This window comes from Arvicola amphibius, chromosome 5 (genome assembly GCF_903992535.2).
Source record: "Arvicola amphibius chromosome 5, mArvAmp1.2, whole genome shotgun sequence".
Taxonomy (NCBI): Eukaryota; Metazoa; Chordata; class Mammalia; order Rodentia; family Cricetidae; genus Arvicola; species Arvicola amphibius.
Genome location: NC_052051.1, coordinates 22,892,667 through 23,036,845, shown reverse-complemented (window position 1 = coordinate 23,036,845; position 144,179 = coordinate 22,892,667). Strand labels below are relative to the sequence as shown.

The 144,179-nt window shown below is 41.5% G+C and overlaps 3 protein-coding genes and 1 long non-coding RNA gene across 16 annotated transcripts in view; 1 reads left to right on the top strand and 3 right to left on the bottom strand.

Annotated features, from left to right (window-relative positions):
- Positions 1–22,603, bottom strand: part of Pigu (phosphatidylinositol glycan anchor biosynthesis class U) — a 79,802-nt gene extending 57,199 nt beyond the window's left edge. The window contains exons 1-4 of the mRNA XM_038330908.2: positions 22,391–22,603; positions 12,070–12,134; positions 3,011–3,070; positions 1,889–1,951 (exon numbers count right to left, since the gene is read on the bottom strand). Of these exons, the coding sequence (XP_038186836.1) occupies positions 1,889–1,951; positions 3,011–3,070; positions 12,070–12,134; positions 22,391–22,520 (318 nt within the window). The 5' untranslated portion in view covers positions 22,521–22,603. The remainder of the gene's footprint in view (positions 1–1,888; positions 1,952–3,010; positions 3,071–12,069; positions 12,135–22,390) is intronic.
- Positions 22,604–47,093: 24,490 nt separating this feature from the next.
- Positions 47,094–56,259, top strand: Tp53inp2 (tumor protein p53 inducible nuclear protein 2). Of its 6 annotated transcripts, none has more exons than XM_038330317.2 (5): positions 47,098–48,639; positions 49,639–49,754; positions 51,737–51,911; positions 52,316–52,604; positions 52,923–56,259. In XM_038330317.2, exons 3-5 carry the CDS (start codon positions 51,788–51,790, stop codon positions 53,173–53,175), a joined length of 666 nt encoding a protein of 221 aa, XP_038186245.1. In that variant the 5' UTR covers positions 47,098–48,639; positions 49,639–49,754; positions 51,737–51,787; the 3' UTR covers positions 53,176–56,259. The 6 variants fall into 6 exon arrangements, with proteins under 6 accessions (XP_038186248.1, XP_038186245.1, XP_038186243.1 ...); XM_038330315.2 differs by having other exon boundaries at positions 49,502–49,754; XM_038330314.2 differs by lacking the exon at positions 49,639–49,754 and having other exon boundaries at positions 47,100–47,551; positions 47,631–48,639.
- Positions 47,798–49,000, bottom strand: LOC119814512. The gene is made up of 2 exons (XR_005285427.2): positions 48,092–49,000; positions 47,798–47,916 (listed from the first exon to the last, which is right to left on the bottom strand). It is a non-coding gene; the product is annotated as an uncharacterized LOC119814512 (long non-coding RNA).
- Positions 56,260–57,469: 1,210 nt separating the features above from the next.
- On the bottom strand, positions 57,470–142,154 carry Ncoa6 (nuclear receptor coactivator 6). 8 transcript variants are annotated; one of them, XM_038329671.1, is made up of 16 exons: positions 141,826–142,154; positions 122,739–122,808; positions 110,981–111,082; positions 108,038–108,317; positions 104,613–104,768; positions 97,727–97,849; positions 93,978–94,106; positions 92,095–92,979; positions 89,941–90,087; positions 84,471–85,587; positions 80,591–80,712; positions 74,421–77,417; positions 71,161–71,229; positions 66,782–66,818; positions 63,780–63,928; positions 57,470–57,714 (listed from the first exon to the last, which is right to left on the bottom strand). In XM_038329671.1, the coding sequence occupies exons 4-16, from the start codon at positions 108,270–108,272 to the stop codon at positions 57,671–57,673; spliced, it is 6,210 nt and encodes a 2,069-aa protein (XP_038185599.1). In that variant the 5' UTR covers positions 108,273–108,317; positions 110,981–111,082; positions 122,739–122,808; positions 141,826–142,154; the 3' UTR covers positions 57,470–57,670. The 8 variants fall into 8 exon arrangements, with proteins under 8 accessions (XP_038185599.1, XP_038185598.1, XP_038185602.1 ...); XM_038329670.1 differs by lacking the exon at positions 141,826–142,154 and adding an exon at positions 117,272–117,342 and having other exon boundaries at positions 122,739–123,498; XM_038329674.1 differs by lacking the exon at positions 141,826–142,154 and adding an exon at positions 117,272–117,342 and having other exon boundaries at positions 63,780–63,925; positions 122,739–123,498.
- Positions 142,155–144,179: the final 2,025 nt, after the last annotated feature.

Sequence of the window (144,179 nt, the reverse complement as noted above, 5' to 3'; positions counted from 1 at the left end):
GAGATCTGCCTTTGCTAGGAGTTATCTGTGGAATCATCAGCTTATGAATCTTATGCCCAGTTATTCCATCTGTGGTCCTCAAGGGAACTGTTGGAATAGCTAACTCCCCCTAAAGCTTATAGATCATGCTTCACTAGTATGATATATACTCCTCAGCTTTAGCAATCTAAGCCTGCAAGGCTGAAATATGGGTCTTAGGGCCAGTGAGATGGCCGAGCAGGTAAGGCCACCAAGCCTGACAGCCTGAGTTCAATTCCCTGGGACCTACATCGTAGATGAAGAGAACTGACTCCCACAGGTTGTCCTCTGACCTCTACACACTTACTGTGCCACATATATCAACTTGCCAGCCCAACACACAAATAAGTGTAATAAAAACTTAAATATAGTTCTTAAGAACACCCATAAATGTAATAAAACATTTTAAGTTAAATTTTTAATCCTTTAGGGGAAGCGTCAAAGACAGCTGTGGACCCTCTAAAACATTACACACACATATACATGGTTTTTACACCATTTCAAGGGTTCACTCTATCCCAAAACCTATAAATGGGATCAAATTACAAGGTCATAGTCCAGACGTTTTTTAAATCTCTATGAGGTCTAAAAGTCTAGAATTCAACAACTTTTTTTTTTTTTTAACCAATCACAGTGCAACAGAAAGGCCAATTGCTGTTTCTGGGTCTATTAGTTGGTAACAGAAGGTCACTAAGACGCACCTTCCTCCTACCCTGACCTAACTCAGTGGCTCCCAGCCACACAGGAGGATGGTAGCCGACTTTTGTTTTCATAACTGTGTACACAGCATGCATGGTTTATCTGTTAATCTTTCCAGAAGCCTAAAGAGGAGAATGATCCCATGATGCAACTCTCCTTAGCTATTACATAATTAAGAATAAACTTTACACTGGCTGATGGTGGCACACACCTTTAATCTCAGCACTTGGGAGGCAAAGGCAGGCAGATCTGAGTTTGAGGTCAGCCTGGTCTACATGGTAATCCAGGACAGCCAGGGCTATGCAGAGAAATTCTGGCTTGAAAAAAAACAAAGACAAGTAAACAAGCTACACACGCACCAAAAAATAATAAACTTTACATGAATACTTCTTTAGATTTGCTTGTCTGTAAGCAGGAGCTCACATGAGCCGTGGAGTGCTGACGGAGGTCAGAAGACAACAGCTAGAGCCAGCCCTCTTCGTCCACCATGTGCTTCCAGGGATTGGCAGCAAACATGTTTACTGACCAGGCAATCTTGCCAGCCCAATATGCCAAATTTTCTAATTAAGATTGGTCTTTTAGGTCTGGGGGTGTGGGGTACAGCTCAGTGGTACGGTGTTTGCCTGGCATTTTCCAAGGCCCTGGGCTCAATCTCCAACCTCCAAATTCCTCTCTGAAGGAAAACAGATTTATCAACACTGGGAATCCAATTCTACTTCAAGAAACCTCAAATAGTGAGATAAAAACTATATTCATTTTTTCTTTGAAAAAATAAACTAATGAAAGGGAAAGCCTTTACATTTTTATTTTTGATAGCATGTCATTATGCTCAGGCTGGCCACAAACTAGTGTGGACTAGAGAATGACCCTGTACTCCTCATACAGCCTGACCTCCCAAGTGCCGGGATTTTAGATGTGAGCTAATACAGCCACGCCCTTTCCTATTTGTTTATTTTATATTTTGAGGAGTGTGTGTGTGTGTGTGTGTTGCATACATCAGAGGCCCAGACCATCAGGCTTGCTGGGAAGAACCTTTATCCACGAGCCATCTCACCAGCCCACTTAACTATTTTAAAATAGTTGGATCTTTAAGTACATGACTTTTGATCCACTGCCATAATAAGTACATTACCAAATCCCACCAGCTTTGTCCTACCCACTAATGACTTACCACAATTTTATTGAAGTCCTGAATTGCAAAATACAGGGCAATAGCAGTGAGGGCATCTGTTATCTGTCAAGAGAAAGAGAAGTAACGGAAAGTACAGGAGTAATACAAAGTACAGTCAGTACAGGGTACTGGAATGCTGCCAGGCCTGAAGAGGTCTGGGATGGTACTGGGTTGACTGTCCAGCACCAAACTCAGAGTTGGCCAAGGCCTACTAAGGGAGGTATGACAGAAAACCCCTATATTATGATCCATTCCATCTGGAAGCCTATATCTCTTAGACCAGCAAGTTAAATGAAAATAAGCCAGGCATTGTGGTTAGCACTTGTTAACACCAGAAAGCTGGAGAACTCCCATGAGTTCAAGATCAGCCTAGGTCACACAGTGAGACCTTGTCTCAAAAAAATGAAACACACACACACACGCACCCACGCACGCACGTGCATAAAGGGGAACAATATCCACTGACCTATAGGCTTCAGGTATGTCTAGCACCTCATACATGGTAAACCCTCAGCAAACAGTAGCCATTATAATTAAGGAAGACTTCAGGGTTTCTTATGCTATCCTGACCTAGATTTCCAACTCTGTTGACTAATGTCTCAGGCTGCTCTGCTCCTGTCATCTCAATCTTCAATCCTTGTCCTTGAAAGCCTCTTCGGCTCCCCTCAGAATCTCTTGGCAGAATGCTTAGGAAACTCAGGTTGCCCTCCAAACTGGCACATTTAACGTCAACCACAGAATCTCGGGGTTAGAAAATTGAAGACTACATAGTCCAGAAACCGAAGAATAAGAAAGTAGAACTGGTCACAAGTTCCCGCCTGTTCCTTATACTCTATAATACCATCCCAAGGCCAGGCTCCAAGCTAAAGACATGGTCTTGGCTTTTATTTTCTCAGAAATTCTGGTTTTCTGTTTTTTCCTTTCCTTTTCTTTCTTATTCTCAGGGTCTCACAATGCATCCTTGGCTGGCCTAGAACCTGCTATACAGACCACGCTGGCCTCAAGTTCACAAAGATCCACTTGCCTCTGCCTCCTACATGCTACCCAGCTCCTTATTTTCTTAAAAACAAACTGTAAAATTAAAAATATACACATATTTATTTTCTCTGGAAAGATACTTACCATAAATACCAATTCTGCATAGTCAATTAGGAAATGAAAGAGGTATATTATCAATGGAGTCTGCGGAAGAAAAACAAAGAGGAAAAAATTAAGTCAAACCTTGATATAAATGATCAGTTTCCAGATTGGGAATGGGAAAATTTCCAATAAGAAATCTGATCCTTCCTGCAACAGCTACCCGGAACTAACTGAACAACTTAGTGTCTTGAATCACAGGGTATCACTGAAATGATCAGTTGAACATAGTAGAGGAAATAACAAAACGTGAGGTTAGCTAGCTATCTGCTTGGCATGCTTGGCTTGGGGGTTCATGCCTGCAGTAGATACTAAAGAGGTTGAAATGAGAAAGTAAATTGAACCTAGGAATTCAGGGTCAGACTGGGCACTTCAATTTACTTTATTTGAAAAAATAAATAGGGGCTGATGATGTAGCTCAGTTTGTAGGATGTTTGCTTAGGATGCATGAATTTCTGGGGCTGGTCTCGAGAACTCCCAAAAACCTAGGGGTGTGCTTAAAATTCCAGGACTTGAAGTGCAAAGGAAAGGAGGGCAGAAGTTCAAAGTCATCTTGGCTATAGCAAGTCCCACACTAGTCTAGGCTATGTGAGATCCTGCCTCAAAAAACAAAAAAAAGACAAAGAACACATAAAACGGGGGGGGTGGGAGAGGGAAGGGCGCTTCACAGAGGACCAAAACTGTTGAATGAACAAATGAGGAATTTTTCCTTTCTTTATTCTTTTTGTTTGTTTGTTTGTTACAGAGACGGGTTACTCTGTAGCTGTCCTGGAACTCACTTTGTAGACCAGGCTAGCCTCAAACTCACGGAGATTCTCCTGTCTCTGCCTCACAAGTGCTGGGATTAAAGGCGTGTGTCACCACCACCTGGCTCCTTTATTCTCTGATAAATTTGTATAAAAATGTTAATTCTTCCTCAGAAGCCCAGGAAGAAACCACATGGTGATGCTGGCTGCAACAGCAGCACTTAGGCTGCTGTACAATGGAAAGTTCAAGGTCAGTACTGCAGAACACTCAAGGGGAAAAAGGTTTTGAGAAAAGTCACTCACTGTGAAATTAACCTTGGCCTGAAGTTTTTTCCTTTGTTTTTAAGTGGTTTTTTATTTTGGTTTTTAAGACAAGGTCTCATGTAGACCAGGCTGGCCTTGAACATGTGACCAACAATGGCCTGCCTGAATCTCCTGATGGCCCTGCTTTGGCCTGCCAAGGACTAGGGTTCAGGTGCCCCACCAAGTCTGGCTTCTCAAGGTTTTGTTTTGTTTTATTTGAGAGACTTATATTATGGATTCAATTTCTTTCATATATTAAACATTATTCTCTTTTGTTTTATTAGTCTAGGTAATTAGTATTTTTCTTATACACTTAACCTACATTTTCATCTCACTGACATAAGGTTGTTCACAATATTTTCTTTTTTGTTTGAGGCAATACGTTTTCCTCTTAATATGGGTTTAGCAATAACACAAGTTTTGGTATATTGTTTTCTTCCCAATATCGTTCAATTAAAAATATATTCTAGGGGCTGGAGAGAAGCTAAGCACTATGAAGAGTACTTGCTGTTCTTGCAAAGACCCAAAGTATGGTTCCAGCACCCGCATCAGGTGGCTCAACTACCTGTAGTTACAGCACAGAGGACCTGATGCTGCTGGCCTCCTGCACACACAGTGCACACACATACACACAATTAAAAATAAATTTTTACCAGGCAGTGGTGGCCCATGCCTTTAATCCCAGTACTTAGGAGGTAGAGGCAGGTAGATTTCTGAGTTGGAGGCCAGCCTAGTCTATAGAATGAGTTCCAAGTCAGCAAGGGCTACACAGAGAAACACTCCCTCAAAAATAAAAATAAAAAATAGATAGATAGATAGATAGATAGATAGATAGATAGATAGATAGATAGATAGATGGTTAGATGGACTGATAGATTGATCTTCTTTTTAAAGAAGATATATTCTAATTTCCACTGACATTTCTTCTTTGATACTGCTTTAAAATATACAGATTGGCCAGAGGTGATATAGTTCACTGGTAGGACGTTCATTATGCATGAGTCCTATGCTCAATCCTTAGTATAAACACAAAAGAGTATATGGCTTAATTCCAAATATTTGTTATTTATTTTTAAAGTGCTAGAAATTAAACCTTGGGCCTTGCACATGCTAGGAAAACCTTAAATCACTGACTCCAGCCCTTCTTTTTATAATTTATTTATAGCTTAATTATATTATCATCATTAAAAGCACAATACAAGATTTTAATAACTTAAAGTGTGGTCTGACTAGCTAAGGTTCATGATCAGTTTGGGCAACTGCTCCACATACATTTGAAAAGAACGTACATACTAACATTTATGGTCATACATTCTACATATAATTTGTATGGTAATGATCTTTTAAATTTCTACATCCTTACTGATTTTTGAGTCTCTTTGTTCTATCATTGATGAAAAAGACAGGTTAAAAACATCCCACTATTGTGACTGGAAGTGGCTCAGCAGTTAAAAGAATTTGTTGCTCTTGCAAAGGACCTGCGTTTGGCTCCCAGCACCCACATGGTAGCTCACAACCATCAGTGACTCCAGGGTCAAGGGAGCAGACACATTCTTCTCTCCTCCAAAAGCACTGCATGCACATGCTACACAGAAGAAAACCATGCAAGAAAAATTAATAAAACTAAGTTTAAAATAAAATTCCCACTATGGCCATAGGCATATTTGTTTCTCCTTTTGCTTTGTATTTTTGTTTGTTTATGAGACAGGGTCTTATACAGCCCAGGCTGTCCTTAAACTCAAGATGACCTTGAACTTCTGATTCTCCTCTCAAGTACTAGGACCGCAAGTGTGTGCCCTACTCCGGTTTTATTCAGTGCTATGCACTAAACCCAAGGATTCATGCATGCTAGACAGGCACTCTACCAAGTGAGCTACATTTCCACCCCTGCTTTGTGTATCCTGAAGCTGTGAATTAGATGTAGTTCTATATAGAAAGACTATTTTCTGGGTAGAGCAATTTTTATATTATTATAAAATAATCCTCTGGGTTTTTGCTTGTTTTGCTTTTGGCTTTAAAGTCATAAGCTACATCAATTCTTCAAACTAGTATCTGCATGATAGATTTCTTTCTTCCTTCCTTTTGCTTTTTGGGTTTAGGAGACAGGGTCTCATATAGTACAAGCCATCCTCAAACTCACACAATGTAGCCAAGGGTGATGTCAAACTTCTGATTCTTCTACCCCCACTTCCTAAGTGCTAGGGTTATAGGTGTGTGCCACCATGCCTAGATTTATGAGTGCTACAGATCAAACCTACGGCTTTGTAGACAAATACTCTACTATCTGAGCTACATCCCAAGACCAAGCCTTTCAAGCTTTTTGCTTTTCTTTTCTGTGTCCTCATATCTGAGATGTACTTTCTTTTCAGGTGTTGGTGCTGCTGATGGCAATGGTAGAAGGGTGAGTGGCTGTTTGTTTTTGTTTTTTCTTGGTGTTAAAAATTAAACCCTGGTCCTTGTACATGGTAGGTACATGCTGTATCATTAAGATACATCCTAGATTTCCCTAGCTTGAAGATGCATTTCTTCAAAAAGAACATACAATTATTTTTCTGTGTTTTGTTTTGTTTTAGTCTGGTTTGGTTCTGGACCTTTGTGATGGAGACTCATGTAGCAAAGGCAGGCCCCAAACTCACTATGTAGCCAAGATGACCTTGAATTTCTGACTGGGGTGCCACCATCTTCCCAGTGCTAGGATTACAGGCTCTGGTTTTACCTTTTCTGCTTTGTTTTGTTTTCCTGAGACAGGATTTGAGGTATCCCAGGTTGACCAAAAACCTGGTATGGAGCCAAGGATGACTTCTGAACTTCTGACAATCTTCTCAGCTCCACCTCCTGAGTTACAGGCATGCAGTACACACCAGGTTTATGAGATGCTTGGGACTGAGGCCAGGGTTTCATGTAAAATAGGCAGGTACTCTACCAACAGAGCTAAATCACCAACCCTAGTCTCATTATCTTTTTCAAGATTTAATTTTACTATTTTTATTTGTGTGTGTGTGTGTGTGTGTGTGCCTACATGCTGATGCCAGAGGAGGTCAGATGAGGGCATTAGATCCCCTGGAGCTGGGTTTACAGGCTGAGAGGAGCGCTAATATTCAAACCTGGGTCCCCTGTAGGAACAGCAAATGCTCTTAACCACAAAGCCAACTTTCCAGCCCCTGACTCTCATTCTGTAAACTTTACTCTTGAGTTTTGAGTATCTTGGTACTTTCCAAAGCCTTCAAACATTTTTTTTGTATTTATTCTTCTTTTCTACACGTCATTGCCAAATAGTTGGCCCAGTACCGTAAACTAACTCATCAGTGCATCAGAATCAGAAAGGAAGTCCAGAATTTGATTTTAGTGTGGTGGCTCAGAAGTATCTATTCCTATCACCTCCTAACTACATGTAAAAATATGCTTTATAACATTATAATGGGCTAAGGATGTAGGTGAACAATAGAACACTTGCCTGCATGCACAAAGCCCTAAGTGGAAACTCTATTACCAACCCCAAAAAAGGCTACAGATATACTCTGAGCCAAGAATAGTGACTCACATCTATACTCACAGTACTTGAGAAGCTGAGACCAGCCCAGGCTAACTAGTAAATTCTAGGCCAGCCTGAGCTATGTAAGAGGCCCTGTCTCAAGAAAAAAAAAGGTGTGTGTGGGGGGGGACTGTAAAGATCACTGACAGGCTTTTTAGTAAATAACAAGATATTGTAGAAAGAAGAGAAACTTTATTTAGATTTAAATCCTTAGTTTTTGTTGTACCTGTGTGGCCTGCAGGCAAACTGCTATCCTCTCTGAGAATTAGTTTCCTCTGACAGAAACTGGGGAAGATGCTCTATGTCAGAAGCACTGGCTATTCTTCAGAGTACTAAGAATCAGTTCCCAGGACTCATACAGCTGCTAACAGCTGTCTGTAACTCTGTAGGTACCTAGCATGCAAGTGTCTCACAGACATACATGCAGTCAAAACACCCATACACACAAATTTTGAAACTTAAATAAATCATTAAAACAATCTATTTCACAGGGCCCTAGGGGAGATTAATGGCAGTTATGTGTATGAAATAAATGCCACAATGCTTAGCATAAGCTAAATCTCAGCATGTGGCTACTTGCGATGAACTCTCTAACTTCTTTTATTTATTTATTTATTTATTTATTTATTTATTTATTTATTTATTTATTTATTTATTATGTCTGCTTATATGCCTGTAGGCCAGAAGAGGGTTCCAGACCTCATTACAGAAGGTTGTGAGCCAACATGTGGTTGCTGGTAATTGAACTCAGGACCTTTGGAAGAGCAGGCAATGCTCTTAACCACTGAGCCATCTCTCCAGTCCTCTAACTTCTTTTTAAAAAACAGGCATCAACTGTCCTCAAAGTTCTAAAAGGACTACAGCTGTCTACTAATGAATTCTATTATTCAAGTATCTTTGTCAATTTATATATAAAAAAGAACCTGATATTTATATTCAAATAACCTCTGTTCAAAATTTCTTGATGTGGGCTGGAGAGATGGCTCAGCGGTTAAGAGCACTGCCTGCCCTTCCAAAGGTCCTGAGTTCAATTCCCAGCAACCACATGGTGGCTCACAACCATCTGTAATGAGGTTTGGTGCTCTCTTCTGGCCTGCAGGCATACACACAGACAGAATATTGTATACATAATAAATAAATAAATATTTAAAAACAAACAAGCAAACAAAAAATTTCTTGATGCTCCAGACCATTGAGAAAGGCCCCAAACAAGGGAAACATGGCTGGCTTCTACAGTGAGCTAGCGTGTACATGCAGTTTAATTATACAGCACAGGGGAAAAAAAGAAGAACGTGTTGAATGTAATCTGTCTTTATGTTGTGTATCAATTTGAGTGACCATAAATTTCCCTAAGTACTACTTTAGTGGCATGCTAAATATATGACAGCTAAGGTTTTCACTTCCATTAACTTCAAAAATACTTTCTAACTTCCCTTCTGATTTCTTTTTTTATTATTATTATTATTTTGTTTTGTTTTTGTTTTTGTTTTTTGAGACAGGGTTTCTCTGTGCAGTCCTGACTATCTTGTAACTCACTCTGTATACCAGGCTGGCCTCGAACTCACCCCTTCTGATTTCTTGATTCCTGGGTTATTTGTTACCAAAGATTTGGGGGATTTTACACATAACTTCCCAATGCAGTACAGAAAAACTATGGATGACTGTCTAGGCAGCGAGATGTCTCTTTCAATTCTAGAGTTTTGGAAATTGCTTACAATGCACTTCCTATAATAATACCTATTATAATAATTACATTATTATATTATAATAATATAATAATAGGTAATATTATATCCTTCTGGAGTCTTTGATGGTGTTGAAGAATTTACAGTTATAGTTTTCCTTTGTTATGATAAAAGATAAAGTAGATATAAATAATGTAACTGTAATTCTTGCTAGAATTTTACTATGTTAAAGCCTTCCTTTTTGTTTAAACAGAAAAGAGGAAATGGTGTGGGAGGTCCTTCTGTCTGTGTGTTGCTTTTCTTGGATAATGAATAAAGAAACTGCCTTGGTCTGTTGACGGGGCAGAACTTAGGTAGGTGGGGAGATGGAACTGAATGCTGGGAGGAAGAGAGGCAGAGTCAGAGACTATGCCATGGATCCACCACTGGAGATAGACCTGTTGAATCTTTACTGGTAGGCCATGACCTTGTGGTGATAGACAGATTAAAAGAAATGGGTTAAATTAAGATGTAAGAGTTAGTCAATAAGAAGCTAGAGCTAATGGGCCAAGCAGTGATTTAGTTAATATAGTTTCTGTGTGGTTATTTTGGAGCTAAGCTAGCTGGGCGGCCGGGAACAAGTGGGCCCTCCTCTTACAATTCTGTGGTCAGCAAAAGTGAATCTTTAAGTGACTTAAATATACTGAGCCTTCTTTTTTTTTTGGTTTTTCGAGACAGGGTTTCCCTGTAGTTTCTAGAGCCTGTCCTGGAACTAGCTCTTGTAGACCAGGCTGGTCTCGAACTCAGAGATCCGCCTGCCTCTGCCTCCCGAGTGCTGGGATTAAAGGCGTGCGCCACCACCGCCCGGCTCTGAGCCTTCTTTTTATGGGCAGAACATATTCTATGGCACAAATGTTCCACATACACTTAGAATGTACTTTGATGTTACTGAATGGGTCATTCTTAGGTCAATATAGCTGACATTATTCAAATTTTCTACATTCTCGAGTCTGGAGAGATGGCTCAGTGGTTAAGACTATGACTTCCAGAGGACTCAGGTTCAGTTCCCAACACCCACATTATAACTAAGCACTCTCTGTGACTCAGTTCTAAAGAATCCAACGCCCTTTTCTAGCCTCTATGCGAGCTGCACACATGTGGTGTGGTATATAGCTATATATGCAGGCAAGACACCCATAAACATAATATAAAAATAAACAAATCTCAAAATTCAAGTTCTTATAAACCTAGCACACAGGAGGCAGCAGCAAGATGGATCAGGAATTCAAGATCATCCATATATATATATATATATATATATATATATATATATATATGTATACACTCAGAGGTCCACCGGTCTCTGCCTCCTAAGTGCTGGGATTAAAGGTATGCGCCACCACACCTGGTAGATGAGAGGTAAATTTAAGAGTGGGATATGAGCCATGAAAGGGATAAGATTCCTCAGGTGATGAAGTAGGAGCGTTTGACTTAGTCTAAAGTGATGCTGGATGCTTTTCTGGAGAAGGTAAAATCTAAGTTGCTTCTCACTAATAGAGCCAAGCACAAAAAGGGGAAGATCGGCTTTTACAGGAGACAACAGCACGAGCAAGATGTCAGACAACAGAAAACGGTACAGGAAAGCTTATGACTTAAAACACACCCAAGGCCCACTTCACACTGGTCCTTGGGGCTAATGGGCTACTATGTGGGTGTCAAACACATCTATTCCCAGTAACTGCCTGTGTTCTTAAGAAAAGGAAGGGAGGGAGGGTGAAGAGAAGAAAAGGTGATCAGAAACAAATGCAGTGAGAGCTCTGAATGCTCCTCCAAGTGCCTGGGCTTTAAGCCTGAGATTAGGAGCAAATACAGGTGCCAAGCACAAGAGTGACGAATCGAGATTCACACTTTAGAAAAATGTCCCTGACTGCAGAATAAATGAGCAAGACTGAACCAGGAAAAACTTAATAAGAAAGCTGTTACAGCAATCCAAGGGACAGGTGAAAATAACCAAAGGGATGTTTACACTTTTGTTGTTTCGGCATTTTGAGATAGAGTCAGTCTCATATAGCCCAAGCATGAGCAGGCCTTGAATTCATGGCATTCCTCCTGCCTTGGCTTCTAGAAAGCTGGGGTTACAGTGTGAGCCTCCATACCTAGCTTGCTTTTACTAGTCTTAAAGCCTCATTTTATGAGCCAGGCATGGTGGCACACATCCTTAATCCCAGCACTCAGGAGGCAGAAACAGGCAGATCTCTGTGAGTTCGAAGCCAGACTGGTCTACAGAGTGAATTCCAGGACAGTTAGGGTTGATACACAGAGAAACCCTGTCTCAGGAAACAAAACAATAATAATTTCTACAGAAGCCTCATATAGTCCCCCAAGCCAGCAAGATAAATGTACTGGCTGCATAAGCCTGACAAGCTGGGCATGGTCCCCAAATTCACAGAAAGCTGGTTGCATGTGGAATCTCAGCACTCCTGACAGAAGTACCCATAATCTTCACGGCCAGCTAGGCTGGTGTATGGAGACCCTTCCTCAACAATGTGAGAGAACGGACTCCTGAGAGTTGTTCTCTCTGGTCTCTGTCTCTCTCTCTCCCTTCCTCCGAACTATTTAAAATCCTAACCGGGATCATTGTCCCTGTAATTGTGAAACAACTTTCGTATGCAGAGAATGTCTGCAAGAGGGCTATTCCTATCAAAAACGATCCTTTTAAATGTGTGTACCAGAGCTCCGGCTCTGGTATCTATGACTATGAATTACTCATAGTGCCAGGAAAGAAAATACAACACTTACTTCATGAAATACTGCTCCAGAATATGGAGACACTCCCAAATCCAGCAGTGCGAGGCCTTCAACCACTGAAAACAAAGAAACACAAGTTCACTCAGACTTTAGAGACAACAGCAAATGGTCATAAACTAAAATGTCAGCTATTCCTAGGACCAAGGAATGCCTGAGTTTATCCCTTCACCTCAGGTCAAGCAAATGGCTGAAGGTCTTGATTTGAAAAAAAAAAAAATCTCAAGACTGTACATATGTATGAAATTTTCAAAGAATATGTCACATGCATACACACACGCACACGCACACGCACACACACACACGTGCAATTTTCAAGAATGGAGATTTCTTCCACACAAAGCAGTTCTTTCCATCATGAGCTGTGCCCATTACAAGGAAGTTTTATACTAAACTGTAACTTCTGAGGTTAGAGAAATGGCTTGGCAATTAAGAGCTGTGTACTGCTCTTGGTCCCCAGTTCAGTTCCCAACACCCGTGTCCGGCAGCTCACAACTGCCAGTAGCTCCAGAGGACACATCCCCCTCTTCTGGCCTCTGCCCTTAGCATACACATACTCCCACAAAGACATGCATACGTGCACATAATCTAAAAAATAAAACTAAATTAAGAAAACTATAAACTTCTTCTACCTCTCTGTGGTCTCCACCAACCCTAAGCATTTCTTCTATGCATAGTCTACCCTATTCCAAAGCACAACTAACAAATCAGCAACAGGTTTTAAAAAACGTCCTCCAGGCCGGGCGGTGGTGGCGCACGCCTTTAATCCCAGCACTTGGGAGGCAGAGGCAGGCGGATCTCTGTGAGTTCGAGGCCAGCCTGGTCTACAAGAGCTAGTTCCAGGACAGGCTCTAAAAAAGCTGCAGAGAAACCCTGTCGCGAAAAACCAAAAAAAAAAAAAAAAAAAAAAAAGTCCTCCAGGTTAGTGGAAGTCGCTCTCTTGTGTCACCTGTTTCAGTGACATTTACGTCATTTTTCTACAGAGTAAGATGTACTTTTTAGCTGTGTTCCTTTAATTCTAACCTTATACGGGATTTGGGAGGAAGATGGAAATTGAGCTATTTTTTGGGGGGTTGTTTAACTAGGTTTTTGTTTTGTGGAAGAATATTTACATGTAGGAAAGATTGGCCTCAGGTTCGCAATCCCATCTCAGCAGCCCCCACCAAGTGATGGAATTATAGGAGCTGGCCATTAGGCCCAGCTAAGATGATACTTTGTTGGCCTCAAACTTCTGGTGCTGCCAAGAATCACCTTAAGCTCTTTAACTCCCAAGTTCTAGGATTACAGGCATACACCACCATGTCCAGCTCAAAATGTTTGATTTTGGTTTGAGGGTTTGGGGTTTGGCTGGTTTGGTGCTATGGACTGAACTTGGGAACTTGTGCACACTAGACAAGAACTCCACTATGCTATATCAGGTACACAAAATAATTTCTGTTTTTTTATGCAAGGTCTCACTATGTAACTCTAGCTGACTTATAATTCACTATATAGCCCAGGCTGGCCTCAAACTCAGAGACCCACTTGCCTCTGCCTCCTCGGTGCTGAGATTAAAGGCGTGTGCTACCATGCCTGGACCCAAATGATAATTCTTAAAGTAGATTACTTTAGGAAATAATTGATCAAGTGCCTGATACAATATATTCAGTACAGCACTGAGAGTAATAATTTGTCTTTATCTTCTGCGTATGGGTGTTTTGCTTGTGTATGTGTCTGTGCACCACATATGTGCCTGATTTTGATGACGCATCAGATCCTCTAGAACTGAGTTACAGATTGTTGGGAGCCAACAAATGAGTTCCAGGAATGGAACCTGGGTCCTCTGGAGGAGCAGGCAGTGCTCTTAACTGATGAGCCATCTCTCTAGCCCCACTTAATAAAAACTGAAAATAATGCCAACATTGATTAATGGAGATTTATTTAAATAAATATGTATTTACTGATATACTAATATATATACTGATATATTAGGTATTAAAACTATATTGTAAATAACTGAATAAATAGGTGGAAGAGAAAGAAATGCTCTCCTTATAGAATGCTCAGCATCAAGTGTAGGAAGGCTAGGCACATGAGACAGCAGCAGAGCAACATGCAAAGCATGCAAGAGGATCTGAGTTCAACATCATGACAAAAAGCGTAAACAAGGAAGAATGGAAGAGCAGAAAGTCATCAGTTGACTGACCCACAGAATGGTTCTGAAAGCAAGCATCATTATTAGATGCTAAAGTTAGGGGTAGAAGTATAAAAAACAAAGTACTTTCAAGGGGAAAAGTAATAATTTCATATAGGCCTTACATGCCCTGCTTGAATCAGGCAATCCATTAAAACATCAATATGTTAGCTATATTAATTGCCAAATATCTCAGGATTCACTGATGGAGTGATGAGAAGAATTCTGTGGTCCTCATGCCAACAATGTGGTAGAATAACAACAACAACAAAAAACTAACAAAAAACCCATAACCTCCACCTAATCATGGGAAAGCATCAGGCAACCAAAAATGACAGGTACATAACTGCCCAATACTCTTAAAAAAATAAATCAAAAGAAGAGTCCCGGATTGGTAGTCACTAAAGAGATGAAACCACTAAATGTAAAACGAGGTCACGGATTGAACATTAGGCCAGAAACTGGACAACAGGGACGCAGTACAATTCTAATAAGGTATATACACTAATAGTACTAACTGACCGAAGCCACAATATTAAGTATATTAGGTAAAGCGTAAACAGGAACTTTATTTTTGCAACTCTGTGTGTGTGTGTGCATGCACATATGCTTGAGTACCTACGGAGACCAGAAAAGGTTACCAAAGCTAGAGTTACTGGAGTTTATAAACAACCTGATGTAGATGCTGGCATCCAAACTCCAGTACTCAGACCAATAAGTACTATATGTATGTATTAAAAATTTAAAAACATTTATACGTTTGTTGTTTTTTTTTTATTTTTTGAGATAGGGTTTTACTGTGTAGCCCTAACTATCATGAAACTCATGTAGATCATGGTGGCCTCGTACTCACAGAGATCCGCCTGCCTCTGCCTCCTAAGTGCTGGAATTAAAGGTGTGTGCACCACCACCTGCCTCAATAAGTACCCTTAACTGCTGAACCATCTCTCCAGTCCCTTTGCAACTCCTTTGAAAATTGAAATATTTCAGAATTGGCAAAATGGCTCAGTTAATTAGGTTATTACTGAAAAGACTGATGACCTGAGTTTGATCATCAGATCCTAAAGTGAAAGAAAGAACAGTCCCCATCAGCCCAGCAGTGGGGACTACACCTTTAATCCCAGCACCTGGGAAGGCAGAGGCAGGTGGATCTCTGTGAGGTTGAAGTCAGCCTGGTCTACAGAGTGAGTTCCAGAACTTCTCTGTCTCAAAAAACAAAAACAAAAAACAACCACAAAAAACTACAGATCTATGTTTACTGAAGGAATCTGCCCCCAAAATGCTAAGAGCAAAGCTGGAAGTAATACAGAACACAAAATATAACACAATTTTATTAAATGTTTAAAGATATTTTATTAACATCAAATACACAAAAAGAATGGGCTTCAGTAGGACATTTTATACATGTAATACAAACACAGAGACTGAAGGATGAGGATTTCAAGTTGAATGCTAGCCTGGGCTACACTGTAAGATTCTCAAAACAAACATGGAAGGAAGAAGGGAGGGAGGAGGAAGGGACAAAAAAAAAAAAAAGAAATACCTGGGAAAATAAATACTAAAATGCTTTAAACTGTATTTAACCTAAAGAAGGAAACTATTTATAGTTGCCAACATTTTTCCCCCCAAAACAGGGTTTCTCTGTGTAGCCCTGGCTGCCCTGGAACTTGCTCTGTTGACCAGGCTAGCCTCCAACTCAGAGATCCGCCTGCCTCTGCCTCTCCAGTGCTGGGATTAAAGGCCTGCACCACCACCACCCAGCATCATAAAAAAAAAAAAAAAAAAAAAAAAGCCTGATTGTGCAAGATAATTTTAACTGGGGCTCGCAAGACACATTAATCAGGTAAAGACTCTTGTTGCCAAGTCCGATGACTTGAGCTTAATCCTAGGAACCCACATGGTATAAGAAAACCACCAACTCCCACAAGTTGTCCTAACCCTATGAGCAAGTGTATGTGTGTGTACACATATGCACACACAGAGCAAAGAAAATATATAAAAATTCACAGAGACAAGTGTAACTGGTCCTTTCTACGAGGACCAGGAAACAGTACCCCTAAGGAACAGCAGAGAGGTCACTCTGTAAGACGGCTGTTAAACTCTCAGTAGTAGCTTTACTGGAGACCAAGAAAAGGATTCATTAACCCACTGCACAAGACTTCCCTCAGCATAGGCCAAAGGCATCTGATCACAACAATAGAAGCAACAATTGGGAATCAGACAGTATAAGGCTGTCTGGAAACAGCAGGCTTCACGTCCCCGTCTAACCCAGAGAGAGGTTTTCAACAAGCAGCTAGAGAGCAGACTCCACACAATTCTTTCAGAGACACTTTGGCTACATATTGTGCACCAGTAAACTCGAGTGTTCTCTGGCAAGTGCCTAGAATGTGGCTCTGGTAACTGGTGATATACATCATCATATTATTTCATGGATAACAGATCTGAGGGGAAAGTCAACCTCATGTAAGAACATTTATAAAAACACCACTCTTTATTGTAATATTAAGATATGTAAGAAAGGCATAAATTAAGAAGTCTTTTTTTTCTTTTTTTCTTTCTTTTTTTTTTTTTTTTTTTTTTTTTTTTTTTTGGTTTTTTGAGCCAGGGTTTCTCTGTAGCTTTGGAGCCTGTCCTGGAACTAGCTCATGTAGAGCAGGCTGGTCTCGAACTCACAGAGATCCATCTGCCTCTGCCTCCCGAATGCTGGAATTATAGGCATGCACCACCACTGCCTGGCTTAGTCTACTGATTTTTTAATTTAACATAAAGTATAACAGATGTCATTATGCAGCTATTTCAACTGAATACATTTAGTCACTTTTATTATTTTGGTGCACATGTATGAAAACTTTCCTAGGCCTACAGTGTGTATTTCCTATCTCAGTCAAAAGAGCATCAAAATTCTCTTCTGTAATCCTAGCACTCAGGAGACAAAGGCAAGATTATGACAAGTGCTAGGCTGCCTGGTCTATTTATGGAGTTCCAGGCTACAGTGAGACCCTGAATCCAAAATAAAATAGCAACAAAAGCCAGGCAGTGGTGGCACATGCCTTTAATCCCAGCACTCGGGAGGCAGAGGCAGGTGGATCTCTGTGAGTTCAAGGCCAGCCTGGTCTACAAGAGCTATTTCCAGGACAGGCTCCAAAGCTACAGAAAAACCCTGTCTTGAAAAAAAATAGCAACAAAAGAATGATCCCAGCACTTGGGAGGCAGAGGCAAGTGGATCTCTATGGGTGTGAGGTCAGCCTGGCTTATATAATGAGTTCCAGGACAGCCTGGTCTATACAGTGAGACCCTGTCTCAAAACACCAAAACCAAAACCAAAATGTGGGTGGAGGTGATGATCAGGGTACAGCATAAAAGATGAAGACTGAAATGCTTTTATAGCTAGACATACATTATACACCTGTAATCCTAACACTCAGGTGCTGGAGACATAGGAATCTCTGAGCGCAAGGCTAGTCTGGAAAAAGAAATACTTTTATAAACATGTAGTTCCCACTTACTTTTTTTTTCAAATTTTTTTTCAAATGTTCCTTAATTGCATTTATCTTCTCTCTCTCTCTCTCTCTCTCTCTCTCTCTCTCTCTCTCTCTCTCTCTCTCTCTGTGTGTGTGTGTGTGTGTGTGTGTGTGTGTGTGTGTGTGTGTGTGTGTGTAGAGAGAGAGACACTGGCTGCGTGAATGTGCGTGTGCGTGTGTGTGTGATGGTATACATTTGGAGGTCAGAGAACAACTGTGGGAGTCGATTCTCCTTCTATCAAGTGATTTCTGGGGATCAAACTCAGATCGCCAGGCTTGACATCAAGCAACTTCACCCGCTGAGCTATCGTGTCAGCCCATCTGTTTCTTTCTATTCCATTCATTTTTATGTATCATGTGAACGTATGTGAAACAGGCTTGGGGTTGCACTGGGATCCCAAACATCCAGTGTAGTCGCCAGCTACACATATGCCAGGCTAGCAGGCCCTCATGATTCCAGAGATTCTCTAGTCTCTGCCTTCTATTAGCAAGTAAGATTACCAGAATTACAGATGCTCACACTATGCATGTTATGGAATATTATTTTAAGATATGGTACATTCATTTATGCTGTGGAACATTTGTTTAATGATGCAAAGATATGTTGCATTCTTTTATGTTGTATTTATTTAACTCTGTGAGTTGTGTTACTTTGTCTGTCTAAAACATCTGATTGATCTATAAAGAGGCAAGGCAGGAGAAAGGGCAGGCGGGGCTGGCAGGCAGAGAGAATAAACAGAAGGAGAAAAAGAGGGATGAGAAGCAAGCGAGAGCAAGGAGCGAGAAAGAAGGGGGCAGCTACCCAGCCCCTGTCAGACACAGATCAGAGTGAAAGTGAGATCGCAGAAGAACAGGAAAAGCCCAGAGGCAAAAGAGAAATGGGATAATTTAAAGAATAGCGGGCAGGAAACAAGCCAAGCTAAGCCCAGAGATTCATAAGTAATAAGTCTCCATGTGCATTTATTTGGGTGCTCAGTGATGCCCCCAACAGTCAATGAGTCAAAAACAACCAACTACACTATGCATTCAGCTTTTGCCTGGATAATGGGATTTGAACTCAGGTCTTTATGCTTGCATGGCAAGTACTCGTACTCACTAAGCCACTTCTCTAGCCCTAAGTTTTTTTCTGAGGGAGGAGGCAGTGGTGGTGGTGGTGATGGCAGTGGTGGTTTTGGTTTTGGTTTTCTTTTTTTTTTTTATTTTATTTATTATGTATACAACATTCCTTCCATGTATGCTTGCATGCCAGAAGAGGGCACCAGATCTCATTAAAGATGGCTGTGAGCCACCATGTGGTTGCTGGGAATTGAACTCAGGACCTCTGGAAGAACAGTCAGTGCTCTTAACCTCTGAGCCAGCCCCGGTTTTGGTTTTCTTAAAGACAGGTCTCATTCTGTGCTCAGGCTGGACTACAGCTGGCTGCACACCTCTTGCCTCAGCTCTCAGGTGTTGGACTGTAGATCTGAGGCATCGTCATCATCTACACAAGAAAGAAAAAATGATAACACCCTAACTTAGAACCATCAGGAAGGCTGGGACCCAGCTTGACTGGTAGAGTGCTTGCCTAGTATGCAAGAATCCCAGGGTTCAATGCCAAGCACCAAATAAACCAAACAGAATGGCACACACCTGTAATCCCAGCACCTGCGAGGTGAAGGTAAGCAGGTCAGAACCTCAAGGTAATCCTCAACTACCTGAGTCCCAGGCTAGCCTGGGATACATGAGATTTGGTCTCAAAAAACAGGGACTGAGGAGATGGTTAGTCGGTAAAGAAGCATATTAAAAACCTGGTAATCCTAGCGCTGCAGAGGCAGAGACAGGAGGATCTTGAGGCTCACTGACCACTAGCCTAGCTGAGTTGGTGAACCCCATATCCAGTGAAAAGAACCTTTGTCATGATGTTTGTCAACCTGAAAACACCTGGACATAAAGAGGAAGAGGGAATCTCAACTGAGAAACTGCCTCTGTCAGAATGAACTATGGGCATGTCTAGGAGGTATTTTCTTAATTGCTAATTGATGTAGGATTGATGGGCTATACAGGACAGGGAGCAGAACAAGCCAGGAGAAGCAAGCTAGTAAGCAGCTTTCCTCTACAGTCTCTGCTTCAGGCCCCTGCCTCAGCTTCCCTAATGATAGACCGTAACCTGTAAACCAAAGAAACTCTTTTCTTCCCAAGTCAGTTTTGGTAATATTTTACCACACCAACAGAAAGCAAATCAGTACATCCTTTCATTACAGCATAATCAAGGAAGACACCTAACATCAAATCTGGTCTACACACACACACCTGCACACATACTATGTACACACATGAACACATAAAATGTTTAAATAAATAAGCACATATTACAGCCAGCCAAAATCTATGAGGATGAGGATACCAGGCCCTTTATCCAAAGATCTAGTGACTCAAAAATCTCAAAATGTCATGTAAAACTAGAATAGTCCCTACTTTACTTTTATTTTGTTTGTTTTTTGAGACTAGGTTTTTCTGTGTAGCCCTGGCTGTCCTGGAACTCACTCTGTTGACCAGGCTGGCCTCAAATTTACAGAGATCTGCCTGCCTCTGCTTACTGAGTGCTGGGATTAAAGGCGTGCGCTGCCAGCCGGGCGGTGGTGGCGCACGCCTTTAATCCCAGCACTCGGGAGGCAGAGGCAGGCGGATCTCTGTGAGTTCGAGGCCAGCCTGGTCTACAAGAGCTAGTTCCAGGACAGGCTCTAAAAAAGCTGCAGAGAAACCCTGTCTCGAAAAACCAAAAAAAAAAAAAAAAAAAAAAAAAAAAGGTGTGCGCTGCCACATCTGGCCCTATTTCACTATCTTTAAATGCCTAGCATTTAGAGTTTAATGTAATCACCTGCCTGTTTGTTTGGTTTTGAGACATCTTACTCTGTAGCCCAAGCTGGTCTGGAACTCACTATGTAGCCCATTCTGGTCTCTCACTCCTAATGAATCCCCTAACTCAGCCTCTCAAATGCCGGAATTACAACTATTAGACAGTATGCCTGGCATAATTACCTGCTTTTAAATCTACCCTACTAAACAAATTATAAATATAAGTGAAAGTTATTGTATCCTTTCCTTAAAATGAGCTAGTAACTACCATTTCTTAACAAATCCCAAATGCCTTATGACCACTGTGAAAGAAAACTGGCCCCAAAGGGAGTGGCGCTATTAGGTGTGGCCCTAGAGGAGGAAGTGTATCACTGTGGGGTGGCCTATGAGGCCTCTCCTTTGCTCAAGCCACTCCCAGGGACAGTGTACTGCATATCAACTTGTAGCAGCTCCTTCTCCAGCACCACATTTGCCTGCATGCCGCCATGGACTAATCCTATGATACTGTAAGCTGCCATCTCAATGAAATGTTTTCCTTTATAAGAGTTCCTATGGTCATGGTGTCAAATGTCTCTAGCCTAGATACTGACCCTCAGCTATGGAGATCTAAACCTCTGAATGTCATACTATTCACACACAGGCCACACGCTTCTTACCCTATCCTTTCTGACTCACCTACTCAGCTCAGTCAATGTGACCCCTGTTCTAGGCCTCAGAACTGAGGTTTTGGCTTTATTGTGCTCATTTCAATATGGATTATCTCATTTAGAGTCCTGTTTCACAGAAGTCACAAAGGGAGTAAATGGCAGAGCAAAGAAAGACTCAAATCCTTCTGAAGATTCTAAAATCATACATAATGTTGCCTCATCTTTAAATCCTTCTATCTATTCTGTAAACAACAGACCCAATGCTTTCATTTCTTCCACATCAGTCAACAGGAACTAACCACACACCTGTTCTATGCCCAGCACCAAGGAATTTAAGCATAAAACAGTATTTCAAGGAGCTGGTAATACTACAGAAAGACCAGATCTCAAGAAATAATTGTTATATAAGGTAAGAAATACTCTTTGGTTTTGAGACACAGTCTCACTACATAGCTGGGCTGCTGGCCTTGAATTCTATAAGGAGCTTAGGTTGGTTTCAAACTTGAGATGTTCCTGTCCCAGCTTCCCGGCCCCGTGCTGGGATTCAGACCTGTGCCACCACGCCAAGCTCAGAGAAATAGTCTTAAAAACAGGCATGTATAAGGTTCTAAGAGTGTAGAGGAAGAATAAATGTTATCTCATGACAGCAGGTGATATCAAAACACGGGCATTAAAGTTTGAGAATAAAGTTAGATGTGGTGGCTCACACCTACAATCCCAGCACTTAAAGGCTGGTCACCAATCTTGCAAAAGCACGGGTTTCCTCGACCCCCTAATCCCCTCCACCATCTGCTACTGGGTGGACCACCGCCTGTAACCTCGCTGCCAAACCCTAACACTCCACAAACCCTATGCAGGCAGCACCAGGGGATGTCCATCCTCCCGCGGAACCCGCTGCCCAACTCGGGAGAGTGGGCCACGCCCCCTCGGAGACCCACCCCTCGGGTAATGGGGCTCACACTCCACACCTCCTCTACACCCCATCCTCCGCACCAGAGCTCCGCCCTCAGCTCGCGAAGGACCCCAGACGCGGGTCAGTCTGCTCAGAACCACGCGCTGGTGCCCACTGCCTCCACCTCCGATTCAATCCACTGAAGCTGGGACAGTGCAGACCGGCCTGCTCCAGCCGGTGGCCTCACCTCTCTTCCAAGAGCTCAGTGGGGACACCACCTCAACCCTCTCGGAAATGAACTCGGCCAAACTGGAGCGAAACAAGGCCGCCCTCACGGTCACGGCCACCACAAGCAGCAGGACCAAGGGAGCCGCCATGATAACTGAGGCGGGCGCGCAGGCGGGGAGGGCAAAAGGCAATGCGGAAGAGCCTCAAGCCCTGCGCGCCACCCTGTAGTACCTCGGCCGGGCGATTGCGGCTGCTGCTGCGGGAGTCCGTCGGCCAGAAGACTACCACTCCCAAGAAGGCTTGCGGCGGGACGACGGAAAGCGGGATGTGTCAAACTCGTAGTAAAGGGTTTGGACTGCACCTCTGCTCACCCAAGAGAAGGGAACAATACTGTACCAATTTTACTGAGATCGTGAGCACATCTTAAAGAAATAAATTCACCAGTGCGCATATTTTTAATGTTGAAATGTTTTCCTTTATATTTTTAAAGAGTGCCTTGTGTGTATTTATTGTACGCCAACCGTCCTCCAGGCACTATATTGTGTTCTGAGGAAACACTTTGGAGTGGTTAAACGCTCCGCGACCTTCAGCAAGTTATTTAACCGAGGAAAGACAGAGCAGGAACTCAAGGCCGGATCTTGAAGCTAAAACCGTGGAAGAACACTACTTCCGGACCTTCTCTTCTGCTCATGCCCAGCGCACTTTCTTGCACAACACAGCACACCTGTCCAGGGATGATTCCCCCCCCCCCACACACACACACAACTTTAGTCAATTTCAAAATCAAGACAGTTTCTCGCACACCCGTCTGATGGAGGCAGTTCTTCAACTGAGGTTTCCTCTTCCCAGATGACCCTAGGTCGTGTAAAGTCGACAATAATAACCAAAACAACTACTAAAGTAGCGTGTAATGACGCACTTCTTCTCAATTAGGTTGGTAGCTTGACATCCCTCCAGGTGAGAGTGTTTACATCTGAGAAATCAGCAAACACAACAAACCATGGGTTTTGAGAGCCCGTTGATAAGCATTAACAGCATACCTCTTCATTAGTTAATGTATGAAAAGTGCTCAGGTAAGGGCTTAAAGATTAGCTATAATAATTAATTATACAGGAGATTTTGGAACCATGAAGAAAATGGAACAGTGCATCAATAGTATAACTATGGTTAATAGAAATTACTGACATCGTGATTTGTGTGCTTTATTTATTTATTATTATTATTTTTTTTTTTTTTCGAGACAAGGTTTCTCTGCAGCTTTGGTGCCTGTCCTGGAACTAGCTCTTGTAGACCAGGTTGGCCTTGAACTCACAGAGATCCGACTGCCTCTGCCTCCTGAGTGCTGGGATTAAGGCATGTGCCACCATCGCCCAGCTTTGTGTGTGTGTGTGTGTATGTGTGTGTGTGTGTATTAATAAATAAAGCTTACTGAAGATCAGAGTGCAGAGCTAAGCCACTAGAGGCAAGAAGTAGCCTCTTGGCTGTAGTTAAATTGGGGGTTATTCAAAGTACAAACTATAGCCAATGAAAAGTTTTTTATTTTCCTTTTTTATTTTGGTTTTCAGGCACTGGGACTTATGTAGCCCAGGCAGGCCTTGAATTCAGTGGACATCTGAAGATGTCCTTGAACATCTGATTCTCCTCCAATCTTTGACTCCCAAGTACTGAAATTACAGGTTTATGCCACTGCCCCTGGCCTTTTTTGTTTTTTGAGATGGGGTCTTGCCATGTACCCCTGGCTGACCTAGTAATATCTGTGATTTAAAGTGGCCTCAAATCCATAGCAATCTTTGCTTTAAAGATTTTATTTTTGGTGGCACAGGGGAGGCTACTATGTAGATGTGGAGGTCAGAGGCCTCTACCTCTGCCTCCCAAGTGCTGGAATAAGAGCATGTCCCACTGCACCCAGCTTCCATTGGAAACTTTAAACAGAGTGATATCAGATGTTTTAATTTGTGAACTTTTTGAGGGATAAGGGGACAGTATTTCCTATTTCCTTTGATGCCAGGGATGAAACTCAGGGCCCTGGTGCATTCTAAACACTTGCATTAAAACGTGTGCATTTCTAAAAGATCACTATGCTGCCAAGCCTATGTGGGTGTTATAGAACCTAATGTGATGACAAAATTATACCCTCTACCTTTATGGGACTGAAAGAGTTGGTTGAAGAAGTATAAATTTTAAGAATGACGTAAGTCAGGCTGGAGAGATGGCTCAGTGGTTAAGAGCACATATTGTTCTTCCAGAAGATCCGAGTTTAACTCCCAGCACCATGTGACTCACAACTGCCTGTAACTCCAGTTCCAGGGGATCTGATGTCTCTTGTGTCCATACCCACGCAGAGATTATTAACACAGACCCATCATTAAAAACAAAACAAATGTTGTTTTGTTTTGTTTTTCAAGGCAGGTTTTTCCTCTGTGTAGCTCTGGATGTCTTGGTATTAGCTCTGTAGACCATGCTAGCCTCAAACTCAGACCTCCCTGCCTCCCAAGTGCTGGAATTAAAGGAGTGCTCCACCAGATCTGGCAAAACAAATCTTTCAAAAAAACTAGCATTAAGTCATAAAGAATGGTTGGAGGGGGATCAGCAGGTTAGGAGAATGTAAACATCATCAGCTCCAGGGTTCATATCTAAGAGGTTCATATGAAGTAACAAAGAAATAGAGAAGGAAATTCATCTTTTGATCCAAGCACTGTGACATACTCTGTCCATGAGCTTATTTAGTCTGTACAGTTTTCTTCCTAAAAAATATAGATGTTGTTATATGCATATTACATTATGAAAAGTGGAAGCTGGGGTAGCATCAGATCCACAGTGAAGACTGAAGAGACTACACACAGCAGAATGCTCAGCTCATATGCAGTGCCAGACACATGCCAGACAGCTGTGGTGCTAGTTACATCCACTTTTCAAAAAATATTTTAAAGTTTTATTCTTTCACACATATGGGTGTTTTGCCTGCATGCGTCTGTGCGTCATGAATATGCAGTACTTGCAGAGGTCGGAGCATGGTCTTAGATCCCTTGGAAATGGAGTTACTCATGGTTATGAGTGAGTGGCCATGTGGGTACTGAGAATTGAACCTGGGTCCTCTGGAAGAGCAGCCAGTGCTCTTAACTGCTGAGACATCTCTACGGCTCCTAGTTACATCATTTTAATAGATAACTTAAAAGTTCCTACAGTCGGATTGTGTCTGGGATGAACTATGACCCTTATGAATAGAAGTGAGATCCAAACCAATAGTTCTGAGTCATGGTCACCTCAACATGTCCCTTCGTAAAGTCTTACAAGGACTAAAACTCAGAAGAAAACGACCCCTAGTGAAGCACTGGTTTCTTTATTAGAACACTAAAGACATGGGCAACAAAGAAGAAAGAGTTTGCACTCTTACATTAACTTTTCCTGGGAAGATGAGAACAAATCTCCATTTACCCATGAGAGGGCACAGGACAAAGACACAGTCCCACCCAGGTCCAGCTCGAAGAACCAATGAATTGATAGGGCTTAGTTAGAGGTGAATGTGTGATTCCAAACAACTCAGCATGGGTAACTGTCTCCCAAAATCTACATAGTTAGAGTGCCCCCTTCCTCCCTGTGGTTAATCTTTACAACCTCTAACTACCTTAGCACCTATTGAGATGAATATACATGCAGCTGGGAGAGTGAGGTAGGAGAGAAAGGGGGAGTGATTGGAGCCTCAGGTGAGGGACTGCCCACACATCTGATCTTGAGGGTCACTTATGAGTTACACTGCTGCTCGGGTTAATAGCTATTTTATGCCCTGTGGACAGTGTTCCACAAAAGACCTCATCAAAACTGAAAACTTTTCTGCCCAAGTAGATACCAAAAAAAAAAACCCAAAAAGATAGCCTACAGGAAGGAGAAAATATCTGCAGATCGTGTCTCAGTAATTATCCAAAAATGTAAAAATAAAACTTGCTTTGTTTTTATTTTCTATTTATGTGCATGTGTCTGTGAGAATGTAGTTACAAATGAGTGCAGTACCCACAGAAACAAGAAGATAGCATTGAATCCCCTGGAGATAGAGTTATATGCAGTTGTGAGCTGAACAATATAGGTGCTGGGAGCCAAATTTGAGTTCTTAGAAGAGTAGCAAGTGCTGTAAACTTGATGAACCATTTCTCCAGCCCCTTCATCTGTTTTTACATTTATTTTTACTTATCTAGGGGAGGCTCAGTCTTATACCACGACATTTATATAGGGTTGAAAGGAATTATGGGAATCAGTTCTCTTCTACCATGTAAATTCCAGGGATTGAATTCAGGAGCCTTCTTGCATGGCAGTCGGTGCCTTCACCTGCTAAGCCATCTCATTGGCCTGAGAATATACAAAGAACTCTTAAACTCAATTACAAAAATGTACTAGAGAAATAAAAAAAAAAAAAACAAGGATTTCAGCAGACATAGCAGCAAAGAAGACACACGATGGCCAGTGGGTCCCTGAAAAGATAAAGATACTCAGCCTTGCTAGTTACGAGGAGAAGGCAAAGCAAAGCCACCATGAGCCATCCCTTCATACTCACTGGGATGGCTGAAAGAAAAAGAACAAATAACACATTCTGGCAAAACAATTGCCTGTGTGCGTTGCAAGGGGGAACACAAAATGTAACTACTTTGGAAAACAGTTTGGCAGTTCCACAAAATGTTAAGCAAGGGATGGCCATGAGCTCAGTGGTAAAGCTCTTGCTATCTGTCTGAGAGAAGTGAAATCCTTTGTCCACACAGTGTGAATAGCTCATTCATAAAGCCAAAATAGAAATACTCAGAAATAGACTAGGCATGGGTGCTCATGCCTTTAATTTCAACTCTAGAGGCAGAGGTAGGTGGATCTCTCTGAGTTCGAGGTCAGCCTGGTCACAAAACAAGTTCCAGTACAGCCAAGCTTGTTACACAAAGAACCCTGTCTTGGAAAACCAAAAAAGAAAGAGAAGTACTCAGAACTGGATAGACAAAAAGGTCCTATGTTTATACACTAGAACATAGGTAGGCAATAAAAAATAAATGTTGATATATGCCACAACATGCAAAAGCCCTGAAAATATTATGCTAAGTGAAATAAACCAGATCACACAAATTTATTTTATTTAATTCTATTTATATGAAATGTTCAGAATAGGCAAATGTACAGAAGAAAGATAAAGACTTGGAGTGGCTAAGAGAGTAAGGAAAGGTACAGTTTCTTCTGCTTCTCTTCCTTCTGAGGTACTGGGGATTAATCCTCCTGTCTTTCTTTTCTCATACTGAGCACACGGAGTTGTATGCCAGCATTCTTTTCCCTCTTCCTTCTCCCCTCTTCTTCCTCATTCTTGCCTTCCTCCCTCTCCTCCCACCCTTTGTCTTCCTCCCTCCATTCTTCCTTCTTTAAGGCTGCTCTGGCCCCAAACTCACTATTTAGCCAAAGATAGCCTTGAACATTCAATCATTTTGCTTACGCACCCTAAGTGCTGGGAGAACAGATGTGAGCTACTGTACCCAGTTTGTGCTGTGCTGATAGATCAGACCCAGGAATTCAGCATGCTAACCCCTGTCTATCAAATGATCTACATTCCTAGTCTCTTTGCCATCTTTTACATTTTGTGTGTGGGTGGGAGGGTGCACACGCACACACGCACGTATATTTTAGAAGCAGCGTCTTGCTATGTACCCCTGATGACTGGGTACTCACTCTGAAGTCCCTACTAGCCTAGAACTTGCAACAATCTTCCTGCTTCAGCCTCCTGAGTGTGAGGTTATAGCCATGTGCCACCATGACAGCCACTTTTTATTTTAAGACAGATTTCCCAGAACTTAAACTTTCAATCCTCCTGTTTCAGTCTTCTGGGGTTACAGACCTGTACCACCAGGTAAAGTAATACAGCTTCTTTGTGAAGTAACCAGATGGGTCCAAAATTAGGCTGCAGTGATGGTTATGCTGGTCTTGAATATACCGAAACCACCTAACTGCATCAGTTCTCTCCCTCTGCCAGGGACCAGGGATTGATCTCAGACCCATACCTGCTGAGCCGTCCCACTGATCCCAGAATGCATTTCAATGTAAACTCCTTCAGTCTGCCCCAAAACTGTGATTCACTACAGTAAACTGCATTCCTTATTTCTTCAGGAAATTCTGACATTGCTGACTCAGAATCCATACCTTGAAAAACATGATGCTAAAAGGCATACTCGCCCAGCAGCCTACCTCACAAAAAGATGAAAAGAGGAACAAGTTAGCAAATAGTGCTTACAATGGGCCATGGACTATTAGTGTCCTAAATTATACATACTATTATACGTACTATTATAGCTGATGTTGTGTCCCCCATGAGGAAACTGAGGCAAAAAAGGACTTAGTAACTTACCCAAAGCCAGGTGGAGGGTGGCACAACCAGGATGTTTATGGAAGCTCTAATTAGTGTGGCTAGTTGCTCTAGCTGAGAAAAATGAGAGGAATTTGGCTTGGGTTGGCCTGAGGTAGGTTGGGTTGTTTATAGCTGTAGCTGAAGAGGAAGGGTATTTAACAGAAAGGAAGTTGTGAACAAGATGATTTGATGTAGGTGGGATTCTCTGTCCCATCAGTCTGCTCCCAAAATAATGAAACAGAGACTTATTATTAATTTTAAATGCTTAGCCAATAGCTTAGGCTTGTTACTAACTAGCTCTTCAACTAAAATTAACCCCTATTTCTTAGCTATGCTTTACCACGTGGTATACCTGTTTTCAGCATGGCATGTTCATTTCCTGCTTCCTCTGCATCTGGCTGCTGACACCACTCTCCTTCATCCCTGTGCTCTCTTTTAGTCCACAAGCCCCACCTAACCTCGACCTGCCTAGCTATTGACCATTTAGCCCTTTATTAAACCAATGAGAACAGTAAATGTTAACAGTATACAAAAAGATTGTTCCACAGCATTTCCCCTTTAGTCTACTTAAAAAGAAGGTTTTTAACTTTAACATAGTAATATTATATACAACTAAACAGTTACCAAGTAAGACTAATAGTTACGGTATCCAATCCATTTGTATTTGGCAAATTTGGAGAAAATACTCTATTATCTATCTTTGTGAGCTTAAAGCTTAATGCCTACTTTACTTTTTATCATAACTAAGGAAAACTATAGTCTAATTATTTAGACTTTAACTCCATCAAAGATCTTTTTTTTATTTTTTTAAATATTTATTTATTTATTATGTATACAATATTCTGTCTGTGTGCATGCCCGCAGGCCAGAAGAGGGCACCAGACCTCATTACAGATGGTTGTGAGCCACCATGTGGTTGCTGGGAATTGAACTCAGGACCTTTGGAAGAGCAGGCAATGCTCTTAACCTCTGAGCCATCTCTCCAGCCCCTCCATCAAAGATCTAAAGGGTATAATATTACCTAACAAAAGGGATCTCTGGCTACCTGGACAGTTACCTAAAGTTCTCCTGTAACACGAGGCATCCATCTTTTGCCTAGAGGCCTAGTATAGCTGACAGACATTTCCGAGAAGCAGAGAATTTTTGAAGAACTGTCCTACCTTGTCTTGGCAAAGTTTGGCACTTTCTTTTGCATTCTACTGGTCCAGTTTAGATAGCATACTGTCAGCAGTCAAAGCAAGGGAAGCTTTTTTGCCCAAATAGCCAGCTTTTGCCATAAAAAAAGCAAATTCCATATGGAAATTCTTCAATGCCCATCATCTTCTTTTGAAGTAAATTGATGCTCTCAGGAGCAGACATGACTCACTGTCATAAAAATCCTTAGGTTATTAAACATCTTAATTGCCATGTTCTATAGGTCTATTTAAATATATCTGTTTAACCTTGAAACATACCTAATATGACTACAAGTTTGATTATTACAGATGACTATTAACCTGTATTTCTTAATTATACATATTTAAATGAGCTGTATAAGCACAATACCTTAAACAAGAGTAGAAATATATATATATATATATATATAGCATAACAAAAATTAATTCTGTACCAATAAATCAAAAATCCACACCAATGTGTTTTGAGATTAATAATTCCCTTTCAGATTAGATTCAATAATCTATTCTTTTTTCACAATTTTTATATTATTTCCCTTTTTTCCTTCAGAAAGAGATCATTAAATCTAACTCTTTTGTTTAGCTTTCTTTTTCAGACCATGATCAATAACAACTTGTAACCAACCTTCCTTAAATGATGACACACATTCAAAACCCATTTTTGGGAATGTGGGCATTGTTTTCTCTAGACTGTGTCCTGTTGTCTATGGGTGCTGGCATCTTTGGAGGACCCTGAGGAAATCAGGATTATTGTCCAGTCCTGGCTGGAGTAGTCTGTGAGGGTATATTATCTCAGCCAGAAGCCTTGAAGTTGTTTTGGATGCAGAACTCAGAGGAAACTGCAATAGAGGTGTTCTGAGATGCTGGATCATCTGGGCCATTAGTTTTTATTGGTGTCTGGTCCCCTTGCTCTGAAAATACATAATTTTTTATTATTTTTATTTTATGGGAATTGGTGTTTTGCCTGCATGTATATCTTTGTGAGGGTGTCAGAACCACTGGAACTGGAGTGACAGACAATTATGAACTGACATGTGGGTGCTGGGAATTGAACCCAGGTCCTCTAGAAGAGCAGTCAGAGTTCTTAATTAACCACTGAGCCATCTCTCTAGCCCATTAACTTTTAAAAGTAACATGCATATCTCCATTAATATAAGTATAGACTGTGCGTTGTACACAAGTGAACCAAAGATAATTTTTTTGTTTTATGTTTGAGTAGATAAAACATTCTACATGTCTTCTAGGGTGTTTTTAGGTTTATTTATTTATGTCTCTAGCCAGGATTTTCAGGGGATCTTCCCCAATCAAACCTGATCATCAACCTTGAACAAATCCATAGCATTTCATTTTCTGTGGGAACAAAAGCATAATCTCTTCCCTAAAACAATACATGTTTTGACTTCCATTTTAAAGTCAAGACACTTTTAAATATATAGGTTGGTTTAATCCAACAGTTGTCATTATCCAATGTTTCTTAGCAGCTATCATTTGTTCTTCAATAATTAAAAAATTCAATGACAACACAATAACATACAGGATCCAGTCTCCCTGTGTGCTTCCATCTTTATGTGACTCTTTAGCTATTACTTAACTCATTTTTTAAGGACTTGACTTTATTATTTTCAAACTTTTGTTTTTCTGTGACAGTATATATCCTTTGTCTTTTCTCTTCCAAGCCTATGTACATTTTTAAACACACTTTAACCCGTTTAGAGGTGTTTTTTTTTTCCTCTCCTGGATCTGTCTTTACTGTGTATCTGTAATCCTTTCTGTCTGCATGAACAAAATTTGCACCACCGCACAGCTTAGCTCATGGTGGGCTGGCAGCCTGCTCCTCCCCTCCTCGCTCCTGTGAGAGCCTAGCCTCATGGTGGAGGTACTGGTGGTTGCCACGTATACTACCAGCTCTGGGAAGCTTTTGGTTCCATGCTGCTGTAGGTGTTCCTATCAAGTCTCATGCCACCAAATAACATGTCATCTGTTGCTCATAAGCCCCATACAAGTGCTCTGTAGTATGGCCTCTCAAAAGAGTTGTACCTCTGTTTGCCACTAGCACCAAGCCTACCTGAGTGAAGGCAGTCCTCAGGAGATCACATTTGACCCTGTATTCTGAAGATGTGTTTGTTTGTTTGTTTGTTTGTTTGTTAACTTTCTCAGGCTTTATGTGGATGTACGCTGCCATGGACATCTGGTGCCAATTGTAGTCGAGGGTTTTATTCTGTACTGTCAGCCCACTCCCAAATAAATACACAGAGACTTATTGTTAATTATAAATGCTTGGCCTTGGCCAGACAGTGGTGGCGCACACCTTTAATCCCAGCACTCAGGAGGCAGAAGCAGGCAGATCTCTGTGAGTTTGAGGCCAGCCTGGGCTACAAGAGCTAGTTCCAGGACAGTCTCCAAAGCTGCAGAGAAACCCTGTCTCGAAAAAACAAAAATAAATAAATAAATAAATGCTTGGCTGATAGCTTATACTTATTGCTAAGTAGCTCTTTCAACTGAAATTAACCCATATTTCTTATCTGCACTCTAGCACGTGGTGGTACCTTCCCTCAGCACAGCCGGGTCTTCTCCTACTGCCTCTGCCTAGTGACTCCGCCCTCCTTCATCCATGAACTTCTTTTGTCTGCAAGTCCCACCTAACCTCTGCCTGCCTAGCTATTGGCCATTTAGCCTTTTATTAAACCAATCAGAGCAATGAATATTCACAGTGTCAAAAAAATTGCTCCACAGCAGTTCCTCTCCTGAGAAACCAAACATCCCAAATGATAGGTGAGCCACCCAGAGAGCAAGAAACTGAGGTACCAAAAGTAAATGGAATTAAACAGCAAGTAAACAGCATTAAGTCACATGCTTGGGTTGATATTTATTTACCATTTATTGACACCAATCATTGCTCTACACTGTGCTAGTATGATGGAGATAGGATCTGCCTAATTTTATTTTTTATTTTTATTTTTCGAGACAGGGTTTCTCTGTGTAGTCCTAGCTGTCCTGGAACTAGCTCTGTAGACCAGGCTGGCCTCGAGCTCACAGAGATCTGCCTGCCTCTGCCTCCCATGTGCTGGGATTAAGGTATGCATCACCACCACCTGGCCAGGATCTACCTAATACATTTTATGGATTCCAATTGGCAAACTTACTCTGTTCATCTTCAACATAAAAGAAATAATCACAATGCTGTGTTAGGAGCACATGGTATTAAAAAGTCAACTGAACTAGGCAGTGGTGGCATACTCCCTTAATCGCAGCACTTGGGAGGCAGAAGCAGGATCTGTGTGAGTTCAAGGCCAGCCTGCCTGGTCTACAGAGTGAGTTCCAGGACAGCCAAGGCTACACAGTGAAATCTTGTCTCAAAAAGAAAAAAAAAGTTGACTGGGGAGTGAGACTCAGAGAAGTCAGGATCCAGGTAAGCAACAACGCTGTCCCCAGTTGGCCAAACTACCAAGCTGATCAGCTTTTCCACCACTAGAATAAGAAAACTGCAGCTAGTTTTTAATGACCTTGTATCCATTTCTAGTTCTTAGAAAGAGGATGATGGAATTGATTATGAGTGGGTTCTATACATGCCCCTGAGCTGTGTATATGGTAGCAAGAGAACAGGATCTATGAGGAATTTACCCTCCTTACCTTAGAGGAGCACATTCCTCTTTCTCTGTATTTTCCTTTCCCTCTTCCCTCCCATTTACCCTTCTCTCAATAAACTCCTCACCAAAACTCTGCCTGCACGGTGTGTTTGTCTCCCTCCCGCCACCTGCTGTGAGGCCTCTCTGGAGTCATTTTACAATAGTGGCTTAGGATGTGTTTTAATAAACAAAGTTTACTTGAAGATCAGAATGCAAAGCAGCCACACTAGTCAGCCACACAGGCCAGGCAGTGGTGGCACACACCTTTTTTGTTTTGTTTCGATTTTTGAGACAGGGTTTCTCCTGTAGCTTTGGAACCTATCCTGGCATTAGCTCTGTAGACCAAGCTAGCCTTAAACTCACAGAGACCCACCTGCCTCTGCCTCCTGAGTACTGGGATTAAAGGTGTGCACCATCACCGTCCCACTTGGTGGCACATACCTTTAATCCCAGCAGCCAAACTAGTTAGCCATAGAGGCCAGGCAGTGGTGGTGCACACCTTTAATTCCAGCACTAGAGAGGAACAAAAAATGGGAGGAGACAGCTCTCACACTTAGTCTCATTCTGATTCGTGGAAGTAGGATCACCCATTTAGATCTGAGGTAAAGGTCAGCAGCTGGCCTCTTTGCTTTTCTGATCTTCATGTTGAACCCCAATATCTGTCTCTGGGCTTTTATTATTCATGCTACATATTAATGTATGTTTTGCCTTGTGACTTTTTACCTCTCTTCCATCTTGCAACTTCTGTTTCCCCTCTGTGTCCTCTGGCATCTCTCCTGTGCCTAGATTCATCTCCTCTCTTCTCTGTGCCCTAAAGTCCTGCCTAACCTCTTCCTACCTAGCTATCACCCATTTAGCTCTTTATGAAATCAGTCAGGAGGCATCTTGGCAAAGACACATCTCACAGTGTACACAAAGATTATTCCGCAACAAGAGGCCAGGTTGGATAACATGAAGTCAAGCAAATCCATGACAGAAATTGAAGGAAATCTTAGCTTAACCTATAGTGACCATGACTTTTTACCAGGAAGCAATGAACTATAATAACTTGAAAATAAACAGTACAAACAACAACAAAATGGGGGAGAGTACCCGTGGGAAGTGGCACGTGTGGGAAGACAATCAAAGGGATCCTGGAGACTGAATGAAGATGAAGGACCCCACCTAGTTCTATGTATGGATTGGGAAACCAGAGCCCAGAGAGAGGCAGTGCCAGGTGTGGGAACACACAGCAAATCAGTAGTGGAACTAGACCCAGACACCAGGGTCTCATCATCAGCTTCCTGTGGTAACAGCCTCCTGTTCCCATGCCAGGGTCTCACCATCAGCCTCCTATGGTAACAGCCTCCAGTTCCCGGGCCAGGATCTCACCATCAGCCTCCTGTTTGCTAGAATGCACACAACTAGTTCCCTCCTCAACCCTCCACCCAAAGGTTGTAAGCCCCTCTGCCACCCCCACCAAAAAAGGAGGACCTGCAGGCTTACATAATTCCTCAAGACAGATTTCAGAGACCTTGTGTCCACAGTGTTGCCAATTTCCTTCCTACATAGGCCACACATGCCACAGTTTCAAAAGCCATCCTGTTAGGAAAACGATACTAAGACATCACTAGGGCTAAACCCAAAGCTGTAGCCTTGCTCCTCTACCCCAGTCTACTGGAACCTCTGTCCCTCCCTAGGAGCCTCCCTGGATTCCGTGGCTGTGGATCCAGGCTGTTGGTGTCCTTACCCCAAATATACACACCTTCTCTGCTCTGGGAAAGGAGGTGCATATTCGTTGTCCTTGTTGTTCCCTGGAATACATCCCTGCCCCCCAACATCCCCTAACTCCCCACCCCAGTTTTGTCTTCCTAGCAGGACCCTGAATTTCTCAGCCCTCATTCTTAAATAATTTAAAGTAACAAATACATGCTAAACCCCTATCATCATATCATTGTGACTGGCTGAGGGGTAAGCATGTGATTCACATCAGGCTATTTGGAGCCAGCAAAGCTCAATTCTGAGATGTTGGATGAGCCATTTGGGAAAATAAAGTTGCTCTTTTCCTTTGGGTTTGAGTTTAGAAGGCAGCAGTCAACCTCTCTTGACAAGCTCACCCATACATGTAAGATAAGGCCAAAGCCTGAATGGTTCTCCTAGGTTCCAGTGAGGCGTCTGTGATTTGCACAGCTTGTGATTTGCACAGACAGCGAAAACAAGCCAATTCCCTGTAATCCTAACCTACACACAAAAAAAGGATGACTCTGAAGCACAGAGTTAAACAATTGCACAGTGAGTTAGGGGTGGGTACTCTGTGAGTAGGAACCAATTCCACAGGGCAACTAAGTTACATATTCTCAGTTGCACCCTAAAAGAGGATGGGCAGATAGCGCTGTTGCCTGGGGCTGGAGAGATGACTCAGCTGTCAAGAGCGCTTTCTACTCTTCCAGAGGACCAGACTTTGGTTCCCAGCACCTGTCAGGCAGCTCACAACTTCAACTCCAACTCCAGGGGATTTAATACCCTTTTCTATTCTTCTTCAGGCACCTGAACTCATGTGCACAGATAGACAGGCAGACAGACAGACACACATGCACACACACACATGCATACACACACGCACACACGCAGGCATGCATGCACACATACACCTACACTTAAAAAAAGAAAATCTAAAAAAAAGAAAACCCTCTGCTTCATCAGATCCTGGGAAGCCACAGAATAGTCTCCTATTGGGCTCCCAGGGGAGACCAAAGGCCCTGGGGAGAAGGCTTTTCCTGTCTGACAAGCCTCCCCATGTTCTGGGACGGTCACAAGGCATTCTGCCAAGAGCCGGATGAACTAGTCAAGCCTTGGCCCTTCAAAATTTCCAGATTTATCTGGTGTTTTAGTTCCTACTCCTAATTTTTCTTAAGTTCAAATGCCTGTTACCAACCCAAGCTGTCTGTCAAGGGGTCAGTTGTATGCTGTTGTCTGTCTGTTAAGGGGTCAGTTGTATGTTCAAAGAATGTTTTGTTTTTGTTTCCAGCATTTCCGTGTGTTGTGCAGCAAGGAGTTCCAGCTATTGTCAGCAGAGGAAGTCCAGCTCAACGCTGAGTAAACTCCATAGTCACTGTCTGTTTACTTTTCCTCCACAAGTATCAAGCTGGGAGGGCAGGGACCGAGCTGACTCATCTCTCGAGACACCAGCCCAAGACCTGGGAGAGAGTAAACATTGATACTGAACTTCCACTTGGATACCTCTAGTGACCGGGAACTCAAGGTCAATGAGGGACAGCATGCTCCTCACCCATGGTATCCTTTCTTGCTCATATGTCCTCCCCTCCCTGATTCTGCAGAGGGGACAGGAGTCAAGTAACGACTGAGCATCGGCTCAAAAGGAAGCACACAAGCTGGGTCTGGATGTAAACCAGAGACACTCATACATCATTGGCTGAAGTCTAAAATGGCATGGTTACATTTTAAATGTGCAGCTGGGCAGTGGTGGCGCAGGTCTTTAATCCCCAAACTTGGGAGGCAGAGGCAGGCGGATCTTCGAGGCCAGCCTGGTCTACAAAGCAAGTTCCAGGTCAGCCAGGGCTACACAGAGAAACCCTGTCTTGAAACACAAAACAAAATGAAAAAAACTAAAAATAGTTGAAAGGTATCAATCAATCTTATATGTTTGAAGAAGTATCTCTGAATTACAATGTTTTTAATAAACTATTGAAAGCAACCTTCTTTTCCATTGAGAACTCTATAGTACATTCATATGACTGGATATTACACCTGTGTGACATAAAATAAAGCTGTTCTGCATACTGATAACGAACAGTCTTCAAGATAGAGTGTAATGTGAGCAAAGAGGATGTAGAGCAGTTTCTCTGTTTGTATGAAAAAGAAACATGCATGGGGACCTAGGGATATGACTCAGTTGGTGGAGTGCCTGCCTAGAACGCAGGAAACTCTACCCTGGGTTGGATCCTCAGCACTGGATGAAATGAGTCCGAAGTGAGAGGCGTCTAATCCCAGCTCTCCAAAAGGGGAAACAAGAACAGAAGGGCAAGGTCATCCTTGCTACAGAGATGGAGGTCAGGACTGCAGAGATGGTGCACTGAGTAAGAGTATTCATTGCTCTTGTGATTTCACAATTGCCTGTGGAAGTCAGACTTTTTTGTTGGGGCCATCAGCTCCCTAATAATGACACAAAGCTTGGCTGATAGCTTTGACTTGTTTGCAACTAGTTCTTATCATTTAAATTAACCCGCATCCTGCCGTGAGTCTCCTGGCTGCTACCTCTCTTCCTGCACATCCTGCCTGCTTCCTCTGTGTCTGGCTGGCAACTCCACCTTCTCCTTCTTCTCCTACTCTTTCTTCTTCCTCTTCCGCTTCTTTTCTTCTTCTTCCTTCTTCCTTTCTCCTCCTTTTTTTCTCCTCATCCTCTCCTCTTCCTCCTCCTCCTTCTTCTGGATCTCTCTGCCCCCAAAATCCTGCCTAGCTAGCTATTGGCAGTTCATCTTTTTATTAAAACAATCCGAGTGACACATCTTCACAGTGTTATTCCACAGTAGCCTGTGACTTCAGCTCCAGGGGAATCCAGCGTCTTCTACCGACCTTGTGACCTTCACTGATGTGCAAGGACACACACATACGTCATTAAAAATAACATTTAAAAATGTTAAAAATATTTAAAAAGCAAAAATGTGACATTGAATCTTCTTGGTTGAATTTAACATTTATACTTTAAAATTTTATATGGTGTATATTTTTAAATTGTTGCACTGTTTAAGATCTATTTTGATTAATACAAACTTCAGTTGGCAACAGAGTGAAGCCAACTCTCCTTCACAAGAAGGACTCAGGCTTCACTAGGTTGCCGCTGCCTTCTCATGGACACTGGGCTTAGGAATAGGCACCTGGGCCATAGGACATCATTCCCAATGGTTTCTCCCATCACCTCTCACTCACTTGGCTTCCTGTCACCACTGGGCTGGGGACCAGAGACAATTGATTATGAGGGCTGTATTTCCAGAGGTCCCATCAATATAAGATGGAGGACAGCCAGCTCAGGAAAAATGCGACATTTGGTCTGATGTCTGTTCTTCCAGGCACTCTTTTCCTGGCTCCACCGCCAGTGGGTGTTTCTCTCTGAGTCCATTCAGTGGAGACATCTGAAAACCCCACCGGACTAGATGTAAAGGGAGGGAGTCAGCATGCCGCTCTGTCACCTGGTACTGCAGGAGGCATCTGAAAGGGGCAATGGCTTACTAAGGAAGATACGACAACACTGGACTTTCTGCTACCAGAGAAGACAGTCCTAAGAAGCAAAAAAGACTTTGCTTTTATCCTAAAGTCAGACTAATAGGCAACAATGCATAGTGCTTAAGACTGAACTAGATGGGGGAGAGTCGCACCCCACCCAGTCTGTCACTCAGCAGCTGCCCGACCCTAGACAAACCTTTGCCTTAGTTACCCAATTTGTAAGGCAGAGAGAAGAAAAGTAGCTTCTGTGTAGGGTTATTGTGAAGCTATACTGGAATATTACATCAAGCGTGTTTGTGTGGGTGAATGAACGTTAGTGGCTGTACCTGTGTGTGGGCACACACACACATGTGTGGACAGATGTATGCATCACTATGTGTGGTCCTCACCTCCCTTTGTAATCACCCTTCTACCTACCTTTGCACAACTATGAATCTACTCTCTGCCAGTGTATGTAACTTTGGTCTGTTCTAGAATTTCATAAAAATGCAGTTGTACAATATGTCATTTTTGTGTCTGGCTTCTACTCCGCATATCTTTTAGATGGATCTAAATTTGTGGCAAGCATTAGAAGACTCTTCTTTTCTATTGCTGACTAGGGGTCCACTGCATAAATGCATCACAATTCTGTTAGGTAGATACTGAGAGCATAACAGTTGATGGAGCTTGAACTCTCAGAAGAGATGGTAGAGGGGCGCAAGCTGAAGGTGGAAACCATCTGCCCTCATTCTTGCTTCCCTCTCCTTTCCTGCAAGCATAAGGAACCAGAAGACATTCCTAAGTCACTTTCTCATGCATTCTCAGTTTTTTAGACTTCTAAATGAAGGCTCACAGGGTGGGCCTGGAGAGACGGCTCAGCAGTTAGGAGCACCTTTTGCTCTTTTAGAGGTCCCATTTTCAGCCCCCAGCATCCACATAGTGTTCACAGCCTTTATGCAAATCTTGTGAATGCCACAGGCACCAGGCACACATGTGGCACACGGACATTCAAGCAAAACACTCAGACATAAATAAATCTTTAAAAAAATTAATTGGGCAGTGATGGTGCATGCCTTTAATCCCAGCACTAGGGAAGCAGAGGCTGGTGGATCTCTGCTGTTGGAGGCCGTTTGTTCATTACTAACTGCCCAGACCATGAAATAACCACACAGAAGCCATATTATTTGCAATACTGTTTGGCCAATAGCTTAAGCATATTTCTAGCTTGTTCTTATATCCTAAACTAACCCATCTCCATTAATCTGTGTATTGCCAAGTGACTGTGGCTTACTGGCAAGGCTCTGTTGTGTCTGTCCCCTGCGGAGCCTACTCTCTCTATATATATATCTCTTCCAGCCTGACTATATTCTGTTAAGCCATTGGCTGAAAGCAGTTTCTTTATTCATTAACCAATAAAAGCAACACATACAGAATGACTTCCCACATCAGATCTCTATAAGTTTGAGGCCAGTCTGGTCTACAGAGCAAATTCCAGGACAGCCATGGCTACACAGAGAAACCCTGTTTTGAAAAAAGAAAAGAAAAAAAGAAAGTTTGGAAAGAACGAAGAGAGAAAGAAAGGAAAGAAATTTAAAGTCTCCCAGGTAAAAGTCAGCCTCTGTGAATTCAGAGCAGAACAAGTTCCTCTGGTGGGAAGAGATGACAGAATTCAGAGACCCAGAGAAGCTGGAAGGCAATAAGCAGGGTCCAGGATTGATCAGTCAATATTTGCACAGCATTCAGAACCTGTGTCCCTGGCTTTTCTCCTGAAGTTCTAGTGGTAGACTCAGCCGGAGTCAAGGGAGTCAGACCTGAGGATTATAGGGGGAAGGAGGGGTTCTGAGAGTTTCCAAAAGCAAGCTGTGGTGAAGACTAAAGCTACGCTCAAACAGAAAGGGGACCGCAAACAAAGGGAGGGGATAAGGGTGACGTGAACCTAAAAACCTCACAAAGATATCACTGAAACACGCCCTCGACCTGAATGAAGTCCACAGTAGGCATTATGACTGACACCTGTAGCTCTGGCACTCAGAAGACTTAGACAGGAGGATAGCCATGAGTTCAAGGCCAACCTCCAAGTAGAACTAACAGAACAGAAGGGGTAACACACATCTTTAATCCCAGGTGAGGAGGAGGCAGGTGGATCTCTGAGAGTCCAAGGCTGGTCTGGTCTACTTAGCAAATTCCAGGACAACCTAGAGCTACATAAGAGAGAGACCCTGTCTTAGAAAGAAAACATAAATATCCCAGGTCTGCACACAGATCAGATCTAGCACCTTCAATGCCACATTCAAGAATTGCTGTCCACAGAGCAAATTGCTGAGAACAAAATAAATGTTTACCTGCAGGGGCAGCGGGAAAAGCGGTCATCTACCTTCACCGTGACACAATGAAACACCATGAAGCTGTTAAAGAACAAGGCAGAACTATATGCATAATTAGGGACATGCCTCCAAATTATATTATTAAACTTATTTATTTTATGCGTATGTGTGTTTGCCTACACCTGTGTACCACATGTGTGCGTGGTGCCCACAGAGGCCAGAAGAGGGTGCTGGATTCCTTGAAACTGGAGCTACAACTGTGAGCCATCATGTAGATCCTGATAATTGAACCCAGGTCTTCATGAAGAGTATCTAGCGCTCTTAACCACTGAGCCATCTCTCCAGCCCCCTTATTATTATGTTAAAAGGGGTGGCAAGTTGCTGACTATCCCTTTACACTGTGTGAAGATGTGTCGCTGTGATTGCAGGAAGAGGTTCCGTGGGACTTCTGGGGACAGAGAGAACTCAGGGAAAAAGAAAGGTGGGATCGCCAGCTAGACTTGGAGAAAGCAGCATGAGCAGTATGGAGAGATGAGGTATGACAGAACGTAGATTTAAAAATATGGGTTAACTTAAGTTATAGGAGCTAGTTAGGAACAAGCCCAAGCTAAGGCTGAGCTTTCATAATTAACATGATACACACATAATTAACAGTAAGTCTCTGTGTCATTACTTGTGAGCTGGTGGTCCCGATGAAGCAGCTTGTCTACAGTGGCACAGGCTGTAATCCTGTTACTCAGGAAACTGAGGCAAGAAGCATAAAAGTTCAAGACCAGCCTAGGCAACTTACAAACCCTATCTTCTAAAAAAAATTCATGGGCTGGAGAGATGGCTGGCAGCGAAGAGCCCATTCTCTTCTTCCAGGAGACTTGAGCTCAGTTCTCACCACCCGTATCAGGTGGCTTTCAAGGTTTACAACTGCCTATAACTCCAGCTCCCAGGGATCCAACAGGCCTCCCTCCATGGACATCAGGCATGCATGTGGTATATAGTCACACACACACACACACACACACACACACACAAACCTTAAAACTAAATAAATTTCAAAATGTATACGTAGGGCACTATGCTTTTTGTTTAAAAGGAAGAGATCATCTTTTTTATTTTTTTGAGGTAGGGTTTCTTTTTGTAGGCCTGGCTGTCCTGGAACTCACTCTGTAGACAGAGTTGCCCCTGAACTCACAGACCTGCCTGCCTCTGCCCCTGAGTGCTGGGATTTAAAGGCGTGTGCCACCACCGCCCAGCCATCATTTAATCATGTACATGTTTGCTTATGCAGAGGATATTTCTGCCAGGTCTCCTCTGACAAGCGGGAGTACATGGTAAGGCACTGGTGGCAGAGAGGAATTAGCCTATCCCTTTTGTTCTTTGAGATTTTGAACGATGTGGTAGCCTATTTGTTTATTTAGAGGCAGTGTTGCATGGGGCACAGACTGACCTTAAACACACTAGGCAGCTGAGGATGACCTTAAATTACAGAGCCTTCTGCCAGATCCATCTACCAACTGTTGAAAGAACAGGTGTATGCCACCACAGAGGGCCTCAGAAGCCATTTCTGCTCAACCCACAGATTCATCAGGGTAGCAGTCACTACCCCGCTCCATTGTCTAACATGTGATCTCTGCCATCTCCTAAGCACTAGCTTTTTGGAGTTGGAAGACCGGTTTTGGGGTAACCCAGAATGCAATCATTCTACCACTGTGCATGCTGAGGAAACTGTGAGAAGGAACCCAGTAAGCAGCATCCTCCATGGCCTCTGCATCAGTTCCTGCCTCCAGGTTCCTGCCCTGCTTGAGTTCCTGTCCTGACTCACTTTGGTGATGAACAGCAATGCTAAAATATAAGCTGAATATGCTCTTTCCTCCCAAACTTGCTTTTTGGTCATGGTGTTTTGTTGCAGCAATAGAAACTCTAAGCCAACCCTCTCTGAAACCCTTCTGTCTATAAGTTGTCTTGGTTCATGGTTTTAATCACAGCAAAGGACAAAAAGGTGCTTTTCACACTCAGGCTTCGCAACCCTGAGTTTAACCTCTAATGCCCAGCTAAAAGTGGAAGGACAGGTCAGGTGGATTAATCCCAGCACTCTGGAGGCAGAGGCAGGCAGATCTCTGTGAGTTCGAGACTAGCCTGGTCTACAGAGCGAGTTCCAGGACAGCTAAGACTACACAGAGAAACCCTGTCTCGATAAACAAAACAAAAAGTAGAACAGAACCAACTCTGCAACTCTGTCCTCTGCCTTCCACACACGTATCGTGGCACACATAATCCCCCCATAAGTAAGTACAAAAATGCTAATGTTCTGCGTCTCTCCCTAAAGGACAAGTGGTTGCTGTTCACAGTCAATGTAGATATGGGCCCAAGTGGCTGAACTTAGGAAAGTATTTCCTCCCTTTCTTAGTTTCTTCAACACTAAAATAGAATAAAATAGAATGAATATATTATTTGCCAGATACGTGACATAGACCTGTAATGGCAGCTTGGTAGGCTGAGGCAGCATAATTGTACACAGGAAGCCTGCCTGGGCTAGAGAGTGAGTTCAAGGTCAACGCAGGCAGCTTTGGAAAAGAGAGAGCATGGTTCGGTGGTAAAGTGCCGGTTTAGCGTGCATGAGGTCCTGAGTTCTATTCCCCCCATACTGTCAACAAAATAATAATTTATTATCTACACTCGAGGGCTTCCTTTCTCTGACTCAGTCTCTAGCTGAAAGCAAGGGTTAAAGGGAAAGAGAGGTGGGGAGTGACCAGCATGCTCTCATCACAGTCTGGCTCATACCTGTGGTACACACTCAAGATCCCATGAGGGGCACGCCCAGGCTGACACATCTCCACCCTGTAAAGTTGAGGCCCCAAGCCTGTTCAGAGTCCTCAGGGCATGGTAAGTGTAAGCCCAAGGCCTCGACATGGACACAAGGGTGACCTCTTGACCTCCAAGCCTAGTGCCCATAAAATTAGGCAGATGCTCAGACTTGGGGAGTTGAATCAGATAGGTTAGACGGGCATGGGCAGCTTCCAGTCCCATGGGTGTGAACTCATATACACATTTGTGTACATTTGAACACAGATATCATGTACGTACATGAATGTCCACAGGAATGGTACTTTTGTCTGATTGGATGTAAAACTTCAGGGCAAACTCCCAGCAGTATAGTCACTATTTTTGTAAAATAGAGACTTGACAAGTATAGGTGTTTTGTCTGCAAGCATATCTGCATTCCTGGCGCCCACAGAGGCCATAAGGGGGCATCGTATATCCTGGAACATGGTTGTGAGCCACCATGTGGGTGCTGGGAGTCAAACCTGGGTCCCCTGAAAGAGCAACAGTGCTTTTAAAGGACTGAGCCATTTCTCTGGCTCCTTTTTCTTTATATGTTTATTTTGGCGGTGCTGGGGATTGAAGCTAGGGCACCACGAGAAGGGACAACTGCTCTATTGCTAAAGCCACAGCCCCCTTTTGATAGTTGCCAGAGTCAAGCCAGAGTCCCAAGTAGCCTGAAATTTGGCCTAGCAGTTTGAACATTGGGTACAGCCAATATTGGGAACAGGATCCGGGTCAATTAGGGTACCAGAGTATATGCCAAGAGCCCTGTTCTCTAGACTTGGGGAACCAGAACTTTGTGCTCCAACCAAGATAGAGGATCCATGGGGAGAGTCCTATGTCAGACACTTTTTGAGAGTTTCAGGCTACAACCACTAAGTCTTTGATTAGAAATCCTATATATCAGATCTAACATCTAACCTGATTGGGAAAATATGTGGACAAGACTCTATCCTTGGAATGTCAATCATTCACTTGTTAAGAATCACACAGTCATCAATATTTGCTATTTTTAAAAATATTTTAAGATTTACTTTTATGTGTATGGATATTTTACCTGTATGCATATCTGTTTACCACATTTACAATGCCTGAGGAGGCTAGAAGACGGTGTTGAATCCTCTGAAGATAACAGATACTTGCTAGCTGCCATGTAGGTACTGGGAATCAAACTCAGTGCTCTTAACCACCAAGCCATCTCTCCAGCCTGATTTACTTGTCATTTAATTAATACAGGCTGGGGAAATGGATCAGTGGTGAAGATGGCTTGAAGATCTTTTAAAAATACTTTAAATGAGGTGTATGATTTTTTTTTTTTTTTTGGTTTTTCGAGACAGGGTTTCTCTGTAGCTTTAGAGCCTGTCCTGGAGCTAGCTCTTGTAGACCAGGCTGGTCTCGAACTCACAGAGATCCGCCTGCCTCTGCCTCCCGAGTGCTGGGATTAAAGGCGTGCGCCACCACCGCCCGGCTGTTTTGTTTTTTGAGACAGCATGTTTCTGTGTAGCTCTGGCTGTCCTGGAACTCACTCTGTAGACCAGGCTGGCCTCAGACTCACAGAGACCCACCTGCCTCTGCCTCTGCCTCCCACGTGCTGGGATTAAAGGTGTGCACCAGCCAGTCTTTTTTTTAGTTATATTCATTTTATGTGCATGGATGTTTTGCTCACGTGCACTGCTGTGTACCACATGCATGCCTGGTGTCCACAGATGTCAGAAAGGTCATCAGATTCCCTGGAACTGGAGTTAAGATGGTTGTGAGGTGCTGTGTGGATTCTGGAAGTCAAGCCTGGGTCCCCAGAAGACCATTCAGTGTGCTTAACTGCTGAGCCATATCTCCAGCAAGATAAAACAAAACTATTTAATTTGTATGGTGCCTGCACACCAGAAGAGAACACTGGGTCCCATTATAGGCAGCTGTGAGCCACTATGCGGGTGTTGGGAATTGAACTCAGGACCTCTGGAAGAACAACCGGTTGTTCTCAACCATCTCTGTAAAGCCATCTCTGCAGCCCGACCAGCCTGATGTTTTCATTTTTAATTGGGTCTCTCTCAGAGTATGGTGACACACGCCTTTAATTCCAATACTTGAGAGGCAGAGGCAGGTGGATATGTGTGAGGCCAAGCCAGACTGATCTATATAGTGAGTTCCAGGTCAGCCAGAGTTACATGGCGAGACCGTCTCAAAAAACTGAGACACACACACACACACACACACAGAGCAAGGGCAGGGAGCCCATTTGTACACACTGACTCACAGTTTTGCCCAGGTTGTTCCTAGGCACTCAGCAGGCAGAACTACAGGTACAAGCCACACACTCAGCTACTTACCATCTATTGAACAAACAGATGAGACTGTCCATCAAAACAGTAGCTGGGGGGCTGGAGAGATGGCTCAGAGGTTAAGAGCATTGCCTGCTCTTCCAAACGTCCTGAGTTCAATTCCCAGCAACCACATGGTGGCTCACAACCATCTGTAAAGAGGTCTAGTGCCCTGTTCTGGCCTGCAGGCACACAGACAGAATATTGTATACATAATAAATAAATAAAAATAAGTAATAAATAAAAAAAACAGTAGCTGGCACGTGAGTAGGGCAAGAGTGGCTTCCTCTGAGAAGGAGCAGAAGAATTTTGAAGACAGGAAAGAATGTTAGAAAGGCACGAAGAAGGCAACTCAGGAAGAGGAAAGCACTTCAGCACAATCATGGAGGTGACAGAGGAGTTTTACCAACACATGGTGCACTGAGAAGGAAGGAAGGAAGAGGGTGCTGGAGGGAACCTGGTCTGGGTTGTGAAGAACAATGAATGTTGTTGGGACTGTGGGACTCTGTGAGAATAGAATAGAAAGTTCTAGAGCGAACAAGTGGGGTGGCAGGAGGGACATGTTAAGGATTAGTTTGTCAGCAAGGTCATCAACGGAGGGTATGGGATTAATGGGAAGTGGCTATGCTAGGGAGAGGTTCAGGTTTACACAAATGAGGGTACATTGGAAACCCTAGTGTAAGGAACACAGTGCCAACCACCTCCTCCCCCAAGCCTCTGGGTATCATCTTCTGGCTCTGCCCTCTGCCTTGCAGGGCTCAGTCCTCTCTTAGGGCTTCCTGGCCAGGCTGGGCCAGGGTTCTTGAAATCACCAGAGCATAGAGCTCTGAACCAGCTCCTGCTGGCCAAATGGGCAGCTCTCCAAGCCAGATCTGTTCTACTTAAGAGATTCAGATGCTCTAGCCTGGAAAACCCCAGGACAGGAGTTTGAAGTTTGTCTCTAAATATCTCAGAGGCCATTGCACAAGCTGGGGCCTGGAACACTAATTTGGCAGAATCTTGGGGATAAAAAGCCTGAAAAAGTCTCTCTGTTAGCGCTAAGTTTGAATATATATATGTCATCAGGATTGGTAGACTAAGGTCCAGAGTGGTAACGACTTTCTTGGAATCTCACAGCTGAGACACAGGCCTGGAAGCCATATCTCTCTAGGGAGACTTTAGGATCCTGGAGTCCAGATCCTCTGGTGCAGGTAGAGTGACCCTGTGGGTTCAGCACCTGACTCTGCCACTGAGTACGGCTGAATTACCTTGAGAAGTTACTTAGATTCTCCTAGTCTGTTTCTTCAACTGTAGAAGGAGGATACTGCCTAACTTTGGGGGTTATTTTGAAGATTAAAAGCAGCAGAATGCTTGGCATATGGTAAGTGTTCAGTGTCAGCTGGCGATTTGGAAGAAGCAATAGTAGGTACCCCCTTCTCGCCCCATTTCCTCTCTCCGAGTCTCCTGCAGCTAGCTGCCTTTCACCTCTCGGACCTACCAAGTGCTGGAATTAGCGGCTCGTGCCTGTATTCTGTGTTTCCATACGTGAACCAGGACCAGCCATCACTGTCCTGTTCCGGTAGCAACGTGGACGAAATAAGGTGTGTTTAAGTAAACGGTCTGGGGCTGAGCTTTCTCCAGGTCAATGTTTATTCAGCTTAGAGCAATTTCTTTCCAAGGCCTCCTCTGGCCAAATTTCCCGTCAGCTCCACCAGCTCCCCCACACGCGCAGGTGCTCCTTTGTAACTGCGGAAGGGGAAAGGTCCGCTTTAGCCCAGCGAGGGGAAAAAAAAGGGATGGGAAAATAGAAAACTCTATTTCTATTTCGTGTAGGGATAACACGAGACAGAAGAGGGAGAGCAGGCAAGGGCAGAGTGGGGAACAGCAGTAAAGGACAAGGAGCGGGGTAAAAGGGACTTACAGATGGAGCGTAGTGGGGGTGGGGGTCCTCCTGTAACCCCTAGGTACTGGCAGGCGAACGGATGTACGGAGCACTGGGGCAAGGGAGAGAGCAAGGCTATATGCAGAAAGAGCAGCGAGATCGTATCTTTGTGGAAGAATGGGGGGGTCGTCTTCAGTGCGAGGTTTGTGGGTGACTGGGGGCAGGGAATTCGGGCCGTCACCTCCACTCAGCCCGAGGTTCAGGGCGCAGAACCCGGGCTTCAGCCACCCGCTGGCGAACCGCGGAGGGGCGGGGAAAGAACATTCGACGCCTGCGATTGGCCGCCGCTCCACGGCCGCTGACGCGAGCGGGCGGGCCCCTTTGTGACGTCACAATCAGCTGTTGGAGCGTTCGGATTTGTGCCGTGAGCCCCGGCGCAGCGGCCGCAGCAGCTCCGGGCGTCCGACTGAGAGCCCTGCCGTCTCCCGGCCAGTCCCGGGTATGCGGTTCCGGCTGTGAGCACCGGCGCCCCGGGGACGCCCGGCCGCACAACTACCTCAGCGCACCGGTTGCCGGAGCCGCCCCAGGTGAGTCCCGACCGCGGGGCTGGGGGCTCCGTGCACCCCAGGACACGCCCTGCGCCCCCCTCTCCGGTTCTTTGTCTGTCTCCGCCGGCGGCCGCTGGAGCTGCGTTCTCGGCTCCCTATTGGTTGCTCCAAGCCGGTGGGCCGTGACGTCTCTTATTTGCATATGACATTGAGACGTCACCAAGGCCAGCCCCGCCTTCCAGGCTTGCTTGGGTGCTTGTCCTCTGGTGACCCGGTGGGCGCAATGTCGAGCCCGGCCGAGGGTTGAGAGACGTTGAAAGACTAGCGGCACCCGAGGGGACTCGGCGGTTTCCCGGGCTAATCTAGGGACTGGGGTCCGGCCTCTCACCTGCTTTTTCCTTGCAACCTGAGGAAGGGTCGGACGGCACAGCTCCATCTAAGTTGAGAGTGTGGTAGGTGGATAAAGGAGGCTTCAGACTCCAGGTCCCTGAGACAGCACCAGATGGCAGCGGATGCCCTCTGTCTTCAGGCTCCGCCCCCCAACATAATAACATCCTTCTAATCCCTGACATATGTGCAGAGCTTTAGTTGATGTCATTTTCAGCCTACAAATAGTGAGGGTCTTTAAGCCCACTTCATGGAAGGAGAAACTGATACCCAGAGAGACATAGCTTACTGGAGATCTCAGCCAATTAGAGTACACTCAATGAGTTCCTTGTCTGTGGGCAAATGCATAGTACAAGCTCAGTTCAAATAACAAGCTATATATCCTATCTTGGGCTCAGCACCACCCCGATTTGATAGGGTGTTTGTCTTCTCGATGCTGGACATTTTTCCAGGAGGTCTCTAAAGACTGGGTCCCTTTCAAGGCCCTGACCTTCTCTGCCTTCTTTCGACTTAGAACCCAATAAATTGCTGTCTCCCAGCTGTTTTGACCACAGAAAGGTGAGTCACTAGTTGCCTGCCTCCAGCTGTCTCCGGGGCAGATGTTGTTGAGAAGGACTTGGGAGTTCCCTTGGCCTCTCATCACCTTGTCAGATCCCAAGCTGTCAGCTGGGAGGACCCAGACCTTCCCTAGTGCCGTGACTGCAGAGCTTCTGCCAGCTCCCGAGTCTGCTTCCAGAGGAGCAGAGAGAATGCGTCTCACTTTCCAAGTGAGTAGCAGTGGAGGCTGGATCTGGATCCTCTTCCCAGGCTGGGGTTTGGTCAAGAATGGCCTGGGCTAGAGGTGACTTAGGGCCCCAGTGCTATTCCGGGCGCAGCATCGAGGGAAGGTTCTGACTGGAGCAGAGCCAGGAATCTGAGAACCAGGAAGCCAGCAGGCTAGGAAAAAAAACCCAGGAGGCTCTCCTAGTGATGGAGGGGGAGAGGGGTGGGCAGTCAGAGGTAGGCTGGTTGCTGCCATTTCTCCTGGCTGTCACTGACTCCTGGATGATCACCAGCGAGCTGCTCTGCTCAGCCTCTCTTACCTCACTCAACATGTCAACAGTTGAGGCTCAGTGCAGGGCCAGATACACTGGGACCCCTGAGAAATGCATGCTGAAGCTCGAGGCCAGGATCTCCACATCTTTCTGTGGACAGACAGGAGGGTGACGGCTGGAGCAAGGCACTTGTTTGATCTCCCTGCCTCTTGTGCACCCTTGTGTTCTTGGGTATTATCTCTTGAGACTTTTCTGATTATATATACTCTGCACTGCCTCACCACCACTAAGCTGTAGCTTTTTGGATAGATTAAGGTTTTCACTTTGAGGTCTCCATTTCTAGAACAGGTGACTTCTTCCTTGTCTCAGGGAAGCGCGGTCTTGGTCCAACCCTTGTGTTTATCCTTCTGGGCTCCTTGGATCTAACTACTTACTTTTCTCATCATCATCTACCACTGACATGTCTTACTAGGGCCAGCCTACTGAATATTCTCTGTCTTGGCCAGAGATGCTGTCCTTGGGCAAGAATGTGGGGAAAGGGGGTTAGAGTGGGGGAGGGCCTGTAGGAATAGGCTCTTACACCTCATCTGGAATACCCTTTTGAAGGTTGCCTAGTCCCATCGTGAGATTGTTGCAAGAATTGTGTGGTTTCTTTTCAAACCACACAGGGTCCTATAACTATTCTTGGTCCCTGGGGCCAAAGATTGCTGCTTAGAAAATCTTGCTGAAATCTAAGATTTTTTTCCTAGAAAAATACACCTAGACACAGTCATAGTTATCAAGTTAAAAATGTCTAGACATACATCCAGAAAAGACAGGAGTGGACTATAGTGATTATGGATGCCACTAGCTGTCTGGATTCAAATATTACCTGTGTCTTTTTACTAGCTGTGAGACTTTGGGCTTACCTTACCTCTCTGAGCCTTGTTTTATTTTTCTCTTTCCTTTTCTGCTCCCTTTGACAGGATCTCATATAGCCAAGGACTGTTTTTTTGTTTGTTTGTTTTTGGTAGGGTCCCATGTGGCTCAGACTGGCCTTAAACTCACTATTTAGCCAAAGCAGAACTTGAGCTCTTGATGCTCTTGCCTCCACCTTGCAAGGATGACAGATGCAGCTCATCATGTCTGACTTTGAACTTTGTGATCCTCTTGTTTCTGTCTCCCAAGTACTAAGTTACAGGGTTGTACTTTCATACCTTGCTCCGATTCTATGCTTTGTTGTGAGGACTATGTAAGGTAGAACAGATGAAGTCGCTTAGTATAGTACCTGGCGCATGAATGTTAATTTTATGATGGTGATAGTAAGGGTAGTTAATTCCCTCGATGGAAATTTCCTATTTACTTTTCAAAGCCCAGCTTGGCTGTTCCATCCTCTAGAGACCTTCTCTGGCAAAGCCTGGTCATATATATCACTTCTTCCATATCCCCAAAGCAACCTGTAGTAATGGCAAGTTTATTAGCTTATTGGATGCTTACTGTGTCCTCAGGCACTGTTCTAAACACGTAGTGTTTAGCCATTTAATTATTAGGGGGCTACTGCTCTTGTTTGACAGACAAGAAAACAAAGATACAGCAGTTTCTTAAATTCACTTTGGAAAGTCTACTGAGAGCAGAAAAGCACACACAAGAGCCTGCCCAATGCTTCTCTGTTATCGCTGCTCTGGGTGCTGGGTAGACTTTAGTTTGTGGTTCCAATGTCTTTCTATGCTTCCCAGGTTTTTGCACTGCCATAGGGCGCCCCCTTGAGGTTGCTTTACCCGCTGACCATGTTCCAGCGCTTTACCAGCCTTTTCTTCAGCACTCCTTCGCCTGCTGAAGACTCCAACTGTCCCGGGGCCTTCGTCTCAGAGGAGGATGAAGTGGATGGCTGGCTCATCATTGACCTGCAGGGTGAGGCCCGAGTCAGGGGACCAGAACTTTGATTCCTGAGCCTATGAAGACACCCTAAGGAAAGGAGGCCTTGCAATATGGAGGGGGAAGGGCTGTTTGGAAACTGGAGTCCCCCTAGGCCTAGTGGGTCGTGAAGTTGAGGTAGACAGCATAGAGGTGAAGTAACACAGACCCTTCTCCTGAAAACCTTGTCTGTCTCCTGATTTGCTGGGGCTTACACCTGGGACCCCCCTAGGGCAGCAGGGTATGAACCCTGGCCCTCAGGTGCTCTCTGGGCACGGTGGACAGGGCTGCAGGTCTGACTAACGATGCCCTTTCTCTCCCCATCCCGTGTCCGGTCTGTGTGTGTATGTCCCACTCCCGCTGCTCCCTCTCCTCCGCATGACCCCCCCACACCCCCATAGACAACTACACAGCTTCCCCAAATCCTGGGGCCTCTCCTGCTCCCGCAGGCCGCCCTCCACCCGCACCCTCCTTGATGGACGAGAGCTGGTTTGTTACCCCTCCCGCCTGTTTTACTGCAGAGGGGCCCGGTCTTGGGCCGGCCCGCCTCCAGAGCAACCCCCTGGAGGACCTCCTCATTGAGCATCCCAGCATGTCCGTTTATGTCACCGGCAGCACCATAGTGCTGGAGTCTGGGCCACCTTCCCCTCACCCTGACACTGCCTTGCCTGATCAGGACCTCAGCGATGGGTGAGTGGGTTGAAGGTTGTCGAGACTGTCCGCCTAGCAGGGGTCACTGATGGGAGAGAGGCGTGGCCTTATGGCTAAGGTGGGACTTGGGTGAGTCTTAGCTACAGGGGATTGGGGCCAGCTTGAACTGCTAGGCCAGAGTGCAGAGTGGGGCTTGTTTTGATTAGGGGTTCGGTTTAGCTAAGAAACACCTCTAACTGGGATTGAGGGAACAGTTGGTACCCCTCAGTTAGGGCATCATATACTCTGCCCAGAAGAGACAGGGTGGGAGATACCAGCCCACTGTCCTCCTCTAACGTTTGTACTCTGTCCCTGCAGAGAGTTGGCGCCTGCCCACCAGGAGCCCAGGGCCCTGCACCACGCAGCTGCTGCTATGCCCGGGCGAGCTGTGCTGCTGGAAAAGGCCGGCCAGGTGCGGAGGCTGCAGAGGGCCCGGCAGCGGGCAGAGCGCCACGCCTTGAATGCTAAAGTGCTACAGCGGCAGAACCGCGCTCGGGAGAGTCGCTCGCGCCGGCCCAAGCACCAGGGCAGCTTCATTTACCAGCCGTGCCAGCGCCAGTTCAACTACTGAGCGCCCTTGCTGCACCCTCGAATCCCGCGCAGTCTCCCGGTCCCATCTGCCTCTTTGGCAGCAGCCAGTGTGCTGCTCAAGGGGTGTCCAGGGTCCGCCTGCCTCCATCTGGATACCAGAAGCTCCCTCCTTCCTAAGTGTTTGAGGTGGGATGATGGCCCTCTACTCCCTGACTTCTCAGTTTCTGAACTAATTCACCTTCTAGCCTCTTTCATCCCGGGTCACTCTCCCCATCTGTTTCGGATTCTTCATGGTCACACTCCCACTCCCACTCTGCCATGCTTCCTTTTCAGACCCCTGTGCTCGTCTCTCCCCGCTTCACTTTTGTTCTCCTAGCCCACCCGATTTCTAAGAGCCTCTCCCACCGTGACCTGGCGCATTCTCCACTTTGAGCTCCTCCTTTTCTAAGACTTGCTCTTTTCCCTTAGGAATTGCTCCCACTCCTGTTCCGTTTCTTTCCTGTCAATTCCCTCCCAATCCTGACCAGGTACAACCTGCCAGGCCTGGGCCATTGTTCTTACCCTGTAGGCAGGTGTCAGACACAGGGTTTTCATTTTAGTTCCCCCCCTCCCCCTCCATTGCCCTGGGGGCTGAACTCCTTGGAGCTGCTTAGGCTGGAAAGTTAAAGTATGTGGAGGAGGACAGTGAGTTGTAAGTTAGATAAGGTGAAGGGAATGGAGGGAAACAGGCAGCCTATTGGGAGGTGCAGACAGGGACAAGGGACAGATGGGAGGAGAAACAGTAGCCAGCAGGGCATCGTGAGAGCAGGCATTGTGCTTGGTCAGAGGAGCTAAGCCCTGGTGTTAGCCTTGAGCCTGGAGCCTGCCCCCACTTCCTTTTCCTATATTCCTGAAATCTGTCCTCAGGAGCCCTTCCCTCCCCACCTCCCAGTGAGTCTGGAGTTCGAAGGGCTTGTACCTTGTCACCTTACCTTGACATGCCACCCCAGGAGTAGAAGCTGGGCAAGGCCCCCACATCCTGGCCATCTTTGTTCATATGCCCAAGGTGCTAGAATTAGCTTAGGAGAGACACAGGCCAGAGGGCTTCCAGGCAGGGAAAAGGGTACATATCCCAAGAATGCAGAGGGATGATGCTGAAGGACAGTAACTTTGGGGTAAAGCCATCCCCAGACTGACAGCTCTGCCTTCATCTTGCCTCTGACCTTACATTTCATACTTTGCTCAATATGGCTGGCTAATAAACACTCCTGGGTAGGAGGCCAGGAGCCTCACTGTTCCAGTTCCCAAATTTTTCTTACAGAAGTTCAGGGCCTTCAGGAGGCTTCTTAATGTTCTTCCTCAGGGCTCTTCCTTTCTGGGTGCCCTGTGGTCTCTCTTCCCTTTCTAGTTAACTATCTGGAATTAAGGAATTCTTGGGTAGAGCACAGGGATGGGGTAGCCAGCTTCTCCCTTCTTGTGGTGGGGCTCAGACACCAGCAACAGCCTCTTGGGATGCCCCCAAGTTGTTTCCGATTCTTTCTAGCTGTCCTTTTTAAAGTGTGTGCTCTTCCTTCCTCAAAACTTTTAGATTTCCTGTTACATATTAACACAGGTCTTCCCTTTCGCTTCAGCTCCAGGTTTCCGGGCCTCAAACCCAAACTGGGGCTGGAGAAAACTGCATTCCTACGAGGGTAAAAGTAGATGCCCTCTCTGATGCTTTCTCACCAGGCTTCATGTGGGGATGGGAGAGGGTGTCCCCAGGATGGGGACAGAGGAAGCCCTGCTAGGGTTTCCTAGCTCAAGGATAAGCCAAACGCAAACTAAACGCAGATCAAAACCTCACAGCAGCTTATTAGGGCCCTAGTAGTTGATAACTTTGTTCCCGTCCCAAGTCCTTTACAACCTAGTACACTTACTCTACCCACTACCCGAAGGTCACTTCCCAGCCAGCTTAGGATCGTCAGCACTTCCAAGAGCTGAGACTCCCTCCAGCCCTTCTCATTTATTCCTCACTGCCAGATGGGGCCTAGGCTCAGTCCTGGGCAAGTGCCCATGATCCTGCTGCTGTGGGAAGTTTGATAGGGCATTTGGCTCAACTTTCAAAAGGCCTCGCCTCTGCCCTGTATTTCTAGATGCTCCTGTAGTTCTAGAACCCTCCAATCTCTCATTTGACTGGTTGCAAGGCTTATTTTTCTTTTGTATTTTCCTATAGATTCTGTAGCATTTGTGTGGCAATATTTTAATTGTGTATAGATTTCTTAAGAACCAACACTACTCAGTCTCCTGCTCGTCTGCCTCCTGAAGCATCAGACCTTGTCATACTGTATTGACTGTGTATGTGCCTTTCACCTTGAGCATGCTTCAGGATTTTTTTCTTCTTAAACCACAGAACTTGAATACACAAGGGAACCAGAATTCACAAAGTCCTATGCAACCCTAGACAGGAGGAGGTTAGAGAGTCTGTCTTGACTGATGATTTCAGAGACCCTACAGAAATTGTACCAGTTTGTATTAATGTCAATACTACCAGCACTTTGCCAAAACTAAGGATGTCAGAGGGACCTGTTTCTAGAGTGAGTCCCGATTACATCAAAGGGCAACTTCCAGCTTTCTCCAATAAGTCTGAGTGGTTCTCTTGAGCTGGTGTCACTTTCTAACCTTTGCCAGTCTAGCCCCAGCAGGGCACTGTGTGTGTGTGAGTGCAGTTTGGTGCTGTTTTGGAGTATGCCTGCTCCCCAGCCTGGAACCCTCTGATCAACTTGCTGTGACCTATAATGTCTTAGGTGCAACAAGGACCCTACCAGAGCTCCTGGGTGGCTTTCAAGATCCATGTAGCTTTGTGTGAGGGGACTGAATGCAGACAAACCACAGCCTGCTCTAATACCTTCTTACCCTACCACCTAGTTCCAAATGGAACCAAGTTGAGTGCATCTCTGTTGGGTGTTTTGTGTTGAGACTGGCTGAAATGAAAAATCTTTGACTGACCATGTTGTGATGTGTCGACAGACTCAAGAACACAACCACCTCGACTTGGTCATGTGGCATGCCTGTGTATGTGTGTAACAGGATTCTGAATGTTAGATTATAATGCTATTCCTGTATGGGAGAAAAAATAATATAAACAAATAAAAATCTATTTAAAGCACATCATGCTTTCTGCCTGAGTTGAGCTAAAGTATGAGAAACACTATAATCTCAAGTATAGTCAAGGCAGAGGGTAGTAGTATTAGGCTGGCTTTGGCTCTGGTTTGTCATACAAGAGAAGAGAGGGTAAATAAGTTCTCTGGAAAGAGACAATATAGGGTCTGACTCATAAACTGTTTTTAGAAGATCCTCTGAAGACACATATGGGGCCATTCTTTTAGGCCCAAGAGCGGGGTTACAGCAAGGACAAGGAGCTCCTACCTAACTGCAGAATCACTCTAAGACAGTCTTGCTGGTCAGTCTGAGCACTCCTAAATGGAGCAGCACAGGCACGAGGTGGCCATCTATGTTGCTGACAGCTTCTTGCCTCTAAAACTCAAACTGGTCTCAAACTTGATGTAGCTGAAGATGACCTTGAACTCGTGATTCTTCTTTGGCTTTTTGAGGAAGGGTTTCTCTATATAACAGCCCAGGCTGAAACTCATTTTATAGATGAGGCTGGTCTCAAACTCAGAGATACACTTGCCTCTGGGATTAAAGGCGTGTGCCACCACCGTCCGGCTAACTTGTGATTCTTATGTTTCTGCTTCCCAAGCAGAAATATACTTGGTGATAATTTGCAAACCAATGAAATTAGGCATATATGCATACACACACACACACACACACACACACACACACACACACACACACACACACACGTATATGAGATCTCCAGTATGTTGCTAAATAGTTCTGGTTTGTTCAAAGCCAAAAATAAGTTGGGTGAGCAAGTGCATTTTCCTCATCTTGCTGGGTGGGCATTTCAGGTGGGAGGTGTCTGAGTTATAAAGAAGGCTGTATCTACTCATCTATGACCAAGAAGAAAAGCTTGCTTACCCTTTCCAATAACATACTTTTAAGTTCTATGACAAAGACATTTATTAACACGTTCAATATTTCACATTGTACAAACCCTTAGATTCTCTTTATTCACTGGTCCATTTCTACAACAAATACATCCAAAAACACTATATAATAAAATTATTTACAACATTTCCAAATGACAGGATTGCTTTTTGCCCCACTACTGCTATTCACACACAGTACTTCCACAGCACAATACATCATTAGAAGATCTACAAATGTTCACCCTGTACTTTAGGCTGCTTAAGAAATGTGAAACTAATAACATTTATAATGGCATTAGCTTCTTTCAATACATGGCAACATTTTAGAAGCCTTGAACTTCATTTCGCAACACCAAAAGGGCTGCTCCCCGTTACACTTTTGAGACAGGTTTCAGGGACTAGGAAAAGGATCGAGTTATTAAAATGACTAACTGTACAGAAAGATTTAAAAAGTCACAGCTGAAAATTGCTCTTTGTAAAATTCACACACATTTACAAGTATCAAGTCATCTTCCAGCTTGCTTACTTGGATTTTCTTCGCTTGGATTGCACTGCACCAGTTATATCTGTTGGGGAAAAGGAAGGACATGTTCAACGAAGGTAGCAGTGCCGGCTAGGTGTCGACAATGTCTTGATTTGACATAATTGAGCCCTTATTAGGCTCTAAGTCAGTTTAAGGGACACATGGTTTGAAAACAGTCACAGGCTTTTGCCTGCTGTGGTGAGAGTGTCCTGTATATCAGGGCTGCCAGCTGGGGAAATGCGATGAAGACCAACAAGATGGCTCAGTGAGTAAAAGCACTCGCTACCAAAACTGACAACCCAAGTTTAATCCCTGGACCCCACATGGTGGAAAGAGAACCAACTGCCATGTGTGCCTTTATTATATTAGTTTGTGTATGAATGCTTGGGCGTGTGGAGGTCAGAGGACAACTTGGGAGTCGGTTCTTCTGCTGGTTCAAGGGTTGTGTGGCAAGCACTGTTACTTGCTTTATCTCTACCTCGCTTCCACCAACCTGATCCCTTACAAGCTATACAATCAACTTCACATTCTTCCTCACCAACTCTCATCATTCACTGAAGCTACAGACACACCAACAGTGCTTTTGGTGAGAAGTCAGCCAGTGAGTGAATTGTGCCAGAAATCAGTCTTTGGCTCTCTTTTGTAGCCAAGCCATTATTCTGCAGTACGGAACTCTTCTTGGTATGCTTCAGCTAAAGTCTAAGCGACACAATGTAGATCTTCGTCAAGGTCTACTGTGGCCCACATACATCAAGGTGCTGGAGGGCTGGGGTTACACAGCTCTAGCAGCAGAGCACCTGCCTAGCATGTCTGAGGCCCTCAGCATCTACACTGCCCCCTCCCCTAAAAAACAGCACATACACAAATGGAAGCATTTCACAGCAGGTAACACCTCCCCCAATTCTGAAGGCTGTTGCACAGGTGGCACCTGAGTGATTTGTACACAGTGACAGTGACGTAAAAGGGAAAGATTGCTTTATGCTTCAATCCCTTTAACCTCCCCTATACATACCAATGTCTCAAGTCAAGCTACTCCTCAGATTTAAATAATGTTTATTCAAAACTTTTCCTGTCTTCTATGGCACAGTACAGTAGTACCCTGAAGCTCTGTAAATGTAAACATTTCTTTAAAATCTAACTGAGCCGAGTGGTGGTGGCAGCGCACACCTTTAATCCCAGTACTTGGGAGGCAGAGGCAGGCAGATCTCTGAGTTTGAGACCAACCTGGTCTACAGAGCGAGTTCCAGGACAGGCTTCAAAGCTATAGAGAGAACCTGTCTTAAAAAACAAAACAAAACAAAAAACCATAACAAAATCTAATTGACTTATTTTTCATGTTGCTACATGATAGATATCTTAGTTTCAATACAAAATAATATTTTATCTCGGTGTTTTGGCACACACTTTGTAATTACATCTGCCATCTTTGGTATATACAGAGTCTTAGTCTTGGGGTAACCCCAACAATGTTTTAAATATCTCTCATCGAGGTAAACAATTGCTTCTCATTTATTAATTCAAAAGATGAATCAGATTCAACCATTTCTGGATGGAATGAATTTTTTCATGCAACATTACCAAGTCCAGTGTTCTAAGCAAAATTGTATTTCTTTTATCATAATATTCTGATAATTCAGGCCACCAGAAACAGATGAGAAAAGCAAAGCTTTTACTGCTGTTCACATTGGCCACTGTCATGGAGGCTGATGTGGTTTTCTAAGAGGGAGGCAGCAACTCCAAGCTTCTATCAGTGACAACTCCAGTATGTTTTCTCACTGGGTGGTCAGACTGCTCGTGCCATGTGGGAGAGTATCTCATATTTACAAACTAGAAAGACAATCATGGTGTTCTTTATTTTAATTTATATAAAATAACTGAGTTTCACACAGCACACACAACTTCCCATAATCAACTACTTATTATGTAAGGTCACTTTGCAGTCCAGGCTGCCTAGAACTCACTAGTGCAGGCTCTATCCTCAGGCCCTCAAGTGCTGGGATGACTGGCATGGGTCACTATCCTGTCCCTATAATCAACTCTTTATGTCCAATTTTCCACTGCAGCAAACTGGTTATTTGGAGTGAAAATATACAGGGTTTTATCTTGACATTGTTCATCCTCAGAAAAATATCTGGGCTGGAAAGATGTTTCGGTTGGTGAAGTGCTAGCTTGGCCAGCATGAGAAGTTGACTTTAGATCCCCAGCACCCACATAAAAACCAGGGTAGCGGTGCATGCTTGTAATCTCAGTGCTTCGGAGGGAAAACAAAGGCAGCTCCCTAGAGCTTGCGGACCAGATAGCCTAAAACAATTAGCATGTTCAGTTCACTGATAGAGCACTGTCTCAAAAAAAAAATAAGGTGGAAGAGCTAGAGAGATGACAGCGGTTAAGAGCGACTGCTCTTCCAGAGGACCCAGGTTCAATTCCCAGCACCCACATGGCAGCCTACAACTGTCTGTAACTCCAATTTCAGGGGCCCAACACCTTCACACAGACATACATGCAGGCAAAACACAAATGCAAGAGATAAAAATTAAAAAAAGGTGGAGAGTGAAGTAGCTGATATACAACATTGACATTTGGCTTCCACATGTATGTACACACATGTGTACATACCTAAAAGAATATATATACATATATGAAAATGAAAAAAATTAAAAAATATATCAATTAGGTCAACTTTAGAAACATCTCCCTCATGTGTCAAGAATCAAATGGTGGCTGGGTAAGGTGGTGCACACCTTTAAAGGGAGGAAGATTTCTCTGAGTTTGAGGGCTATATGGTCTATGTAACAAATTCCAGAGCAGCCAGGACCCTGCCTTTAAAAAAAAAAAAAAAATCAAATGATGTATCTGAGACTTGGACAGAGGGTAGGGAGAGGAGGATGAGCAACATCAGTCTCCACCCTTTTTATTCCCAAATCAATGAATTAGAATACTGCCTTTGAGTACAAATCAATGTATGAGGCCCTCAGTAAAGGTGGTGATATTTTTTTTATAAAATGTCTTTTAGTTTCACCCCCCCCACACACAAAGGCTGAACTTTTGGCAGACCTTACAGCAAAATTAATAATACCCCTTATAGTAATTTAAGACTATTTACTTTTTATTTTATTCTTTTGTTTTTAAAGACAGGGTTTCTCTATATAACAGCCTTAGTTGTCCTCTACTTAGCTCTATAGACCAGGCTGGCCTCCATCCAATTCACAAAAATCCACCTGCCTTTGTCTCCTGAGTGCTGGGATTAAAGGCGTGTGCGCTACTTACTATTACACTGTGTACTCAGAATATTTAACTTGCTCTTAAGAAAACAATATAACAGCTGGGCGGTAGTGGGTGACACATACCTTTAATCCCAGCACTCCGGAGGCAGAGGCAGGTGGATCTCTGTGAGTTTGAGGTCAGACTGGTCTACAAGAGCTAGTTCCAGGACAGGCTCCAAAACTAGAGAAACCCTGTCTTGAAAAGAATCCGTATCCTGAAAAAACAACAACAAAAACAAAACAAAAAAGAAGTAGAGCCAGTTGGTGTTGACACACTTTTAATCCAGCACTTGGGAAGCAGAGGCAGGTGGATCTCTGAGTTCTGGGCCAGCTGTTCTACAGAGTAAGTTCCAGGACAGCCAGTGCTACAGAAAGAAATCCTGTCTCAGAAAACAAAACAAAACAAAAAACCAACCCCCCTCCAAACAAACAAAAAACGCCAACAACAACTTAACCAACCTTACTATGCCTTGGGTTTCCCATGCAATCAGTTTTTACAACATAAGATAAATGCATAGCTTTAGTCTTAAGTACTCTTCTGTGCTATTGGCCCAGAATATGTGTGTATGTTCACGGCGTGGTAATCATTTGCTGAAAACAGCCAACAGGTTGAAAACCTTAAAACAAATACCCACCATAAGTGCTGCAAACATGTGGCTATAGGGTGATAATGTCTGTCTGCTGTCTGGAGTGCTATGTAGTTAGGTGTGGTCAGGAAGGTGACTTCTTCCCTGGTAAAACCCTGTGAAGGATTTCTGTAAAGAACCCCTCGTTTCTTTCCCATGCCACGTTTCCTGTGCTGTTCAATAAATACAGAGCTTAGTCCTTTGTTAGGGACAAGGACAACCACTGGGGCACAGATTCAAACTCGCACAATAGACTGATAACAGATAGCCAGACACTACAGACAAAAGACAGGGAGAGAGGCGAAGAATTCAAATTTAGGCTCACTCTTGATCAAATTAATCCAAGAGGAAGTGGCTTCACTCTTAGTAAGATATTAATGTATTTTGTTGTTCTTTGAGGTTATCTTTTTTTTTTGGTTTTTCGAGACAGGGTTTCTCTGTAGCTTTGGAGCCTGTCCTGGAACTAGCTCTTGTAGACCAGGCTGGCCTCAAACTCACAGAGATCCGCCTGCCTCTGCCTCCCGAGTGCTGGGATTAAAGGCGTGCGCCACCGCCGCCCGGCTAAGGTTATCTTTTTAATGTATTAACCATGCAAGCAAACAAGTGACTTAGGTTAGAAACTGAAAAAAAATCTTTTGAAGACTGGTGGGAATGATGAATGATACATCTTTATACTATTATGAGATATAAGATGTTTTTGTATCAAAACTACATAGAGAAACCCTGTCTCAAAAAAAGTGTTTAGATTTGGAAACAGGGTCTTCTTATGTCCTATCTACACATTAACTGGTAGGTCTGTGGCTCACTTCTAGGGGCTCTCTGTGCGGCATTATGACATTTCTTGCCGGTGACAGCTGAGTCCTCGTATCAGTGTCTGATGCAACTGTAACAGAATCTGCCCTCACAACGGGAGAGTTTTTGTTTGTTTGTTTTTTGAGGAAGAGTGTCCCGTAGCCCAGGCTGGCCTCAAGCTCGTTCTGTAACTGAGGATGAAATTAAACTACTGGTCATCTTGCCTCTGCCTCCTAAGTGCTGGAATTATAGAATGCGCCATTACGCTTACATTTCAAGACTGGAAATGTAAATCTATGAAAACTAAGGAGTTTCCAGAAAGGTAGCAGGAAATGACTAAGCACTCTGAATCATGGAAGTCAAGAACAATTAATTAAAAAATAAACAGTAGGGTTAGGGGATTTAGCTCAGTTGGTAGAGTACTTGCCTTGCATCAACTAGGCCATGGGGTCAGTCTCCAACACAGAAAAAAAAAAAAGAACAGAATACTATCTTAGATGGGTGGCTCACATCCATAATCTCAGAACTTGGGAGGCTAAGGTAGAAGGATTGGCAAAATTTCATGTATAATCTGGGCTATAGAGTAAGATTCTGTCTCAAAACAATTCCCCCTTCCCAGATTAGAGACAGTTTTCAATAGAGAGAACTGGTAATGAAAAACTCAGGTCATAAAAGAAGTTATTAGAGGCCCAGATGGAGGCACTAGGCTTCGAGTTGAAGAGGGGTCACTGCTCTGTCACAGCCGTCTACTTAGATTAATACCTCAGTAGTGTAAATGGAGAATTCTATTTTTTTCTATGAAGATGTGAGAGCCCCTACCAAGATAGAGCAGAGAATACTGGGGTAGAGGTTTAAAAAGTATGGAGAAGTCAAGTGTAATAGTGAATGCCTCTAACCCCAGCACTCAGGAGGCTGCGGCACAGGTCTGAGAGTTGAGGGCAACACGGCTACATAAGAAGACACTGTTACAAAGGGGGATAAAGTAACAGTATGTAGAAAAGGTACTTGACTTCAGAAAAGAAGCTAGGCCATATTCAGGATTTAACTGAAATGAATGATCCTGAACTTTCTAGTGCGTATATGTGCGTTTTTGACACAGGACCTCATGTAACTACCTCACACTCCCTGTGTAAGCTCACCATCCACCTCACTAGTGTCACAATTCCAGGTGTGTGCTGCCACACTTAGGGGTAAACACGAATTTAAAATGACACCAACCTAGTTCTTTATTCTTTTTATTGTTCTGTGTACACAAAGAAAACACACATGCTAATGGACTGACAGTGAACGAAGGACAAGACCAGGAGGAGAAAACAAACTGCCTGACAGAGGCAAGGAGGAGGGTGAAGTCCTCCCTGCTGTGAGGAGGACCCGATCTTGTAACCACCCCCACCCCGCTCCCAAAGCATCCAAGCCCCACTGCTAACCTTTTGTAGAGCTGGAGGCTGAAGCAGGCCGAGAGGATCGTTTCCGATGTCCATTTTCCACGCTCTCAGAAGCCACAGTCGGCTCCTCAGTTCGAGAGTTTCTTCGGCTCGGAGTTTTGGACTTCTCAACTATCTCTTTTGGCTCACTGCTGACAGAGGGAAGTAGCAAGTTTTTAAGAAGGTTAAGGGCATCAAGACACATAAAAAGGGACTCTAAGTACAGTTTCATTCAAAAAGTAGGAGATAATTAGCAGCTAGTCAGGCCAGGGATACAGTTCAATCTATTGAGCATGTACAAGTCCTGGGTTTGATCCCCAGCACAGCAAACAACAAAAACAAAACAAACCAGTCATTATAGATAGAAAAGAGACAATGCTATTAAAAACTTAAAAAAAAGCAAGTCTAACTTATTACATCAGAAAAATAAAATAGGTTGGGTGGTGGTGGTGCATATCTTTAATCCCAATACTTGGGAGGAAGAGGCGGGCAGATCTCTGTGAGCTGAAGGCCAGCAAATTCAAAAAAAAAGAAAAAAGAAAAAGAAAAAGAAAAGAAAAAAAGAAAAAAAGAAAGAAAGCACATGCTGGTGCGATTGTGGGAAAGCAGGTGAGAGACATAAAGACCTACCTGCAACAGCCCTCTATAAACCCTCACTTATTTCCCTTCAGACATTATTGTGTAAAAATTTCAGCAATAAAATATTCTTAATAAATACTTGAAAATTTCTACTAGCCCCAAATAGTATCTAAAATCTAGGTATGGTGGCAAATGCCTTTAATTCCAACATCTGAGGGGCACAGGCAGGCTGATCACTATGAGTTTGAAGCCAGCTTGATCTATATAGTGAATTCTAGTCTAGCCAGAGTATTATAAAGAGATCCTGTCTCAAAAGAAATTATTATTTGGGGGGTTACTAGGCAAATTTGAGCATATGCTTGTATTAGATAATAGTACAGTACATTATCTAAGTAATGGGAACACATTCATCATCCACTTCAGATAGGCTGAATGCTCCAGCTCCAACTCTGGCATTTTAGCAGGCAAATATTAAAAATTGGTAATACTGTCATTAAAGACACAGGAACAAAAACATTTTCATATACTTCTAATGAAGTATAAATTGTATAATCCAAAGATTTTCAATAAGGAGTAACTGGGATCAGTAAGATACATTCCCAACTTTGGACATGTTTTTTCACTGCTGCAGTATGGGAAGTATGCCACTGGCATCTTTCGGTAAACATTCTATGGTACAAAGGCAGTCAGTACCTTATTATAATTATCTGACCCACAAGTCTGTAATGTTGAGGTGGGAAATAAGCTGCCTTATTTCAAGTAACTCCATTTCTAGGTGCCCAAAGAAATCAATCTTAAAACATACGTGGTGGTGGTGGGGCAACGGCTGGCTGGACTCATATGTAGCTCAGACAGGCTTGGAACTTGGAATATGTAGCCAAATCTGGCTTCGGACTCAAGGCAGTCCTTCTGCCTTTGTTTCCTAAGTGTTGTGATTATATCTATGAATTTCTATAACTCACTGTAAAGAAATCCTTTTATATAGCTTTAATTATAACCAACAATGTCAAAATTATCTAAGTAGTAGGAATATATTCACAATCTACTGCAGATATACTGAATGTCTCAACTTCAACCCTGGAACTTTAGTTGGAAAAGATCTAAGATTGGTACTAACTGTTCAAAGACACAGGGGCAAATTTATAGAAGATACAAAAATGCCTAATAATAATAATAATAATAATAATAATAATTAAGGCACATATATGCAGTCTTAAATATTTTGTGAAAGATTACTCTGTGACAAACTATTCATGTCACATGAGTGAATAGGTATGGCACATACACATCTGAAAGAGGACTTCTTGTATATTCTGTAAAGAAGACTACAGAGTCACTCTGCAATTCTCTGATGTTTCTTTTCTTTTTCTTTTCTTAAACACAAGGTCCCCTATAGTCTAGACTAGCTTCAAACTTACTACATAGCTGAGGATGACCTTGAACTCTTGATTCTCTGGCCTGTCCGTCCCAAGTGCTAGGATTACAGGCATGTGCTACTAGACATGGATTTAATTCTGATATGGTTAGAAATTTCTTTAATAAACTTTTTATTATATCCATGGTTCAAAAGTGCTTATTAAGATCATTCAAAAATTTGATTAAAATTGATTGCAAGGCATAGAACTGAAATGTAATGCAACAAAACTAGTTAAAGCCTACTTCTTCTGGGAAGAGTTCCATGTCCGTTTCCCCATGGACTTGGCTTTTCTTCTCTTGGGTTCACAGTCTATACACATATGACCTTCTAAAGCATCCATTGGGTGTTCTATTATATGGGGTGTAGTAATATTTTATATTTTAGCAAATAAAGCTCGCCTGAAGATCAGAGTGCAGAGCTAAGTCACTAGAGGCCAGTGTGATGTGGGAGAGTCTTCTGTTTGAGTTGATTTCATTGGCTAATAAAAAAACTGCCTGGCCCATTTGATTGGCCAGCCCTTAGGTGGGCGGAGTAGACAGAACAGAATGCTGGGAAGGGAAGTTAATAAATTGCCATGCCTCTGCTTTCTGAGCGAGACTGCCGTGCCTCTCCTCAGGGAGACAGACGCGATGGAGCCAGCCACCAGGTCAGACATGCTAAATTTTTTCCGGTAAGACACCATTCGTGGTGTTACACAGATTATTAGATATGGGTTAGTCGAGACGCTAGTAAGAGGCTGAAAATAATGGGCCAGGCAGTGTTTAAAAGAATACAGTTTCCGTGTAACTATTTCTGGGGCTAAGCTAGTCAGGCAGCCGGGAGTAGGGCGGCAAGAAGCTGCCCGCAGCTCCTCACTACACCAGTGAGTGGTAGCACACACCTTTAATCCCAGGACTCAGGACACAGAGGAGCGAGAGGGATCTTTGTGAGTTCAAGGCCATACCACCCTGGGTGGGCTACACAAGACTGAATCTGTGCTTAAGTCTTAGCTAATGGTCATCTTTCTTACCTTTGTCCAGAGACTATGGCAGCATTTGCCTCAAGTTCTGTAAAAAATAAAAAGGAGAGAATGAGATATGGAAGCTGTTGTTATGTATGTCCATAGGGAGAAGCTAGGTGTCTATAGAACCCAGAATGTTATATTTGGACTAACAAGTCTCCATGTCCTGCAGGAAGCTAACCGATCCTACGTGGTATGGAGACAAAGTTAGCACTGGTCCAACTTGATTTGTTGGGAATATAAGATACTACTTGGTCTATTCTTATTTCTAGTTCACACTGTGAAATAATCCTGTTGGATCAACAGGATGAAATTTACACTGCTGGTTCATATTTCATCTAGTTAGAACTAGTTTAGTAAAAGAAGCCTCTTCCTTTCATGTTGAAGAGACTGTTTTCATTCCAAAAATATCATCACCTCCATTTTCTTTTCAAACCCAATTATCTTTAAATATAATATAGTGTCTATTAAAGATTCACCTCTTACCCCCCAAATGACATTCTCACTCAATTTCAGAGGGCAGAGAGCTGTGCTTTGAAAGACTACCCAAAGACTGTATCTGTTTCTAAGACTTCACAGACTTCATCAGTCACCAAGCAATGCCCTAGAGACAACTCAGTCTGCCTGGAGGGGATGCATCAGTGAGTTTTCTCTGGGTTTATCAGAGAATGCACATAAATACATGGATAATAAAACACTTCTTTTCAGTACCAGCAAAAAAACAAATCTTCTACTTCTATTACTTGTCTCTCCATCTAGCTCCATCTCTTAAAAAGGCCTTTCCCTAATACACCAGACAGCCGTGTCTCCTGCCACTGGCCTCCCCCTGGCTCTGTGCCTGTTTTCCCTCATAGAGAATCCAGTACCTGATGCTCAGCATCTAAGCTTGCCCGAGGGAGCACATGCTATTAATATCTTTGAAGGCAGAGCACTTAGGTTAAATTTTTTAAATCTCAACTTTTTTCCTTCTTCCCTTCCTTTTTTTTTTTTTTTTTTTTTGGTTTTTCAAGACAGGGTTTCTCTAGCTGTCCTGAAACTAGTTCTGTAAACCACGGTGGCCTTGAACTCACAGAGATCTACCTGCCTTTGCCTTCCAAGTGCTGGGAACATTAACCACCACTGCCCGGCTTCCTTCCCTCCTTTTTTAGTGTTATGGGAGTTTGTGGTAAGGTTTTCATTTTGTAGCCCATGCTACTCTGGAACTCACTATGCAGCCCAGTCTGGCCTAAAACTCCAGGCAATCCTCCCACTTTAGCCTAAGTACTGGTATTACAGGGAATGAGCTACCATCCCTGCCATATGCCACTTTTAATTACCCATGTGTTTATGTGCTAATTATTTGCCTTCTCAGGGCTCAATGCCTTATATGAGAAGTATAGGTGACCACGTTATATAGCTTTAATGTTAAGGTTAAATTGAAATAATACACATGAGTTTTAGTATAGTACCTGGTACTTATATAATAACTCAATATTTATTATTAATATTTGTTGCTATCTATGATAGTCACTTTGTACTTTTCCTGCAAGGAGGCTGGACTTCACTGCCTTTAATGCAAAATTCTGGAAGAGGGACTCCTTGCTTCCCATCTTCTGCTTGGCTCCCAGAACCTCTCCTATAAGACCTGAAATCCTACCACAAGAAGCATACACTAACTCCTTGGGTCTCTATTTCTTTGCTAGGTCAGCTGGAACACACAAATTCACCTAATATATGCTCAATAATAATGGTTCAAACAAAAAGACATGCTAACCTGAAGAGTTGCCACACTCACCCTGCCCCCAGGCATCCTATCCTATAGCACAAACTGCCTGGAGCTCTGTATTTAGCCTACTTGGGCCTCATTTAGTAAATCTCTTGCCCCAGCTTCCCGAGTACTGGGGTTCTCTGTATGTGCTACATCAGGCTAGTCTGCCCTTTTATTTTAGTGTTTAATTAATTAATTCTGTTTGTTTGTTTTCTGGGACAAAGTCTCTCTATGTAGTTCCAGGTTGTTCTGGAACTTAATATTTGAGGAGACTAGTCTCAAACTCACAGAGATCTATCTGCCCAGCCTTGTGCTAGGATAAAGGCATGTGTGACCTGCCCAGCTTGTGTGCTCTTTTGAAAGACCACAAAGAAGTTGATTTTGAAAATTTTTTCACTAATTTACGAAAGTGGAGAGATCTGAGGGTGTTATATTTTTATGTTTTGAGGCAGGGTCCCATGAAGTCCAGGTGGCATCAACCTTATTTTGTAGTTAAGAATGATTTTTTAAAAATATTTATTTATTTATTATGTATACAGTTAGCCAGAAGAGGGCACCAGACCTCATTACAGATGGTTGTGAGCCACCATGTGGTTGCTGGGAATTGAACTCAGGACCTATGGAAGAGCAGGCAATGCTCTTAACCACTGAGCCATCTCTCCAGCCCGTTAAGAATGATTTTTGAATTCCTAATCCTCCTTTCTCTGTCTTTTGAATGCTGGGATTAGAAGTGTATGCTACCACATTTGGCTTCTGAAGTGATTTTTAAAGTGATTAATATAAATTAAACTTTAAAAAGGACCTGGGTTCCCTATTCAATTACTCTAATAAGAAAGAAAAAACAGTAAAAACCCATTTTCTAGAGTAAAGAGCTAGGGCAGCATCATGGATTGGGGAGGGGCTCATGAGGCTCCACCTCCCTCTAAGGAGCTATTGGCAGATTATGGCTGCTGGTGGGGTGTGGGGATCAGTTTAATTCAATGGTGTAGTCATTGGTAAGCTATTCATGCATCAGTAAATAGCCACACACCCATGCTCTCAGCGAGCTGCCCAAATTAAACTCAGTGGGTCATTAAAGCAAAGGTACAAGAGAGCAGGAAGAGTACCTATTGAGAACAGGGGAATGGAAGGGGACAAAAGGTCTAAGTATGATCAAAATACATCATAAACATATATGAAACTGTTAAAGAATAAAATTTAAAAATATTTGGGGCAGGAAATGGAATTCCTTTCCCATTTCTAGTTGGTCTTTTTGTTAGGGAAAAAAAAGAGTATTACTAATGAACCCTTTTTCTTTCTTTCCTTTTTTTTTTTTTTTTTGAGACAGGATTTCTCTGTGTAACAGTCCTGGTTGTTCTGGAACTTGCTTTGTAGACCAGGTTGGCCTTGAACTCTGCCTGCCTCTGCCTCCCAAGGACTGGGATTAAAGGCATGCACCACCAATGCCTGGCAATTTATCAGTTCTAAAATGTGCAGCACAATGTTAGTTACCATGCAGGCAGTTAGAAGCAGGGGCAATGTGGCAGCTGCTGTGTACTCTGCATACCCAATCTTTCCACAGTGTGCACGAAAGTCATACTGGGTATAGAACCCTGAAGCAAGCTTTAAAATATAAGTTATATCTTATTTTTATTGGCTTATATTCACAAAATCATTTTTTAAAAAAATTGGTCATGTGTATACTTTCAATAAAAGGTTTTACTTTTTTTTTTTTTAGCGTGTGTGTATGTGCATATGACAGGTGGGATGTCATGAGGGTGTCCAAATAGGAGGCCAAGGAGACCTCAGGTTCCTTGGAGCTGGAGTTAGTTATAGGAACTTATAAACTACCAGATGTGTGTGCTAGGAACTGAATTCTGGTCTTCTGAAAGAGCATTAAGTACTCTCACCTACTGAGCCATCAGCCCAAGGCTATACTGTCAATGGTATTTTAACTTCCTTTGGGAACCAGTCATATTTTCTTTTTTGTGCCCTTTAACAACCTTCTGTGACCAAGAACCAAGTGAAATGATACCCATCTGCTCTGGCAGTGTAAGTCAGAGGCAGAAGTGTTCTTACTGCCATCAAGGAACGTGTGTTCAGAGCTGACTCAGCATCCACAGCAGCTATCTGTTAGATTACAACTGACTACTCCTTCCAGAAATACCATCCCTAATGCTATTTACAATATCTTGGTCACAGAGAGCAACTTAAAGTCATCCAGAGATAGCTGGGATGATTCACTCTAAGTGGAGGGGCTCGAAATACACCTCAACATCTGCCATGGTAATCCAACTATATTTTGGTGCATTCATGCTTGCCACCCCAGTAAGCAACCATATGCCAACTAGTTGGCTGCCAGCCTTGGGTAGCAGGATCAGGGAATAGGGGAAACAACTCAGGGTAGGATGGCAGACAAGAGCACAGACATGCCCTTCTTGAGCTCTCTGGCTAACACAACACAACAAATATGAAAATGAACACACTGGTTGGGAAGAGCGCTACACACGTTCTCCCACTCAACTCAAATTGGCTTGGAAACAAGTAGATAAGACAGGCCCAGGTACTTACTGGCATGAGAACATGGGACACTGAGAAAAGCACTGATTCCTTTACATGTAACCCATCCCTCTCCAAGAAGATACTCTAGATGGTGCCTTACCTGGTCTTGTAATAGGCCCTTGCAGTGCTGTGGCTGGAGGCTCCTTTGGGACTAAAGTCGGTGAGGGGGCTGAGGCAAGAAACAAACAAACAGGTCTTTTACTTTTCCTAACTAAACCAGAAAGCACTAACCAAGCAACTAAGTCCCTATTGAGCCACTACATTCTCAGAAGGTAGTGCTTGAAGCTGACCGTCAATACGACCTCAACAGAGCAACTGTTCTAACACTAAGCAGCAAGGACCATTGAGGCTTTGCTCCTCCTTTGTGCATGTGCAGATATAAAGAACCAGGAAAGGGACAGCATAGGGACAACAGTAATCACAATTTTAGGGCCAATTTCAGATCATGACTCCTTTTTCTTTTTGTTTGGTTTTCAGGCAAGGTCTTACTCAATTTCCTCAGAGTGGTCTTAAACTCTTGATCCTTCTGCCTCAGCCTCCACAATGATGGGGTTACAAGCATGTGCCACCACACTAGGCTTGACTGCTGTTTTCATTAAAAACTGTCTTAGTAAGTAATCTAGCTACTTTTAGAATGACTATACCAATCACCTCAACATTTAAAAGCTTCTGACTTAGCCCTCTAGAGACTAAATACATTCCTTGATTAGTAAAACACACAATTCTGTTCTTTTCTATAGCATTTAGCAAGAGTGACGGGTATAAAATAGACAATAAATTTATATCTAATGAATAAATCAATATAGTATTATTTACTTTTCTAACAAATAGAGTTTTTGTTGTTGTTTTCGGTTTTTCAAGACAGGGTTTCTCTGTTTAACAGTCCCGGCTGTCCTGGAACTAGGTGGTGTAGACCAGGCTGGACTCAAACTCACAGGGATCCACCTGCCCCTGCCTCCTGAGTGCTGGGATTAAAGGCATGCTCCATCACTGCCCAATTCTTAACAAATGCTAGGCACTGTGCCAGGCATCCTCAGAGATTCCATCTTTTTGCACATCACTCAGCCTAGTATAGACTGACCACTATGTCACATGGAGAGAGACACAGAAAGTTCCATGGGGGTTCAAAGCAAATGAATATTCTAGGCCAAAAATGTAAAGAAACATTAAAAATAGTGTCTTTGAAAGACAGAAAGAACTTAAGATCCCTGAGAATGAGAATACATGACATACTCTAGAACGGAACCTTTCTGGATCATTCAGTAAAGATTTAAGGCTCAGGTTTGCCAGAGCTGTTAAGGGTATGTCATCTCATCTTAACACTTCAGCCTAAAATCCACAGCAAACTACAAGAAAACGTTTTACCCTTTGGTGGAAACTGAATTTTGTAGCTTTTTCTCTCTGCTTAGTAATCAATTTATTTTGGATGCTTCTCTGATGAAGCTTAAAACTGTACCTTAACATATCCTTAGCTTCAGAGGAGTTCTCACATTTTCAAACTAAAAGCACAGAAGTCCCTTGGAAAAGAATAGAACCAACTATTATAAACAAAGTAGGTGGCCTTAACTAAAACTGAACCCTTTCTAATTGCTGGTTTATATCCCTAAAGCTTATATGTTTCTCTATTATTATTTGTGATTCAAGTAAAAATATTTTTTAATTACTTCATCATTATTCTCTTAGTATAAGAAGGAAAAGTTCCCTAAGAGAAAAAAATGGAAATATTTAGCAGCAGAGAATATACTTAAGCCACACCAATTTCTTCTGGTTTAGACAAGGTCTCATGTAGCTTAGCTTGGCTTCAAACTCAGTATGTAGCTGATGATGGCCCTACTCTTGGATCTTCCTACTGCCTCCTCTCAAGTGCTATGATTATGTGTGCAGCATCATGTCCAGCTTTGTTTTAAATTCTTATAGTTACCTACAACAACAAAATTTAAACTTGCAACACAGAACCCTGCCCAGCAAAGTCCATCTCTCCTACGAACAATGAATTCTTTGCAGGCCTTCACTCCACCCTGTATCTCCAGCACTGAAGTAATCAGGAGAAAGAAGAGAAGGAACCTTCCCAGAGCTGTCTGAGCAATATGCTGGCACTTGATATTCAAGCTCTCACTGAATCCTACATATCCTGGGAGGTAGAATTACAATCTCCACTTTACAGGTGAAGTACAAAGAACTCACTAGACTGTAACTGGCAACCAGGGGAGCTAAAACGTGAACTCTGATCATAACCTGAAGCTCGTATTTCTGCTCCTCCTCCTAATTAATAGGCACTCAAAGTATTTTAGCTGCATAAATAAAAGAGGTAGTATTAGCTGGCTTAGCTGTAACAGAGGCCTCTCAGCTATGGGTACCATTAAGATTGACTTGTCTTTAAGAACATGGAGCTTCTGCATCATTTGAGCCTCAAAGGAGAAAAAAAACTGTCAGGACACCCGTGCTTTCAGTATTATTTCCCTCTGCAGTACACAGGAAATAACCTGAACTAAATGTCTATTAAGTGGAATTTACAAAGAGACCATGTCTAAAGAAAATGGGCAATAACACTTGAAACATGTATTGATCAATTACCATATTTTAGGTCCTGTGCTAAGCATATCACATGCATTACCTCACTGAAATCTTGTTAACTATTATTGTCTCCACACTACATAGGAGGAAAGTGAACTTGCTCCAGCCCATCAAGCTGGCAAATGCTGGGACAGTTACCAACTCAAGTCTATCTGACTCTTCCCGATTTCGATCTTCTTTGGTTTATCATACAACCTGGTTTTCTGGTAAGTTTGTCTGGAGCAATCCAAACAGAAAGGTCCCTGAGTTAGTATACTAAGAGAACAAGGCAAAGAGAACAAGTAAGTCTTCACGATGGGAAAGGTATAAAGAAGTCACTGTTCACAGGGACCATGCCAGGCTGGAGACTTACAGTATAAGCTCAACAAATAGTAAACATTTCTGAACTTCAATCTTTTCACCCATAGGAAGGAGTAAGACTACATTACATGGTTGGTATAAAGATGATCTCAGACAGTGTGTACGAAATGCTTTTTAAAGTGAGACACATCTCTATCTATCTATCTATCTATCTATCTATCTATCTATCTATCTATCTATCTATCTATCTATCTAATCTATCCAAAACATGTCATCAGTTCAGAAGCCAGGAAGGAATCATGTTAGTGAATATAAACTGAACATGGGATTTAAAAGCATATTTTTAAATGTACTTTCAGTAAGTAAATCTATAACTATGGCCATTTTTCTTCCTTTAAGTAGAAACGGGCTCATGCTTCTCTCTTGTGGGATGGGTGAGAAAAAAACAACTGACATGAGGAGTGGATGCCAAGCTCAAGTACATACCTATGCTGGGTAGAAGCTCTGGATGAGATCCCACCTTCTCCTCCACTAGGCCACCTGCAAGTGGCTCAGATGCTATGCCACCATGATTGCCTTTTGTGGTTGGCGTTGTGGAGATGAGCTCAGAGGGTACCAGTGTGGTTACTATTGAGCGTACACTGGTGGGGAGAGCACCGCCAGGTAAGATGGGTCCTGTTGAGGTGGAGCTTGGGCCCAAGGGGCTAGAGGTCATTTTTAGTAGCGTGGGTGCTGAAGGTGTTGGGGTTTTACTGTCCAGCTCTGTGGAGCACTGTTCTGTTCCCATTAGCCCAGGAGTTGTGGTCTCTAGCCCTGGGCCTTCAGTCTCTCCATCTGCACCATACTGTTCTTCCCCTTTGTCCAGAGAGCCTGTAACTTTCTTACAAGCCTTGGTCAGCAAAATCTGGCCAATTTTGTCCACTTTTCCTTTGCCCTTACTGGATGAGACTGGGCTTCGCCGATTGGCAGAGGAGCCTGGACTATTGGTCACAAGGGGAGAAACTACTGTGGTTGGCTGTGGAGAGAGCAGAGTGCTCTGATCTGCTGAGGTGTTCATCTGAGGACTAGCCTCATCTGGATTGAATTCTTTTACTTGCTGGACAGGAGGATTAGGAGCGACAGCTGGAGAAGATGTACAGGGAGGGGAAGGCAGCTGAACAGGAGTGGCTCGCGAGCTAAGGACCAACGGCCGGCCTGTCTGTATGTTTGGAGCAGGACTACTGGAGGGGACACTAGGTGCTACAGGAGCTGAAGAAAATTTTATGTTCTGAGGTATGTGTAAAGGTCCAACAACTGCGACAGAGGGAGGCATCAGGCCACTGTTGGTTGTCAATGGGGTTGCAGGAATTGTGCTTGGCTGTGATCCTTTCATAACCTGAATTATTGAAGATGAATTGATAAAGACAGGTGTAATGAACTGAGGCCGGGCATTAGATTGAGCAGCAGACTGTCCCTCAGAAACCATAACTTTGTTACCCACATTGGGCATTGTGACAACTGTTGACATCAATGCAGAATGTAAGTTTGTTGGCAGGGCTGCTGATGTGTTAGATGAAGTGGTTATGGGATTGGAGGTAACAAATACAGTTATTTGGTTTGGGGGCAAAGGAGTAGAAATGGAGGAAGAGCTGACAGGTCTTGACATTACTGGAGGGATGCTTGGTGCAACATTAGAGCTCACCTCACTCAATTCTGGATGCGCAAGGGTTGAACACGGCTCATTACTGTGAGGTAAGTTTAAGGAATTAGAGGGTTCTTTAGAAGACGGATCCTGCAGTGTGGGAATGACAGATGCTTTTTTGAGGTCCTCTCCTGAAACAACTGGAGGTGCTACTTCCAGATCTGTAAGCCCAGGGGGTTTAATGGTCACATTAGGAGCTCCAGAGTTGTCAAGAAGTTGGCTTAATGATGTTGGTGCTTCTCTCATGGCAGGAGACATCAAATTTTTGTTCTCTTCAACATTGGGGAGTTTGTTAGAATCCAAAGGTTGCCCATCCTTTTTGGATTGATCTTCAGGGACAACCACTTTAGCTTCTTGGGTAGGGACTGCTTTCAGCTCAACGTTTACCTGCTCCTTCCTACCCTGGGAATTCTGGCAATCACTGTCCTGAGGAACGTTCAAACTCTCTTTGTTATCCTCAAGAACAGTCCCGACTGCAGGCACAGGTACGGTGGGATTCTGGGGATTAAGCCCACTATTGTTAGGAAAGCTTCCAGATAAAGGGGGATTGGCAATTGGATTTGGACTGACCAACACATTTCTAGGCAGCTCCACATTCTGCAACAGGGTTGTGCTTGGTTGAGAAGCCAGAGTAAGTTTAGGGGCTTTTGAGTTTTGCCTCCCGGGACTTGGGGTAGTTTTCCTACTGGACCCAGGACTAGATCTGCGACTGTTGCTTGGACTTGCCCGTTTTGTTGTTCCAGGATTAGACTGTTTTCCAGAATTCACCACTACAGAGTCTAATTTATGAGCTTGTGGGGCAGCAAAGTTAGGAGGATTATTTATAGTAAGATTTGAAGGTGCTTGCCCGATGGCCTTCAGAGTTGTTGGATTCAAGCCCTGTTGATCAAAGCCCCTATTTAAATTTGGCCTGGGAGGTAAAGGAATATTAATCTGTGGAGGAAAGAGTCCTGCTATGGAGGCATTCAGTCTTTCTGGTGACAGACTAATTTCTGAAGGTTCTGTACTAGGAGGGCGGTTGTTGGGTGTTTGAGGATAATAGGGTCTGGGGCTGGCTCTGTTTGGAGTTTTAGGCCTAGATGTCTGGGTTGGAGCAGCAACATTTGGAAAGTGGTGGCCATGGGAGCTAGGCAAGGAATTTACAGGAGGTTGTTGGGGAGTTGCACCTTGAGTTGCTGAAAGGGGAGATGGTCCCGATTTGGGCCCTGCCATCATTAACTGATTCTGAGAAACTACTAAATGTGAGGGCATGTTATTTGGGCCTCCTGAAACAGATGGTACTTCACTGCCACTAGCTTCAGGAAGTGAGGACATCTCTCCTAGTGGTGAGCTAGAGGAATTCTGTGGGTTCTCCTGGTATACCATTTTCCTTGAATTACTTCCCAATGGAGTATTCACAGACATTGGCATCCTTTGTTTATCAGGTGATGGTGGCACAGAGGCAGGTCCTTGCAAACTAACCATGACAGGTACATTGCCACTTGGCTGCATGGGCATTCTCTGAGAGTCTGGGTTCAGAGGACCCCGTGAAGGATGGACATTTTGGGAGACTGGAAGCCTAATGGATTTAGGATCTTGCTGCATCATGAGCATCATCATCATTTGTTGTTGTTGTTGCTGCTGCTGCTGAGACTGTGGCTGACTAGGTGGTGGTGGCTGCTGCTGCTGCTGCTGCTGCTGCTGCTGAGGCAGTTGTGGTTGTGGCTGCTGCTGTGGTGTCTGTGGTGGGGGTGCCACATGTTGCATGAGTTGAGGAGGCATCTGTTGCATTGGCCTCTGTTCAACTGGTTGAGTAGGATAACCTAAAATAAGCCCCCCAAAATCAGGGAAGTTAGATTTTTCAGCAAGAAAACTTTGCTACCAGTAGAGTATAGCTAAGCAGTACTCAGAGGTAGCAGACTGTGCACAAACAGCTCAGGCATGCTGCTCCCAGGACAGCCCCTTATTATCTGACATAAGCATGGGGGCATGCTGCTTAAGGAAGCAAAAAGCAAAGCATTAAGAATATGAAGCCCCTTTAGGCTGCAAATGAAGCATTACTGTATTAAGACTGTGTTATGTGCTATAAATCTATGAGCTGAGCATGAAGAGAGAAAATTCTATCAACAGCAAATGGCTGGCTGCCCAGTTATTTAGGTTTCATGTAGAAATAATCAAAATAATCAGTAATTCACTGTGTATATGAAATAACATATTTAGAAATCACTTTTTCTTGTAGCAGAGGACTTATTTTTCTCAAGACTTGGTTTTGATGAAAACAGCCTTTTTATTCCTTCAATTAAAGTAAAAGATATAATTCTAGGACTGAGGGTTTTTTTTTTTTTGAGTTCTTTAAAATGGGATCTTAATTTTTCTGGTCCATGGTCTCCATATACCATTTTGTATCCTTTGGGTTCCATCCTTTCGGGGAAAACTGAATGTATTGTACTGTCCCTAGGTTGCATCAGTTTAATAAACAGAGAGTATAAGGACTGATTGTTACGTTGAAATAATATGAAGTATTAAAGCTTTTATGCATATTCGTCTCTATTTACTTACATATATAGAAATTTTATTTGGAAAAGTATTTTCTATGAATCCACAATTGGAAAATATTCAAGCCAGAAGCACAAACCTCAAGAATAAAAAGTAGTCTGGGGATAAGAATTTTGAGGAACAATACCTTCTAGATTTGCAGAAGGCAACATCTATTATGATTCCATCTTTTATAATGATTTACTTGAAATTTCTGAATAAAAACTTTATACAATCAGCATAAAGGGAGGGAAGATTCAAATTAAAACAAGAATCATGGTGGTTCAGAGTGGGAAAATGGGCATATGTTGGGGATGTGATTCCATAATTACTTTATTCCACTGTTTCATGAAAAATAATTTGGAAGGTTTCCAGAAAGTGCAAGAACATGAATAAGTGGCTCTGGCAGCTGAAAGAAATTCTGGCCAAGATTTTCTTAGAGTGGCTATCAAACTCTTTGGTCAGACTCTGTGCTCAACAGAGTTATTGTCTTCTAGGTAAAGACTTCCATGGTACCAACGAGCAGACTCCAGTTCTGAAGTTGTTTTTTATTTGTTTGTCTTTGTTTTTTGGTGACAGGGTCTCAAGTATCCCAGGTTGGCCTTAAACTCATACAGCTGAGGATGATCTTGAACTGCTAACTCTCCTGCCTCCACCCTGCAAATGCTGGGACTATAGATAGGCGTGTGCCACCACACCTGACTCAATTTTGAATATTTTCTTTAAAATCCTTTGTTTTTTGTTTTGTTTTGTTTTGTTTTAGGCCCAAGTAACTTCTTGACATTTATAAATCTGGCATTCCAAGAGGTAAAACACAACAGGTTCTTATAGTCAGTCTGGGGCTTCTACATTAAGAAAACTGTAATTTCTGAAAAAGTTCGTTTGTGTCAAAGTTATAATACAGATTCTTTTCATCTTTAAAGTGAGTTTATCAGACAGCACAATAAACACCAAAGACAGTAATATGCATACACAACAGCCTCTCAGAGGTCAGAGCTAAAGGCTTAAAGGAACCATTCAGAAGCTGGAGGAAACAGCCCGAAGGGGCTTAGTGATAGGAAGATGATTGGGTTGAGAGGGAAAGCCAGGTACACACAATGTCCCATAACACAATCAATAACGACTTTATTAGTCAAGGGATACAAAGCCCTTATGCCTTTATGGGCCAGGCAGTTGATAAGAAGTTAGGCTGCATAAACCACTGCCCAACTACAGAGCAACTGACTATTTCTAAAGTGAATTAAACTCAGGTATTTGTTTAGATACCAACAGCAATTCAAATACATTAAAGGCCAAATTCAGGCCGCGGGTTCCCAGACTGCAGAAAGGAGGCAATAAATGTATGAAGGAATTTTGGAATCCACACAGGAGTTCAGATGCCTGAGGTAAGAGGGACCTACCTTCCTGCTCACAATGTCTTCTGAACATATTCACCAAGGACTACAGACTACCTATCAGGCTCACAAGTGACAACTCTAGTATGCTAAGCAGTTTGTAATAAGTAACATTAAGTCTTGACATCATAATGAATATACTTTTGAAATATAAAAATCAAAGATAGATTAAAGGTTAGCCCTAAAATAGTATCACTTTTAATATGCCAAAACGCAAGTGAGATTACTCAGGAGAAAGAAATACAGCATTAATTCTTCTTTCCTCCCTGCTTCAGTTTTTGAAGACAGGGTTTCTCTGTGTCTCCTTGGCTGTCCTAGAACTTTTTTATTTTTGTAGAACAGGCTGGCAGGATTAACTCTTTATATCCATAGGAGAGGGATTGTGAACCTTTGTCATTCTAAAATAAAGTTGTAAGTCATTGTTTATGCCAAGAAAAAACAGACAGAGATATTGTGGTAGCTGGGTTGGGAAGAATGATTTTAGATTTTTATAAACCTACATCCTTTAACATTTAAAAGAAAACACTCTATAATCAAAGAATGGGCTTCATTACTATTGGCACTATTCATTATGAGCTATTAAGCTGACAGTAGTTATATTGACATGCATTTTGTTACTTTTCATACACTGCTTATGTTTTAAAGAATCACAATAAAATTTTTATTAAAAAAGTCACCTTGTTTTAAATTCTAGTAGTAGTTCTCTGCTTTGAAAAAGTCTAAGGAAAAGAATTGCAGGCAAGCAGGATACAGTATAAAGTTCTCTATATTATAATATTTTATTCTGATGCCAACTAGAACTACAATGCTGATCAAAAAAAGGCACTTTCCATTCAGTCTGATTTGAGGACTTAAAAATGAAGCCAGTTAAACAGGTATGCAAGAGTGAATCAACATGCATGTTTACAGAAGTTATACTTTAAGTATTTACTTAAATATCAACGCAGAGATTACACACTAAATTTCCGAAGCAGACTAGTTAGTAGGCAAAGCATTACCGTTTCCTTAAAGAGAAAGAAGGTGCATATGCAATGCAAAGTATGCAATTTTAGTTAATATTTTATTACCTGGTGGCCGGTTTGAAAATTCTGGCAGTTTAGGGCCTGTGTTGTCCAAGTTGATTCCTTGTTCTCCAGGTAATGACTGTTGATCAGCCTCCTCTAGACCAACTGGACGATTATCTGGGGTACTAAAAGATAAGTAGCACAAATCAAGTCAGTTGTATAAGGAATACTTACCTACAACTACAATGTGCTTATATATCATTCTTATGATTTATATCTTTCTAGTCTGGACACTCAATGTTGACATGAGTAAACTGGCCATTTCATTAAGCCTTAAAATTCACTTAATCTTAGCACTGAATTTAGTGTTTCCCTCTAACTCCTGATACAATGTTTCATGTAATGGTACACCCCTTAGGTATTTTAATGATTGATTGGGATTTTTAGCTACCAATATTCTGAAGTGCTATTCCTGCAAAACAAGTATTCAGTGTGGCTACTAAATTAAAACCAGGTGCCAATGACTCAACATCTGTAAGGTAACTGGTACAGATGGTGTTCAGAAGAAATACACAACTCTGTTGTGGCCACAACAAAGTTATTTACCTTTGCTTCAGAACAAACACTTGTAGACATAACCAATGGCATTAGGATTCTTTTTATAACTTAGAATTTCAGTGGGAAAGGGAAAAAAATGAAAACTTTCTTTTCTCCTACTAACATCCACATTTTCTACTTTGTTTTGTTCTTTTCCAGACAGGGTTTTCCCTGTGTATTTGCTCTATAGAGACCAGGCTGGCTTCAAACTTAGAGATCCATCTGCCTCTGCCTCCCGAGATGCTGTGGGAAAATGGTCTTGTATCTTGTAAAGATTTGTCACTTGTATTGGTTTAATAAAATGCTGATTGGCCGGTAGCCAGGCAGGAAGTATAGGTGGAGCAACCAGGCTAGAAGAATTCTGGGAAGAATTCTTAAGTCTGAAGTTGTCACCCAGACGCAGAGGAAGCAAGATGAGAATGCCTCACTGATAAAAGGTACCAAGCCATGTGGCTAACACAGACAAGAATTATGGGTTAATTTAAGATGTAAGAGTTAATAAGAAGCCTGAGCTAATAGGTCAACCAGTTTATAATTAATGTAGACCTCTGTGTGTTTCTTTGAAACTGAATAGCTGCAGGATTGGGCGGGACAGAAATCTGTCAACACTGAGTGCTGGGATTAAAGGTGTGTGCCACCACTGCCTGGCTTAACATCCACATTTTTAAGAAATCACATCAATTACATTCTTCATTCAGTTTGTTTCTTATTCCCAGTTGTACCTTTCTTTCCTACCTTACTTTCCGTTTGATCTGATTAGTCATCCATTCACTTTTAGATAGGATTTTTTCCATTATACTCTAAATAGTTGTATAAATCACATAAATTCCTTAAAATAACCACTAGAGATGTGGCTCAGAGATCACGAGCACTGGCTGTTCTTCCAGAGGATCCAGGTTCAATTTCCAGCACACTCATGGTGACTCACAACCGTCTGTCACTCCAAATCCAGGAGACCACACACCCTTTTCTGGCCTCTTGTAGAACCAGACACACATATATTGGTGCACAGAACATACACACATCCAAAATACCCATACACATAAAAAAAAATAGAGAGGGGAAAACCCCCAAAACTGTGAGCATGTAACAGATCCTAAACATAATCACATCACTGCCACTTTGTTCCCTACATAATTCCTTACTTCAAATCACAAATGAGGAATTCCTGGTATCCTCACTTAAAAAAAAAATTATAGGCCAGGCGGTGGTGGTGCACGCCTTTAATCCCAGCACTCGGGAGGCAGAGGCAGGCGGATCTCTGAGTTCGAGGCCAGCCTGGTCTACAAGAGCTAGTTCCAGGACAGGCTCTAGAAACTACAGGGAAACCCTGTCTCGAAAAACCAAAAAAAAAAAAAAAAATTATAGCTAAAACAAAAAAAGAAACGAAATCCACCAAATTCAATTATCTGCTTCAGTCCCCCTCTTGTTATGGATGTGAAAACAGAAGCCAATTATGTATAAGACAGGTTTCATAGTAAACTAACAGTAGAACTGGAGGCAGGCTATCTTTCGATTAAGTCTATTGTATCTTTTTCCTAGGAACCCCGATGGTGTAAAAGGTCCTTTAAAAAGTATGTTCAGTGAACAGTGAAGAGCTCTTAGGAGGCTGGTGACAAGAGCAAAAATGTATACTTATGGCAAATAAATAACTGCAATCTATTTTTCAGCCTATTTGAGGGAAAAAAATAACTATCACCATAAAAAAATTAGTCAGACAGGTTGATAATAGCAGGAATTTAACTGAGGACCACGTATAAGAAAACAAGGTGGAGCGTTTAAGTCTGAACTCATGAAAATATTTGTTGCTAATACACAATGATTGGCTTTTAAGATTCAAGAAGTAGCAAGTTACTATACTAGGTTAAAACCAAAGAATGCTATAGGCTTGGCTAAAGAAGCTGGCTTTAGTTTGAACAGTTAAGCTCCTGTGTTTGAGTTTTCTCTCTGTCTCTGGTCTTTATACCATCAGTCTTCCCCCTTCTCTCTAAGGTCTATGTAGCCCACATAAGCCTCCTGTCTTTGCTTCCTCAGTGGTAACAAGTTTAAGTCATCATACGTGGCCTGGCACTTTGTCTAAAACTGCTTCATGTTCGTTAGTCATCAGTCCCTATTAATAATGTCTCTGAACTCCAGTTTTATGATTAAAGGCTGAAAATCCACCTTAGACAACATCCCTTCAGGAAACATTTAGTCAAAAGTCAGAAACATAATTGAATATGTAGCTTTAGGATATGAAATGTAACCATTAATTACCCTTCTTATTGTGGCTTATGAAAGAGCTCCTCTGGGAAACTTTTACTGTAAGGAAAACTGATTTAACAGGAGCAATCATGAGTTTAAGCTTTTAGAGATGATAAGGAACTTTTAGAGAAAAGAAATTCATATAAATAAATAAATAAATAAATAGTTTCCTTCAATTGAGAGGTGACAGGGTATCCCCATGAGCAGTTTTCCTTCACCAAACACATTTTGTCTCTCAAATTCCTCAAGAGCTAGGATAACCCTGAAGTCTGAGCTCTGTGGAATGGCAGTGGGTAGCACTGATCACTTTTCAGCCTGAGGGACACTACTCCCACTGAGATTGCTGAATTAAGAGATCTATGAGACAATTGGAAGGTATTGATTTTGTTTGAATCCTTAAACAAATAAATGATAAGAGAAAAAAGAAACAGAAAAATGTGAACACTATTGGGAAACTATTAAGAATCAATTTTCGGGGGAGGTAGTGCACACCTTTAATCCCAGCACTCAGGAGGCAGAAGCAGTAGGGTCTCTGAGTTTGAGACCAGTCTGGTCTACAGATTGAGTTCCGGGACAGCCAGAGCTACAACAGAGAAATACTGTCTCAAAATAAACAAAACAAAACAAACAAACAAAAACCCAAATCAACAGAAAAAGTATTTTAGGCACACTAATGTTATTTTGTGATTATATAAAACAACCATATCATTTAGAGTGGCACTGACGTATTTACAAAGCAAATTTACATATTTATAACAAAGAGAAAATGGAAAAGAGTACAGATGAATACAAGATAGATTATGAGCTGATAATTGCTAGACAATCTTACTGTACTCTCCTAAATTTAGAGAAAGGGTTTCATGTAGCCCAGGCTTCAAAGTTTTAGAGGATGAATTCTTGATTCTATTGCCACCATACCCCGTTAGGGTTACAGGAGTCTACCGCCACAACTGGTTTATGTCCAGACCTTGTGCACGGTAGACAGGCATTCTACTGAACCACATCGCCAACCCTAATTTTAATTATGATTAAAAACTTCTATCAATAAATGTCTACACAAAAACAAATGAGCAGTACTTGAGGTTAACTGATTATAACCTACTTTAGATCTTGTTGACAAGTTTTCTTCTTCCGAGGCGGTTTCTTCTTCTTCGGTTTATTTGCATTGGTATTATTTTGTTTATTGTTTACACCAAAATGGCCTGCAGAAATGTCACTTTGCAATAAGTTGACCAACAATGGGCTTGTTAATGTTACATCCTTATTGACTGGGAAGCCTGGATTTTGACCACAAGACATCTGATTTCCATTGGGTGCACTACTGAATGGTGCATTGAAAGACATTCCATGGCCTGAGAAGTGGTTTCCCGAAGCACTGTTTCCCTGCATGGTCTGCACATGTTGGGGGACCATGTTGGTTTGTTGCATGCTAACATCAGGCATCATCTGAGACAAGTTGACATCATTATTTGCTGTAGTAGCAGGATCACCATGCTGCTGGGCCATGTGTGGGCTGGGCCCTGGTGGCCGCAGAACCTGCCCCTGAATTCCCATAACTTGAGGTGGACTACTGTTTACAGGCCCTTGCTGAGGCAGCATCTGTCCTGACATCTGTCCTGTAAATTGCACCATGTTTCCTTGCATGTTCGGAGTTGGTCCCCTCATTATCTGTGCTGGTCCCGGCATGACATTGGATTGGTTCTGAGTGTTAAATTGCTGCTTATTCCCTTGCATCTGATTGGTCATTATTTGTTCTATCATTGGGTTCTGCTGGAGCAAAACTTGCCCCTGAGGCCCCATCATCTGGTTATGTGGTGCCATCATTTGTTGGCCCTGCTGGGGAAGCATCTGCTTGGGTGGGGTCATCCTTTGGGGTGAAGGCCCAAGATTCTGGTTCTGAGGGTTCACCATCATCTGGCCCTGTGGCATAAGCTGGGCCCTTGAAAGAATCATAGGGTTTTGAGGGTTCAAAGTTCCTTGTTGCTGGACCATTTGGCCCTGAGAGGGTACAATCTGTTGGTGCATGCCCATCAGCTGAGATGGTGGGCCCTGCTGAGGCTGGCCTTGCATGTTGCCCAGGGTCACCTGAGGAACCCCAGAGCTACCAGCAGGCTGGTTGTTTATGTTGCCATGAATTCCCATGAGGCCGGGTTGCATCATATTTGGTGGCCCATGAGACACCTGCATCTGGTTTTGAGGAGGACCAGCTCCTTGACCACCTTAAACAAAGAACAAGAAAATTATCATGATTAAGATACTCAAATTACCTTACTTAGTAAGACACCCATCATCCATGTATCTAATAACCAACATAAATGTACTGTGCTTGACACACTTTCTGTGAGTATTTTAGACTCTGGAAGTGTGATACAGGATGGGGTAACTGTTTATGTTTTCCATGATCATACAGCAGGAGGAACATTATCTTTACTCTTATATAATAACTCAAATACAACATTAGAAAATAAAGCTAACTTTAGGATTAAATCAAGTATTAGCACTGTTATAACAAGGCTTATAACTACCTATTGTGAATAAAATGAACCATCATAGGCTATAAAATGAGCTCGATTGTGAGTAAATGAGGAAAAGAAGAATGTACCAGTGTCCTCTAGAAAAAGATGGAATACTGTAAAGACATTTTTAAAACGCTTCTTGGGAAAGTAATTATGCTTTTCAATCCTATGTATATGAAATCTGGATGCTGTACTTTGAAGAAGATAATATACAGTATTTCCTAAGAAAAGAGTTCTTCAACTGAAGTGACCTAAAAATGACAAAATTTCTGATATGGAAGCTGTGGACAGGAGGATGCTAAAAGTTTAGTGACCCTACTCTACGGCAGTCCCTAGTGGACCACAAGGGACATGTTCTAAGTTCTCTTTAAACCAAAGGTACTGTGTTGGTCTGTTACACTGTTTGTAGTTTGGCCCTTGGGATTTTCCTGTAGCTACCTACTTTATCCCCACATCTTACTGCGGTGCTGGAGACTGAACCCAGGGCCGTCCATCTACCTAGCATGTATTCTATGAGAGCTACCTTCCCAATCTACCTCACCTGAGTCACCCTCAAGCTTACTTTTGTTCTGCTGAGACAGGGCCTCACTATACATTAGGCTGCTCTGAAACAATGTGATCCAACCTGTGTTTATGTACACTATTATGTTTGGCTTAAAAAATTCTTAACTGAGCATAGTGGCTCATGCTTGGAATCCTAGCACCTGGGGGGCTGAGGCAAGAAATTCAAGGCGAGCCTAGGCTACATAGTGAGATCCTATCTCAAAACATCAAGAATAAAAACAATGAACCTAAGGCCTCTTACATGCTGGGCAATAACTCTACTACTGAGTTATACATCAGTTGAGCTCATGCAGTTTATTTTATCCCTGTCATTTTGATTTATGTTTGTATATGCACACGGCAGCTAGAGGTAACTGACACACTCACTCAGCTTTTATGTGGGTTCTTGGGACCCAAACTGTGGTGCTCAAGTTTCTACAGCAAGCTCTTTACCAAACAAATCATGTTCTATCTCTGTCATTCTATTTATTTATGTTTGTTTATTTATTTATTTTACTTTAAGGAGGCACTATAAAGTGTCAATCTAAGGAAATTACAAAGCTAGTCCATTCACACTATCACAAGTATTTCTCAATTTCACGCTTTCTGAAAGGCTTTCTGAACCAGCCTCATAAATTCAAACTTGAATTCCACGACCATTGTATATGCTATGTACATTGCATATACAAGTATACAGTCATCCAAGCAACAATTATTTATTGAGTATCCAATAAGTATGGGTACTTTCAGTACTGATTTAGTATCAGTAAACAGGATAGGTAAGACCTTTACTCCTTTAGAGCATAGTTGGCAAGAAACAAAATATAAAAAGATAATTTTTCAGTAAAAAATAAAAGCTAAAATAAAAATAAAACAGGGTAACAGACTAGAATGACAAACAAGAGGATGTTGCTTTAGAAAGACTAAATGGAGAAAACAAAATGGTAGGTACATATGCAAGTATTCATTTAAAAAGATAAACAGTTGTGCCAGGGTGGGAAAAATTATAAGTTAAAAAAATAATTTTTATTTTATGTGTACAGGGTGTTTTGCCTATATATATGTTTATACACTACATTTATGCTTGGTGCCTTGGAGGCCAGAAGAGGGATTCAGATTCCCTGAAATTGTAGGGAGCCACCATGCAAACGCTGGGAAGCAACCCCACTTCTCTGGAAGAGAACCCAGTGCTCTTAACCACTGAGCCATCTCTTCAGTCACAAGAATTATGAATTTTATACATTTTAAAACATCCCATAAAACATCAACTCACATAACTCAGAAATGCAGTTTTATATTAGAAGATAGAAAAAAATCAAAGTCTGTCCTATTCTCTCATCCTTCAAGAGACAGTATGAACTTTTTAATTATCAAGTCAAAAATTTTTCCCATTTTTTTTTTCTCTTTGGAGACAGGGTCTCTCTCTATATAGTTCTGGCTATATTGGAAATATATTGGCCAGGCTGGTCTCGAACTCAAGAGATCCTTCCACCTCTGCCTCATGAGCGTTAAGATCAAAGGCATGTGCCACCATGCCAAGCGTCACACTTTTTAGTTTTTTAAAAAATTTTATTTATGTATATGTATCTGTGTGAATGTAAGCCACATGTGTATGGGTGCCCATGGAGTCAGAGGAGGGTGCCAGAGCTCTTGGAGCCGTAAGTACAGGAGGTGTGAGTGATGGAGAGAGACTGGGAACTCAGTGGAGGTTCTCTGGGAGAGCAGAAAACCTTCGTTAACATGGAGTCATTGCTCTAGTCCCTCATTCTTATTTCTTGAAAAAATAAATTTTTATCTATTTATTTGTTATTGTTATATATGTATGTGATGTGTAATGTGATTATGGGCATTTATGCCCATTGGTAAGGAAGGCTAGAACCTACTGAGACATCTTACAGGCCCCAGAATGTTTTTCATTCTTTAAGCAATTTACAATTAAAGTTGGTGTTCAGAAAAATTTAAGATAACTTAGTCCAAACTACTTTAATGAGAAAGGGCAATAAATTACTTAGTTCCTAAGTAATCAGAAGAAACTCAGAAACATGAAATTTGGGCTTACAAAACTGCTTCAATGAGTACTTTTTAGCCAATCCAAACTTTTTATATATATATAATTTTTTTTTTACAGTGTTCTGTCTGCATGTATGCCTGCAGGCCAGAAGAGGACACCAGCTTTCATTAGATGGTTGTGAGCCACCATGTGGTTGCTGGGAATTGAACTCAGGACCTCTGGAAGAGTAAGCACTGCTCTTAACCTCTGAACCATCCCTCCAGCCCCCTCCAAACTTTCTTATGTACACTATACTTTTAGTATTAACTGAATTGGAAAAGTGCCATAATGCATACCAGAATTCAGATATTCAGCATAAATAAAGATAATATGTACTATCCAGAGATTTTTTTTTTTTTTTTTTTTGGTTTTTCGAGACAGAGTTTCCCTGTAGTTTCTAGAGCCTGTCCTGGAACTAGCTCTTGTAGACCAGGCTGGCCTCGAACTCAGAGATCCGCCTGCCTCTGTCTCCCGAGTGCTGGGATTAAAGGCGTGCGCCACCACTGCCCGGCTTTATCCAGAGATTTTAAAAGTCGTAGATATTCACTGGGTGGTGGTGCACGCCTTTAATCCCAGCACTCGGGAGGCAGAGGCAGGCGGATCTCTGAGTTTGAGACCAGCTGGTCTACAAGAGCTAGTTCCAGGACAGGCTCCAGAGCTACAGAGAAACCCTGTCTCAAAACAAATCCTCCTCCTCCTCCTCCTCCTCCTCCTCCTCCTCCTCCTCCTCCTCCTCCACCACCACCACCACCACCACCACCACCACCACCACCACCACTACCACCACCACCACCACCACCACCAAAAAACCAAAAAGTTGTAGATATTCCAACATGCCAAATACCCATATAACTGTGAATTTATGGTTTCCTTTCCCAGAAATACCTTTTACCCAAGCAAGTTCTAATCCAGGGGTCAGCAAATGAGGCCTATAGTTGTTTTGAAAACAGGCAAGGATTTGGAACACTGTTGTCCTCACTAAGTAGAGTTGAATAACTGCAATACAGGCTGAATGACCTAAGCTATTTACTATTTAGCCCTTTACAGAAAGAAAAGTGACGCACAAATAATAAAAACCAAGGCTCTAGGTTCAATCTGCAGTTGTCCAGCCTTGGTAGAGGTAAGACTTTTCTAGAGGCTGGCCGTTTTTGCTTTTCTGATCTTCAGCTTGAACCCCAATATCTGTCTCTGGGTTTTTATTACTCGTGCTACAGAAAAGTGTGTGTGTGTGCATATGTGTTCATGCATGTGTATGACTCCTGCTCTAACTGAAGTTTTACTTCCTTTCCTAAGGTGTTTCCTGGTTCTTGAAAAAAATAACTTATTTTCCATATTTCCTAAAGATTATCTATATGTGAGAAATTAAAGAACTTGTTCATTTATATACCTTTATGGTCTATCAAGGTATTTAGCACATCATCAATGCACAATAAACATAACTAATTAAATCAAAGTACACACACCTGCATGCTGGACATTTTGATTTGCTTGCAGTTGAAGAGCTCCTGAATTCCCAGGGGTGGTTGCTGTGGTGGAAGGCACCTGACCTTGCATAAAGTTCGGATTGGCCTGTCCTGCTGAGAAGCCAGGTGGGAGGCGTTTAGGCATTCCTTAATAGAAAACAATGAGTAAGGCAAGTTACCTAGCAAATTTATACTCTTCTTGAGATATGGAATGAATAAGGAAGGATGAGCTGCATGAAGTTTCCACTGGCTTAGCTCTTTCTGTCACACTGGTAGGATCTTTAATAATAAGGTTGGGAAAGATGGTTAAAAAAATCAATACAATCCCTTACATGAGCATTGTCAAAATGAAAAAGAAATACTAAAAAATTTACACTTAGAACATGCCAAGGAAAAGATGGCAATCTGCTCTCTACATGTGATCTAAGGCCATACCATAGCAAGGTTTGAGGGCTCACTTCTCTGTAATACTATGGACTCCCAACGTTTATATAACACAGGCACCAAAGGAATATGCTAAATTCTCTCATGTTCAAACAAACTGATATGAAATACTATAAAAAGAAAGAGTTGGGTCCCGAATAAGGATAGATGGGTGATTTTTTTCCCCTCTTTGAGGAAAATGGATGATAATCTTTGCAGAAAAATCTCCCTCCCCTACCAGTGTTGTGCTTATCTCTTTGGAAGAGACGAGTTCACAGGAGCTTCAAAGTGAGGCTGTATTAAACTTATGCCTTTCTCTTGTAAGATCTGCTGTGATTCTGATAGCTGTGGTACCAAAAAGTATGCTCTAATGTAATCTTACTCAAGTTTACATCCTTTTGGAAGGCCTAGTTTCAGAAAACAAGTTTGCAATAAAGAGAATCTCAGATCCACTCGTGTGCACACCGCAGGTCTTGATGTGGTCAGACCACCTAGGCGAGCATAGCAACTGCTCTAAGAAAGCAACAATACCTAAAGTTCTCTTAAAATTTGTTTATTAGGGCCAAATTTTCAATACCCTGAAAAACTCTTTGTAGACAAATATGCATTTGTCCTTCCGTTAGCAGCAACAAGCCCCCATTTACATGCTTCCATTGTAATTAAGTCAGTAATCATATCTGTAGAAGGGACTACCCAGATTCTACTGATCTAGGGCTAGATGCCCGGAATAGTGAAGTTTGAAGGAGAAACATTCTTCCATTTTCTAAAAATGTCTTAGAATTAAAATATTAGAGCCTGTATTTCATCAAAATCAATTAAAAGAGAGTGAAAGGACTGATGAGCAACTTAATTTCACCAGAAATCATGGGAGCATGCCTTTGCTATGTTGCATCGAAGATGCAAGGGTTTTTTTTTCTGGGTAGGCAATGGGTGTCTTTTGGTGGGGGATATTCTTATTAAATGAGTTTTACTGACACTCTCTATGCCTTACTGAAAAGCTCCAAGCACAGTCATGTGCACTAGATCAATGATTAATAAGAATAAATAATAAACATGGAGATGGATAAGTTTTACTGTAATCGTTTTACCTCTCACACATTAAGTTCCATTGCTTTTTCTTCATACAAGAGGCACCTTACAAAATAAATAAATAAATCTCCTTTAGGTATAACTAGTGGAATTCCCTCTCTAAGGAGTAGGCATTGGCATTATAAACTATAAAAGTAAAGATTTTTGAACTTAGTCCCCTTTAATACTTTAATCAAGCTTAACAAATACCATGCTTACTATTTACTAACTAGGATTATCAAAATTGGTAAGTAGAAGGGCATTTTCCCCAATAAAACCCTGTACTTTTCATCTTTGTTCAAATGTATAATCTTAATCCTTCAACAAATGAGTTTAAATTATTAATAAAATACATGTTTGGTCTGGACATTTTAATTTACTAGCACAAGATTAAGCAAAAATAATTTGAAACAAACATCTCTATTTTGACTTTCACCTTCATTTTTATCCAGAGAGCTAGCTTATATTTAACCAGTAAGATGTTACATAGTAATCAAGGCAAAAATACATTAAGTTAACTAAGTAACATATCAAGTGTCATCACCATATCACAAAACCAAACGATTATATCCTCATTTCACTCCCACCATTAACACTAAAACCTGACATTCTACTCAAATTTCCAGTAAATTTAACAACACAAGTAGCGTCAGTGTTCCTCACCTCCTAGGCCTGGGTGTAAACTCTGTGGCCCCTGGTTTGGTGGCTGCTGCTGCATCACCATGAAGTTAGGTGGCACATTTCCCTGTTGAACCATAGGATTCCGACCTGGAGAGCTGACAGGCTGCTGAAATCCCTGGGGAAGTGGGTTATTTTGAGGTGGCCTTGGTCCCATCTGCTGTTGAGTTTGGTTAACCGTTGGGGAGGATGCAGGGGATCCCTGCTGGAAGGAGGAGGGTGAGGAGGCAGGAGACTTGTTGGTGAGGTGGGGTTGTTGCAGGGGGGTTGGGACCCTGGAGGGCCCTCCCTGCAAGCTCTTCATCTGAGGAGCTGTGAACTGGCCTGGGTTGCTCATTTGAGGAAAGTTTGTATGGGCTTGTGAGGCTTGCTGGCTGCCAAAGGGATAAGGAGGGGGAGGGTGAGAAGGTGTCTGTACCGTGGCTAAGGAAGGTCTTGCCTGAAGCTGTTGTTGCATTGGGCTAGGCAAGGGAGCCTTCTTCCACCCTTGGTTTGCAGTCATTGTGCCCAGAGAGCCCTGGGCTGGCGGAGGCTGTAGGGCTCCCGAAGGCAGCTGGTTCCAGCCTGGAGGAACAGGCACCTGAGTTGGAGCAGTAAACTGTGGACGAATCCCCTGTGGCTGTTGCTGCTGATGTTGCTGTGGAGGTCTTGTCTGCAACTGTTGTTGCTGCTGCTGCTGCTGTTGCTGCTGCTGCTGTTGCTGCTGTTGCTGTTGCTGCTGCTGCTGTTGCTGCAGCTGGGGAAAATTAGCTGGGTTCATTTGTCTGTTCACAGGAACAGGCTGCATTGGGTGATGTGCTGGAGGTAAAGATCCTGAGGGATGACTCTGCTGCTGTATATGGAGTCCAGAGAGAAGTGGATCCATTGCATCTGTTTAAAGGTAGTGAATAATAATTAATCTATTGCAACCCATATCAAAACACACTGGGTTAGATCTGCTGGTACCATTGATATCACCATGTTCTTGAGTATCTTCTAAGAACAGCATACCAACAGATATAAAGATGAATCCTGTCTTAAAGACAGCTGATGGCTCATTGGTGGTGAGGCACCCTAAACATAAAATATAGACAACAAGATTTTCAAAACTGTATTCTGGCCAATTACTGTTAAAGGAAAACAAAATAAAATAGTTAACTAGGTTTGGGAAATGCTAGACCTAATGATTTCAGACAAGTTTCTTCTTTACTGGAGGAAACTTAGTGCTGCCAACATGCTAACTTATGAAACATTTACCAAATTCATATGCCTTCAAAATTCTGTCATGATATTTCTTTTTTTTTTGTCATGATTTTTCTTATAGAATTAAGCATGTCAAGGTATTTGTGGTGGTTTGAATGAAAATGGCCCCCAAGGCTCTCAAAGGGAGTGGCACAATTAGGAGGTGTGGCCTTGTTGGAGGAAGGGTGTCACTGGGGGTGGATTTTGAGGTTTCAAGTGTTCAAGCCAGGCCCAGTGTTACTCTTTCTTCCTGCCGCCTGCTGATTCAGTTGTAGAACTCTCAGCTACTTATCTAGCACCAAGTCTACCTCTTATGATGACAAAGGACTAAACCTTTGAACCTGTAAGCAAGCCCCAACTAAATATTTTCCTTTATAGGTGTTGCTGTGGTCATGGTGTCTCTTCAGAGTAATAGACACCCTAACTAAGACAGCATACTTCTTGGGAATAATGGGACACAGCTGGTAAGAAAATAAGAAGAAAATCGGAGAAGAAATGTTTAGCTGTGAAATTCATAGTAGATTTTATAAGGAAGGTAAACATTGGAACTAAGTAGTTAGAAATTAAACATCAATGACTAAATCTCAGTTGTATCTGTAAGTAGTTCCAGCCTCTCTTTAATTCTCAATGAGTGGAAGTCACACTACCTGAATGAGAAGCAGGGCGAGGAGTCCTGGGCTGCAGTTCTGGACTGGGGCCTGGTGCCATCATGGAAGATGACATGTTCCCACCCTGGGGCATCATAACAGTGGCAGGGCTCGTCATCCTTATTAATCCTAGAATAAAAAAAAAGTACCTAGAATAACATACTGAAGCTGGCAAATTTGTGTGTGTGTGGTGTTTGTTTTTTGAGATAAGATCTTACTCTAATAACCAGAATGGTCTGCAACTCATGGTAATTGTTCCTGTAAGGACTGAGATTACAGGTGAGACACCACACTCATCCTATAATTTTTAATGACATAGTTTAGAAATTCTAAAAGATATAAAAACTTTCTTTTAATAACTATTTTTAGATCAGAAAATTTTGTCTATGAATGTTTGGCCTGCATGTACATGTATGTGCATCACACACATGCCTGGTGTTTGTGGAAACCAGAAGACCTGCCTGGAAGTAGGGTTACAGATGCTTGTGAGACAGGGTCTCTTATATAGCCTTGGCTAGCCTAGAACTTGCTATATAGACCAGGTTGGCCTCAAACTCATAGAGATCCACCTGCTTGCCTTCTGAGGACTAGGATTAAAGGCATGCAACACACCTAGTCCTTTTTCTCATTTCTTAAGTCAAACTATTAGCTCATTAATTTTCCATTGATGTTTACCACTGATACCTGAGAGCTTTCCTTCCAACTTCTATAACGGACATATTTCACAAAATTTGATAGATATATAATATCTCCACTCTAAAATCTAAACACTTTTCAATTTCCATCTGATTACCCTTTTAAAACATAAGGCATTAGAATATAGTTTTTTTTCTTTTTTTCTTCTAGAATATGGTTTTAAAATTTCAAAACTATGGGGTATTTTATTTTTTAAGACAGGGTTTCTCTGTAGCTTTGGGGCCTGTCCTGGAACTAGCTCTTGTAGACCAGGCTGGCCTCGAACTCATAGAGATCCATCTGCTTTTGCCTCCTAAGTGCTGGGATTAAAGGCGTGTGCCACCACTGCCCAGATTTTCTCTACTTAATTTAACTTACTATAAAACTTCATTTGCATACCTTAAGGTCCAATAAACAGGTGAGAAAAGAAACCTTAAAATATAGCTGGTATAAAGAAATACATAGAGGTTAAAATATCATGGTAACTACAGGTCATCACTAACTAATTAGCCTGGTACTTTGTGTTATAAATGATCACCAGTATCTTCCATTAAATACCAATTTAACCTAAATCCATTTGCTTCAAGGTTTTCTATGTGGTAATGAACTCACAGCACTGTAATACTAGCCAGATGTTGGAATCATCATGCTGGCCTGAGTTTAACAAGTATCTCAACAATTCAAGACTTGATGGGATCTCTAACATTGTTCCCAGGATAAAACTGAAGATGTGTATGGTCACCTAAGACCAGAAAATATTAGTGCCCATAGGCAGAAGTTGAGATCAGAACCCAGATTCCCTGGAGTTCATGTCAGGTTTACTTATTTCTTTACTCTAAGAAAATGTACAGTGGCTAGGTTTTTCCTACTATACTTCTGACCTTCATTCTTTTTTTTTTTTTTTTTTTTTTGGTTTTTTGAGACAGGGTTTCTCTGCAGCTTTAGAGCCTGTCCTGGAGCTAGCTCTTGTAGACCAGGCTGGTCTCGAACTCACAGAGATCCGCCTACCTCTGCCTCCCGAGTGCTGGGATTAAAGGCGTGCACCACCACCGCCCGGCCATTCTTTTAGAATTGGCAATGGTACCACTTATGACTTTTTTTTTTTAATTTTTGTTTTTTGAGACAGGGTTTCTCTGTGTAGTCTTAGCTGTCCTGGAACTCACTCTGTAGACCAGGCTGGCCTCAAACTCACAGAGGTCTGCCTGCCTCTGCCTCCCAAATGCTCCCTATCATCAAGCTGCCTTAACACTTGCTCAGAGCTGTATGGGGGACCAGGTCTATATAAGTCACCAGGTTAGACATGCACATGAATAATATGACACTTCACATCAGTCCAACAGTAGACTTTGACATATGTATAAAACTGAGGGCTGTGAATACAGATGGAGTTCAACAACCGAGAGCTTGTCTATGCATGTGTGAGGAAGTTAAGGAACAGGTACCTGCTTTATGAGAGTGCTCACCTACCATCAAGCATGAGCTCCAATGATTACAGGTCTTATTTTATTTTAAAAATAAAGATGAAATATACATACTATATAGGGAAATAAAACATATACTACAGTTGAGTGAAATACAGTAAATAGCTTGAGGTTAACATAAATGTACAGGCAGTATAAAAATCCAATTCCAATTCTATGTCAAGTTCTTTGTTTTTTAGTTTTGGTAGAGTCTCTCTAGATAGCCCTGGCTGTCCTAAAATCCACTATGTAGACCAGGCTGGACTCAAACTCACAGAAATCTGCCTATCTTTGCTTCTCAAGTGCTGGAATTAAAGGCATGCCCCACTATGCTTGGTTATGTCAAATTTTTGCTTATAGTTCAGAACAGCAGTATATAAATGGGAGTTCCTCTACCTTTCTGCATAAAAAAAGATGTACTTTATGTGTATGAATGTTTTGTCTGTGTATATGTCTACACCAAGTGTGTACCTAGTGCCAGAAGGTATCAGAGTCCCTGGAACTGGGGTTACAGACAACTGTGAGCACTGTGTGTGGTTACTGAGAAACAAACCCAGTACCTCTGCAAGAACAAGTGCTCTTAACCACTGAGCCATCCCTCAGCTCCTCCTGCTGCGTCTCTTTCAAACAATACTATGGTCGTTGTCAGGGATGGAGCAACTGACTGCATACAGTTTCAGGCTCCTCCTCTTCAACCACGCAGCTGTGACTTTCCGTTTTATCTGAATAGACTCCTGAAGCTTCAAAGGTTTCAAAGCCACCAGTGCATCAAAAAGACCACTGACCTGAGAGCGAGAATATCTGGAATATTAGCCCACTGCTACTTGACCTGGGACAAATCGCTTCCTTTCCACAAATCCCACAATCTCCCAGCTTCTGAAAGTAAGAGCCAACTCAATTCTAATGTTTTGTGAATCATGGAATGTTGACTTCATCGCTGAAGGAGGAATTTCAGGATTACTAGAAAAGGAAGCAAACTATTTGTATCTCTTTTTAAATTCTTCCCTCCCCCTTTGAGACATGCAATCATTCTACCTTAGTCTCTTGCACAGGCATGTTCACCACTTCCAGCCAACTTCCTCAAATTCTAAATACATAAAAACACATTATCCCACAGACATGAAGATTCCACACGAGACAAAGGAACTCTGCTTACAGATTCTCAGACTCAGAGAAAGTACAAGGTGGAAAGTCACATCCTCTACTATACTATAAACATTTTGAGGGTAGAAAATGTCTTACTTGTTTCCATTTCAAATACTTAGCACAGATCCTGTCATACATTAGGTACTTAATAAATGTTTACTCCCTGACTCAGTGTTCATCAGATTTTAAGCCAAATACTGTAAAGACCTTAGCCTTGCTTTGTTATTGTAACCTTCCTGTGAGTAGTTCCTGTCTTAATTTTCTGACTGAGTAAATAAAAGTAGGTATGCTATATACCCCATTTAGATGGCAAGACTTACACCTTAAGAAACCAAGTCGATGCCTGGTGGTGGAGGCACATATCTGTAATCCCTGTAGTTGGGAGGCAGAACGAGGAGGATTTCTGTGAATTCAAAGCCTAAATAAGGAAACCGGTAAAGTGTCACGCAAGTGAATAGGAGGCCTCACCTGGACCACTTGCCATGGGAAATCCTGCCTCCATCCTAACCGAGTTTCCAGACGCCATGGGTCCATTCATTCTCACATCCTGGCTTCGGTTCTGACCCAAAGCCAGGTTGATAGCACCTTCCCCTGAAAATGACAGTAAAGTTATAAAATGTAAGTAGTCAGAGTAAAATACAGATCTTGTTTAAAGACAGTTACAGAAGAACTACATTTTTTGTTTTTGAAGAATTAAGTTTACCACTACAAAAAAAGGATAGCTCAGTATTAGAACCCTGACCCTAACTGCTCATTATATAGCCCATTATATAGCTCATTATATACTGGCTCTAAATTCAAGACTTCCTAACCTCTATCTCCAGAATGTTGGAATTATAGGAAACTAAAATCCTAGCCTATGCAGATAGTTCCATCTGAGCAAGCTCAAGGAGAGCATAATCAGTTCTCATATCATTAATGAAATTGCTCAGTGTCAGAGGGCTTCAAAGACTGGATACTGATTTTTCAACTGGACCACAAATTGTGTGTGGGCAGGGGAAGGATGACAGGAAGGAAAGGGAGTGGAAGAAACTGTCAGGAACTCAAAATTCTTCATTTCCTTCTGGGAGTTTATAATCAGAAGATAAGTTTACTGAAGATAGGAAGTTCAATGGGGAAAGACAGCAGGGTAGTATGGGATCACTGTTATATTTGGGTGTAGAAACAGCAGAACTTGTGATAAACAGCACAGATTTTCTTTCAATAACCGCAATGTAAAAAGGTTTCCAGGTATTGAGACTGTAACTCAGTTGGCAGAGTCCTTGCCTAGCATGTATAAAGCCCTGGGTTCTGTTCCCAGCACTGCACAAACCTAGAGTGGTAGAACATGCCTCTTATTCCAGCCCCCCAGAGGTGGTGGGAGGAAGACTGTTGGAGGCCTATGATAATACAAGATCCTATTTCAAAAACAAAACATCGAACAACAAAATGATCCCTACAGATTTGTGGTAGAGATGTCATCTAATGACAAGTACAGAAGTTTCTTCTACCTCCGTGACTCAAGGTAAGACCAGCATGTGAATAGGTTTTCAATGGGCAATGCTGGGTATTGAATCCAGGGTCTTCTGCATGGTAAGCATGTGTTGTACCAATATATTACATCTTTTGTACTGGTGTGCACGCACAAGCATGTGAGTGTATGTATGTCTGTGTGTGTGTGGGAGAGAGAGCTGGGTGGTGGTGGTGCACGCCTTTAATTCCAGCACTTGGGAAGCAGGGCCAGGCAGATCTCTGTGAGTTCAAGGCCAGCCTGGACTACTGAGTGATTTCCAGGATAGCCAGGGCTACACTGAGAAATCCTGTTTCAAAAAAAAAACAAAACAAAAACAACAACAAAATAATAAAAATAAAAGTTTGTGAGTCTTTTGCCTACATGCATGTATGTGTACCATATTTATACAGTACCGAAAGAAGTCAAAAGAGGGTGCTGGATCCTCGGAACTGAAGTTATAGATGGTTGTGAGCCACTATGTGGGTGCTGGGAACTGAAGCCAGGGCTTCTGCAAGAGCAGCAAGTGTTCTTATTTGCTAAATCAGCTCAATATTTTCTCTCTTTGAGTTTCACCTAGTAGGCAATAATATCAGTAGGATTATTTCAATTAAACAGATTCTAAGGAAACCAAAATCTTACTAGGCCTAATGGGAAACAGCTGCTGAAACAAGTTTTGGAGTGCTTCTTGCACTTAATCCACAATTTTGACTAATGCAGGATATTCCATAGAAGGCACTTTCACCTTGTGGACAGTTAAAATAAGCTCGCCTATCACTGGGGATTTGAACGACTGTATTCCCCAACTCCTTTCATAGCTTCAGATCTTGGTACCAGATAAAGCAAGAAGCTAATAAGAAGATACTTTCCTCTGTCCTGTCACTGAGCTTTCTGTGTAAAGTTTAACTAGGGAACTAAAAACATCCTATCAATAAAGGAACAATCATTAGAGGCTGTAAAATACTCACACTTGTTTATAGGAATCAGGAGTGAAAATCAAAGAAAGCATGGGATTTGGAGGTCTCACCACTGGAAAGGAACTATTAATATACTAAATTTGTTAAAATAGTTTAAGTAGAAGCATTTTTTTTTCCTTTTTTGGGTGGGAGATGTCTTTATTTCTTTATTTAAAAACAGGATCTTAGGGCTGGAGAGATGGCTCAGAGGTTAAGAACACTGGTTGCTCTTCCAGAGATCCTGAGTTCAATTCCAAGCACCCACATTGTGAGTCACAACCATTTATGAGATCTGGTGCCCTCTTCTGGCCTGGAGGCACACATGCAGGCAGAACACTACACATAATAAATAAACAAATCTTAAAAAAAAAAGAACAGGATCTTACTCTGTAGCCTTAATATTTGTAGCAATCCTCCTGCTTCAGCCTAAGTGCTGGAATTATAGATGTGAGTTACTTCACTCAGCTTCCCAAGCAGAAGAGTTTTGAAATAACATCAAGTAATAGCATTCCTTGTTTAAACGTTCTCAACATGGCAATGGTGGCGCCATCTTTAATACCAGCACTCATGAGGCAGAAGCAGGCGGATCTCTGTGAGTTCGACGCCAGCCTGGTCTACAAAAGCTAGTTCCAGGATAGGCTCCAAAGCTACAGAGAAACCTTGTCTCAAAAAGCAAAGAGGTCAGGGAAATAGCTCAGATGGTAAAGTGATTGCTCAGGACCTGAATTTAGTTTCCAGCACCCATTTAAAAAAGTCTGGAACAACATAATAATCAAAACACTAAGCATACAGAATAGAAAAAGAATATTAAGAGCTGCAAAAGAAAAAGGCCAAGTAACATATAAAGGCAGACCTATCAGAATTACACCTGACGTCTCAATGGAGACAATGAAAGCCAGAAGGTCCTGGTCAAGCATTATGCAAACACTAAGAGACCACCGATGCCAGCCCAGACTACTATACCCAGCAAAACTTTCAATCACCATAGTTGGACAAAACAAGATATTCCATGACAAAACCAGATTTAACTAATACCTAGGCACAAACCCAGCCCTACACAAAGTACTAGAAGGAAAACTCCAACCCAAGGAAGTTGGCTACCTCAATAAAAACACAGACAATTGATCTCACAGCAACAAATCCCAAAGAAGGAAAAAACACACAGAATAACATCACCAACAATGAAAACTAAATTAACAGGAGACAGCAATCATTGGTCATTAATGTCCCTTAATATAAATGGACTCAACTCACCTATAAAAAGACACATGCATACCTAAGAAACAAGCTGGTGTAGCTATCCTAATACCTATCAAAATAGACTTCAAACTAAAATCAATCAAAAAAGACAAAGAAGGACATTTCATATTAGTCACAGGAAAAATCCATCAAAAGGAAATCTCAATACTGAACATCTATGCCCCAAATACAAGGGCATCCTTATATGTAAAAGAAACACTTCTAAAGCTTAAATCACATATTAAACCCCACACACTAATTTGGAGACTTCAACACTCCACTCTCACCACTGGACAGGTCTGTCAGACAAAACAGAGAAATAAGGGAACTAACAGATGTTATGACTTAAATGGACTTAACAGACATCTATAGAACATTCCATTCAAGCATAAAAGAATATACCTTCTTCTCAGTACCTTATGGAACCTTCTCAAAAATTGACCACATACTCAGTAACAAAACAAACCTCAACAAATACAAAAAAATTGGAATAACCCATTGTATCTTATCAGATCACCATGGCTTACCATGGCTTAGAAGTAGAATTCAACAGCAACACTAATTCCAGAAAGCCCACAAATACATGGAAATTAAGCAATGCTCACCTGAATCATCAATGGGTCAAGGAAGAAATATAGGGAAAAATTAAAGACTTCCTAAAATTCAATGAAAATGACCACACAACATACTCAAATTTATGGGATACAATGAAAACAGTATTAAGAGGAAAAGTTCAGAGCACTAAATGCCTATATAAAGAAGCTGGAAAAATTCCACACTAGTGAATTAACAGAACATTTGAAAACTTGAGAAGAAAGAGAAGCAAACTTACCCAAGAGAACTAGATGGAAGGAAATAATCAAATTGAGAGCTGAAATCAACAAAATAGAAACAAAGAAAACAATACAAAGAATCAATGAGACAAAGAGTTGGTTCTTCAAGAAAATCAACAAAATAGACAACCTTTATTCAAACTAACCAAAAGGCAGAGAGAGAATTCTAAATTAACAAAATCAGAAATGAAAAGGGGGACCTAAAAACAGACACGGTGGAAATAGAGAATCATCAGGTCATATTTAGAAAACCTGTACTCCACAAAAATGGAAAATTAAAGGGAACAGACAACTTTCTGGATAAGTATCACTTACGAAAATTAAATCAAGACCAGATAAGCACATTAAATAGACCTAATACCTGCTAGAGAAATAAAAACAGTCATCAAAAGTCTCCAAAACAAAAAAAAAGTACAGGATCAGATGGTTTCAGCTCAGAATTCTACAAGATTTTCAAAACTGTTCCACACAATAGAAACAGAAGGAACATTGCCAAATTCTTTTTATAAGGCTACAATTATCCTGATACCACCACATAAAGACAGTACTAAGAAAGAGAATTACAGACCAATCTCACTCATGAACAAAGTTGCAAAAATACTCAAAATACTGGCAAATCAAATCCAAGAACACATCAGAAACATCATCCACCATGATCAAGTTGGCTTCACCCGACAGATGCAGGGATGCTTCAACATACGAAAATCTGTCAACATTATCCACCATATAAACAAATTGAAAAGTAAAAACCACATGATCACCTCATTAGATGCTGAAAAAGCTTTCGACAAAATACAACATCCCTTCATGATAAAGATCTTGGAGAGAGCAGAGATATAAGGAACATACCTAAACATAGTAAAGACAATATACAGCAAGCCAACAGCCAACATCAAACTAAATGGAGAGAAACTCACAGTGATTCCACTGAAATCAGGAACAAGACAAGGTTGTCCACTCTCTCCATATCTATTAAATATAGTTCTTGAGGTCCTAGCTAGAACAATAAGACAACAAAAGGAGAACAAGGGCATACAAATCGGAAAAGAAGTCAAACTCTCACTATTTGCTAATGATATAATGTTTACATAAGTGACCCCAAAAAATTAGATGAGGGAACTCATCTAAAAAAAGGTGGCAGGATACAAGATCAACTCAAAAAAATCAGTATCCCTCCTATATACAAATGATAAAGGTGCTGAGAAAGAAATCAGAGAAACATCACCATTTACAATAGCCACAAAAAACACAAACTATCTTGGGGGTAACACTAACCAAAGAAATGACTTATATGACATGAACTTTAAGTCTTTGAAGAAAGAAATTGTGGAAGATATCAGAAAATGGAAAGATCTCTCATGTTCTTAGATAGGTATGATCAACATAGTAAAAATGGCAATCCTACCAAAAACAAGCTACAGATTCAATGCAATCCCCATCAAAATCCCAGACTTTGAAATCTTCACAGACTTTGAAAGAACACTCAACTTCATATGGAAAAACAAAAACCTAGAATAGCCAAAATTATCCTGTACAATAAAGGAACTTCCAGAGGCATCACCATCCCTGACATCAAGCTCTACTATAGAGCTACAGTAATGAAAACAGCTTGCTATTGGTATACAAACGAACAGGCTGACCAGTGGAATTTGAATTAAAGACCCTGATAATTTATCCACACACCTATGGACACCTGATTTTTGACAAAGAAGCTAAAATTATACAATGGAATAAAAAAAGCATCTTCAACAAATGGTACTGGCATAACTGGATGTCAACATGTAAAAGAATGCAAATAGAGCCAAATCTATCCCCATGCACAAAACTTAAGTCCAAATGGATTAAAGACCTCAACATAAATGCAGTCACATTAAACCTCATTGAAAAGAAAGTGGGAAATAGCCTTGAACGCATGGCCACAGGTGACTGCTTCCTAAATATAATATCAGTAACACAGATACTGAGAACAACAATTAATAAATGGGACCTTCTAGAACTGAGAAGCTTCTATAAGGCAAAGAACACAGTCACTAAGACAAAATGACAGCCTACAGAATGTGAAAAGATCTCTACCAACCCCACATCAGACAAGAGATCTCCAAAATATTACAAAGAACTCAAGAAACTAGACATCAAATATTCACTTGATGAATAGGAATTGTATGAGACAATACTCCATATATAGAAGACAATAGTGCAAAAGATCTGCGGCAGAAGGGAGAGCTGTGTGTTCAAAGAACCAAATGAAAACTGGAGAGACTGGAAAACAGAGCTGACGGGGTGGGGGTGGAAGTTAACTAGCGTAAGTCTATATGAGGAAGGCCATGTCAGACTGTGCAAGCCCTGAGGTCATGGTAGAGAATTGGCCTGAATTTCTGTGAAAAGCAGCAAGCAACAAAAGAGCTTTAAGCTGGATATTATGTATTAGGCTGAGCATATTTTTATATTTAAGAGGGTCACTCTAGTGAAAACACAAAAAATTGTTCAGGACTCCCTAATCTGCTAGATAAACAAAGGAAATAATAAAGTTATTCAGTAAAAGAAAGCAATTAAAATTAGATATTCTTCAAATAGACAAGTCAGTTCCTTGCAGGGTACAAGTAAAACTAAAGTCTGAGACAGAACGCCAAAGAGCCAAAGGAATGATGCTCCAGGCTGCAGTAATACTTTAATGCTTCTCTATTCTAAGGTACTGCAACATGAAGCACAGGATACACAGTTGCTTGAGAGTCTCAAACATAAAGAGCAGAAGAACAGACAAAGCAGCATCAGAAACTACGTTGAATACCACTGTTACTGTATTTTGATTCAGATAGGCACATGGCAAAGTAAAGGACCTTCAATCTGAACGGAGAGAATCCCCAGATCCCGAAGCTGCTGGTTGTTGCTCTGAGCCAGGATCCGTAACCGCTCCGCTGCTTCCCGGGGGATGTTGAATGTGACACGTACGCTGTTCCAAGGCTCCACTTTCTGTACCTTTAGCTTGCTGGATTCTTGGTCATGAAGAAAAGAGAATAAAATTATCAATTTTCTAGACACTAGAGAATGTGCAACTAAAAAACAAAACAAAAAATCCTACTTTAGATAAGAGTACAGATCCCACTGAAGCACAACAAACTGAGGAAGGAAAACATACATTCAACAGGCTGTTGGAGAATACTATTTCAAGGTGTGTTACTTTTGTTTATGCTCTGGAGTATTTGTTTAATGATGCAAAGATGTGTCTGATTAAGTAAAATTCATCTGCGGTCAGGAGTTTGTGTCAGCAATTAGCTGACAGAAAGTGGTAGGGATGAGCCAGAAGGAGAAACGAGGAAGGAGGAGGAGCAAGAGAACAAGGAGAGAGGATGTCAGGGGCCAGCAGCCAGCCACGGTGTAGGAGTGAAAGAAAGATATACAGAAGTAAAAAAAGGAAAAAGTCCAGAGGCAAAAGGTAGTCAGGATAATTAAAGTTATGAAAAAACTTGTGAGAAACAAGGCAAGGTAAGGCTGGGCATTCATAAATAAGAATAAGCCTTCGTGTGATTTGGGAGCTGAGTGTCAGGCTCCCCAAAAAGCCAAAACAGTAAAAGCTTGCACTACAACAGGTAAGCTTCCTTTAGGGCAGAAAAACATCTGACATTCTACAATTCTGAAACTGACACATACTTCTGGACAGATTTTTAAGAATACAAAAAAACCTAACTAGTTTCTGAGGGAAGTATGTGTACACATGCTAAGGAGTGAAGTTAACCTAATATATACAAAATTTAATTGAAAATAAAATATTTATATAGACCTAAAAGTCTTAGTAGAAAATATTTTTCTTATTTATTTGTTATGTATACAATAATCTGTCTGTGTGTATGCCTGCAGGCTAGAAGAGGGCACCATACCCCATTATAGATGGTTGTGAGCCACCATGTGGTTGCTGGGAATTGAACTCAGGACCTTTGGAAGAGCAGGCAATGCTCTTAACCTCTGAGCCATCTCTCCGGCCCCAGAAGAAAATATTTAGTGACAAACCTTCACCACCTTGGATCTGGCAGTGATTTCTTGGATACAACAGTAAAGGGGCAAGCAACAAAAGAAAACAATAGAAATACTGGACTTCTTAAGGATTTCGTGTATTAAAAACCACTATCAAGTAGCTAGATACCATATCACATAGATGGCTATTATAAAAATAGACTATAGAAAATATTGGCAATGATATGGAAAAACGGGACTCCTTTGTACTAATGATGGGAATATATAAACTGTAAAATCTGCTAACAGAATTATACGGTACAAAGTTTAAAAAAAACTATATAATATAGCATTTTAAATTCTAAGTATCCAGCCAAAGAATTGATAGCAGGATATGGAAAATTATATCCATGTTTATGGCCGGATCATTTACAACAGCTAAATCATGGAAGTAATGCAGGTGCCAGCAACAGATAAATATTGGTAAGTAAAATGTGGTATAGACATGCATTCTGTGGAATATTCAGCCTGAAATGGGAAGGAAAGCCCATCACAAGCTACAGCATGGACAAACAATGAGAATACTATGCTAAATGAAATAAAGCAGTCATAAAGAGCCAAGTACTACACAATTTTGCTTGTATAATAGTCAAAATCATGGTGAGGGGAAAATGGCTCAGTGGTTTAGAGATCTGGGTACTCTTCCAGAGAATTGAGCTTCAATCCCCAGCACACATAACACAACTAGCTATATCTCTAGTTCCAGCAGATCTGATACCGTCTTCTGTCTTCCATGGACAATGCATGAATGTGGGGTATTTACAGACATGTAGGCAAAATACCCATACACATAAAAAAATCTAATTCTTTAATAAAAAAATCATAGAAAGTACAATGATGCTTATTAAGGGCTAGGATAGGAAAGGAATGTGGAAGTTATTAAATGATAGGTATAGATTTTAATTTTATAAGACAGGAGTTATAAAAATGGCCGCTAGTGATTGTTGTAAAATATAACTGTATTTAAGTACCATTAAACCACATATAAAAATGGTTACATGTAATTTGCAATCAAAGTATGAGAGATTAACTGAGTAATATTGTTTACAATTACATTTTAGACAAGGTAGCAAATAAAAGCTATCTGGTAGCTTCAGAATAAATAATTTCCCTTTTGTTATTAACTCAGATCAACTAAATGGTTTATATGTTTTATTCAATTATATCTTTTAATATTAATAAAATAGCCATACAGGAATATGCTTTCTCAAAATCCAGATACCTGTGGGAGTTCCTACATGTCACTTACCCCTCTTCCAGCTCTTAAACCATCAGATACTAAATACTACACAGAACCCACTTGCTCTAACGTAAAATAACAATGAAACAGATCACTTGCTAAGGGCAATGGGATTAATATACTCACAAAATTTAAAAATGGTTAGACAATGTTTAGTCAAAGTTCTCTTGCAGGTAAGGAAATTGGAGCCCAGAGAAAGGCTAAGTGATCCAGAAAGCTGTAGTTACCTAATGAAATCAGACATGGCATTAAAATCCAGCCCTGAGGTTTGACTATTGCCTTCCCATGACATCTGGAGACATGTCTCCAAACACCGAAAAACTGTGGATCCCAGTTCCACAGAATAAAGACAGAGTTTCTTTCCAATCTGATAATTACTGGAAACTTATCCATGTTCTTTATACTAGTCTTAATGTTAATATAGTTGAAAATGTTTAATTACAATCAGTTAAACTGTACTAGCAACTTTTAGAACTAGGCAAGATAGCCTACACGTATAATCCTAGAATCAGAGTTTCAGGAAGATCACTATACTAAAGGTAGCTTAGGCTACATTCCTGTTTTAGGGAGAAAATAAAAGCCTTTAGAATTTCATCATACCAGAGACTATCTGACAAAATGTTTTTGAGTCAAAAATACAATCTGGGCCAGTGAGGTGGCTCAGTGGGTAGCTACCCACCAGGTAAAGCTGATGACCTGAATCTGATCCTTGGTTCCTGCATGGAGAAAGGACACATGTACTATGGCACGTATCCACCTTACATATACAAAATAAATAGGTATACTATAATAAAGACTAAAACATCAGTCTTCAGTAATAAAACCTGACTTCTTTCTAAAACACAAACTAAAAAATAATAAATAATGATAGTAACAAAACATGCTAACAGCAGGGGAAGGCTCTACCTTTGCACCTAAAACCAGCCTTCCAATTTACGCTGTAGAACTAATAGTAACCATGAAAGGGCAAACATTCAAAAGAGTAATCAGAAAGAACAAAATGTAAGCAATTACCCATGTGTAACAAGTTGGGCACATTCTTTAATATTGCATCCAGTTTCCATTTGAAGTCTTTATCATCTATATTTCCTTTGAAGGCTATAAAAATTGTGGAATCCTCCAAAATATTATCACTTTTTGTGTCATCATCTTCTAGTCCAGAGTCAAAATCCACCTCTGAATCTTCCATTGTTGATGAACACAGGGAAGTATAGATGTCTTCGAAGTTTGGAAGGTCATCCAAAACCATGGTGTATTATTCCACAAGTAAATGCAAAGTGAACAATAAGAAAACCTTCAAAAACAAGGGAGGAATGCAGAGTATTATAACATATCATCACATACTCAACATATCATTATTATTTAACATATCATCCATACTTCTCTAAATGATGTAATTTATTCACTAAGTAAAATTTCCTTTCATAATACTATATGCTACTATTTTGTAGGGAGGAACATACAAAGGGACACAGGGAAATAAAGAAGGGAAGTGTGCAGTGCACACCTGTAATCTCCGCAGGGAAAACACGAGTCTGAGCCCACCCTGGCTGCAGAGTCTTGTCTCAAACAAACAAAACAACAGCATTACAATCCTTTGTAAAAACAACTTTATTTACTTTCCAGCTACATTTTAAAAATTCTAATAAACAACTGGGCAGCGGAGATGCATGCCTTAATCCCAGCACTCGGGAGACAGAGGCAGACAGATTTCTGAGTTGGAGACCAGCCAGGTCTACAAAGCAAGTTCCAGGACAGTCAGGGCTACACAGAGAAACCTTGTCTCAAATCAAACAAACAAAACCCAAAAATTCTAATAAATATTAGAAGTAAATAAATAAAACCAATAAAGGTTTCTAAGGCTTAAAAGCTGCTGCTTAGCCAGAGAAAAGACTGAGTCTTGAAACTGCCTAAAACCTGTAACTATTTAATTTAGCAGGCATTTCAAAGTAAGAATTACAAGAAAAATAACCTAATGATGCATGTAAAACAAGAACAAGTCAAACCAAAATTAGTAGATGGAAAGCCATAACACAGGCTGGTGAGACAGCTAAACAAATAAATACATTGCTTCTAAGCCTGCAAACCTGAGACTGTCTCAAAAAAATTAGTGGGCTGGTGAGATGACCTTAGCAGGTTAACTGTGACTACTGCCAAGCCTGATGATGAGTTTGATCTCTGGAAGCCACATAGTAGAAGGAATCAAGCTACAAATGTCCTCTGACCTATCACACCAAAGCCATCTACAGAAATAAGTAGTAAATAAAAATGTTTCAACTTTTTTTCATAAAAGGAAATAAAAAATAAATGCTAGGACAGGTGTTAATGAAATGAATAAAACAAAAATATGATATTAATGAAACAAAGAGTTAGTTCTTTGATAATAGAACCAAACTAACCAAAATAAATAGAGATGAATGAAGAAAATGAAGGGGCTGGAGATGTAGGTCAGTTGACAAGTGCTCACTTAACATGCACAAAGCCTTGGATTTGGTCCCCAGCATCACATAAACCAGGCACAGTGATACACACCTATGATTCCAGCACATGGAAGGTGGAAGCAGGAGGATCTGGCCATAAAAAGAGTTCAAGGCCAGCTTGGGATACAAGAGGCTTTTTCTCATAAAAAAATGTAAGTATACATACATACATACATACATACATATGTACATACTTACACAGACTAAAAAGGAGTTATGAAAGCAGTGAAATTCAGAAGATCATTTAGGAATATTTTGAAAACTTACAGTAAGTTGTAAAATCTCGAAGGAATGGGTACTTTGCTCAATATATGAACAACCCAAATTGAACCAAGAAGATATAATCAAAAAAATGGTTTACACACACTGAGGGCTAGTATGATGGCTCAGGGTGTAAAAGCTCTTGCAGCCAAACTTAAGTTTAATGCCCAGAAACTATATGAAGGAAGGAGAGAACTACCTCTTGCATGTTTGCTGACTTCTACGTCTCTTGGTGGCACAAACATGTACAAATAGAAATAAGACATAGAGGCTGGAGAGATAACTCAGCAGTTAAAGAGGGCATACTGCTCTTATAGAGGAACCAATGATTTTGAGCTGCCATGTGGGTGTTGGGACCTGAACCTGGCTTCTCTGCAAGGAGAGCAAGTATTCTTAACCCCTAGGCTAACTCTCCAGCCCTACTCTACCTCCCACCACTCTTACTGAATACAGTGCTTGAATTCTCTGTTGTATGTTTGCATTTCTGGGGGGCATGGTCTATGTAGCTCTGGTGTACTGGAACTCACAGAGATCCATCTGCCTCTGCCTCTAGAGTGCTGAAATTAAAGGTTTATGCAAAATCTAAAATAAAAGTGTATGGTATCACTCCTAGTTAGTACTTGAATTCTTTAACAGGAGGTGAATAAAAAGCATAGAAATAAGGAAGAAGAGGTCAAATCACTCCTGTATACAGATATGATTATATACTTAAAAGACCCTAAGAACCTCACCAGAAAGTGTGTAAGGCTAGAAAATACTTTCCATAAGAAATTAGATACACAAAATTTACAGAAAAACCAGCAGCAGGACTACTGGGATGGCTCAGCAGCTTAGTGTTCTTGTAGAAGACTGGAGCTTGCTTCCCATGTCAGGTGTCTCACAACCTTGTCTATAACTCCAGTTCTAGTGGAACCTAACGTCCTCTTCTGGATTCCATGGTTACTCATAAACACACATGCAAATAAAAATAAATCAGCAGATTCTCTATATAGTGATAACATGTTGTGAAAGAAATCAGAGAGATGAATCCAGGTTCAATTCCTAGAATCTCATGGAGGCTCTCAACTGTCTGTAACTTCAGCTCCAGGGCATCTGTCAACCTCTTCTTGCCTCCATGGGAACTGCATGAATGTAGTGGACATACATAAGGTAAAACATACACAATACATATAAAGTGGACTTTTTAACAAATTGTCTTACATAAAGTTTCACTTACCAAAATGTCTTAATTTTTATCACTTATCCAGGTCATCCTCTAAGTCCAAACAAGGTGGCATCTTTTGGGCTTGTATTTCAAAGTAGCAGCCAAATCAGAATTCTTTTAGAAAGGAAATAAAAAGGAGAAAAAAGAGAGAGAAATAAAAAGAGAGGAAAGAAAAACCACAGTATTATAAAGATATCAGGGTAAAAAGTACAAACACTGTAAGTTATAGTCAATATGGGAATTCTAGAAATTGTTAAATCAGAATTCTCATTAGAAATCTTAAAATATGCCCTACTGCTCATTATAGAATGTAGAAGCAAAACTCAGGAACCCAAACCAGCTTCATATAAGAATCACAGAACTGGGAACTCTGGCTTCCATCACTCTACAGACTTTCATTCCTAAACCTGCATAATTAAACAGGGAAACTGCCTACAGATATTTGGAGCCAAATATTGTCCTTTGTATAAGTTTTTAAAGATTTATTTTGTGTGTATGGATGCTTTGGGTGCATTTATATATGTACAACACATGTGTGTCCAGTGCCTCTGGAGGCCAGAAGAGTTACAGATGGTTGTGAGCCACCACATGGGTGCTGGACCCAACCCAGGTGCCCTAGAAGAGCAGCAGAGTTCTTAACTGCTGAGCATCTGCCCAGCCCCACAGAATTATTTTCTATTCACACTGAATATTAGACTCACATCATCTAACAGAGTATCGATTTTTAAACTCCATAAAGTATAATTGCCTTTTCCTACTTTATTCACAATATCATAGTTTTAATTAAAATTTTAGTTTAAATTGTAAAGCATTCTTTATGGTAAACATATAAATTAAACATGAAAATTTTATTATTTTGGCATGCTTCAGAAAAAAAATTACCTATCTTAACAAGATAGTGTTAGACTATAACATATTTAACTGGGGTGCTATAACTTTGTTATTGCCACATACTTATTAAAATCTTTAAAATCTCTGTAGTGTGTGTGCACACATGTACACACGTGTCACAGTGTGCAGAGGTCAGAGGACAACCTGTGAGAATCAGTTCTTCTCTTCTACCATCCTGGGGACTGAACTTAGGTCATCAGGCTTGGTGGCCAAGTGTCCCTACCCTCAGAAACTATCCTGCCAGCTCAATATTGATTTTATAATCTTGACATTTTATATGGATATGCACTGGTAGTAGTTAGTAAGTAAGAAAAAACTATTTTAATTGCTTTTTTAATTCAAGAAAAAAGTATTTTTAAAGTTAGACCATAAGGAAAAATCTCAATACATCTAAAGAAACAGTAGAGTGCTCAAATACTCTAATAAACAGTGCACTAAAATGATTAACTCAAGATAGAACCAACAAATAAGTCTTTCCATCTTAAAGGAACAGCAAAACCTATGGATTCAGGTTAAGAAAAAAATATCAAGCAAATATTCAAAATTTCTAGAAAATTGTAAATAAATACTACATATAGGAACCAAAAAATACAGGCAAGTTGTGAGGAAGAAATTCACAGTCATGACTCTGTGGGTGGTGGCAGCGAGTATAAGTACTTTGGGAACGCAAGTTTCATCTGTGTATTCGAGTGGACAAAATGGCAAAGACTGTCAAGACTCACGAAGGGTTTCTCTGTGTAGTCATAGCTATCCTGGAACTTGCTTTGTAGACCAAGCTGGCCTTGAACTCCCTGAGATCCCCTAGCTTCTGCTTCCCAAGTACTCGGATTAAGGGCACATGCCACCACCCCCCAGCTTGTCTTCTTTATTTTTAAAGTAATGGCTACCACTCGAATCCTGGAAGGTTGACTTCAATCAAACCTTCTATGTAGCTGAGTTTGTTCTTGGATTTCTGACCCTCCTGCGCCTACCTCAGAAACGTTGTCATTTCAGATTCATACCATTATGCCCCATTTGCATGGTTCTGTTCTCAGGCTACTGATTCCCATTACTGACCTAAACCAAAGATTTTTCTTGTTGTTTTTTAAAACATATTTCTGTCTCTGAGATATAAGGTATAATGCCCAAGGTGACCTTGAATTTTCCTTCCTTCCTTCCTTCCGTCTTTTTGTCACATGGTTTTACTTTGTGGCCTGGAATTCATTATGAAGACCAGGTTGGTCTTGAACTGACGGAGGTCCACCTTCCTGTTGAGTACTGGGATTAAAGGCATGTGCTACCACCACAAATGGCTGACCCTGAACTTTTGGTCTTCCCTAATGGGATTATAGGATGAACCAGAATGTCTGATTTATGTAGTGCTGGAGATGAAATCTAGGATTTCATGTATGCTAATATGTACCCCATATTGCTTTTCAAACATTTCTGCTAGAATCATCTCTCATACTCTCTTTGACCAATCTGATTAATTTTGAAAGATGTATTTTATTCTTTATGTTCTTATGTTTGTTTGTATGCACACGTGTGCTCCAGTGGTCATAAAGTCAAAGAAGGGTGTCTAGTCCCTAAAACTGGCATGGATGCTAAGAACTGGACTCTGGTTAAAGCAGTTAAATCAAGAGCTCTTAACTGCTGAGCCATCTCTCATCCCCCAAACTGGTTATCTTCTTAACTGATCAGTGTGCTTTATGCTTTCCATGATTGAAAGGTAAGAACTAGACTTACTCATATCAACTTTGATCTTTTAGGCATTTTGCATTAAATTATGTATACTTATGAGGGAGCACAATCTTGCTGTCTAGCAATTTTGAGCTACTGCTGCCTCTAATTTCTTACTTTATGTATTTATTTTTAATGTATGTGAGTGCGGTACCTCTAGAGGCCAGAAGAGGCATCATATACCCTAGAACTAGGAAATAGGCATTGTGATTCCTGACATGAATGCTGGGACTATCTGTCTATGTAGAAGCAGTACCTACTCTTAACTGCTGAATCATCTGTGTAGCTCCTGTTGATAATTGCTTGAATTGGAAAATTAGAATATCTCAAAGCTGAAAAAGATTTCCTGTTTGTTTTGTTTGAGTAAATGGCTGAAAAAGAGACACTTCGATGTATGTTTTCCTTGTTTTACTAATAAAGTTAAACTTGAAAAAAAGAAATTCATAGTCATAAAATATCTACAAGAGGGGGAAGGGTAAGTAAATAAATGACTTAAATAGCTGGCTCAAAGTTAGAAAAAACCATTAAAATGAGCTAATAGGGAACAAAATGAGACATTAATAAAACAGAATTCAATTAGAAAATAGAAAAAGAACATACATTGATAGGACACACCTGCAATCAGCCTGAAGGAGGCCGAGGCAAGAGTGGCACAAATTAAAGGCCATTCTCAACTACATATTAAGACCCTTTCTTCACTAAACTCTAAAGGGAAGCCAAGCAGAAGTGGTGGTGCACGCCTTTAATCCCAGGGCTTGTGAGGCAGAGGCAGGCAGATCTCTATGAGTTCTAGGCCAGCCTGATCTACAAAGCAAGCTCTAAGACAGCCAAGGCTACAAAAGAAACCCTGTCTTGAAAAACAAAACCAAGCAAACTAACCAGCCTCAGAAAGGGACAGGCCTAGCTGTTCAGGCTGGTGATCTCAGCATTAGGGAGGAGAGGGAAAGTAGGGCAGGAGTATCAAGAGTTCAAAGCCAGTCTTACAAGGAAGAGTCTGAGGCCTGCACTGCACAAGACTCTATCTCAAGTAAATAAAAATAAATAGGAAAATTGATAATGCTTTTAAAAATGTAAGTCAGGCCGGGCGGTGGTGGCGCACGCCTTTAATCCCAGCACTCGGGAGGCAGAGGCAGGCGGATCTCTGTGAGTTCGAGGCCAGCCTGGTCTACAAGAGCTAGTTCCAGGACAGGCTCTAAAAAAAAAAAAAAAGCTGCAGAGAAACCCTGTCTCGAAAAACCAAAAAAAAAAAAAAAAATGTAAGTCAGGTAGTACTCTGCAGCCAAGTCTAACCCTGAATTCTTGGCAATCCTCCAGTCTCACCTCCTCATGTGCTGTGATTACAAGTAGGGGCTATCATGCTCAGCTCAAATATTTTTATATTGGAAGAATATTTTTTAAATAGTTATATAACTAGTTGATTTAAGAAAAAAAGAAAGAAAACAACGAACTGGTGGTGTTGGTGTACTTGGGAGCCTGAGGCAGGAGGATCTCTGTAAGTTTGAGACCAGCCTGATCTACAGAGTGAGTTCCAGAACAACCAGGGCTACACAGAGAAACCCTGTCCTAAAAAACTGAAAAAGGAAAGAAACAAAAAGACAAAGAAATTGAAAAGAATTGATGACTACTTTGGTCAAGGTTTTGTTCATCATAATTTTTTTTTTGAAACAGGGTTTCTCTGTACAGCTCTGGTTATCCTGGAACATACTATGTGGACCAGACTGGTCTTGAATTCAGAGATCCCCCTGTAAAGGCATTCACCAACACGCCCAGCTACAAGGTAAATATTTTAATACTCCTGAGAGCACAGCACAAAGGTCCTTGAGCCCACAGATCTCCAGGGAGACCAGGAATGTTAAGTACACAGGATTATCTTCCCAATGGGAAAGAAGAAAAACTTATTTTTCCATCCAGAAAGCTGGGAATTGGAAGTGTTTAACAACCTGGTAATCTGCATTATCTCTTGGTCCAGTTCATAACAAGGGTTGGAATTGGCTAGTAATCTAAATGACTTTCACAGCCAGGGGCTCCCCCAAATCCCACAACCAGGACCAGAGATACCCAGTAGTCTAAATGGCCCTTATATTTTCTATATAGCCAGGGACTCCCCCAAGTTCCCACAACCAGGACCAGACTGGCTAATAGCCTAAATGATCTCTACACTATTTGTATGACTAAAACAAGGTCAGATCCTTAGGCCTTTAAGCTAGTGCAGGTAGCCTATCTCTAGAACCAATTGTCTTGGAAGAAATGGCATATACTGAGTTAAGTTACAATGTAATTATTTTCCTTCCAGGAACTGTATCACATCAGGAAACTTTCCCCCAAATTATAATGTGTTTCAATTTGTTGGGGATAAGCCACCTGGTATCAGACTCCCCGAAGTCTTGATCCAGATGGACCAAGTCAATATGAACCAGATTTTTCATTCTCACCTCTTCACAGTTCAAGCTTCCACCATGACCACCTGCAGGATCCCAGTCACCCCTAAGCACCATACACAAGTGGAATGAAAAACAATACTTTATAGATCACAGAAATCTAATGACCTGAAGTTGTTCCAGAGCACACAGTATACAGGAAAACTTTCAATTCTTTGTAAAATTACATTTATTTTATTTTACATGTATGTGGGCATACTCATGTCACTGTGCTCACATGGAGATCAGAGGACAACTTCAGAGTCGGTTCTCTCCTTCCACTTCTCTGCGGGTTCCAGTGACTGAATACAGTTAATCAGGCTTGATAGTAAGCACCTTTACTGAATAAGCAATCTTCCCAGCCCCTCAATTCACTTTATGAAGTAAATATAAACACTCAAAGTCAACACGATTCGGAGGCAGAAAGCTACAGATCAATCTTAATTACATTGTTTGGTGTGTAGGACTTTAAGTCAAACTCTAAACAGAATCCGGTAGTTCTTTAAAAGAATAATAATGCACCATGGCCAAGCGAAGTCTGTTATTAGAATTCAAAGCAAACTTGGTATCAGGAAACTGAGGAAAGATGTTATGTGGTTATCTCCACTGATGTAACTTACCCATGTCCCCAGTACTGGGTTCTGAATCTAGAATTTTATAAACACATTTTATTTTGTCACTAAACTTAATTTCCCTAGTGCCCACCCACCCCTTTTTTTCTCTGTGAGATCAAGGCCAGACTGGTTTACAAGAGCTAGTTCCAGGACAGTCAGGGCTACACAGGGAAACCCTGTCTCAAAAAAAAGTCTTCTTAACATGATAAAAATTTATTTTCTCAGCAAAAAGTGAGGGCTAGTGTGTAATCCAAGGGAGAAGCACCACACACAGAAAACAAGCATGAGTCAGCAGCAGCAGCAGCTTCATGAAGGAGGAGAGGAGTATATCAGTGAAGTCAGGAGCACAGATGTATAAAATCAGTAAAATGAAATGAGAAATAAAGGTTAAAAAATTGGAAAGACTATAAAACTAATGAAAATGACAGACTTGTATACTTGAAAGTCAAGCAAAGGACAGATAATAAAATTTAGGAAAGCAGCGTGGTGCAAAATCAATATGTAGAAAAAACAGTATTTATTACCTATGTAATTATCAATATGTGGGGTAAGATCTCATTTTTAGTAGTGACAAGAAAGGTCAAGATATAAAAAAAAGGAGGTTGAAGAGATAGCTCATTGTTGCTCTTGCAGGGGACTGGGGTTCGATTCCAAGCACTCACATGGTGGCTTGCAGTCATCCACAACTGTAGTTCCAGGGGATCTGAAGCCCTCTTCTGACTTCTTTGGGCACCTGGCACATACACGGTGCACATAAATATATACAAGCAGGAAGGCAAAATATTTGTATACATAAATTTTTTTAAATACTCATGAAGGACAAAATTTTTTAAAGACATGGATAAAATAGTACCCTTATGGGTGAGGATTCACATGTGTGAATTTATAATTTAATAATTTATGATATAAAACAACCTGATTCTAAGGTTTGTAGGAAAACTGAAAAATCAGATTAGAGAAAGGGATTAAATCCTATCAGATTAAAACACGTTATTAAGGGCTGGGGAAAGGCTCAGTGGGTGAGAGGTGATATGGGATTCCCCTCTGTATGCTGTGAATATGTTTTATTACCATTGGTTAATAAAGAAGCTGCTTTGGGCCTACGGCAGCGCAGAATAGAGCAAGGCAGGAATTCCAAGCAGAGATAGAGTAGAAAAGAAGGCAGAGTCAGGGAGACGCCATGTAGCTGCTGAAGGAGTAACATGCCGGCACCGGTAAGCCACAACCTAGTGGTGATACATAGAATAGAAATGGGTTAATTTAAGATATAAGAGTTAGCCAGGATATGTCTAAGTCATTGGCTAAGCAGTGTTGTAATTAATATAGTTTCTGTGTGATTATTTGCATCTGGGCAGCTGGGAAATGAACAAGCAGTCTCCAACTACAAAATGGCACACCAACATGGGCCAACTACATCCACATAAAACCTAAGAGAGCTTGGGAAGGAATTCTAGACACACATACACAAAAAGAGATAAGCACGGCTTCATGGCTAGAAGCAAGCAGAGGCACTATTCCTTTAATAGAAGGCTTCCTGGGCTGGAGAGATGGCTCAGAGGTTAAGAGCACTGGCTGCTCTTCCAGAGGTCCTGAGTTCAATTCCCAGCAACCACATGGTGGCTCACAACCATGTGTAATGAGGTCTGATGCCCTCTTCTGACCTGCAGGCATACATGCAGACAGAACATTATATACACAATAAATAAATATTTCAAAAAAAATAGAGAAGGCTTCCTGACTCAGCAGTAGCAGCAAATATTGTGCAGTTCCTTTAAGAAGGTGTCCTGAACATGAACATCTCTGGCTCTTTCAGGAGGCTGAGCACTTGAACGGGGTTTGCGCGCAACATGCTGCAAGTTACTTGGTGGCAGCAAGGACCAACTGCTTGGCAGAGTTGTAGTGACTGGTCTCAGAGCTGGCAGTAAAGGTATCTCTGCCATATTGAAAGACAGAGAGGCAGAGCCAGCATCCAGGGCCCAAGCTGCTTACCATTTTAAAATACATATACACAATAAAGACAGATTCAGACAGAAATAAGTCTCTGAATGGGTCACAGTGTGTTTAAAAATGTACATAGGCTTGAGAGAGAGAAGAGTATAGACGCTATAAAAAGAAATAGTTTTAAAGAATAAAACAAAGTCTTTAAAAGACAGTACAGTCATAAAGGAGCAAGTAAATAAAATAAATATTAAAAAGTAATAGAGTAAAAAAAGAAAAAGAAGCCACATAAAGGTGAAAAATAAACATTGAGTCTGGATTATGCATATTATTGTGTTTTCTTTGAATTTTTGAGAATGAATAAGTACAGAGAGACATTTCATTGTATGGGCTGCTAAGCTAAACCAACATATATATTTTAAAGGTATCTTGATTTCAAAATTTGGGTCTAAGGATATGTTGCTTTGGAAAAAAATTCTGTTTTTGTTTCCACAGAAGATAGAAAGCTGTGGATTTCTTACTGGCTAATATGATTTGATCAAACAAGATCCCCTGAAGCAATGGCCCAGATGATCCAACATCCATGACAGCTTCAGGACTGCTGGCTAAGATGGACCTACCACAAAGGATACTCTATGAAAGACCAGACTAACAGCACCCCCAATAAGCAGGGAGTAGTCTAGAGAACAACACCCAAATTCCCTAAATGATTGTTTATAAGTGTTTGTTTACATTTAAAGTATATATCTTTATGCTATAGAGATGAATACTTTGCATTGGTATGATCTTGGTTCACTGATACAAATTTAAGGTCAATTTTGTTATATGTATATGTCTGTTCTCGATTAAGGTATCATGTTTGTGTAGCTCACTTAAAAATGTAATGCATAGCCGGGCGGTGGTGGCGCACGCCTTTATTCCCAGTACTCGGGAGGCAGAGGCAGGCGGATCTCTGAGTTCGAGGCCAGCCTGGTCTACAAGAGCTAGCTCCAGGACAGGCTCTAGAAACTACAGGGAAACCTTGTCTCGAAAAAACCAAAAAAAAAAAATGTAATGCATAATTAAAAATGCAGGTTAAAATAGATAGTCATCTTTAATAGTCAAGCTTCTAGTCATGTTAGGTTTTCTAGATCGACATATATTTCAGATAATAGGTATTTTTCAAATCTTTCAACGACTAAGACTATGGCATTTAAAATGTCTTAAGAACTTAGGACTTTTCATGACAATGAGACACACATCTGCTCCTGGCAGCACCAATCTACTTCAAGAGGATGATGGACATCGAAGAGGCTCCTTATGGAGTATGTTAGCCATTTGAGCAAGAAACTGCTCTTGCCTGGGTTGCTTGATGGTATGCTGTATAAACTGGACATGCAGGACCCAAAGAAAAATGACTGCTGAACTTGCCTGAAGGTGAGACAGTCCTTCAGTGTTCCTGCTTCATGCATCTGCCAGACATTCTGCAGGACACAGAAGAAAGTGACGTGCAAACTGCCAATATAGGCAAACTATCTTTGAAATTTCCTGCTTCATGGACAAGTCTGCCAGATACTAAGGGTCTGTAGGCTGAAGATGGAAGCCCCAATGTTACACAACTTTGGGTGACTGTCCAGGCAGTGAGATGTCTTTGTCAATTCTAGAGTTTTAAAAGTTGTTTACAATGCACTTCCTGTTAACTGAGGTAATATCATGTCCTTCTGGGGTCTTTGATGGAGTTGAAGAACAGTTATAGTTATACTTTTCCTTACTTATGATGAAATATAAATTAGATCTAAAACTTTAGACTCACAAATATAGATGAGAATATTTCCTTAATTTGCCAAATGTAAATGAAATAAATATTGTAACTATAATTCTTGCTTGATAACTTTTGTTATATGCAATTTTACCATGTAAAAGTTAAAGCTTTCCTTTTTATTTAGACAGGAAAGCAGAGGTGATGTGGGATTCTGCTCTGTTTGCTGTGAATATATTTTATTACCATTGGTTAATAAAGAAGCTGCTTTGGGCCTAGGGCAGCGCAGAAATTCTAAGCAAAGATAGAGGAGAAAAGGAGGAACCAGGGAGACGGGAGACGCCATGTAGCTGTTGAAGGAGTAACATGCTGGCACTGGTAAGCCACAGCCTAGTGGTGATACACAGAATAATAGAAATGGGTTAATTTAAGAAGTAAGGGTTAGTTCATAAGAAGAGTAAGCTATTGGCCAAGCAGTGCTGTAATTAATATAGTTTCTGTGTGATTATTTTGGGTCTGGGTGGCTGGGAAATAAACAAGCAGCCTCCACCTACAGAGAGTCATTGCTGTGTAGGCCAAGAATTGGAATGCAAATCCCTTGCACAATAAGAAAAGCTGGGCACAGTCATGTGTGCACAGGAACTCTAACAGCACGGTGGGGTGGACATGGAGATCACTGTGGCTTGCTGGCTACCAGTCTAGCTCCAGGTTCTGAGAGGCTTTTTTTAAAAAAAGGAATAAGGTGGAGAGTGTCATCCGAAGTCCTCTCTGGCTTCTAGGAGAGAAGATTGCTATGCTCTATCTTCCACATGCATAGACAACACACATACAATATATGCACATTAATGAACATTGACACATGTCATAGTCTCAATAGTTAAACTACTATGAAAACTTATGTAAGTGGTTGGGAGACTAATTGAATTTCTCCTGCTACACAATAAGATAACCCCAAACAGACCAAAAACTTCTAATATAATAGATGAAACTCTACATTTTAATATTACAGAAGCACAGAATAAATATTTGTAACTTCAAGTGGGAAAGGTTTATTTAATGACTCAAAATCAAAAACCCCATAAGACTGACAAATACAAACAAATGGCTGGTCATGGTGGCAGACACCTTTAATTCTAGCACTCAGGAGGCAAAGGCAAATGGATCTCCGTGAGTTCAAGGCCAGCCTGGTCTACAAAACAAGTTCCAGGCCAGATAAGGCTACACAGTAAGATCTTGTCTCAAAACAAAACAAAATTCTGCAAGGAAAAAAGGCGGGAAATTAAAACAAATGACAATATAAGGGGGGAACCCACCTGCTAATTATTATCACCAACAGAAAAGCAAATCTCAGGGCCGAGGGAGTTCTCTCACCTAGCACAAGCAAGGCCTTGCCTTCAAATCCCAGCACCACAATGAAAGAAAAAGCAAATGATGAGGGTGAGGGGTATATGTAGGCATGTAAGTTATATGTACATGTGTTTATAAATAAAATAAAAAAGATCAATAATTTGAACTGATTACTGTGTCTAAAAATGGGCACAGGCAATTATCAAAAATTCAAGAATACCAGGGGATTCCAATATAAAGACAAGTTTGTATCTGCATAATGATAAAGCTGATTGGTGATGACAAAGACACTAGACCTTCTGAGACCTATAAGGCAGCTTGTTGGGAATTCTAAAAACATCAGAAAGGGGCAAATAAATAATTGACTTTGGAGTTTTTATATATGCTTGTATTCCCTTCCAAAATCATACACAGCTGGTTAGTTCACCTCTTTATCTATTATTGGTTCCTCCTATAAAACCAATAAAAAAATCATCTGTATTTCATATATTTGACACTAGTGATAAAGACATGACTCAACATGCTCTGTTGGTGGTGACTTTTTTTGAGACATGATCTTCCTATGTAGAACAGACTGGCCCGGAACTCAGTATGTACCCAGGCTCATGATCCTCCTGCCTCAGCCAAGTGCTGGGATTATAGGCTGACCCCCACATGGCCAAATGCTTTTCTATCAAACAGATAACTAGTAAACCTACATGCCAAATGCACCTTACCAAAGTAAAATATTTTGTTGTAAACTGGGGTAAAGTTTAGCCAGTGAGATGGCATAGCAGGTAAAGAAAACAGCTGCACTTGCTGCCAACCCTGATGACCTGAGTTCAATCTCCCCAAAACTCAGATGGTAGGAAGAGAGCAATAACTCCTACCTCCAACTTCCATGCATACACCATGACATTCACATACCTACTACATACATACACGTATCATAAATTAAAATTTTTGAGTAAAGTATATGGACCCAGAGATAGGTTAGTGGTTTAATGCTTGCCTAACTATAGTGACCAAAAAAACCCTAAAAGTTTATTCCTAATTCAATCCTTTCAGTTGAAACTAAGTCTTTCAAAAAATCCAACTTTTATTTGTATTCCACAGATTTGACAGACCTGTTTAAGAACTCTCTGACCACTTTCAGAGAAGGTAGTCAATAGGACCCCTCTCCATTCCTCCCAGGACCTAGACAAAAGGGGAAAAGAACAAAGAAGAAGAAGAGAAACATCAGAAAAGACTAAATAAACCCAGTAAACAGATTTTAAGTAAATGTTGATGACCAGCCAAATTCCATATATTACTATTTTTGTTAATTTATTCTAGAAAGAAGTGTAAAAGAAATGGTGTAAAGTCCCTTAGTACAGTGGTCTTTTTAGCAAATAAACTTTATTATCAGAAAGAATGCTCAAGGTATTTTCAAAACAGCTGTATAACAGTTACTTATAGAGGTAAGTTCATTTTGTAAGTCATGCTCTTTACGGTTTGTGCATTTTTCCTAATGAATATTATATTTCAATCAACATCCTTAAAATACAGACACATTGAGGACAGCCTGGGTTACACAATGTATTTTAGGCTAGCCTGAGTACTGCTTTGAGACTATCTCAAAAGAGAGAAAAAGAGAAAGGGCACAGGAGAAGGTAAAGGGAGAGAAGGCAAAAGGAAAAAAAAAGGGAGAGAGAGAAAGGGCTGTATGTATTTGTAAAATGTAGAAATCCTAAAAGATTTCTGTCATGCATTGGAATCTCACTGGTTAGCTGATTTGTCCCAGCTTGCCCATACAGTACGTATCAGTGCTCTTCTGTTTTAAACTATAAATACGTTGATAACATCATACATCTTAATTTAGCATTTACTTTATATTCTTTTTGTTTGTTTGTTTAGTTTTTTCGAGACAGGGTTTCTTTCTTTGTAGTTTTCGAGCCTGTCCTGGAACTAGCAGGCTGGCCTTGAACTCACAGAGATCTGCCTGCCTCTGCCTCCCAAGTGCTGGGATTAAAGGTGTGCACTACCACCGCCCGGCTTTACTTTATATTCTGAAATAATTATTTTATGACAACTGCAAAAACTAACAAAGATCGAGGCCAGCCTGGTCTACAAGAGCTAGTTCCAGGACAGGCTCTAGAAACTACAGGGAAACCCTGTCTCGAAAAACCAAAAAAAAAAAAAAAAAAAAAAAAAAAAAAAAAAAAAAAAACTAACAAAGAAACAAATAAATAGAAATACAGATGTGCCAAGCCCACAACTGTGCCCTAGTACAGCTACTTTGCCACCCATACATGGAAATGAAATAAAGCCTAGATTCCATGTAAACATTTCTTAACCTTAGTATGCATTTTTCAAATACTAAGATCAGCTGGTGTCCATATTCAGAATAACATAGCTTTATTTATTTAGACAGAACCTAGTTGTGTCGCCCAGGCTAGCTTAAAGCTCTTACTTTTCCCACCTCAGCCTTCCAAGTAATAGGTTACAGGTGTGTGCAAAAACGTCTGATTTTGACTAGCACCAGCTACACTAACACACAATGTGATATGGAAAGAGAGAGGCTGATCATGCCAGGGTGGCTTTGCCTTGAGTTCTCCTTGTGGTCTTCCCATAAAGTTGTATGAGGTGAGGCAAGACACAATTTCTATGACCCTGTAGTGGCATTTCATTTTTCTAATAAGTAAAACTTGCCTGAAGATCAGAGTTAAAATAGCCCCACTGGTCAGCTTTACAGACCAGGTAGTGGTAACACACAACTTTAATCCCAGTAACCACACTAGTTGCCATAGAAACCAAGCAGTTCATGCCTTTAATCCCAGCCCTAGAGAGGATTGTAAAACGGGAGGAGACAGTTCTCAGTCTCAGTCTCATTCTGAGATTCCTGGAGGCAAGAGTACCATTTTGGACTGAGGTAGAAGTAAGAGTCAGTGGCTGGCTGTTTTACTTTTCTGACCTTCAGGTTGAACCCCAATTTCTCCTTCTAAGTTTTTATTAATCGTGCTTCATTTTGGTGCCCAACTTTTTGTGGCATGAATTTATGAAAAAGCCGTATGCCTGAGGCCTTTTAAAGTCACCAGCCCAAGCCAGAGATGAGATTGAAATTCAACTTCTAGGAACTGAAACCTAAACCTAGCCACCTGGTTTAAGGAAAAGCAGTAGTACTCCCAGCTCCCATCCGCCCTGGCGTAGCTTCCTTTCCTGCCTTACCCATCCTTGCTCCCACGCCACGGGACACACACACAGCTTTCCGCAACTCCCTGCAGTTTCCTGTGGCTCCAGAAGTCCAGCTGCTTGTCCCCAGCCCTGTGTGTGTGTGGTTCCTACATGGCTACCCCAACTTCCCCTGACTCCTGCAACCTTTGTGCAATTGCCGTACAGCTGCCCTGACCTGAATCTCTTAAATAAAATTCCATTCAGTTTGGTTTTGAGTTCTGCTTAGAAAATCTACAGGCTTTTCTGGCCCACATTGTTATTACACCTTAAAAGTCTCAACTAAACCAGGATTTTAACAGAGGTAGGTCATCTGCTAACTATGATTTTTTTTTAGCAATTTGTAAACTGTTCCTAAGATAATTGCAGGTAATATCCCCATCCAAGAATTTAATAATCTTTTTGTTTCTATTATAGATGGAATTCTAGGAGAGGTATATATCTTACCTGGAACTTATACACCCTTAGACATAGCTGATATCAGTTTAATAATTCATATTATTATCTTTAAAGAAATTTGATAACAGAGTCAAGAATGAGAAACTTTTAGAAATGATACCAGCTTTACTGACTAGTAATGAGAAGTTGGCCCAAAGGATTCATACCATTGAAAGTGATGACCTTAATATGCCAGATAAAATTCAAACCATGTTAATGGATTATGAAACCTTACAAAATGGCACTGAGAGATTATCTGAAAGGATTCATACTGTTGAAATTGACAATACAAATCTGTTAAAAAGTTTTGACAAGCTAGCAGATAGAACATCCTCCTGGAAGGCAATCTACATGCCATACAAATAATCTCTAAGGATGAGAAGTTATCATTAATGGAAAAATATAAAAACTTGTGCAAAATAAGAACCAGAAATTATTTGATTAAATCATTAGAAATATTCACAGATCAAGAGATTCAGAATTTTATAAAAGACAGTGATAAAAAGATTTGAATCGATCAAGGAACTTGTCAGAACTAGTAAGCAAGGAAAAGAGGTACAGGTAAAAGACAATAGTAAAGATTTCAGAGTCAGTGATGACTTACCAAGAGTTTTAGCTACTTATCCTGTTATTGCAGCTGGAAAGCCAGCAAATACTCAATACCCAAAAGGATATACAGAATGTAAATGTGAACCTATACATATGAGAGATCTAAAAGATATTAAGCAAGCAGTTGTATCTTACGGCATGCATTCACCACATTATGAGGGAGTTGGTAAAGACATGAGCTTCAAGAAATAAGGTTACTCCACATGATTGGCTTCAATTAGTCTCAGCTGTACTAGACCATGGTCCACAGTTACAGTGGAAGAGTTTTTGGAGAAGAAGCTAAGACCCTTGAACATCAAGGTAGAGTCAGAGGTTTTGAGGCCTCCCAAAGATCAAATTCTTGGTGAGGTCCCTTATGCTGATTCAGATAGTCAAGCTACGTACAATGAATACATATTGTCCCTATGTCATACAGCAGCCTTGAATGCTTGGGACAAGATTCAAGAACCAGGAAAAAGAACTGAATCATATACTAAGGTTATATAAGGCCCAAGAGAACCCTTTAGTGACCTTTTGCAAAGATTAACTTAAATAGGAGTAGCAGATCCAGAAGCTAGACAAGTACTCATTGAGTCTCTTGCTTTTAAAAATGCTAACTTAGAATGTAAAAGATACTTGGGCTCTTAAAAGTCAAATAAGCACCAATGACGAATCCTTTAACTATAACACTGAGGCTTGGGTAGAGAAATCTAACTTATGGTACCAACATCCTCTGCAAGGTAAAATCTCACTACCTAAACATACATATTTCCCTACTTCTCAGCATAAAGTCACGACTCACTTAAAAATCAAAGCTGGCTTTGGAGTTGGATGGTGGCTATACTTCCCTAAATCCAGCATGTTGTTCAAAGAAAAATTCAGAGTTTCTGTCTCATATCAGGAGCCACCTGGTGTGGGACAGAAGGAAAATAAAAATCTAAGGACTAAGGTTATCAAAAATTCTACTTCTCCCCATACCTATTTTTGTCTCTATGGTACCTTTCTTTGAATATATGCTACTGAAATTCAAACTTTTTGTTTTGATATGAATAATGTTTAAGTTTTCCACAATGAACAATAAATTTTCCTACAGTAACCTCTGAAGTCTCCAGGAAGAAGATGGAGCTCCACAACGACTCTACCTGATTCATATGATGCCATTCAGCTGATAGCACCACTTAAAGATCAGCATTGGTTTACAAACTGCTCAGAACAATTTCAAGGTAGCTAGGTGAGATGATCCAGCCTCACAGACTATCCTAGTCAGTACTTGAGACAAGCTCTGCACTTTCCCATTATACATAGACTGGAAAAAAACCTCTACCAGGACTTGACAATTAACTCAAATTTTTCTTTCAGGATCCCCTAAAGATACCATCACCCCCAGACAGCAGGAAGTAAATTTAAAAATACAATGCCCACATTCCCAAGAGGTGGGTGGGTGGTTTTTAATCATTCAGTGAATTTTGGGTATTATAGATATAATAGGATAAAAGGGTAGATTATTGAATCTACTCTGATTTTAAAATGTAAGAGTTAGCTAGTAACAAGCCTGAGCTAATAGTCAAGCATTTATAATTAAGTCTCCATGTGGTTATTTGGGAACTGGCTGGTGGGACAGAAAAGTCTGCCTACACTGATTATGCTGTATTTGTAAGAGATGCATGCTGCCGTATGGTATCAAGATGTCTTTATTTATTTTTGGTTTGTTAAGATACGGTTTTCTCTGTGTAGCCTTGGCTATCCTGGTGCTCATTCTGTAGACAAAGCTGGCCTCAAACTCACAGATCTGCTTGCCTCTGCTGGATTAAAGGTGTACACCACCACTGTCCAGAAAGATGTTTCTATTTTTATATAGTTTAACCCATTAAGAATATAGCAACATGTTAAACAGAGATGACAGGCACTATGACAGAAGGAGGATTATGTGTATGAAAATTTGTATGATAAAGTATTTAAAGTATCACCCAGCTCCCAACAAAACTGTGATGCATTGCAATAATGCTACAAGAAAATAATATACAGCTGGGTAGTGCTGGCACATATCTTTAATCCCATCACTTGGGAGGCAGAGGCAGCAGATCTCTGTGAGTTTAAGGCCAGCCTGGTCTACAATAACTAGTTCCAGAACAGCACCAAAGCTACACAGAGAAACCCTGTCTCAACAAACAAACAAAAATATTAAAATCCAGTATTAACTAGTAGCTAGTGGCAACAGAATTGGTAGTCATTCTAAAAAATAATATGACATTATAGCCAAAATAATACCCTTTGTTCTAATTTTACATCACTTTAGGGAACATAGTCTAGCAGAAAAATAGGAAAAGGCTTAAGGTACAATTGAAAATTGCAAAAACAGAAATAAAAAAAAACAAACCAAAAAACATTTAAACACCAAATAATCAAGTTTTACTATTTTGTATCCACTAAAAATGGCAGATACAAAGACATGACTGAAAGTGCATCAACACTGTCACCAAATAATAGAAATATATGATACAGAAAGCTGTGTTAGATTCCCAAAACGTAAAGACTATAAAAAAAAACTGTATGAACTAAGCTTATAAAGCGTGTACAAATAAGATAACAATTCTGTGTTTGCAATAAACACAATTTTTAAAATTTCATGGGGATAATTGTTCTTAAATACAAAATCAAGAATTGCCTTGACACAACAAAGGAAAAGCACTTGAGAACCATTATTGGCCATAATTTTAATGAGTATTCACAATTTGAATACAGTTCTATCGTGGACAAATACAACAAGCTTTCATGAAAGAGAAAAAAGCTGGTAGATGACTCAGTCATCTTTCTGCTTTTGGCTCCAGTTTAAGGACTGAATTTGGATCTCTAGGACTCTTGTTAAAAAGTTAGGCAAGAGGGATGGAGAGACAGCTTATTGATTAAAGAACACTTATTGTTCTTGCAGAGGATCCACGATGGAGAGATAGCTTATTGATTAAAGAACACTTATTGCTCTTGCAGAGGATCCAGATTAAGTTTCCAACACCCACATGGTGGCTCACAACCATCTGTAACTCCAGTTCTAGGTGATCTAATTAAAGCCTTCTTCCGAACTGCATTGGCACCAGGCAGACAAAATAATCATGAACTTAAAAGAAAAAAAATGATCTGGAGGCATCAAAATCCCTGACTTCAAACACTACTACAGAGCTACAGTACTGAAAACAGCTTGGTATTGGCATGAGAACAGACAGGAGGACTAATGCAACCAAATAGAAGACCCAGATATCAATCCACACATCTTCAAACACCTGATATTTGATAAAGAAGCAAAAAATATCAAATGGAAAAAAGAAAGCATATTTAACAAGTGGTGCTGGCATAACTGGGTATCAACATGTAGAAGAATGAAAATAGACCCATCTATCACCATGCACAAAACTCAAGTCCAAATACATCAAAGACCTCAACATAAAGCCAGCCACACTGAACCTTATAGAAGAGAAAGTGGGAAGTACACTTGAACACATTGGCACAGAGAACCACTTCCTAAATAGAACCCCAGCAGCACAGATACTGAGAGAAACAATTAATAAATGGGACCTCCTGAAACTGAAAAGCTTCTGTAAAGCAAAGGACATGGTCAACAAGACAAAACAACAGCCTACAGAATGGGAAAAGATCTTCACTGACCCCACATCAGACAGAGGTCTGATCTTCAAAATATACAAAGAACTCAAGAAATTGGACACCAAAAGATCACATAATCCACATAAAAAATGGAGTACAGACAGACCTAAACAGAGAACTCTCAACAGAGGAATCTAAAATGGCTGAAAGACACTTAAGGAAATGTTCAACATCCTTAATCATCGGAGAAACGCAAATCAAAACAACTCTGAGATTCCATCTTACACCTGTAAGAATGGCCAAGATCAAAAACACTGATGACAACTTATGCTGGAGAGGTTGTGGGGGAAAGGAAATACTTCTGCATTGCTGGTGGGAATGCAAGCTGGTACAACCCCTTTGGATGTCAGTGTGGCGATTTCTTAGAAAATTAGGAAACAACCTTCCTCAAGACCCAATAATACCACTTTTGGGTATATATCCAAAGGATGCTCAATCGTGCCACAAGGACATGTGCTCAACTATGTTCATAGCAGCTTTGTTTGTCATAGCCAGAACCTGGAAACAACATAAATGCCCCTCGATCCAAGAATGGATAAGAAAAATGTGGTACATTTATACAATGGAGTACTACACAGCAGAAAAAAATGACAGCTTGAATTTTGCAGGAAAATGGATGGAGCTAGAAAACATTATTTTGAGTGAGGTAACCCAGACCCAGAGAGACAATTATCACATGTACTCACTCATAAAGCAAAGAAAACCAGCCTACAAACCACAACCCCAGAGAACTTAGACAACAATGCGGACACTAAGAGAGACTTACATAGATATAATCTACATGGGAAGTAGAAAGTATAAAAAGACAAGATCTCAGGAGTAAATTAAAAGCATGGGGACCTTGGGGAGGATTGAAGGGAGGAGAGGAGAGGCAGGGAGGGGGGCAGAGAAAAATGCAGAGCTCAATAAATAAAAAAAAAAGAAAAGAAGAAGAAAATGAGCATACACCTATTATGGTTTGAACAAGATCGTCTCTTGTAAGTCTCAGTTGGGAGCTGTTTTAGGATTAGGAGGTAGGGCTTTGATGAAAGAAGTATGTCACTGGGGGCAGGCTTTGAGGTTTCAAAAGACACCATTTAGAGCTGTTTACTTGCCTCCTATTTCAGGTTCAAGATGTGAGCTCTCAGCTCTTCCTGCTGTGATGCCTTTGCTCTGATAACACGGACTCTAACCCACTGAAACCCTAAGCTCAATTAAATGCTTCCTTTTATAAACTGCCTTGGTCATGGTGAAATTATAACAACAGAAAAGTAATATACCTATAATCCCAGTGCTAGGAGGCAGAAAGAAGAGGATTCCCTGGGGTTCACTGGCCAGTTGGTCTAGCCAATCTGTGAGTTTCACATTAGGTTAGAGACCCTACCTCAAAACAGTAGTAGTGGTTGTAAAAGTGGAGAGCAATCAAAGATGATACCCAGTTTGACCTCTGGCTTTCACATGGGCACATACACCTGCATGTATTATATGTACACTCACACCCATGAGCACACACATAGTACACACAAGTATGCATACATGCGTGTGCACAAGACACACACACACACACAAACACACAGGGATCTTATCATTACCTTGAATAGCACAGTGGGTTTTTTTTACGTTTCCATTAGACAGATATATTTTTAAAATTTTTGTGTTTGAGTGTTTTACCTATATGTTATTTATGTGCAGAACATGTGTGCCTGATGCCCAAGGAAGCAGAAGAGGAACTGAAACTAGGTTATGAACAGTTGTGAGCTGCTATATGGGTGCTGGGAACTGAATCTATGTCTTCTGGAAGAGCAGCAAGAGAACTCAAATTGCCAAGCCATCGCTCTAACCCACATCAGTCAGAGCTTTTAAAGAATATGGAAACCTGGTCTACAGAGCTAGTTCCAGGACAGGCTCCAAAGCCACAGAGAAACCCTGTCTCGAAAAACCAAAAAAAAAAAAAAAAAAAGAATATGGAAACAAGAAGTAAAGGAGAACAAAGAGAAGTTTGAAGAAAAATCTGTAAGAAAATGAAACCAGGGGGCTGGAGAGATGGCTCAGAGGTTAAGAGCATTGCCTGCTCTTCTAAAGGTCCTGAGTTCAATTCCCAGCAACCACATGGTGGCTCACAACCATCTGTAATGGGGGCTGGTGCCCTCTTCTGGCCTGCAGACATATACACAGACAGAATATTGTATACATAATAAATAAATAAATTTTTTTAAAAAAGAGGAAAGTAAATGAAACCAATATGGTTATCAATGCCTAAACTCACAGACAGGCTTTTGATTAGAGACCCTGAAAAGCTACTTCCTAGTGCCCACAGATGACTGACCAAGAGAAGAGGCTTCATAAAATCCTCAAGGTTTTCTGGGCTGCTACTCTTTATAAGAAGGGCTACTTCTGAACTGTCCTAAATGAAGAATTAATGGCATGAACAAATGATGGATGTGTTAAATCACTGATCCTCTTGTTTTAATTCAGGGTGTTTCCTGATAACTGTCCCTAAAATTTGAATCAGTTACCCGAAATTTGAATCACTGCCCACTATTTAAAAATTCTGCAGTGACATCCTGCCCCCAAGCACTGTCCAGCCATTAAACCCACCAACATGGAAATGTCCTAGACATGGTACCCATGCCACCAACAAGCTGCTCTGGCTTCATTTCTCCACAACTCCACACACCAGCAAGCAGACAGCTCACCATTTAATTACCCACACTTTATCCTTCTTATGCCTGGCACCCCTTGACTCATCTCCCTCTTGTCACAATCTTATCTGTATCCATTTGTTTTGTAAAGGTTTTGATTGTGTATATGTGTTCATGATGTTTGTGGGACATACGTGCCATGGTGTGAACGTGGAGGTCAGAGGACAACTCTGCGGAAAGCAGCAAGTACCTACTGAGTATCTACTGAGCTGTCTTGCTGGTCTATTTAGTAAAATTTAATTTACTAGCTCTGTGTCATCTCAAGTGCTACCTATTAAGAGATGAATTGTGTCGTCCGATCTGTTTATATTTTCAGAAAGGGACTTAATCTGAAATAGGAAGTTTGTTAAGATGAGGTGGTATCAGAGGAGGCTCTTAATCCAATGATTCTTGTCTTTCTGAGAAGGACATCTGAAAACAGAAACACTGGGAGAGCTCCACATGACTACAAAGGAAGAGACTAGCGTGATGTGGTGGCAAACAAGAAGCACAAAAACTGATGTTAGCTGTGTATGATAGCACAAGTCTCTAATCATGGCATTCTGAGGCTAAAGCAGAAAGGAAGAAGGAGTTTACCAGAGTCTGAGGAACCACAACTTTGTTGGCACCCTAAGTTTAGAGTCTAGCCTAAGTTTTGACTTTCAAAACTATAAGAGAATAAACTTAAGCTATTTTAAGTCACTGAGCTAGCATCTCTGTAATTGAAGCCCAGGAAAACCAATATGCTACCTTTTTCATAGAGCCTTCTCTTAACTTTCCAAGAAGTGATCTATTTTCCAAATTCCCACAGCACTGTGTTGCTTTGTATCCAGAGACGGTCTTATGATGTAGTACAGCTGAAATGGAACTCACTATATGGCCTAGAATAGCTCCAAACTTGTGGTACTTCCTTCTCCTGCCTTAGTCTACCAAGTGCTGTGACTCTCTTTCTCTCCTTTTATGTTCACAGGACCTTTCTAGAGAACTTTTCCTGGAAAGCAGAAACTATTGATGGCTCTCTGTACCTAAGGATACTGCATTAAAAATTAGAAAATTACATTTGTAATTATTTTTTCTCTCTAAACAATACAATATAAATAATTATATAGTATTCATGCTGTATTAAAGGAAGAAACCTGGTCAGTCATCCTCATCAACTTAGACCATGAAACCCAATATGAACAAGTTCAACAGAACTGCCATATACAGGCTTCCCATGCAAGCTTCAGCATTGCCAGAGCATAAATTTCATTTTTTTCAATTTCATACTGTATTAGGTAGTATAAATAATTTAGAGAAGGTAATTCCAAAAATACAGGATACAGAGGTTAAATACAAATAGGACAGCATTTTCTTTCTTTCTTCATTTTTTTGATGTGTTTTGTTTTGAGACAAGGTTTCTCTGTAGTTTTGGAGCCTGTCCTGGAACTCGTTCTGTAGACCAGACTGGCCTCAAACTCACAAAGATCCGCCTGCCTCTGCCTCCCGAGTGCTGGGATTAAAGCCATGAGCCACCACTATTTGACTGGACAGCATTTTCTATAGGGGATTTGAGAATCTATGAGTTTTGGTATCCAAGAGAGTCCAAAATAAATCCTCCACGGATACTGAAGCCCAAATATACTCATACCCTGTGGACAGCTCTCAACACCTGGCATGCATTCAATATATACTGACTAGAAGTCACATTCCCAACCCCCAACACACTTATTTTCATCTGAATGGTTTTGAATGCATCATCTCCACACATGCTGACAAGTTAAACACAACACAAAATTTTTCTACTGTTTACTTGGTGCTGGGTACCCAAGCCAGACCCTTGAACACTCACAACAGTCATTCTCCACTGAGCTACATTCCAGGCAAAGACACTATTTCTTAGGGACATTCCTAGATTTACAGCTGTTTACCATGTCAATACATAGAATATTGGTATGTACACATATTGCTCTTAGATAATGTTCACAATGGAAGAAGATGTTTAAAAATACATTATTTGGAAACTACTTAATTTTCCTTACTCTCTTCTCACTATCTAGGTCACGTTTGATAGGAAATAGAAATCCTCCTGCCTCAGGCTCCTGAGTATTATGGTTACAGGCATGAGCTATGGCACCTAGGCTTGATTTTCTCTTAGTTTAATAAAATGCAGTCTACCTAAAAATCTTCTCGGTTTTGTTGACATTTGGTGGGTAACAATGATACTTTTGAATTTCTTCAACTGTTTAAATACTTTAAGTCTATATTTTATAGAAAAAAACAGAGTTACCTTCATATATCATTAAATAAATATGGAAAAGGAGATGGTGAGATGCTCAGCAGGCAAGGGCAACTGTTGCCAAACCCAACAACTTAAGTCCAATCCCTGAGACCCACGTGGTACAAGAAAACATGATCACATGTGCACAAACACACACACAACAAAATTAATAAATAAATGTAATTTTAAAAATTAATAATATAGGTAGGGACTTAACCTAATGAATAATTTCCCAAATAGTAATCTGATTCACAAACTCACCATGTCCTCCTGTGAGACCTTTGTTTGATCTTTAAAAAAATGTAAATAAATGGGACAGTGTGAAATAAATATTCAACAGGTTTAGTATTAGTAAAAGAGATGGCTAATGAGAACTTTGTTGCCTCTGCGAGCATACTGGGAATGCCAAAGTTGTACACTGATGTATATAGAACATAAAGACCAATTTATAGTGTAAGTGCCCTTCAAAGTTGGTGATCATTAGTATTATTAACGGACACAAGTTAATATTATTAGCTGTTCACTATTATTCTTAATGATACAGAACAGAAAATCCCTCACAATTACATGTTCTGGTTTATATATAAATATATCATATCAAACTATAAGGCTGCCATTACTCCTTCTACCAATAGTTTATTCCCTTTATGTATTTATCCATTTATGACTGTAGATATTTATTAAATATTTTACTAGTTATTCTCTCTCTCTCTCTCTCTCTCTCTCTCTCTCTCTCTCTCTCTCTCTCTCTCTCTCTCTCTCTCTCTCTCTCTCTCTCTCTCTGTAGCTCAAAGGGCTGTTCAGATCTTCTGGAACTTAGAACAATATACACTCTTCCTTGCGAGCCGTTGCTCCGGGCCTAGAAGTTTATCAATTAACTCAGCAAATATTTGTTGAACTAACTCCTAGGCACCCTCCATATGTATTTTTTAGAATAAACTAAAGTAGAAAAGATCAACTATTTAAAAGTAGTAGATAAAATATGCTAGATTATACAGTAGGTAGACATTGGAGCCAATGGCAAGGATGGGGATAATGTAGGAGCAACCCCTGGCCCAGCCCACAAGAAGCACCCAATCTAATGAGCAGGAAGGGCATAAACCAGCTCCATCACTTCCCTTTCTTCCCATATTGATTCAGTACTTCACAAAAGGGCTTCTTTTTCCTGACAGTTTTCATTACAACACTAAAAGTTTTGATAGAGTCCTACTGTTTAGTCAATCAAGCCAAACTCTCCCATCTGGAACAAGAAGAAATAGAACATTCAAAGTCTTCCAAAACCAGGTGTGTGGCATAAACCTGTAATCCCAGCACTCTGGAGAGAAGGGAGTATCTCAAATTCAACACTAACCTGGGCTCCGTAGAGAGAAGCTGTCTTAAAACAGAAAACAACAACAAACACAACCAAAAAAGCCTTCCATGGTCTGTTAACAAATGCACAAACTAGGAACACAGGTTTTGCAACTAGACTGCCTGAATGCAAATTTATTATCAATCGTTACCCATATTTCTTGCTTAGGCTATAAAAAGGAATTTTAAAAACCGAAGGCTTCTTCACTCAGTTATTATGAAAATAAATATTACTTGTGAAATGCTCACCACCTATTTAGCAAATAGTAAGCATGCAAAATATGAGCCCTATCTAAGTTTTACCTATCACTGTTGCTGCCATTCAATCTTCAGTTCGAGTCTTATCTCCAAAAACCCAGTGTAACATCCTGTTTTCCAGATAAACTGAACTCTTTATTTTTATTTGCTGTGTGTGTAAGTTAGAGGACAACTTTATTAAGTCAGTTCTCTCCTACTTTAAGGTGGGTTCTGGCACTCAAACTTGGGTAAGTGCCTTTATCTGCTGAGTTGTCTCACAAGCCCCAAACTAGACTCTTGCCATCCCTTAAGCATAAAGCACTACATTCATGATTTATCAGTCTGTAAAACAGTGTATCATCTCCACATATTAAGATTCTCACAATTCTTAAGGCTCAGTTCCACAATACATTACAGATACTCATCACACAAATTGTGCTATATTCATCTTGGTATCCTGTAGACTCTGCAGTGTAGAGTTCTAGCCAGTTTGCAGCATACATGGTAGTTCTTAATAAAATGTTCAAAGAATGAATTCCTGCTTCCTATCTCTTGTGAACTGTTAAGACAGCAGCTCCATATCACAAGTATAAAGACCTCTTTTGATATTTCATAAAGCTGGCTAGCACCAATGTGGTAACCCCTAATAGCACGGTACCCAAAGCACAGTAGATGCCTAAAAATCCAGGGAGCTGAACTGAATGTCAGTCACCTCATCTTATAAATTAAAATCTCGTTTTATTCACTGTGTTCAAGTATAGCTCAGCCTTTTAAATATATTTTAGTATTTAACCTGCCCATAAACCCACATTTATCTTCAGTCATTCCAACCACATCCCATTTGCTTTTTCTTGGTTAAGAGAGACAATATCCAAAATTCCAAAAAGAATCAGAAAATCAAATGTTTATAGAACCATAAAATGAAGCGAAAGTACTGCAGAGCATGAAGAACTAGAAAATACATCTGCCTACAAGTTTTACTGAGCTTTTCTATGAAAGAATATGAGCTTGGTGTTGATAGCTCTTCCAAGTTTTCAAGACAAGTCAGAAATTCAGAAGTTTGTGTAAAATTTTAAAGACTTTACCAAGAAATTCCTTTCGATCATCTCTGCCTAGCTCTCAATCATATTGAATTAACCTGAGAGACACATATATGTGACAATTTAACTATGGTGAGTCCCTACTCTGTGTCAGGTGCTAGAGAATGAGACATGAACAGTAAAAATAAAAAGCAGCTAACATTTATTGAACATTTTGTAGATGCCAGGCACTGTTATATGTGTTACAGGAATTATTTTTATCCTTTAAACAACTCTACTAATTAAGTACTATTATCTCTATTTTAAAGAGGAGGAAGCTAAGGCACAAAACTCATAAATCTGTTCCAGGTCATACAATTAGTAAACAGAAAAGCTGAAATTGGGACCTCAGATTCCACTGAAAAGTTTACAATTTGAAAGCAAGTGCTATTCAATATTTGCTATTGAGATGACTGATTATACAGATAAAATAATGAAACTGGGGGCTGGAGAGATGGCTCAGAGGTTAAGAGCACTGGCTGCTCTTCCAGAGGTCCTGAGTTCAATTCCCAGCAACCACATGGTGGCTCACAACCATCTGTACTGAGATCTGGTGCCCTCCTCTGGCATGCGGGCATATAAATAAATCTAAAAAAAAAAAAAAAAGAAAAAGAAACTGCACCTTGCCTCATCCCACACAAAAAGTGGATCAGAGATCTAAACATCAAGGGCAAAACAGTTGAGATTCCAGACGATAATATACACAGTAACTTAAAAAATCTTGGGGGAAGATTGATAAAGTTGATAGTAATATTCCAAGCTTTCAGCAATCTTAAATGAATTCATTTTATTTATTTAAATACTTTTATTTTATGTGTAAATAAATGTATATGTACCACATGTACCCAGTGTCCATGGAGACCAGAAGAGGGCACTGGATGAGTGCTCTAGACCACTGAGCCACCTGTCCAGCACCCTTCCACTTTTTTTTTAAACAATGCTAAGGATCAAGCCCAGGGCACTGAGAATGTCAGGCAAATTCTGTCATTCAGCTATGAATTCTCAACTTTCAGAGTTTTAAAATACATAACAAACTGGGAAATGACACCTGTAGTATATATATACAAGGGTTAATAATTAGAATATGTAAAGGAACACTTAAAAAATACAATATGAAAATATACAATCTAACAGAACAAGCCTCAGCTGGGTGTAAACCTAACACTACCACAGTTAACCCACTCAGCAAACCCCAGAACAATCAATTTGCTGCCACTGAATAATAAGTATACCCAGGGGTCTATGTCATGTTGTAGGCATACAGAGCAGGAAGGGAATCCAGCCAGAAGAGTAGAAGCAAGATGTAATTCTCCACAGTATAGAAAGTGGATAGCAAAGTAAAGGTTGAACATCTAACACATCAAAAGTAGATCAAGTGTTTGCAAACATTTGTAAAAGGATATTTTCAGCTTTGTGAACGGATATGAAGTCTCTGTCACTGGAAACACTACAGCCATAGATGTTATGTAAATACGTATGGTTGTACTCCAATGAAACATTCTTTACAAAAACAAGTGGTTGACAAAATTGACCTATGAGCTAGTTTGGTGAATTTTAATGTAGGAAGCTATAATTCGTATACTCTAGGAACACTTTCTGCATCTTATTCTACTTTTTATGTCATCTGACACCTCTAATTTTTCTAAGGTATACTACACACACACATATAACTTACACACACACACAGTATATAGTATATAGTACATAACCATACTACACTTAACAGCTTTGGAATGGTTAAAAAAAAAAAAAAACACCACCACCACCACCCTCTAACTTATTATCTGTGACAATTTCCCATTTATCTTTATTTCACTGAAAAAAAAGTTTTTGATAACCATCATCTAAGCCAGAGTTTTAAAAAGCTCCCTTATCATTCACAGTATCAGTTATCAACACCTGGAATGTCCAACTCTGCTCAATGTCCACTCTCCAGACCTTAATTTAGGACCTTATTATTTCTTTCCTTTCTCTTCAGTCTATCGCCCATATCTCAAAAGAACATCCCCATTGTGCTGAAAAGTTAGCTCAGTCCTTTAAGTTCTTGTCTTCCAGGCATGAGGACCTAAGTTCCACCCCAGGAACCAATTAAAACAAACAAACAATAATAACAATACAACAGGTATAGTGGCACATGCTTGCAATTCCAGTGCTGAAAAGGCAGCTAGGCAGAATCCTGGGGTTTGCTAAGCAACTAGCCAACCCCACTTGACAAATTTCAGGCCATCAAGTGGCCCAGCTGATAGATGAATAGACGGGTAGACAGATGGATGATAGATTGACTAATAGACAGACAGACAGACAGACAGACAGATAGACACGGATGTAATGCCAAGTTAAACAGTGCCTAGGAAATGACAATGGAGATTAAACTCTGGGTTCTACATGTATGAGCACAAATGTGCACACCCATACACACAAAGAACATCCATTCATCTTTTAAAAATTAAATCTTATACTACTCCTCTCAAAAGTCTTGTCTCCTCCTCACCTGAGGATTCAAGCTAAACTCCCCAGTCAAGTCTTTAACACCCTTTCTCATCTTGTCTCTGACCATACTTGCACATACTGTGCACAGCCTTATTCAAGTTACATGTCTTTGACATTAAAGTTATCAGATCCATGACTAGATCTTATTTTTTAACGTGCTGGTATCAGAGTATACCAGAAGACAGCTCAGTAGGTAAAGTGCTTATCCCACAAGGGCATAAGGATCTAAGTCTGCAACTCTAGTCCTATAGAGCACATCTGTAACTCCACCGCTGGAGGGTGAAGAATAGCAGATCTCTGAAGCCCCTTGGCTAATCAGCCTAGCTGAATCACTAAGTTCCAGGTTTAGTGAGAGGCCCTGTCTCAAAAAATAAAATGGCTGGGACTGTAAAATGGCTCAGCAGGTAAAGGTACTAGCTGTCAAGCCAGATGACCTGAGTTCAATCTGGCAGACCCACGTAAGTGGAAAAAGGGAGTGATCCCCACAAATTGTCCTCAGAAATCCACACACATACACAAATAACTAAAGAACAGAGAATAAAATGTCAAGGTAAAAAAATCATAAGATAGAAAAACAATCAAGGAAGACACCCAAAGTCAGCCTCTTTGGTCTCCACATGCATATACACATACTCCACACACACACCACACACTACATACACACACACATACCACACCCACACACAGGGTGCAAGGGAGATAGTTCAGTATTACAGTGCTTACCTAGATTGAGAAGGCCCAGAATTTGATCCCTACCACATTCCCAAAACGGTATGTGCACAAGATACATCAGCATAAATAATTTTATGCCATTTTAATGTAACTGGTTTTATTTGTAATCAATGTAGTTTATTTTATACAATTAAAAATATTACTTTGAGAGATCCATGCTACAAGAACCATGGCACACATAAGATCTTACCTCTCTGTATTAGAAAGACTCAAAAATTTTTACTGAATATACATGTGGTGTTGAAAATCCTTACAAATTCTTTTGATTAAAAGTCTCTCCCTACCCCTTTTGAGCTGGGGATAAAGTCAAGGATCTTATATTGTATGCTAGAGTGTCTACTCTACCATTTAAGTACAATGTCAACCCCTGAAAGTCTGTTTTCTTCTCCTGAGTCTGGGCCTTTACTCTATAGCCCAGTCCAGCTTCAAACTTAAAGCTCTCCTGCCTCAGCCTCCTATGCATGGAGATTATAGATGTGAGCCTGGCTTCTAAGGTTTGTTTTGTTTTTAATTATGTGGGGTCTTATATTGTCAATGGATTCTAGGACCTCCTAGGATATTAAAATCATTATATAAAGTGATATGGTATTTGCATATCCCCTATACCTGTAATACCCAATAAAATGTAAATGTCATATAAACAGTTTTTAAGCTGATTAGAGAATAACAAGAATAATAGCAACAAGAAAAAAACCTGTATGTTTAGCACAGATCCAATGTTTTTAAATGAATGTTTCCAATCAGAGATTGGTTGAAGCTGTAGATGCAAAACTCCAGGACATAAGTCAACTGTGTATCACTGGCTGATTTATCTTGTATCCATTTGAACTCTGAATTCCCTATTATAACAAAACTTCAATTAAAGTGAAAAGGACCCTAGGTCTCTATTCATCGTTCTTTTATCCCTTTAGGCTTTTTGTGTACTTTCGCTGTGCACTAAACATCTAGAAGAAGGGGAGCATCTTTTTAAACTCTAGAAAAAGGTTCTTTCTTGATGTTTTTTTTTTGTACCAATGGCGAGCTTGGGAATATCCAATAACTGATTATCTGTACTTTTTTGTATCCCACGCAGCCTTTGTACTGACCAACTTGTTCAAATAAAAATTAATGACTCCCTAATATATGGTGCCATTTGACTTAGCAAGTGCCTGTAAGGCAAAGTGTCGAATGAGGAAGCAGTAGGCCATATTCAGGAGCTCCTTTCATCAACGTACTATCTTGGGAAATCAACTACCTTTCTAGGTTTCAGGCTAAAATCACTACTTGATATAAAACCATGACATGATCTCTAGAGCTACCACAGTCAATACATATTCGTTCTTCACTATTTAACTAGCTTCAACAAGACCTTTCGGATGACCTCCCCAGGTGACCCTGCTCTTTAAGTAGCGGCTGTCCCCTTCCAGGAAACACACTTTGGGTCACCGCCCCCAAACAGCCGGGTCCCTCCTTTTAAAGACAACTCCTTGAGTTGATGGAGGTGCTCTCCGTTCCTAACCAGTTCCAAGCTCTGTACCTTTTGCCTTCCAGCTCCTACATCCAACCTCGGCCACCTTTTCTTTCCTCGTCAAGCTCTTCCCTTTTCCTGTTGCTGCCTCCAACGGGACGAGAGGCTCCTCGGGGCTCATAGGTCCTGAGACCCTCGGGAGTCATAAAGACTGGCCATTCAGCGCCAGGACCTTTCCAGATTGATTCCCGCGTCAGTCCCCCACTCTGATACTCGCGTTCGCAACCCCCATTTCTAAGCAACCACCTCTTGTGCATGCACGCAAAAAACTACTCCAGCCCTGACAGCCAGGACTTGGCCCCCAAGCCGCCTCCCCTACCCCTGGGTGCTACTCTGGGGTTCCGAACACTGCGCACGGCCTAACCCAACTCCACGGCCCGCCACCCCCTCAACCCACCAACCCCAGCGCCCGTCCCGTTCGCTCCTGGGGTCTTTTCTCCGCGCCCCCAGCCCCGACCTCACGCCCCGCGGTAGCCGGCTCCCCGGCCGCAGCGCCACCCCGCGCAATCCCCGGCCGCCCTCCCTGCACTCCCGCAGAGCCCGGACCCCGCACCCTCCCCACCGCCGCCCCGCCGCTCCCACCCGCGCCCCGCCCGCAGGCCCCGGGCCCGCTCCCCAACATGGCGACGGGGACACGAGCGCGGCGGCGGGTGGGGCGGCTGCGGGCCCGGGCCGCACTAGGGCCGAGCTGCACGACCGCCCGGCGCCATCTTCGCGCGCCAGGCCCGGGCGGCGCCTCCTCCCCACGGAGCCAGCCGGGCCGGGCCCGGGACGCTCAGCAGGCCCACCCCTTACGGGGCCAGCGTCGCCGTCGCCTCACCTGAGCGCGGCCCCGGCCCTCCCGGGCGGGCCTCGCAGCGCCGGCCCGGGCCGTGCGTGCCCGGCGCCCTCGGCGCGTCCGTCCGCCCGTCCTCGCGTGCGCCCGTCCGTCCGGCCGTCGGCGCCCGGCCGCCCGCAGCCCGACCCGGCAGGGCCTCAGGGAGCCGGTGGGGAGGGGGGGGGGGATGGGCCGGACCGGGCCGGGGAGGGAGGGGGAGGGAAGGAGAGAGGGAGGGAGCGCGGCGGGGGCGGGGCGGGACCGAGGGGCGGGGCCCTGTCCACGTGACCAGGCGTCCCCTGGCGCGCAAGGTGGAGCGCGCGAGCTGGAGTGTTAGCGAGCTTGCGAGCTGCGGTGCTGGCTCCGATCTCGGTCTGGTTTAGCTGTACAGCGCTGTCCCAGAGGATGGCTCCATGCCTCAGTTTGCTCATCCCAACTATGGGAATAACAGCATTTTCTTGCGCAGAGGAAATGAGGGAAAGGCTTGGAAAGCGCTTGACACAGCCATCTAATAATGCCATTATTAGCATAGTGTCTAATAACAGTGGCGATAAAGATAACCTTTATCAGCCAATCAGTATTTTCCTACTTCGTCCCGCCGCCCTAGCAAACTCAGTAGGTGCTCACAAAATAGAATTGTTGAGTGAACAAGTGTAGGCGGGCCTCTGGCTTCCTCGCTTCCCAAAGAAGGGAAGCTGTCTTAGCGCTGGGCTGAGCCTTCAGACACTTAAATCGGCTTTCACCCCTTAGCTTCATGATTTTCTTTATCTCTCTGTATCTTAGCTTCTTCCCCTGTAAGGGACGGTTGGGGCAGGTGGATTCTTCATAACTCAGTTTAAGAGAGGGAGTCTGGAACCCTTTCTTTCCGCAGATATTTATTGAGTACACACTGTGTCCGGGAGCCACCGCCAGCGTGCCCCCCTATTATTTTTATTGCTAGTAATATTTCTCAGTCAGAAATCTGAGTGTGCCATTCTTACTAAAAATGATTCGACAGAATGTAGATGTGTGTGTGTGTGACAGAGAAAGGAGAGAGAGAGAGAGAGAGAGAGAGAGAGAGAGAGGCAACAGGGTGAGAACTATTTGAAGGGAGAAAAGGGATAGGAGAATAAAGGTCATGTGGGATGAATATAAACATGATATGCGGCCAAGTGGTGGTGGCGCACGCCTTTAATCCAAGCACTTGGGAGGCTGAGGCAGACAAATTTCTGAGTTCGAGGTCAGTATGGTCTACAAAGTGAGTTCCAGGACAGCTAGGACTGTTACACAGAGAAACCCTGTCTTGAAAAAAACAAAAAACTCCAAAAAATGTAATATGAATGTACGGAAATCTCATAATGAAACCTATTAATAATTAAAGTTTTTTGTTATTTTTATGTGTGTGAATGTTTTGCCTATGTGTACCTAGCACATATGTATGTTCATCACATATGTATGTGTGTAGCACACACGTGTGCCTGGTGCCTGTGGAGGTCAGAACAGGTGTCAGATCTCCTGGAACTGGAGTTCCAGGCAGTTGTGAGCTCTGTGTGGGTTCTGGGAATTC

Bases quoted from the DNA above. Each gene is read 5' to 3' on its own strand.
- Tp53inp2 (XM_038330317.2), top strand. From the start codon at position 51,788: ATGTTCCAGCGCTTTACCAGCCTTTTCTTCAGCACTCCTTCGCCTGCT. The intron at 51,912-52,315 runs GTGAGGCCCGAG...ACACCCCCATAG, and splicing joins GCTCATCATTGACCTGCAGG to ACAACTACACAGCTTCCCCA. The intron at 52,605-52,922 runs GTGAGTGGGTTG...CTGTCCCTGCAG, and splicing joins GATCAGGACCTCAGCGATGG to AGAGTTGGCGCCTGCCCACC.
- Ncoa6 (XM_038329671.1), bottom strand. From the start codon at position 108,272: ATGGTTTTGGATGACCTTCCAAACTTCGAAGACATCTATACTTCCCTG. The intron at 85,588-89,940 runs GTGTGTGTACTT...TCTTTGTTTAAG, and splicing joins TCAAAATGTCCAGCATGCAG to GTGGTCAAGGAGCTGGTCCT. The intron at 57,715-63,779 runs GTTAGCAGTGGG...TTTCCCCAACAG, and splicing joins AGCCTCCAGCTCTACAAAAG to ATATAACTGGTGCAGTGCAA.